The sequence below is a fragment of the Ovis canadensis genome, chromosome 13 (assembly GCF_042477335.2).
Source record: "Ovis canadensis isolate MfBH-ARS-UI-01 breed Bighorn chromosome 13, ARS-UI_OviCan_v2, whole genome shotgun sequence".
Classification (NCBI taxonomy): Eukaryota; Metazoa; Chordata; class Mammalia; order Artiodactyla; family Bovidae; genus Ovis; species Ovis canadensis.
The window spans coordinates 74,838,000-74,981,712 of NC_091257.1; the positions used below are offsets into that span (position 1 = coordinate 74,838,000).

Consider the following 143,713-nt stretch of genomic DNA (forward strand, 5'->3'; position numbering starts at 1 on the left):
CCAGTGTTTTAGAATGTGACTACCCAGTTTTCCGTGCATATTTACTTTTTAAAAAATGAAAACCAAACATAAGAGGGATGTCATAATATTGATTTTTTTCAATATATTGCCAGAACATTTCCTCATGGCTTAAAAAAAATGAGACCATATTTTGTATTTTATTTATAAATATATATTAAAATTATAAATGTTATATATTTATATAATTAAATTATATACCTATATACTATTTATTATGTTAAAATCTGGGATACTGTTGAGAGGATTACCAAATTTTTTGGTTTTGTTTTTGGTTCTTTAATAATTTTGCCTTTTCTGAGCTTGCACAGTTTGTGGTTGTAAGTCCATAGTACATTAAAGCTGTTTTGACTCATAAGAGAACAAACCGAAGGTTACCAGAAGGAAAGAATTCAGGGAGCAGGCAGCCAGGGAGCCCCAGTATTGACATGCACACACTGCTACATTTAAAATGGATAACCGACAACTACACACTGTACAGCGCAGGGAACTCTGCTTACTGCCACGTGGACTGGATAGGAGAGGAGCTGGGAAGAGAACAGACACACGTGTGTGTACAGCTGAGTCACTCCACTGTGCCCCCAAAGCCATCACAACACTGTCAATTAGCTATACTCCAATGCAAAATACAAAGGTAAAAAAATAAAAACCTCACAAAAGAAGCCAAAAGGAAAAAAAGAAAAAAGAAAGCTCTTTTCATCACTCATATACATGCACCATAAGATCTGGCCACTGATTTAGATGTAGGAAGTATAAAAGAAGTGGAGATCTTAGATGTGTCTAAGTTTTCTCATTTGTGTTACTAGGTGACTACTGATCACATTTACTAAAATAGGCAATGAAAAATGGAAGCAGTAATTTTGATGAGAAAAAAGTTATAAAACATATTTCAAACTCCTCTAACTAAAACAATACTGATAAGAAAAACACACTTAATCCTTGTGTTTTTTCTTAATCACTATCTTTTTAGAACTTTGTGTTTATCTTTGTGTACTGATGTGGTGCCAAGAAAACAGACTCTGTATTACCAGATGTAATACAGGATGCCTCATTGCTTCTTTACATGACATTGATGGCTTTCTGATCTTCTAGATTTCCCTATTATAAGAAACACAGTGATGGGCCCTGAGACCCCACCCTACTTATTTTCTTATGACAAATCCCTAGAAGAGGAATTGCTAGGTTATGAGGTATGACCATTTTTAAAGACCCATCAAACTGCCTTCATGTTTAGAGGAACAGGTGTCCTATCCAAGTCTGATTTCCTCAAGGCCAAGAAGTCTGGTTCATACCCCTCCCCACAGGAGCTGTGAGCCCCTAGCCCCATTTCTACATCCAGACTAAGGCCAAAGCCCTCCTCTGAACCTCCTCAGGCAGGTTGACCCCAGCCGCAGGGACGTACTTGGGCCCATCCCAGGCCCAGGTGAGTCAGCTGACCAGGGAGCAGGAACCCAGCTGGGACAAGGGCCACCACCTTCCAGGGAGGGACCAGAGTCCGCCAGCAGTGGCTGGAGAAGGACGAGCAGCAGCACCTGACTACAGGTAAGAGCCGGGCGCAGGGCCCCTTGGCAGGGGGGTTGGAGGGGGCGAAGAGGACACCTGCTCTCACCTGTCTTCTTTCCCTGTTTCGACCCTTCTGGGACTTCCAGGCCTTTTCCTCTCAAGGTGCTTCTCTCTGGCAGTGAAATGTAAACTGGGGTTTCCTCTTCTGAGCCCAGCCCTGGGCCAGGTTCAAGGGTAGGTGATCTTTATCCAGACATCACTAGGGCTCCATCCAGCCTCCTTCTGACTGCCTGGGACAGTGATCACAGGGACGGGACCCATACTTTGTTCCTCGCAATGGGCCCCTGGAAAACCAAAGAGCAATCTCTGCAAGGAACTGAATGCAGGCTTCAGTTTCTGTTACTCACTTCTCTGCCTGAAGCTGTTTCCATCAACAAGCTCCTTACCAAGGAAGGAGAACCTGCTGGGGGCCTGGGCCAGTGGCCTGACCCAAGAACCGGTTTCCTCCTGTGGGGACTCCCACACAGTTGGGGAAACTGAATGAGGTCATGGATATAAGGAGCAGGCCTCACACAGCTAGCCTCAGAAAATGGGGCTTCAGACGGGGCTGCTACGTGCTGGGCAGGCACCGCACGGGCTGTTGTACATACGGTGGTCCAGACTACTAACAACTGTACCACCATCACCTCTAGCCTGGGCTCTCTGTTCACTCATGCTCCCTCTTCTATCTTCCAAATGAAAGTCTGACCATGTCATTCTGCTGCTCAAAATTCTCCAGTGGCTGGCTCCCATCTCACAAGAGTCTATGCCAAGCCCTCAGCATGACCCTCAGGCCGTATAGGTTCTAGTCTCTCTCACCACCTCTCCAAGCTTCTGTCCTACTACTTCCCCTCTGAACAACTGACTTCAGTCTCACTGGTCAGACATTCCCTAAACAGAACAGGCACTCTCACCTTAGGGCCACTGCAGTGGCTGTACCCTAAGCTCACTGCTTTTCCTTCCCCATTTAGGCCACTTATGGCCCCCACCCTCAGCAGTGAGCCTCTTCTGGACTTCCAGGCTCTATCCTCCACTCCCTATCACTTCCCTAATCACCTAGCTATCTAACACTGCAGACGCACTTATTTATCCAGCTAGGTGAATTTCAAAGGTGAATTTTTCTTTTGTTCCCTGCCCTATTACCGGTACTTAAAACAGTACTGGGACTTAGGTGCTAAGGGAATGTACTGAATGAACAACAGCTAAGGATTACTGCATGCCCTTTATTGTGGTAGTACTTTCTGTACACATCTCAAGAATCTAACCTCCACAACAACTCTGTGATGCAAGTATTGTTATTCATATTACAAAGGAAGAAATGACATGCAGGAGGGACTTGTCTGTGCTTGCTCTCCAGCCAGAGCATGTCAGTCTGAACGCATCCTGCCTGCCTCCGAGGTCCTTGCTCTTGTTCTGCCTCTCCTGTGCCTGGGTTCAGAAGCATTCGCACTCCTTGAAAGAAGTTCACAGTTTTTCTTCAGCAGGCAGTACAGCCTGAGGGAGGGAGGGGGGTATAAGCTGGTGGCCTAGCAACAGCCTCTTCTTTTGCAACTCACCATCCCTGGGCTAATTTGGCCTTCCAGGAGCTATTCCTCTGACACTCTAACCCACGCTTCCCTCCTGCGCACTGTCTTCTAAAGGATGGATGAGTTGTCCACAGGAACAAGTGGGCGTCCCGTAGTGTCAGCTCTTTGGAACAAAGTGTTCTCATTTCAAAGCCCAAAGATGGGGGCTGGTGACTCCTTTTCAGCCTTGCTGGTCTCTGAAAACCTGATTGCTGCTCAGTTGTGGGAGTTGCTACCACTCAGAATACCACAAAGTACAGAAGCTCAGGGATGGAAATCGTGGAAAATGCAATGGAAGAACATTTCTCTGGGTGGGCTAGGTTAGATGGGTTCTTTCCTTTCACAGGAGCCAATTAATTGTAGGAAATCACCAGCATAATATTGAGCAAGCTCTTCCACTGTCATTGCAGGAGCCAGCCTTTCCATCTACCTCACAGGGCACTGTTTTATCGCCCTTTCTAGGCCCAGGGCTTTTCTTCAAAGGTCTTTTTGGAACTTTTTGTCTTCCCCTTGGGTCTGCTTTCCGTTTCAAGAAACAGTTATTGGACCCCCTGCTGTGTGCCAGGGAGTGGGCACAACACTAGGGCTTCAGAAATGAGCAACATTTCTCACTAGAGAGGGAGACAGGCAGACAAATACAGAGTAGTGGAAATCCAACTCAGGAAATGCAGAACTTGCTCACAGCAGGAGCTTAAAAAACCCTAGTGGAATGAATGATGAGATTAGTAGTGGAATGAGTATGAGATTCTATGGTTTAGAAAAGGGAGACTTGCTTATTTGTGTTTGGTTTGGGGAATTTGGGGGTAAAATGAATTCACCAGATGAACAAAGTGGTGGGGCGGGGAAGACGTGAATGGCATTCAAGCGGGAACAGCACCTGTAAAAGCACAGAGGCATGAACTAGCAGGGTGAGTTACGGTCAACAGGAGTCTGGAATGAATGAAATGCAGGGTAAGTGCACAAGAGTGAGGTTATCAGGAGTCAGTGGAGAAGGTATCCGGAGTCAGGTCAGGGAGATGTGAACATCAAGTTGAAGTCGGAGATTTTACTCTGAGGGCAGGAGCCAAGGCTAACTCCCAGGTTTCCGGCTCCGACCATGGGGTGCATTTGGTGGGGTCACTGTAGAGAGGAAGCAAAGCTGGGAAAAATGAGTTTCAACCAGCGGGAGGTAGTAAAGATCTGGAAGGCGGCTGGACTCGGGTCTGGGCCTCCCATCCCTGGAGTAACATACTCCACGCTCCTCCTCTTCACAGTCCAGTCTGTGCTCCCTGGCTTCCTCCGGGAGGCCTTCCCCCTTGCCCCAGGCTTTTATCCTGCACCCCACAGACCCAACTGCCCGAATCTCTACCAACGAGCAAACGGGTCGTTTTGCTGTGGGAAGTGATCTGCTAGGCCAAGCCCAAGACCCTCACCCTGAGCGGCAGGCCCTCATTCTCGGGTGAGATCCCAGGGTGAATCTTCCTGGGGTGGAGCACCAGGACGGGAAGTCAGGGCGGGACAAGAAACTTGGGAAGGTGACGTCTCAATGGGTGGGAAATACTCGGGGATCCAAGGTGCTTCCGAAACCCACGGGAGCGCTGGAGCTTCCTCTTCCTAAAGAGCAACAGGCAGCCCGGAGCGCAGGCGTGTCAACTTTGCCCTCCTCCCTCCCACAGCTGCCTCAGAACGGAATCCTATCAGTCAGGGGAGGGTTCAGCCGCACCCGCTCTCCTTCGAGAAGCCGTTAATGGACTAAGGCTCAGGGGCGTGAGGAGGCGTAGGGAAACATTAGAATTAAAAGCGCAATTTGATCCGCGTAGCTTCCACACAGGTAAGAGGCGATGCGGAGCCCGATCGAGCCTTTCCATCCCTTATTCTGCTGCTCTACCTGATTTTGTGTGTGTGTGTGTGGATGTGGGTGCCAGCCACGAGCGCCTGAAAAAAGCAAGAGGCCGGAGGTACGCTAGGATCCCACCCGACCAACAACCCACAGAGGAGGCTGCCATTTTCCACCCACAACCGCGGAGCACCCTGGGAACGGCGTGTAGCCACGCGCAGCCCTGGATGAGACGCATGCGCTCTAGCCGCCTCAGAGCGCCCTAGCGGCCTGGAGGAGTCTTTGCTGTAACTCATAGCAACCAGGGGAGGTCGCCTCTCTTATTCCCAGCAGAGTTCGGAGCTACAGGAGGGTCGGAATGGGAGTATTTTGGAGATCTTTGATCAGCGATCGTTGGACAGATTAGGAAAGAGGCCCTAGGGACCTGTGGTGCTTTCCCCGGTCCCCCTGTTCACGGAGTTGTGTGCCTGGCTGCTTCCAAAAAGCAGGGAATTGAGGCTGAGGGAGGGGATAGGTTTGTTCAGAGCGGTTTTTCACCCCCACCTCCTTAGGAGGCATTGCTGTGAACAAAGCTAGTGTAGGTGATGGAATTCCAGCTGAACTATTTCAAATCCTAAAAGGTGATGCTGTTAAAGTGCTGCACTAATATGCCAGCAAATGTGGAAAAACTCAACAATGGCCACAGGACTGGAAAAGTTCAGTTTTCATTGCAATCCCAAAGAAGGGCAATATCAAAGAATGTTCAAACCACTGCACAGTTGCACTCATTTCATATGCTAGCACAGTAAGCTCAAAATCCTTCAACAGTATGTGAACTGAGAATTTCCAGATGTACAAGCTGGATTAAGAAAAGGCAGAGGAATTAAAAAGGAGGGACATCACTTTGCTGACAAAGGTCCGTCTAGTCAAAGCTATGGTTTTTCCAGTAGTCATGTACAGATGTGAGAGTTGGACCATAAAGAAGTCTGAGCACTGAAAAATTGACGCTTTTGGACTGTGGTGCTAGAGAAGACTCTTGAGAGTCCCTTGGATAGCAGCGATCAAACCTGTCAATCCTAAAGGAAATCAACCCTGAATATTCATTGGAAGGACTGATGCTGAAGCTGACTACTTTGGCCACCTGATGCGAAGAGCTACTCATTGGAAAAGACCCTGATACTGGGAAAGACTGAGGGCAAGAGGAGAAGGGGCCGGCAGAGGATGAGATGGTTGGATGGCATCATCGACTCAATGGACATGTGTTTGAGCAAACCCTGGGAGATAGTGAAGGACAGGGAAGCCTGGCATGCTGCAGTCTGCACTAAGTCACTTCAGTCGTGTCTAACTCTTTGTGACCCTATGGACAGTATTCTGCCAGGCTCCTCTGTTCATGGGATTTCCCAGGCAAGAATACTGGAGTGGGTTGCCGTTTCCTTCTTCAGTGGGTCTTCCTGACCCAAGGATTGAACCCGTGTCTCTCACGCCTCCTGCATTGGCAAGCAGGTTCTTTACGACTAGCGCCACCTGGGAAGCCCTACACTACAGTCGATGGAGTTGCAAAGAGTCAGACGTGACCAAGTGACTGAACAGCAACAAGTTGGAAAAAAAAACCCCAAAACAGCATGTTGCCCTGTCTGTACTGTAAAGGAGAAATGAGGGCAATGAAAGTAGTTTATAATAAAAGAATATGCACTTCACTATGTAAAAGTTCACCGGGTCACACTTGTACTTAAATTGAGGAAGTTTGGATCTGTGTGCTCAGATGCTGAGTCGTGTCCTACTCTCTGGGACCCCATGGTGTAGCCCGCCGGGCTCCTCTGTCCATGGGTTTCCCCCAGCAAGAATACTGGAGCAGGTTGACATTTCCTCCTCCAGGAGATCTTCCCAACCCAGGGATCCAACCAGGATCGTTTGCTTGTAGGCAGTCTCTTGCGCTGGCAGGCGGATTCTTTGCCACTAGGGCCACCTTGGATTTAATAGATAGTATTCAGCTGAATTTTGCCAAAGTTTATATTTGGCATCTTGAGTCAAGGCTTAAATATATTTGTATACAGGCGTGGAGGGACTGTGACAGCGACAATTGCAGACACACCCGAGTGTGTTCTGGTGACCTCCCCATGTTGTGGAGAATTGACAATTATTTTTCCAAATGGTGAACAAAACCAAGAATAACTTCCTCAGATAAGCTGGTGTATACATTTCTGGATGGCATATTATATATTAAAACCAGGTAAAGTTTCATTGTATTTGTATATAAAATGTTATACACAGGGTTTTTTTTTTGTTGCTTCCATGAAGGCTTGGTGGGATATTGGAAACTTGTGCGGGACAGTTTGTTGTGATGAGCTGTTCTGTGCATTACAAAAGGTCCTGGTCACTACTCTCTGCTTCCTAAACGCTAGTGTCCCCTCAGTCTTGTGACATCCAAGAATGCCCACACAAATTTCCAGTCTGTTTCTTGGAAAACCACTTATCTATTCAGTCAAATAGCAATTTTTGTCGGCATCTGTGTGCTGGGTGCTGTTTCAGGGGGGAGGCTTAGGGTGATGAACAGGACACAGTCCCTGGCATTCTGAGCTGGAGTTCAGAATGAGAGGATACCCAGATAGTAATCATATAATATGATAAATAACTTGACAGTAGGCGCACTACGAGTCAGTTTGGGGACACAAAAAGACCTAGCCAACTAGCCAGGGGTCCCACGGCCTGAAAAAGCCAAGCAGAGAACTTGCATTTGAGCTGAGTCTTGAAAGGCTTGAAAGGCTATGCAGAGAAGAGTGGTTTGCCAAGCAGAGGGACCTGCATATCAAACAGGTCCAAGGTCACTGGCACATAATGGACACTCAAATAGTGTGAATGAGTAGATGGATAATTGAATGAGATATGCATATTTCCTGGCAGGAGCCATTCCCCACTATATTGTGAATTGCTAAAAGGCAGGGAAACACCTGCCTCTTGATTCCACCCAGATCCCTAACCTTGGTTGAGACCCAGAGAAGGTGGCAGTGGTGAAAGTGTCCCAGAGCCGGAGGACGGGTTGTGTGATCCCAGCCTGGAAAGGATCTCCAGGAAGTGGATCTCAGATTCTGCTCGCCCAGATGGTAGCTGCTACAGATATAAAAGCTCTGCTACTTCAGTGTTTGAAAAAGCAGGGCAGGGATGCCTCTTATTTTCACATCTGTAGCTCATGTGTGATCCAGGGTGGTATCTTTGATGGGTGGTACCTTCTGAGGACTGTCCAAGTCTCCTGGAGTGTGTGCACAGAAGGGAAGACCACAGGCAAAGGGGCCTCTCCCCCTAGCTGATTTAAAGCAGGTCAGAGCCTGTCTCCCTCTCCCCATTGGACCATCCCTGTCTCCTTAAGATGGTCATTTCTGCCCCAAAGACCAGGTGAGGGCAAAGATCTGGAACTGCCTGCCCCCAGGAACCAAGTGGGCAGTGTGAGCCAGCTGGATGGGTACTTTGGGAAACAAGAGGTGTGTGCAACCTCATCTAAGGGCAGGCTGTGACTCCGGCCTGGCTGAGTGTTGATGTGTATGATTCCTGCTCTTGCATTGCCAAGTATTTTGTGTGTGTTTTTTTCCTGTACAAGATAGACGAGGAGAATTTTATATTTCCAGATTTTAAAATGTTGACACTAATTCAAATGAAAACAGAAAAAACAAGCCAGTGAAAGGTAAACAAAACCTGTTTGGGACCTCACATTCCTGGTTTCCATTCCTAGAAAGGTGCACGTTCATAGGACATTAGCGCTTTACCTTACAGGGAGAAACGTGGAAGCCCAGGCAGAATGCATTGCTTCTAGAAATACTGAGTTGACGTCCACGCTACGGGCTAGGGGTTCCACAATAAATTAGAAGGTCTAGTTTCTGCCCATTTGGAACTCCCAATAGGTAGATGAAGAGGCAACTTCGGAGCAGTGAATGATCAACAGACTAAGAACTGAGCTGGGAGAGGAGGCGAGTCTGTGGGCAGGGGAGCACAAATCAAGGCAAGTTTTCTGAAGAGCCCTCTGATACGGAACTTGAAAATAATTGGAAGTTAGCCAGTCGGGGAGCAGAGGGGGTAGAAATGTATGCCAGACAGAGGGCATAATAATACACGCAAAGTCCTGGGGACACGAGGAAGTTCAATTAATTCAAGGATCTAAAAGTAGCTCATTGTGGCTGAAGCTGAGGGTGGGGATTGGGAGAAAGACGTTTGGAAAGAAAGAAAGCGGGAGAATTAGGCGGGGGGTGCAAGCAAATGTCTATTGGGACTCAGGGCCAATGAGTACATCAGTCTTGATGTAAGAGATAACAGAGGCTGAGGGGGTCTGGGGTGTCCAGGAGTCGGCTGCGACTCAGATGTAGCCACTCAGCGGTGGTCCAGGGTTGCTAGAGTGTCCTGTTTTTTCAGGAGCAGCGTGAAGCTAGATTATTAAGTGCGGTGTGTCGAGTTCTGCATTTAAGCTTTTAACTTTGAATGTATAAAGTTCTTGGCAAAGTTAAACAACATCTGTTTGCATCTGGCCTGTGAGCCACTGGTTCCAGTCTCTGGAGGAATCGTAAAGGTCGTGTGGACTGAATTCTGAAAGTGGGGGAGCCACTGGGTGGGGGGGGCGCTTTAATCAGGGGCATGGCGTTCCAGGCTCACACAGAAAGAACAGCAGTTGAGTTGACTCATTGGAGATGTGGTTCCTGCAGAAGAGCGAGGAGATGGAGGAGGATGATGTGGGGACGGGCGGGGAGATGGAGGAGGACCGCATGAGGATTAGCAATGGGATGTGGGGGTGATAGGGTGTGATGGCAGACTAGAAGGGACGGCATGTGCACGGGGTCGTTGGGGAGGCTTAAAGTTGATACATGTCAAGGCAGCAGGTGCTGAGGAAGGACAAGGAAGAGTGATGGAGGCAGATGACCTTGACTCTGGGGATCACTCAGGGGAGATGCCCAGAGATTCTGGACCTGGCCCAGGAATGTGGGCCCAGTGCAGTGAATAGGACCCCCTGGATCGCCAGGAACTGCAGTTCAGGTGGGAAGACACACTGAGGACAACTGAAGAGCCCAGGACCAGAGGCTGGTCCGAAGTCTCTGCTGAGGGCAGGGCCCTGGGTGGGAGCAGCAGTGTCTGAGGAGCCAGGGTGGGAGGGTGGGGTAGGGGCTTCCAGCTGGTGAGGACTGGCCCAGCAAAGGCCTGTAGATGTGATGGAGCCAGTGTGTTAGTGGGTAAATGGAGAAAAATCCAGAAAGACAAACTGCTCCTTGCTCACATTTAATCTAGGGAGGAAATAAAGCTTTTCGGTGGGTAATTTCTTTGAATTCTTTGGGTACCTTGCTCCAAGGTCCTGCTGGTTCTCCCCTGACAGGTAGGAAGGTTTTTAGTAAATGTTTATGGTCCCCCATCATTTCTTTATCCCTCTGAACAATACTCTGCTGAGCATATAAACTCTGTTACAGTTTGTGTGCATGTTTTTAAGAGTTTCCATTGGCCTTTATCATGATCAAGATCAAGACTCACCAGTGAAGCCGGAAATGGCAGTAGGGGATCAAATGCCCAGAGATGGAGAGGGGTGGGCGGGGGCAGGGGAGGAATTCTAAAGTGCCTGCTGCCTTTCTGTTGTAATATGAAGTCCCCAACCTCTTGACACTGGACTGAACCCCGAGCAGTTGTGGGAGGATGCTGCACAAACCCCTAATGCTGGCCGGGTATACAGTAGGTGCTCACTGTGCACCAACTGGACCAGGTTTAGGTCTTGAGCAATAAGATCTTGTAAGGCTGTCTGACCTTTGAAACATGGCAGGGAAGGACATGGTTCCCCAGTCCTGCTTTGCCTGGTTAGCATGTCCTGGGTGACCCCTGGGTCCAGGTTCTAAAGCCCAGAGTCAGCTGAACATGGTGGGGTGGGATTTTTCAGGAGTGGAGAACATGGGCTTGGGAACCAAACAGACTCTGGCTCAATCCCAGCTCTTCCATTTCTAAAATGGGGATAATGATATCTATTATATAACTGGTATAATATGTATTATATATTATTATATAATATATACATATATAATAATATAATATATAACAATATATGATTAATATAAAATATGTATTATATATAATCATGTAATAGTAGTGTAATAATAATACTACCCTTCCTGACTTCTTTCTCATCCTGACAGTGCTGGGTGGCACATGTCTGTGCCTCCTCTCATCCCTCAGCACCCCACTCTGTGCCCTGCAGGGTGTTCCAAGGAGCAGCCATGGCCACCCTGTACCCATCTCTGGAGGACCTGAAGGTGGACCAGGCCATGCAGGTAACCTGCCAGGCTGTTAGCCTGGGTGCCCTGATGGGGCTTTGGGATTACCCCAGGGTAGCTAAGGGAGGCTGGTCTTGGGTCAAGGCTGGAGGCCCTTGGGAGTTCCTTATTGGCCCCAAGGCATGCGGGTCCCCAGTGCAGGGGCTGCTGGCAGAGCAGGTGTTCAGAGGCCACGGCAGTGGGACCACATCAGGTGGGGAAGACGAGCAGCTGCAGACAGGCCTGTGTCTGGTGCCTGCTTAGTCCCAGTGCTTCCTCCACTGGGGTTCGCGCAGACCCCATGCTCTGGGCAAGCTTCCAGGGTAAATCCTGTGGCCGTGGTGTTTGGCCTACTCAGCCCCCAGAAGCCCTTTCCTCCTTCCATCCTACATGAGGTCCTAGGGGGTTTTGAGAACTGGGGGCTTTTTGACTGACAATTACCTTGGCCACCGCAGGTAGTAGATGAGCTGTGACATTCGGTGGGTTGCAGGTCCTTGGGAGAACCTCCCTCCTGAGGCATGGAGGTGTGCGAAGCCACATTTATTGAAAGGTTGGATACCCGCTCAGGCCACGAGCATACCTATTGCCCTGACCCCCAGCCTCAGGGAGCCCCAAGCTCCAAGGGCTCTGGGGTTCTGACCACAGCTGAGCGGCACTCCCCTTCCATCCCCAGGCCCAGGCCAGAGCTGTACCGAGGATGCCTGACCTGCCAGTACGGGGGAAAGGGGACTGCCAGCCTCCAGGTGAGTGATGGGGATGGGGTGCTTTGAGCCGAGAGTGACTTCTGCTGGCCATTTCCAAGCGCCTGCCTCTCGCCTGCCACAGAGCCACAGGCACTGTGTACAGTTGTCCCCCTACTTTGAGGGGGACACTGAAAAGCTGTGACCTTGTGAGGGCCCCGATGGCCCTGACTTAGGGCCACCAAGGAAGGCTGTGTGAGGAGACCAGGATGTATGCGGTGGCCCTGGGGCTGCTCTGGCTATCTTGACTGGTCCTGTGGTAGCAAACTTGAGCTCAGGCCCAGCTCCTCTCCTTACCGTGCAGTTTCCCAGAGCTGCCTTTGAGTTGGCTGGTGCCAAACAAAGGTATCTGAGCTGAACACCAAAGTGATCCGTGAGGGGCTCTGTGTCCGAGGCTGCTCCTGGGGGAAGCAGACCACCCTAGGGGAGGACCCACATTGCCAGTGAGTGTTCCCAGGGCTGCAGAGCCGTCTCAATAATACACTGCATTCCTTGGAGTAAACACCCTCTCGGGCCCTTTTGTTTCTTAACAAAGATGAGTGACCACTTGGGAGCCAGGCAGGTGTGGCCAAGTTCATGGCCAGAATAACATCTTTCTCTTCTCCCCCTTCCCTTCCCTTCCCATCAGTTTTGTACCCTAACCTGGCAGAATTGGAAAACTATATGGGTCTTTCCCTCTCCAGCCAAGAAGTCCAGCAGAGCCTGCCTCAGACTCCAGAAGGTGCCAGTGTAGGTATTTGTCTCTTGCCTGATGCGGGCCCTCCTTCCTTGGTCTTGCATTTAAACAGATTTGTATCTCCTCTCAGCATGTATAGCATCCCTGAGGTTCTGTTTCTTGATGATATGTTTCCCTTTGAACCTTCATGAGAAGTGCCATGGGGTTTCATGGTTTCCTGCAGGCCTTGGGGCTAGAGGGCCACTGCCTGCCCTTTGACCTCTGACCTGCTGGCCTGAGCTTGCTGGATGAGAAGGGAGGACGTCAAACCTGGCCTGAGCCTGGGTGCTTCTAATGAGGGGCTGCCTGTGACTTGGGAGCAGCTGCATGGTTAGACAGAGCCTGTGAGGAGGAGCTTGTCAGCCCCCAGTCCCCAAATGAAATAATAATGCTTAACCCTTGTTCTCTATGACTTCAGGGAGCAAAAAAAAAAAAAAATCATAACATAGAAATATTCACTCCTGAAAATGTATTCACTTATAGACTCAGTCCTGAAACTGTCTCCCCATCAGCTTCAACATTCCTGGTTGGTCCATTGTGCTGGTCCAGTGCAAATCGATTGCAAAGTGCAAATACTAATCTTGGTAAGGCTGTGGGATTTCATGAAATTGATAGAAGTGACGATGAGAGCTGCCACACTTACAAATGACTTCCCAGGAGAAATCAGCAAGGATGAGGACATGTAGGATCCTGAGCAAAGTTGGTGACACCCTGGAGTGGTTTTCCGAAATGACGCCCTTGACAGTCATGTAGGCAAGCATACATAGGAAGCAAAGTAGGTCACATTGTCCAGTTTTAATCCACTTATTGATCTCTCTTTGGTCAATGCCCCAGACAACCTAAATTTGATGAAAAAAAAAATGACAGATAATGCACTTTCGTAATTAAAAATTTTAATTATTTTTAGTTTTTCTTTTTAAATAATCGGAGATTCAGTCAGGAAGTTGCCAAGACAGAGAAGTCCTCTGTACCCTTCAGCTAGTTTTCCCAATGGTTCCATTTTATGTAACTGTACTGTAATGTCAAAGCCAGGCATTTTCCATTGGTGCAGTGTGTCTAAGGTTCTGTGTCTTTTTATCACCTGCAGCCGCCAGCACAATCGAGATACAGAACTACATCACCACAAAAGTCTCCCTCGTGCCGCCCCTTTGTGATCATGCCCAGCCTCCCCTTCAGCATCCTCAGCCCCTTGGCAGTCACTAGCATGCTTTCATCCCTATAATTTTATCATTTCAGAAGGTTATGTAAGTGAAATCACATGGTGTGTGACCTTTTCCGATGGGCTCTTTCCACTCAGCATTGTGCCCTGGAGATCCTTCCAGGCTGTCGCCTGTTGCAACAGTTCATCCTTTTTCATTGCAGGATTGCGTGGCTATAGCTCAGTTTGTTTAACCTCTTGAGGGACATTTTGGTTGTTTCCAGTTTTTGTCTATTATAAACTAAGATATTACAGATGTTTGTATACAGATTTTTGTACAGACATAAGTTTTCATTTCTCTGGGATAGACGCCCAGGAGTGCAATTCCTAGGTAGTGTAATACATGTATGGCTAATTGTTTTTTGGAAAGAAACGGTCAGACGATTTTCAGAGTGGCTGTATTATTTTATTTTCCTGCCAACAATGCATGAGTGTTTTGTTGGCACATCTTTGCCAACATTTGATATTATCACTGTTTTAAATTTTACTCATGGTAGGTGTGTGGTGATGCCTTATCATGGTTTTTACTTGCACTTTCCTAATGGCTAGTGATGTTGAACATCTTTTCATGTGCTTATTTGCCAGCTGTATATTCTTTTTGGTAAAATGTTTCTTCATATATTTTGCTTATTTTCTAAATGGATTATTTTTTAAAGTCAACTTTCGAGACCTTATTCTAAAGTCCTTTGTCATTTGATTCGTAAATATTTTTCTCCCACTGTGTAACACCTCCTTTCATTGTATTAAAAGAGTTTTTTGGAGAACAAAAAGTTTTCAATTTTGATGAGGTTCAATTTATTGATTTTTCTCTTTGGGGATCATGCCTTGGTGTCCTAAGAAACTTGACTGAGCTCTAGGTTTCTGAAAAAATTTCCCTTTTACTTCTGAAACTCTTATAGTTTTTTGTTTAAATTTATGATTGAACTTGAGTTAATCTTTGCATAAGGCATGAGGTCACGATTCATATTTTGCCTGTGGCTGTTCAGTTGCTCCCATGCCATTTGTTGAAAAGGCTCTTCTGTCTTCACTAAATCGTTCTCACACCTCTGTTAAGAAGCAGTTGCCCCTACTTGTGTGAGGCTATTTCTGGATATTCTCTCTTCTGCTCCAAAGGTCTGTCTCTCCCCAGTACCACACTATCTTGATGACTGTAGCTATACAGAAAGTCTGGAAATCTGGTAGAGTGATTTCTCCTGTTTTTTTCTTTTTTGTCAGACTAGTTTTAGCTATTCTAGTTCCTTTGTGTTTTCATGTAAAGTTTAGATTAACCTTGCCTCTACAAAACATACAGACTGTGATAGGAAATGCATTAAATATGTATATCAATTTGTGGACAGTTGACAGCTTCGTCTAGTTTTTCTGATCCATCAATACAAAATATTTCTTTATTTATTTAGACCTTTGATCAGGCTTCCCCAATAGCTCAGTTGGTAAAGAATCCGCCTGCAATCCGCCTGCAGGAGACCCCGGGTTGATCCCTGGGTCAGGAAGATCCGCTGGAGAAGGGAAAGGCTACCCACTCCAGTATTTGTGGGCTTCCCTTGTGGCTCAGCTGATAAGGAATCTGCCTGCAATGCGCGAGACCTGGGTTCAATCCCTGGGTTGGGAAGATCTCCTGGAGAAGGGAAAGGCTACTCACTCCAGTATTCTGGCCTGGAGAATTCATCCATGGGGTGAAAGGAGTTGGACACAGCTAAGTGACTTTCACTATCAAACTCACAATACACTATATTAAAAACAACAGTAATGAGTACTCAAAATTTATCTTTTTAATAACGTCACTATTTTCTACTAATATCTATCCTACTGAGGTTATTTCAGTTTTTATCTAAAGGTAGAAATATCATATGATGATGTGATGAGAATTCCATGGATTGTACATTCCATGGGGTTGCAAAGAGTCAGACACGACTGAGCGACTTTCATTTCAGTTCACTTCACTTCTTTGATCTCTATTATCAGTGTTTTGTCATTTCCAGCATACAATTCCTGTATATGTTTTATTAGCTCCACACCTAAGTATTTCTTTTTTTTTTTTTAGCGATTGTAAGTGGTATTGTATTTTTAATTTCAGTTTCCACGTATTCATTGTTAGTATATAGAAGTACAATTGATTCTTTTGGTATGCATTGGTCTTGTGTCCTGTGACCTTGTTGAACTCACTTATGAGTTCTAGGAGTTGATCTGTAGATTCTTTGGAATTTTCTAGTAAAGCATCGTCTCATCTGAAAATAGGGACCATTTTATGTTTTCTTTTCCAATCTATATGTCTTTTATTTCCTGTCCTTGCCTTACTAATCTGGCTAGTTCTTCCATTACTGTATTTAACAGTAGTGGTGGGAGTGGACATCTTTGCCTTGTTCCAGATCTTTTGATGGGGGGAATAGTATTCACTCATCTTGATACTTTTGACAAATTTTTTTTCAAGGCAGAAATCAACTTGAGCTCCTTTACCCCCTCATTGTTCACGATTTTCTGTGAATCTTTTAAAGTGGATTTAAAAAGGTTCTTCTGACACCAAGTTGTCTTGGAAAATGAAGACCCTTTTTCTATAATACGCACCTGTCCTCCCGGCTCTATTTTCCTGGCTGTGTTTTTTGGGGGTGTGGACTTTGACGCCCCCTAGCGGCTTCATGGCGCCATGTGTCCTCTTGCTCGCAAGAGGTGTGTGTGTGGTCTGCGGTGGGCTGGAGCTCAGGGTCCACCCCGTTCTCTTTTGCCAATCCCTGTTCCCACGCTTGGACCCTTGAGGCACGAGGCCCCACGGCGCTGGCTGACCTCTTCTCCCCTGTGGTCTGCAGGCAGCGGTCTCGGGCCCATCGCCGGGCCAGGTGGTGGCGCCGGTGTCCGGGAACAGCCTGGGCGCACTGCGTGCGGAGATCAAGCCCGGGGTGCGCGAGATCCACCTATGCAAGGACGAGCGTGGCAAGACCGGGCTGCGGCTGCAGGCCATCGACAAGGTGGGGCTGGGGTCGGGCGGGAGGGGAGGGGCCCCGCGGAACGCAGAGAGAGATTGCGTGCTGGACTGCGCCTGCCTGCGGCCCGAGCTGCCTGGGGGAGCCAAGGTTCACCTGAGCCCTAGACAGGCTCGTCCTTTCCATCGCCTCCCATAAGGCGCTTGCTCTGGGCTTGCTCTGGGTTGTGCTAGGGACCCTCCACTTGCCCCTCCTGGGACTTCATGCCTCCTTGCTCCCCACTCACAGGGATCTGGCTTCTGGGAGGCTTTCTGAAGACAGTGTAAGGCGAAGGGTGTGGCGGGGTTGGTTCAGATGCCAGCATGAGAGGCCTTGTAGTCTAGTGACTGGGGATGCAACCACTAGTTGGAATTCCTGAAAGTGTTAGTTACTCAGCCACGTCCAACTCTTTGTGACCTCATGTACTGTAGCCTGCCAGGCTCCTCTGTCTGTGGAATTCTCTAAGCAAGAATACTGGAGTGGGTAGCCATGCCCTTCTCCAGAAGATCTTCCCAACCCAGGGATTGACCGAGCCTCCTGCATTGCAGGCAGATGCTTTATCATCTGAGATACTGGGAAAACTCCTGAATTCCTGACTCCGTTGCTTCCTAGCTGTGTGGCCCACTTCCTCACCAGGAAAATGGGGTACCCTGTATGTTGCTGTACAGAGCTGCAGTCCCAGGGCCCAGTAGGCTCTGAGAAGATCAGGAGGCAAACAGCAGCCCAGGAGGAGGCACCTGGGCTCAGGTTGGGCTGGGGGAACTGACTGGGGGGCTTGCCTCCTCCAGGGGCTCTTCGTGCAGCTGGTCCAGGCCAACACCCCTGCATCCTTGGTGGGGCTGCACTTTGGGGACCAGATTCTGCAGATTGATGGACGTGACTGTGCTGGGTGGAGCACAGACAAAGCCCACCAGGTGGTGAAGAAGGCATCTGCCGAGAAGATTGTCATAGTCGTTCGGGACAGGTGAGCACCCGGGTCCCAGGAGCCTGTCTGTCTGCCCTTGGTTATGCCTCAGGCCCAGCTCACCATCCCTCCCTGCCAGGCCGTTCCAGCGGACCATCACCATGCACAAGGACAGCACAGGCCACGTCGGCTTCGTCATCAAGAAGGGGAAGATCATCTCTTTGGTCAAAGGGAGTTCCGCGGCCCGCAATGGGCTTCTCACCAACCACTATGTGTGTGAGGTGAATGGGCAAAACGTCATCGGGCTGAAGGTAAGCAAGGCGGAGCATGGCTCCATCCCAGGACCTCAGGGACTGGGTGATTGAGAGATGGTGGGAAGGTTCGTGTCTGTGGGTGGGCTGCCGCCCCCACCCAGCTTCAGATCCTCATCCTAAGGCTGCTGCAGGGATTCAATGAGACAAAGGTACAAGTGCTCCGAGCACAGTGCAGACACTGAGTGCTCAGTAAATGCTCGCTGTTGTTACTTACTCATGAAGGCCAGAGGTGTGACAGCAAGTGGTGGTGGCGGTGATGACGTGTGTAAGGAAACAGGTGTCCGGGGCAGGGGTGAGGGGCTCCTGGCTGCATGGACTACTCTGTGTGATATTTCGGTTTGTATCCTGGATCATGTTCACTAATAGGAATATTTTAGGAAATGGCTCTTCAGAAGCCCATTGCCTACCTCTTTCCTCTCCCCAACAGTGTGTGTGTGTGGTGAGTTTTATCTTTAAATACAAGAAGGAGCAAATGGTCTGGGGCCAGTGCTGTGATGTAGACTAGGGGACAGGGTGGGTGCCTTCGGGGAATGGACCCCAGAAGAGGATGAGTCACATGGCTTCTGGTCCCTGGACAAATGAGAGCGGTTTATTCTGGTTGATGCCACCAGGACTGAAAGCGGTTCTTAATTCCAGTTGTGATTTAGAGTGAGGGTCCCCCCACTCCAGCATCCAGGGCTTTGGGGCTCGCAGGCAGGTGGAGGTGGCCTGGGGGGTCTTGCCATCTCATCCCACAGATGACACAGTCTTGTGAGCCACTCCCCCTCCCTCATAAGGGCCATCCCCAGGTCACTCTTGTCACACATCTTCTCCCCTGTGCCTGATGGTCTGGTCCCATCTGGCACATCTTCTCCCACTGATCCTGGCACAGCTAGGAAAACACACAGCCAAGTCGGGGGTCTATGTAAAGTCAAGGTCACGGTCTCCAGGTAAGGGCCAGAGGCTCGGCTCGTGCGTTAGCATTCAGCTTTGGGTTGTTCGGCACACTCTCTGTAGGTGCTTCTTGTGTCTTGTTCTCCCCACAATCTGAACGGCTTCTGCAGGCCTTTCTTTTTGCTGGTCAACAAGATTAAGAGGAAGAGGTACCCCACGGCCTCGGCTCAGGCTGACAGGAGCCCAGAGAAGAGGGTGGGTGGGTGTGCCTACTGTCCCCCCTTGTCCCCCCACTGCAGTGTGGTTCTCTTTCTGCTTTGAGGTCAGAATCCTGGTGTGACTGGGGCCCAGGAGACGGCATACACATGTGGTTGGTGGGATTCCCGGGGCTCTTTGGGGGAAGTCATGTCCGTGAGGCCTTTTGGTGTCAGGCCCACATAGGCCCTCGAGGTGAGGGTAGGAGAGGTCAGTCTGTTTTACTGAGAGAGCCTCAGATGGGAGGCCCACATTCTTGCTTGAGCTGGGGGCCTGCCACCCTCACTCAAGGGGCAACCTATTCCCTACCGTCATTGTCAGTGGTGGACTCCAGCAGGGCCACGCTGACCACTTCACAGAGGTGCCTCAGAGTTGCCCCTGGCCCCCAAGGTGACCGTTACTCACCTCTTCTCCAGGACAAAGAAGTCACAGAGATTCTGGCCACCGCCGGGAACGTCATCACCCTGACCATCATCCCCACCGTCATCTATGAGCACATGGTCAAAAAGTAAGGCTGCCCCCCTCCCCTCCTCCCTACCCCCTCCCCTCCTCCCTACCCCCTCCCCTCCCCACCTTCTGGCTGCCGGCTTCTGGTAACTTGGGGTGAGGCAAGGGAGGCACAGGTTTTGGGGGGAAAGGGGAGAAGGTGCTGCCAGTTTTGGCGACTGTCCTTGTTGCTGTATCTAGGTTGTCCTCGAACCTGCTCCACCATACCATGGACCACTCCATCCCTGACGTCTGAGGCCGCGGGACAGCAGCTCAACCCTGTCACCCTCCTGCCAGAAAGGGAATGTCCGTGCCTGCGGAGACCTGCTGCCTGGGGGCGGGGCCGTCTCAGGGGGCGGGGTCTTCTCAAGGGGGCGTGTTCCGGGCGGGGTGACATGGCATCCTGTGCGCCTGTTATTTACATACACTGGCCTCGTTGGAGTCTCAGCCACTCAACTGGGCTAAGGCCGGGACAGGACCCACAGGCAGCCATTCTCTGTGCTGATTTAAATGCTCGTCACGTCGGCCGGCCAGCTAAACACTTTCTAAAGTTGCAGCTGGGTCCCTTTCAAATTTTTGCCTCTACCAGTAAAACAGTTCCGTGTTTTGAGAACAGAAATACTTTTTTTTTTTTTGGTAAGAATTGTTTCTTTTTCCTTTACTTGTTCTTCGTCACAAACTGTATAGTTTTAACCCTTCACGGGCTTTTGAATAAAGATTTGATTTTAAATAAAATCCCTTCCTCAGAACTAATTGATATTCCAGAATCCTCAGTCCCATTACGCACCAGTGTTGGTTGTCTTTTAAGCAGTGGTGAGACCGAGGCCTTTTCTATGCATTGCCTCTGACAGCATGGCTTGGCTTGGCCTGGCCAGAGTCACATGCTGCCTGTTGGTGTGAGGCTGGGATGACTGGGTGGTGGTGGGGGACAGTGTGGGCTCTGGAAGGGGGCACCAGCCTTAGAACGCCCCCTGCTCAGTGACTCCAGCTGGCTTCTGCATCTGTAGGTGTGAAAATCACCTCAGGGGTGCTGGAGAGGATGGAATGGGTGCACTCTCAGGGCCCAATGGGGCTGACACCGAGGGGGTGCCAAGTGACCCCCAAGTGACGCATGGTAGAGCTGAGCCAGCTTGCAGCTCTCAGGTTCCCTCTACCTCAGGAAAGATATCTGCCCACTCAGCTCTTTCCAGGGTGTGAGTTTTGACTCCCATGTGGGCGGGGACAGCGTGAGCCCCCTTCATCCCCCTCACTGCCCCAAAAGACACAATATAAAGAAAACAGGCAATGGATCTGGTTGTGTTTTCATGCTTTAATCCAGAGCTGTTCTGCTGTAGGTACAACTCTGTCAGATCAAAAGGACAAAGGAGACAAAGTGAAGACCCCTCCCCACCTCCCACCCCCTTCCTGTATCCCCTGAATTCTCTGTCAAGGGCATGGCTGAATATAACAGTGCACTATGACTTGTTTATACTGACCCCTAGGTCACAGAGGGGTCATGAGTTCACTGGGCAGAGGCCCCTCCGTAGGCCTCCACCCCAGAACTTTGTCACTTGCCCCCTGCGCCGCCCCCACAAGGTGCTGCCAGGTACCCTGGTGCTACTGGTGACTGGGAACGGTGTTCATTGTAGAGCTAAGTTATCCCCTTGGGAGATATGTGGAATAAACTTCACTTGAGGCCAGCTCTCTGAGCAGAGTACTGCCCCTGACTCTGATTCCTGCTTGAGCTTGCACCAGGGGAGTAGCAGGGCCAACCCCAGCCTGGACCCCACAACTGAGGGGAAGCCAATTCTGGCAGCAGCGCTCCAAGGGACCAGCAGTTCCAAAAGGTGATTCCTGAGAACAGTGTTGCTCAGGATCTAATCAGCTCCAGCCAGAGGCTGGGGAGAGGAGGAGGCCCCAGAGATTTCTGCTCTAGAAGCGGAGGGCAGGAGAGAAGGTCACAGCCCAACAGGAGGAGGTATTAAGCAGGGAGGAAAAGGGGAGCCTTGGAAGATGAGCACTCAGCGGGAGGCTCCGGGGCCCTGGCCTTGCCTCCAGCCCCACATTCTGGGCCCTGCAGTCTGGGCTTGGAGCCTGAGCCGGCGGGCCACTGCCTCTTACCGCTGGAGCTGCCCAGGCAGCTCTGCCCCTTTTGCATAGATGCGGGATCCCAAACACACACACGCACACAGGCACAAGCTGGAGCCTGGCCGACACGGTCCCAGCACCTGTCCCGGGCTTGGGCCGAAGAGTCGCCTCCTCCATTGACAAGAGACAAAGCCTGTCGAAGGTCCCACCAGCCCCACAAAAGAGAGGACCCAGAGTGGGCTGGGGGGCCTCTGACCAGGCAGGCAGGTCTCAGGCCAGAGCAAGAGTAGAGGGTGGCACCAGTTCCTCTCACCTTGTCCACATACCTGAGTCCACACTCTTCCCGAGGGGCTTGTTCAGAATTAGGGACAGAGTGGACCACGGCCCTGCCCTGAACACGTCCACCAAAACACAAGACACAGTAGGAAGGCCACAGACAGCAAGACGCAGACAGGAGCAGAGGGGCTACGCAGCTCGACTAGATTCCAGGGATGAAAAATATATAGATTTTATGTTGTCAAATATAGTCATACCTTTATTTTCTTGGCAAAGCTTTTGACTATTTCTAAGGAGACACTGCGCAGCTCCGTGAGTACACGGCACAAGGCGGGGTCCATGGCCAGTCTTAGCTTGGGTTTGGATGGGGGCTGTCCACTGCCCCTCCATGTCATGAGCCCAGGGTCCCGTGGGGCAGCCCAACCCTGCCCCCAGAGTTCAGGTTTGGTTCGGCTGGGATCAGGGGGAGCTCCACAAAGGATGGCAGGTCTGAGGCCTGGAGTGAGGACAGGGGGGCTTCAGAGATGCAAAGCACGTGGCTGAGGGGCTCTCCCCCAGCTGGTGGCTAGGCTGGCTGCCCATCCCCAGGGCATGCAGGCATCCCCCGCACCAGCGGAGGTACAGAGAGGAAGGGCAGAGTCCAGGTGACAGCTGCTGAAACAGCGGGGGTGGGCAAGCCACTTGGGCAGAACCAGAGTGGCCCCCTAGGCCAGAGGGCTGAGTAAGATACAGGGTCCCACCAATGCTCCCCACCCCTGCTCCAATGTAGGGCGTAACTCTGAGGAGTGGGTGGGGTGAGTAGATAGGTATACGCCCTGAAGGGGAAGAGGAATGGGTTTACTCTGTAAAATAAGAATGCTAATAAAGTGTCAGCAGTTTTGCTGGGGGACCCAGACGTGGTCCCAGGGAAGGAGGGGGGCCCAGTGAACCTTTCCAGGTTGACTGGCCTTGGGCTGGAAGCCCTACTCCACTCCCACCTAGGAAACATCCCAGAGCACCCTGCTTTGGCCTGGACAGACATTACGGCTTCAGCACCTCATTTTGCCATTTATCCTGCTGAATATTCCTCCAGAGGCAGATGGGTGTAAGATTTAGGAAACTTCATCCTAGAAAGCAAGCAGCCACCTCACGGGAGATCCTGGGATGCATGAGAACCAAGCCCCAAAATGAACATAGTGCAAAGCAGAAGTTGGTCCTAAGGTCCCTGGAGAAACTTGGGCAAGCTCCAGGGGCTGGAGTGAAACCAGCTGGGGTTGCTGAGTCCAGCCCTGCCTCCCAGGCTGCAGGGCCTCATCTCAGAGGGTGGAGAAGCCCCCTTGAGCTGCCAGCCCCATCTCCTTCTCTGGTGCTGGCAGAGTCTCCAGATGGGAGCTGGGGCTCAGGCCAGTCTGGCTCTCACAGAAGAATGACCTGACACCCTCAGAAACTCCAAGAGGAAAAAGTGAGATGGGAAAGGTCTGAGATGAACAGACAGACAGGGGACCCATACTGTCTTCTGCCACCTGTTGCCCATCACTATCTTTCCTCCAGCCCGTGGCCTGATTGTGCTCCCAGATCCCAAGTGGGGAGAAAGAAGTCTGAAGAGGCTGGAGCTCAGCGCATGCCAAGTGGTTCCAGACCTTCTCTGAGCCCCAGTCCCCTGCCTGTACTTTGGGTCACAGCTGCCTCCATCTGAGGAGATAATACTGGCCCAGAAGCCTGGGCTGAGGGCAAGGGGTGGCTTGGGAGACAAGGCCTGGGGTACACAGGGAAACAGACAGGACCTGGGGGCGGGGGATGGGGAGGCTGGGCTGACAAGTCAAGGCTGGCCTCCCCGGATCATCACACGGGAGACTTCCTGAGCAGCGGCTGCCCTGTGTGGGGGCCTGGGGGGCGGGGGGCTGGGGTGGGGGCCTCGCCACTGTCTCTCTCTGCAGTGTGTCTGATCAGCGGGCCTCCTGGCTCTTGGTCTCTCTTCCCTTCTCTCCTGTCGCAGTTTTTGGACACCTTCCCCCAACCTTCACTCCCAGCCTCTGATACGGTAATCATCCTGAAAAAGCCACCTCCAAACCCCAAACTAAAGAAATAAGATGATGCCCCAGGGGAAGGTGTGAGAGGGAGGGTGGCACCCCTACAATCGGTAGTTGGGCCGTGGGAGCCTCTGCCCGGGCCGGCCCTCCTCAGAGCTGGGAGCTGCCTCCAGCTGTCGTGCCAGCGGCGCTCGGGCCCTGATGGCTCAGCGAGCGGCAGCTGATCCTGCGGATGGAGTGCAAGGCCACGGTGCAGCAGCCCCGCAGCAGGGAGCTGATGTTGTAAATGGGCTGGCCCTGGCGCCGCTGGGAGCGGCAGAGCCAGGCCACCGTGGGCACGGCGGGCACCACCACAGCCAGCAGATCCACGATATAGTGGCGGCTCCAGTAGCTCTTGGGCTCCTTCTCGGCCGTGGCTGCCTCCTCCTCCTCTTCCACGGGGCATGCCACGCTCACTGACGGGCTGGGGTTTGGGTGGGCACCAGGGCGGTGTGGGGTGGGCCCCCAGGTGATGGGCTCTGGGGCCTCCGGCTCGTCCCCCACCGTCACCACCACTGCAGAGTTGGGGTCTCTGGGCCCCGGGGGGTGGGGATCTGGCTCCGGGCGCCTGTCCCCTGACTCGGGGACCATCCCACAGACCTGGGCCTGGGTCACTTTCTCCAGGATGGTGTCCAGGTCAGGCTGGGATGGCACGAAGTCCGTCTGGATGGCACGCTCCTGCATGCAGCTGGCCTGCACGCCAGCCTCCGTGCCACACAGCAGCTTCTCATAGGTGTTGCTGGCGGGGAAGCGGGGCCCCAGGCTGAAGGAACTGTGTAGAGACGAGGGTTCCTCGGGGCCGCAGTCCACCCCTGACGACAGCAGGCTGCTGGCCTCCAATGCCTCCGTCCGGCTCAGGGTGTCATCGTTGGCCGTGAAGCCGCTGTCGACCCCATCCTCGGCCGAGGTGCCAGGGTGGTCCCCAGGCGGGCGGTCACCGCAGACAGCGGGGTCGCTCAGCTTGGTGTAGGTGGAGCTGCGGGTGAGAGAGCGGGCCGGGGAGCCACCAGCCGACTCGGCCGCACCGTCCTCCTTGGCCAAGCCGTTCTGGGCCACTTCCATGCTGTGCAGCAGCGTCTCCAGCTTCTTGTTCTGGATGTTGATGTCCACGAAGTACTTCTGCAGCCCCTTGTCCTTGTCGATCAGGTTGTTCTTGACGGTGTCGATGACCTGCTTGAGCTGCTTGATCTCCTTGCGGGCCTCCTTCAGGGCCAGCTGGGCCTCCACACGGTGGCACTCCTCCTCAATCCAGTCTTCCTGCATGCGCGACAGCTGCGTCTTCAGGTCATCGATCTCTGTGTCCCTGCGAGCGGATGAGACACCCGCGCTCATCACCTGGCTGGGCGCTCCACTAAGGACAGGCAAGGAGGGGGGAGTCCCCAAGGACAAAAAGCGCTAAAAACAAAGGACCGAGTCGATGCCTTCTTCCTCATCCTCTTTATTCCACCAGGGAAGCAGTGGGAGTGGGAGAGGGGTAAGGGGTCAGGACAGAGGAGCCTCCTCCTTGGGGGACAAGAAGCCACCGTCGCATTCCCACCCCCTAGAGCCGAAATGCCGACGACTGTCCACTTTGACATCCACTACCCAAAGAAGAGAGTCGATGATGAAGATCTCAGTTTAAAAATGCAATTGCTACAAAAACTTAGTACATCCATTTAAAACTCTTTAACATAAAACAACAAAAATGAAACCTAAAATCTCTGCTCTGCCCAGAGCGATGTGGCCTCCTACAAAAGCCGGTGGTGGAAATTTTCAGTGGAGGGTTATTTGACCAGAGACTGTGGGGAGAGGGCGACAAACCACTCCGTTTTTATGAGAGAAATTACTGCCGTGAACGTAGCTGATAATGTTACATCTTCCCTCTAGGGGAGGGTGAGAAGTGGTGGATGAGTCCGAGGAGCGTGATAAGAACAGAGGGCTGTCTTATCTGTGCCAGATGTGCCCTTCTTGTAAGTACTGTTGAGAGGAGAGGCCCAGAAGATTGCTGAAAAGGGCACAGAGCTACTCCCAAGAGGAGCGGCAAGAGCAGGCAACAGACTGTCAGAAGAGTCTCGGCCAGAAACTCTCAGGCTTTTAAAATCCCTGAGGCTTAGATGAATCTGGGGGGCAGTGCAGGGGAGGGAGGTGAAGTAGGAAATGATGCCATCTAGTCCAGAGGAAAAGCAGGGGTGAAACTCATCAGGATGAGCTAAAAGCAGTAAGAAAGGAGGAAAATCTTTCATGGAACTGAACTCAACCTGCATGCAGCCACTCATCCCAAACCCTCCATTCACATAAATAAAATCCAAATGGCATGTCCGTCACTTTGGGGTTTATAAGGCCAGCAGAGTGACCAACCCAGATCCAGCATCATGTTCTTTTCAAAGGCAGATTAGAAATTCAGGGTATGGGCCCAGGAATCTCACTCCAAAAACACTGAAAGGCCTGGGCCTGGGGGACTGCAGGGGCCACAAGATCAGCAATGGCATCAGCTGGAAGGGGACAGAAGGGAAGGAAGGGCTGCCCAGCAGCGCACAGCTTGGCAATGGAGGTGGGGTGACAGCGGGGACCTGCAGGGGCTCAGAGCCCCCACAGGTGCGGAGAAGACTGTCCACTCCTCCTGCCTCGGGGTGGAGGGCTCACCCTAGGGTAATCCTGCTCACTGACGCTGAGCCCTGGGAGGAAGGGTGAGTTTGGAAGAAGGGACTGGGCGTGATCAGCTGGGCTGGGCCCACTCCTCCTTGGAGCTGGCAGGACCCCAGAGCTGTGGCTTCCCAGCCCTGTCTCGGTCTCAGGTGGGCTGTGGGATGTTATATTTGAACTGGGTCTTAAAGGATAAATTTGCCGAGGAAGTGAGATGGGGGGAAAGGGCATCTTGGAAGTGGGGATACAGGGTATGAAAGCACAGCGTGTAAATCCATCTTTGAGGAGCAGGCAGGCTACTGCGGGAATGAGAGCATCCCTGTTCGCAGCATGTGTGGAGGGCGACAATACAGTAAGCAGAGAATGGCCAAGTTGCTGCATGAGTCGTGGGTGGAGAGGCTGGGGAGCTGAGGTGCAGGCACATCCAAAGCAGGGCATCCTGCCCAAAGCACACAGGGCAGGTGGCCTGCTCTGAGCAGCAGGGCAGTCCTGGAAAGGCAGCAGGGAAATGAGCTGTCTGCTCCCTGAGGACATCAGAGCAAAGGGCCAAGCAGACCCAGGGCATCACTGAGAAGAAAATGGGAAATAGAAATCCTGGCTCTTGCAGACAAGGAGGCCCACAGAATGCCGCCTGTGACCTCCTCAAGTTCCAAACCACAACAAATACAGACTGAATGGGCTACTTGGCAGAGCTCTGGTCAAGAAAGATGTGGTCTGTCTTACTTATTTTATATATATATATATGTGTGTGTGTGTGTGTGTGTGTGTGTGTGTGTATAATAGACACATTCACAGAGGGAGAAAGATTAGCAGCTGCCAAGGATGGGGTTCTTGGGGGAGAAATGGGGGCATGATTGCTACTGGGAACAGGGTTTCTTTCCGGAATGATGAAAACATTCTAGAATTAGATACTCTTGATGGTTGCACCATTCTGTTAACGTACTAAAAAACCACTGAATTGTTTACTTTAGATAAGTGAATTGTATAGTATGTGAATTATATCTCAATAAAATTGTCATATTAAAAAAAGAAAAGATGAAGGAAGGAGTCGTCATGGTGCCCTGATCCCCCAGTGCCCTGCACAGCACCTTGTCCAGCTCACAGTTAGCTGTGTATCTGAATCCATACAGTTTGGAGAAGATGGGTAGGTGATGCAAAGGTCAGAGGGCAGCCCTGAGGTTTCCATCATAAAGATGAAGCTGCCAGCCTGGAAAGGTGAAGGCTGGGAGGGTCAGGACTGGCCCTCAGGTCTGGAGAATGAGCTCAGACAGGCTCACAGGGTCTCTAGGAGACCCCTGGGCTGGGTGGGCGCTCAGAGAAAGGTTCCTCGCAATGGATGAGGAAGAAGGCACCTGGGCCTGAACAGTGGGTCAGGAGCCCCTGGTGACCCCCTGGGAGGAGGCCAAGGAGAGTTAACAGGTTGTTTCTCCTCCCACCCTGCTCTCCCCCGTGCCCCCCTCCGCGATGGGCAGGTCAGCTGAGAAGAATGCCCTGGGCTCCTACTCCCCAGGTAGAAAGAAGCCAGGGCACGAGAAGTTGCCAAAAGGGGCTGCCAGGCTCCGACCGAGAGAGCACTGCCTTGGAGTGAGAGGGGAGACGAGGCGGCCAGGGAAACTGCTTTCAGTCTGGCTCTAAGCAGCCACCTGAACCTTCAAGGAGTAGCTGAGGGAGGGAAGGGACGGGTGGGGTTTTGCGGGAGAGAGGAGCCCCCAGCCACTCCTTCCTCCCAGAGATGCCGCGGGCCCTGGCCTCCCACTCACCGGTCCTGGAGCCGGTCCTGCGTGTCCTTCAGCCGGGCCTTCAGGTGCCGGATGCACACCTCCTTCTGCTGCAGGGGCGTCAAGTACTGCTCCGGGGTTGGGGGCTTGATTCCATGGTTGTCACTGCACAGCGTGTACTTCATGGAGCGCCTGCCAGGGGGCGCTCGTCAGCGGGGAGCGAGGAAGGGGCCTGGCCATGCGCTGTGCCAGGAGCGAGGGAGCCCCGCCTACCCATCCCTGTGCCCCGCCCACTCACCCTGGAGCCCCGCCCACACATCCTGGTGCCCAGCTCCCGCCGGGTGCCCGGCCCCCCATTCCTGCCTCCAGCGCCTTGCAGGCCAGGCCTTCTCCTGTGCCCCTGTGGGCACGAGAACACGCGGCCCTTCTGGAAGGTGGGTTTATTAAGGTTCTTCTGAGGGAAGAGCATAGCCTCGAGGTGGGGAGGTCAGGGCTTCTCTAGCTCGGGGTGGGGAGATACGTCACAAAGCATGTGGCAAGCTTGGTACCACCCAGGGCAATGCCATCTCTGTCAACCCCATCCCAGCGCTGCAGCCCATGGTTCAGTCTCCCATCCCACAAAACAAAGCTGAGGCAGGGAGAAGCCTCCCTCTCCATGTAATTATCCCGGGCCCTGCCTGGTGGGCAAGGACTTATCTGTTGTATATGTGAGTGACTCGGTGTGGAAATCTAATCACTGTACCGCAAGAACCATATGAGCTGGCTCTGTGTCGTCATCATCACCATCACCTAAACGTTCATTCTGTGTAAGGCAGGTACCGAAGTGGTAGCCTGTCTCCCTGGCACAAGGTGGGTGATAGTTAATATAAAATTAATAGTGTGTAAGTTTTCTTACTGTTCTACAACTGTGCTTTCAGAGGATCCCATTACCCTACAAGTAAGTATGCCTTTCTCTTGTAATTGGAGAAACTGCATATCAGCCTGTCATCACTGTAAGTGGTTTTTAGAAAAATGTAACAACGTTTCTCATACCATATTATGAATATGACTGTAATACTGTATGCCATAAAATTTTTATAACAATTCATTCATTAGATAGACTAGGCTACCGTGAAGCAATCTTATTGCTGCTTCTTTGTTATCAATATGTATTATTATCAATACATGCATCATTATACCTTAAATATGAATTTCTTTTTCACATGATCTTAAATACAGTGCTGTAAACATATTTTCTTGTGCTTATAATTTTCTTAAATTTTGTTTTCTCTAGTTTACTGTATTGTAAGCATATTGTTGATAGTGCATATAACACACCAAATATGTGCCAATCAACTGATTATGTTATAAAGGCTTCTGCTCAACAGTAGGCAGTGATGTTTTGGGGCAGCCAAATGTTATATGTAGATTTTCAACTGCACAAGGGGTCAGTGCCCCAACCCCCTTGTTGGACCAGGGTCAACTATTCTAGGACACCAGCTCATGAACACATTCACACAAATGCAGGTGGATCCTTCCCATCTGCACATGCCCACTCACGTTCTAGAGGCACATGGGAGCCCAGATGTGCATCGACTGTAACATCGACTGTTCATAGCTGTACCCTGAGGTGGAGGCAGGCTGGACATGCACCACTCCCAGCAGCCACACTCCCCTGCATGGGGTGGTGCAGACGTGCATGTGTGGTGAGCACACCCAGGTCCCACCAGTGCCAAGGAGGAGGAATTCCCACCCAGAGGAGGCGGGAGGGCCAAGGTTTTCATCCAAGGGTGGGGAGCACCCCAATCCCACCAGCAGACCACGGCCTAGCCTCCTCAACTCACAGATTTCTGCCTTCTCCCCAACAGAACTCCCATTTTGCGTAGGTGGCCCTGCACTCAGAACCACTAACTCTCCCTGAAGCCAGTCAGTCACACCTGGCACCCACCAGCACAGTATAGACAGAATTTACTGGGGAAAGTGTCCTGTCTCAGAAAACATGAGCCTGGCATAGAGGGGAGGGAGGGTTGACCTTTTGCCTTCTTCTTCCCTGGCCGTGGACCTGATGCCTGAAGGTGTCAGAGCCAGCTGTACACCAAGGATGGTGGAGGTGGGGTCCTCGACACTTTAGGGGGTCGCCCACCTCTGGCCCCTTGTTCTGAAAGCATCGTCCCTAGTTTGTCTCAGCCACTGTCTTTGGTTACGTGCAGCGGAGTATGATCATATCCGTCTTACAGATGGGAAACTGAAGCTCAGAGAGAAAGGACCTGCTCAAGGTCACATGCCAGGGACTGTGTTGGAGTTGGGTATGGTTAGAACACCCACACCCCCCAGGCCCCAAGGCATTCAGGTTCCCCGCTGGCTGGGAGGCAGGAGGGAGGGGCTGGTTACCTGGGCGTGGGGCTGCTGTCACTGCCCTTGCAGGAGCCTGAGTTGCTGCTGCTACTGAGAGAAGAGGTGCCGTAGGCATCCCGCACACTCACGGGTGGAGAGGTGCGCCTGGAGGCAGGGAGAAGAGGCAGGTGCTCGTTCTGGCTGGTGGGCAGCTGCGGACACTGGGCGAACACTGCCAGGCCGCTGCGGCCCAGAGGGCCCCCACTTTGGGGTCACCGCCGGGGAGAGAAGCAGAGGGGAGGGTGGGGGGACAGAACAGACAGTGCAAATGAAGATGGAAAACCAGGATGCAGGTCCTCCTGGCTCCCCAGGACAGAGGCGGAGGCTGCGCAGGGCTGTGGGCCACGGGTGGGGCCCAGCTACCCCTAGCGAGGGTCCTCAACGTCCAGGGTCCCCCAAGCCCAGAGGGAAAGGGTCCTGCGTGAATTGAGATGGAGGTGGAGACCAACGGGCAGGCAGGCGTAGGGGCAGGAGGAGGGGCATATGTGGAGTCTGGGTGAGCCCAGGTGGAAGGCTACATGCTGTCTTTGTGAGGATGGAACAACAATATTAATGATGGGAAGGATCCAGTGGTTTAAGTCTTCAGAGAACCTTTCTATCCATGGTGTCATCTGAGCCCTTAAATAGTTCCTGAGGCAAGGGTCAGCAAGCCCATTTTAAAGATGGGAAAAATGGGGGCAATGACTTGCTCCAAGACAAGTAGGTGGTAGACTGGAGGCAGAGACCCCCTCCCCCAACTTTCAGAGACCAAGGATCTGGGCAAGGGGGAGACTCACCTGCGGGATCCACCAGAGGCCCGTCTACTGCCTGGCAGGGACATGGCCATGAGGCTGCGGGTCCGGGTGAGGGGCGGGATGGGCGGTGTCCCCGGGGCTGAGGAGAGAGGGCGGGTTGGGGGGGCCGTGGGGAGGGCCGGGCCCGGCCACGTCATCCTCTCGCTGGGGCCGCTGCCCGGCATGGCTTCTCTCACCCTTCAGCAGGACACCCGGGACCAGGTGAGGGGCTGGCAGCCCAGGCTCTGCCCACGACTGCCTCCACCAGTGAATTTAGCAGGCTCCCACCACCCAACTTAAAATCACGATCGTCAGAGCCTCAGGATGGCCAGAAATCATCAGTCCAGCCCCGTGTCCTCAGATGAGTGGATGGTGCCCCAGAAGAGCGAAGGCCTCCCGCCAGGTCACACTGACACTGGGGCAGGGCCTCCTGGTTGGCTCAACCCAGCACTGAGTCTGGCTGTGAGCCAGGGTCCCTGGACCCCTGACTCTCAGACCCCCACCCCTGTGCTGGTCAATCCACCCTCCTCCTTGGAGGGGACTGCAGGCTGGAGGACTCCTGGAGCATCACCAGGAAGCCCAGATTAGGCTGGGCTAGTCTTGACGTCCTTCCCAGGGTGCCTGTTGGTGCGAGGCTTGGGGCTTCCCGTCTACAGGGGAGACAAGACAGACCAACACACCAGCATACATGTAGAAAGACATATGGATACACATGAACGTGAAAAGGTACCGCATCCCTGCCATTCCAAGGCGTGCCGCACAGGACTCAGTGAACATGCTCAGGGGGCCTGTCCACAATGCAGAACATGCAGCCCTTGCCCGCCCCACCTCCACTGCCCACATGCTACACACAGGTATGCCTGTGCCCATCCATGCAAATGCGCATGCTCATTTTGGGATGCACGAGGAACTCAGGGCACAGGCTCAAAGCAAATGAGGAAGGAGACAGATGGGAGAAGAAGATACCCACCCCCCGCCCCGCCCGACACCTGTTCAGAGCATCACTGTAGGCTGGACCCAGTAGGAAGGGACCATGCCTGTGGAGATCCATCCTCGGCCCTCTTGACAAGTGGGTAGGGAGATTCAGATCTGGGCTCCTGCCCGAGGATCCCTACGGCCCTTTCTTGGGTAGGGGCTTGGGTTCCGAGGGCAGCTCTACAGAGGTTTAAGGGAGGGAGAGGCCCCATGCTGGGCTGGTGTTGGCTGTTGTAGGAGGAGGCCTGCGTTGGGCTTCAGCCCAGAGCTCCTGAAGGCCGGGGCAGGGAATGGGCCTGGACTCTTTGCAGCCAACATGCTAGTTCTGTGCCAGCTCCAGAGACCCTAGTCCCCTCCTTCCACACTCAGAGCAGGGACTAAGGGCAGTCGCCTGGGTTACAGGACTCGGCCGAGGACACTGTGCACTGGACCCTCCTCCATGCTGGGAGAGAAGCAGTTGCCAAGCCCTGCTCCACGCCAAGCCCCCGTGCTAACCACGTTACGTACATTACCCCATCGACTCCTCCCAACAATCCTATGAGGAAGTGCTGTGATTAGTCCCTTTGCAGATGAGGAATCTGAGAGGGAAGGGACTGCCTGAGTCCCTGCCCCAGTGTGGCAGGGCCAACACCTGAGCCAGGCCAACAACAGATGCTGAGAGGCTGGATCATGAAGCCCAGATGCCCTGCCCAGGGCACCACCCCTTCCCACATCAGGGCCTCTGAGGATCCCAGCCGCCCCGGCCAGTGGCGAGGCTGCCTCCTGAGCAGACAAAGGTGCTGCTGAGGTGGCCTGTTTCCTGGCTGGGACACAGACATGGTCTGTTCCCTGGAGGCCTGGACACAGCCAGCATTGTCTGCCCAGAGGTGTCAGGTGCCAGGTACAGGAGCCGCCGGCACCCTACCTGTTATCTGAGCTGCTCGACCTGGCTTGGCAATGCATCCCACCCACCATGCCTCAGCCACCCAGGCAAGGCCTCCTGGAACTGCAGGGCTGGCCCTCAGAGGAGGAACCGTGGGACAGGGGCTGGGGGGACAAGGGTGCTCCTCCATACTTGCCAGGAAGGCCACCAATGTCTTAACACCTCCTAGGCACAGGAGGGCCTCAACCAGGAGCATGGGGGAGGGGCTGATTGTCCTTACTCATGGGTGGACAAGGGCTTCAGGGATCCTGTCTTTTTTTTTTTTTTTAATTGGAGGATAATGGCTTTACAATATTGCGTTGGTTTTTGCCATATAGCAAAGTGACTCAGCTATATGCACACATATATCGCCTCCCTTTTGAGCTTCCCTCCCCACCCCCCACCCCTCATTTTACCCCTCTAGATTGTCACAGAGCACGGAGCTGAGCTCCTTGTGCTATACAGCAGCTTCCCACTAGCTAGCTATCTTATGGGAATGTATGTACGTCAGTGCTATGCTCCAGTTCATCTCCCCCTTGATCATCTGTCATTGACTGAGCTCCTCTGTCTGCTACCGGGTGACCATGCTGAGTGCTATTATGTGCCTTGGCCCATTATTCCAAATACAAATCATTCGAGGCAGGATCTGTTATCACATTTGATAACAGAGGTCACACAGCTGCATGTCCAATAGACCCTGGCCTCTAGCCCCAGTCAGCCTGGCTTCACCAGCCATTCTCCCATCATCACTTCTGGCTTTTGGGAGGATGCTGTGCCTTCAGGAGGACCTTCAGCAGAGGCAGGACTCAGAGCTGAGGCCAGGCCTCACTCTTCCACGCTAACTCTGGTGAGCGTTGCTAAGGAGCTCACAAAGCCTGGGTGGAGCTCTAGGCTCCAGTCCTGGGAGGCAGGCACCAGGCCTGCTTTGCCTTGGAGCTACGTGTGGCCTTGTACAATGAGGGCTTTGTCTCCATTCCTACCTTGCTTGGCAACCAATCCCACACCTCCCTCTTCTCTTGCTCCCTCTTCCTTCCTCTCTGGCCTGGGGAAGGAGGAGGGAAGGGGAAGGCATTTGTACCTGGATGGAGCCGACAGTCTCCTGGGAGGCCAAAGACAGCCATTCATCCGGGACAGAGGTGGAAGTGGCATTTCCCCTGCTGGGATGAGACCTTGCAGGCTGGAGTCCCTCTGGGAGGGCAGAAGATACCCAGGCCCAAAGGGAGTCACCTCCCCAGGATCTAGCCCAGAAGTGTTGGTGAGCACCCTGTGCTCTCTCAGGTCCTCCCTCCCCTCTGAGCCCCAGAGAGGAGGTAAGTTGCCAAGGCATTTGTTGCCATGCCAACTGCTTGGCCTGGAGTCCTGCAGGCCTATCCCCAGGTGGCCACTGGAATGGAAGGTGGAAAGGAAACCCCTAAATGTGGGGAACTGGGCTGACAGTCGCCCATCACCTCCACCTCAAGGTAAGCCCAGCCCCATTTTCCCATCCTGCCCACACCTTGGCAACCCCTTTCATCAGTCCCTCACACACCCAACAATGGGAGCTTGGGAGATGGAAAGAGTCGGAAATAGTCTAAGAGATCTGGGCTCAAATCCCAGCTCTGTTATCCTCTAGCTGCCTGCCTTGGGCAAGTCAGGCCACTTCTCTGAGCCTCAGCTTCATCATCTGTAAGTATAACAGAAAGCTCCTCATATGGCTACTGTGAGGATGAGATGGGATAATTCATGCATGGGGGCTTAGCCCAGTGCCCGCCATACAATGAACACACAAAAATGGGAAATGCCAAGATTTGGGTGGTAGGTAATTGCAGTGCAATGTGAGCTTTGAAAGAGAAACATTCAAGGCATACTAGTGGCTTCAGGAAGGTCAGGGAAAGTCTTCCAAAGGAAATTTACACTGGGCCTTAAGGGGTTAACAGGGGTTCACCAGGCAGAGAAAGTGCATGGGAGGGCTGGAGAAGCCTGGGCAAAGGCAGTGAGTAGTTCAACAGAATAGCGTGGCTGCTTGGGGAAACTAGGGGACCTAGTGGAGGCAGGGAGGGGCACAGCGGGAGTGAGGCTGCAGAAGGAGGTGGGGCCAGACCACACAGTGCCACGAAAACCAGAATCTTGTCCTATGGGCAACAGGGAGCCATGGAAGGGCCTTAAAATGGGGATGGACATGATCAGATCTGCATTTTAGAAAGTCCTGCATAGGGGACCTTTGTGGACCATAGCTGGAAAGGAAGAAGAATTGAGGCAGAGAGACCGGTTAGGAGGTTATCAAAAAATTAGAAGGGCCTGGTTCAGGGCATGGGCTTCCCAGGTGGCGCTAGTGGTAAAGAACCTGCCTATCAATGCAGGAGACAAGAGATGTGGGTTCAGTTTTTGAGTTGGGAAGACCCCTGGAGGAAGGCAAGGCAACCCACTCCGGTATTCTTGCCTGGAGAATCCAATGGACAGAGGATCCTGGTGGGTTATAGTCCATAGGGTCACAAAGAGTCAGACACAATTTAGCGTGAATGCAAGCAGGGCAGCCCAGGAACAATGGAGAAAAGGGCATGGGGTCTCCTGGAAATTCATCAGAGGCCCCCAGTTAAGTAAAACTTAGGGCATAACTCATTTTTTTTTCTTTTTAGGTAAGAATTGGATTTATTTAGAGAGAAACACACTCCATAGACAGAGTGTAGGCCATCTCAGAAGGAGAGAACAGCCTAGGGCAAAACTCTTGACCATGGCATTCAAGGCCCTCTCGTCTCTACCCTGTCCAGCCAGCTCTCAGCTGCTTGCTGACCCCCGAGGAAAGCCCTGTTTGTTGCTCCCATGTCTTTGCAAAGGCTGTTTGCCCAGCCATTTGCTTTGTCCCCATGCATACACTGCACTTTGTGTTAGGGTCTGCCCTGCAGGCCTTTCCTCCTGGGACTCCACCGGTCACTTACTCTCTTGACCACTTAGCATGCCATGGCTTAGGTTGAAACTCAGGGGACACCACCCTCCGGGGAACTTCATAAAAATAAACACAATCAACACACAACTGTTAGTAACACAATGGGTTAAACGGGCACATGTGATAGACCAAGTGGTTGGATTAGATGGTCTCCAAGACAGTTTTGGATCCAACATTCTCTGATTCTAGGGCTGTGAATGAAATGATGGAGTCCTAATTGACGCTTTCTTCCCTTTCAATGACTAGAACCCCTGGGTTTCAGTTTCTCCATCTGTAAAATTAGGAAGCTGCATTCTTCAAAGCGAGACATGATGGCATTTTACTCAATCAGTGAGTCACGGGGGAGAAACCAGGCACTTGGGTTAATCTAATATGCTAGCTAAGTGAAAGCCCTTGTATGTACCATAAATTATCCTCGCCCCCCTCCAAAGAATTAGCCATCAATAAAAGAAGAAAGCTATCCAAAAATCCAAGGGAACAGAACAATCTGTGTCTGATGACTCAAGCCTCTCACAGCTGTGGAAAGCAAAGCAATGCAACCTACAGACCAGAACTTGGGCAAAATCCTCTCTCTGCCAAGACTACACCAGAAGGCAGAACATTCCACCTGTCAAGCTGCAGAGTGCCTGGTGCTCCTAGAACGCTAATGCAGAGAGAAGCAGCAGGTGGAAGACGGGCCTGGGAGTGTTCCAGCCACCCTCTCTGGATCTCCAGGTTAGTGCTCTGAGAGCTGCTTATGGCTGAGGGGTTTGGTAAACATCCCCTGGCTTCAAAATCTCATCACCCACTATGCTTTTCCACACTGTCAGCAAAAGCCAGGACCTTTCCTCCTGGACACAGAAAGGGAGGCGGTGGCAGTACATCTCCTGCTTGCTCCTTGTTTCCTACACAGGCTGCCCGCAGAGCTGGAGCCACAGATGCAGCCACTGGACTCCTTCTCACTGTGGCTACCCCAGCACAGCGCAGGGCAGACCCACAATCTGGCCACACGCTGCGAAGGCTCTCAAGGCAACCAGGATGGGAGTGAGGGCGGAGGCATCTGCTATGCTGGTAGTCTCTGGTGGTTACACTGAGATCCCAGAGCTTGGAGGGCATGGAGCCCAGTGGTCTTCAAAGCACCCAGAGAACTGGCCCCTGGGACTGCCAGGGGCTGTGGGCTCAGGCCTCTTTCCCCATTTCACCTGGAGAGGCCCCTCTTGTATCTGTTCTACCTATGGAAGGTCCAAAGTAAGACTACATTTTTGGGTTTTGCAGGTTAAACATCTATGCAATGTATATTTTGCATGATGAGATACTCCTTCATATCCACTAGGATGGCTCTAATAAAAAACACAGATAATAATAAACAGGGGGTGAGGATGCAGAGAAATTGAAACCCTTGGGTGTTGCTGGTGGGAATGTAAAACAGTATGGTATAGCTGCTGTGGAAAACAGGCTGGCAGTTCTTCAAGAAGTAAAACATTGAATTACCAAATGACCTAGTAATTCCACTGGTGGGTATTTACCCCAAAGAGTAGAAGATAGATGTTCAAACAAAAACTTACACAGGAGTGTCCATAGCAACACTGTTCACAACAGCCAGAAAGAGGAAATGACTCAAATCAATGGACAAAAAGTATGGTTGATACATATGGTGGAATATCATTTAATCAGAAGAAGGAGTGAAGTATTAATATATGCAACAACATGGATGAACCTTGACAGTGTTATGCTAAATGAAAGAAGCCAGACACCAAAAGCCACATACTGGATTTCATTTGTATGAAGTGTCCGGAACAGGCAAATCATAGAGATAGAGAGCAGATTAGTGGTTGCCAAGGGCTGGGGGGAAGGAGGAATAGGGAATGACTGCTAGTTGGCATGGAATTGATGAAAATGTTTTAGAATTAGAAAGTGGTGACAGATATACAACTTCATGACTATGCTAAATCCTCTGTATCATACATTTAAAAGTGTGGATTTTATGTTATGTAAGCTATATATCACGGAGAAGGCAATGGCACCCCACTCCAGTACTCTTGCCTGGAGAATCCCATGGACGGAGGAGCCTGGTTGGCTACAGTCCACAGGGTCGCTAAGAATTAGACACGACTGAGTGACTTCACTTTCATGCACTGGAGAAGGAAATGGCAACCCACTCCAGTGTTCTTGCCTGGAGAATCCCAGGGACAGAGGAGACTATTGGGCTGCCGTATATGGGGTCGCACAGAGTTGGACACGACTGATGAGACACAGCAGCAGCAGCTATATATCAATAAAAAATAAATATAATCTATATAATATTTATTTCAAATGAACTGGTATAAAATGACAGGCATGGTCCAAGAAGGGGAAGGGACCAGAAGCAGACCTCCTGTTCTACCTGACTTCAGGCTGCTGGGCCCAGGGCAGCCGCTGCCCTGGTGCCCCTGAAAGCCTGGAGGAGACAGGCGACTGAGGCTGACCTTTTGAAGGTTTGGAATATCCCCAACTCCATCTGATTCTCACAAATTTCCTGTGGAGGGAGGCCAGGTGGAGACTGATCCATGGACACCTGGGCAATCTGAAGCTGTAGAGCTTTTGAGATCATTCAAGGTCACACTTGGACGTCTAGGTCTCAAGCACCTGCATTTATACTGCATCATGAAGGTCTCATAGTGCAAGAGATCTGGGACATGTATTGTTATGCTGCACGAAAAAGCAAAATTCTACTTTCCTGAGAGATCCTAAAATACTGTGGTGGAGATGTGGGGTTACATCCCCAAATCCTGTGCTCCTCATGCTTCCATAAAAAGAGGACATTGCAGGTGGAGAATAGGGAAGCCTCATACACACTTGGTGACAGTGTAAAATGAGGCAGCCTCTGAGGAAAACAGTGTGGAAGTTCCTTAAAAAACTGAAAATAGAACTACCATATGATCTAGCAATTCCATTCCTGGGTATATATCCAGAAAAACCAGTAACTTGAAAAAACGTATGCACCCTAATGTTCAATAGCAGCACCATTTACAATAGCCAAGACATGAAAACAAGACAAGTGTCCATCAGCAGAAAATTAGATTAAGAAGGTATATGTGTATATATATGCACACACATAAAACGAATATTACTCGGCTGTAAAAAGAATGAATATTGCCATTTGCAACAGTGTGGATGGACCTAGAGAATATTATGCTTAGTGAATGTCAGACATAGAAGGACAAATATGTGATATCACTGATGTCTGCAATCTAAATAATAATACAAATGAATCTATATACAAAACAGAAATATACTCACAGATATAGAAAACAGACTTGGAGTTACTGAAGGGCAGAGATAAAGGGAAGTGACAGATTGGAGGATGGGGTTAACAGACACAAACTACTGTATATAAAATAAATAAGTAACAAGGATATACTGAAAAGCAGTGATCCCCAACCTTTTCGTCACCAGAGACCAGTTTCATGGAAGACAATTTTTCCATGGACCAGTGTGGGGAGATGGTTTTCAGGATGATTCAAGCTCATTACATTTACTGTGTACTTTGTTTCTATTATTATTAAATCAGCTCTGCCTCAGATTAGATCTGAGGCATTAGATCCTAGAGGCTGGGAACCCCTGCTGTCAAGCACAGGGAATTATACCCATTATCCTGTAATAACCTAGAATGGAATATAATTTGAGAAAATACTGAATCATTAAGCTGTATACCTGAAACTAACACAGTAGTATAAATCAACTATATTTTAAAGATGATAAAATAATACACTTCCTGAGACAAAAAAGTGGGACATCACAGAAACAGGAGGTTAGCAGAGCAAGAATGATTATTCAAAAAGAAATTCTTCATATGTCTTCTCCCTAACCAGCATAAGTCTTTCCACGTCCCTCCAAGAATTAGCCGTGTGGGTAAAGAAGCCCTCATTGAGAGGACCATTGTGTTCAACTCTTCAAACAGCTATTGGCTGCACCCTGCTCTCTAGACCAAGCGCTATGTGAGCCCAGCACTGAGACCCTCAGTTCCCTAAGCCATATCACAGGGTCACTGTGACCTTGGGCCCTTGACATGTCTGAATCTCAGCTGCCACACGGGTTCAGTGGGAGCCACCCTCCTGACCTTGCCTGTCTCTTTAGGATCCAACCAAGGCAACGAATGCAGCAATGGAGGAGGTGCTTAGACAAACAGAAGACAGAATATTTCTTGCCATTGCTATGAATATCACTACCTTGAAGAGATCTTCTCTCCTTTTTCAGAGGTATTATTCTTTGCTTTATGTCAAGTCCCACAGGCACAGGGGGTGACTCTTGAAATTGCTGGCACCCTCTGCCAGGCCAACTGCCCTGGGCTGGCTCTCCAGGGTAATGCCTGCCAGGTCTCCTATATGGGGAGGGGCAGCAGGGGGCAACACTGGTTTCTATCCCTCCACCATCCAGCGTGCCAAGGCTGCCCCTCTGCAGACAGCCATGGGGAGGCCTGAGGGACAGAGGGGCCCTGGTGTAAGCCCCAGCTGGGCAGATGCCTGGCAAGTGGCTCCTGGCAGATGGAGGCCCTCCAGTGACCTTGGACACAGCATATGCTTCCCTGGGCTTCCTGGCTGATAGAGCTGTCAAGCCATCTCCTGGCTCCTTTCCCCCTGCCTCCTCTGCCTGAGGTTCCAGCTCTAAAGCCTCACAGGATGGGACCTCTGACTCCATGGATTCTCTCTTTTTCTTTTCAGGTCTCTGCCTTGGTTCTCAGGATCCTTGAGTCGGTGTCCACGCCTCTCCTAAGTTTACCCCAAGTACCTCCAGGGGCTAACATCCTCACAGAATTCTAGAATCCTGAGTAGACTTTGTCACAACCCCTCGTTTTACAGAGAGACACTGAAACCCAGGAAGAGCATGCAATTTGTTTAAAGTTACCCAGCAAATAGGGGATAGAGTCTGGGCTGGGAGTTCATCTCCTGGCTCCAGTGACAAAGCTTCTGCACTGCGGCCTCCACCCCCACCCCCATTTAAATCCAGGCAGAAGTTTGAATCCAAGCAGAATCCCACACCCACATTTGAATCCAGGCAGAAGCATCCTAAAAGATGATGTTGTTAAAATGCTGCACTCAATATGCCAGCAAATTTGGAAAACTCGGCAGTGGCCATAGGACTGGAAAAGGTCAGTTTTCATTCCAAACCCAAAGAAAGGCAGTGCCAAATAATGCTCAAACTATTGCACAATTGAACTTGTCTCACACGCTAGCAAAAGTAATGCTCAAAATTCTCCAAGCCAGCCTTCAACAGTACATGAACCATGAACTTCCAGATGTTCAAGCTGGATTTAGAAAAGGCCAAGGAATCAGAGATCAAATTGCCAACATCTGCTGGATCATCAAAAAAGCAAAAAAGTTCCAGAAAAACAGCTATTTCTGCTTTATTGACTATGCCAAAGCCTTTGACTGTGTGGATCACAACAAACTGTGGAACATTCTTCAAGAGATGGGAATACCAGAGCACCTTATTTTCCTCCTGAGAAATCTGTATGCAGGTCAAGAAGCAACAGTTAGAGCTGGACATGGAACAACAGTTTGGTTCCAAATTGGGAAAGGCTGTATATTGCCTGTATATTGTCACCCTGCTTATTTAACTTATATGCAGAGTACATCATGTGAAATGCTGGGCTAGATGAAACACAAGCTGGAATCAAGATTGCCAGGAGAAATATCAATAATCTCAGATATGCAGATGACACCACCTTTATGGCAGAAAGCGAAGAACTACAGAGCTTCTTGATGAAAATGAAAGAGGAGGGTGAAAAAGTTGGCTTAAAACTCAACATTCAGAAAACTAAGATCATGGCATCTGGTCCCATCACTTCATGGCAAATAGATGGGGAAACAATGGAAACAGTGACAGACTTTATTTTCTTGGGCTCCACAATTCTGAGGATGGTGATTGCAGCCATGAAATTAAAGGACACTTGCTCCTTGGAAGAAAAGCTATGACCAGCCTAGACAGCATATTGAAAAGCAGAGATATTACTTTGCCAACAAAGGTCCGTCTAGTCAAAGTTATGGTTTTTCCAGTAGTCATATATGGATATGAGAGTATAAAGAAAGCTGAGCACCGAAGAACTGATGCTTTTGAACTGTGGTGTTTGAGAAGATTTTTGAGAGACTCTTGGACTGCAAGGAGATCAAACTAGTTAATCCTAAAGAAAATCAGTCCTGAATATTCATTGGAAGGACTGATGCTGAAGCTGAAACTCCAATACTTTGGCCACCTGATGCAAAGAAGTGACTCATTGGAAAAGACCCTGATGCTTGGAAAAATTGAAGGCAGGAGGAGAAAGGGACGACAGAGGAGATGGTTGGAGGGCATCACCAACTCAATGGACATGAGTTTGAGCAAGCTCCAGGAGTTGGTGATGGACAGGGAGGCCTGGCATGCTGCAGTCCATGGGGTTGCAAAGAGTTGGACATGACTGAGTGGCTGAACTGAGAAGTTTGATAAAATAAGAACAAAAGCTAGCTTTTTGAGTAAAGAAGTCATGGAAGGAAAGCCAAGGGTAAGACAGAAATCTCACCAACTTTAAGGCAGCTCACAAATGACACAGTAAAATATACACTGAAACTGAGGCCTGTGGAAGAAGGGGATACCCCAGCCTGACCACACATACAAACATGTCGGCAATAATGAGGTTAAGGGTCCACTCTGAGCTTTCTGTCCACCAAAGCAAAAAGAGAAATTATGCCCAGTTTTCTTGTTCTTATAGTTAGGGGAGAGTGGGAAGCAAACTAATTCTTCAGCATAAGTAAAGATCTCCCTAAAATGATTGCTAAAAGAAACATTATTGCATGGGATTTGCTGTAGGGATAGAGGACTCCCCATTGTGAACCTAGGTGAACGAAGGTCCCGAGGTAAAGGAAAGACAGTTCTCTCAGAGCTCACCCAAGTTGCCCTGTGAGTTCTACGCTCTGCTGACATGAGATTGAAAGACCCATGGAACACAAAGACCAAAGGCTAAAAGGATGTACAGATATGATCTGATCTGCCCAGGACCACAGCCCCTTTCCATGGAGATAGCCCCACCCAACCTGAGATGAGAGAGCTTCTGTCTTTCCGTGTAGCCAAACCAGGGAACAACAGAAGCTCACACTGTGTCTTGCGTTTTTTCTCCCACCCTCTCTCCTGGCATTTCATGACAACCTGTCCAACGGCCATATTTTCTAAAACATAAAACCAACGACTTGCCAGAGGCCAGGATGTGAGGTGCAGGGCCAGGGGACAGGAGACTGAAGGTGGGCCAGCTGATTCCAATCGCACCAACCACTCTGGGCATGTTGCTTCTGTTGGAAGCCAAGTCTCATCTATCTTCCGGAGGCTCCTGGGGGCTTGGAGACACAGGCCCGGTTCACCCAACCATTTCTTGGCCCGGGGGCCATGCCAATCCTACATCAGCATCCTTCCCCTCTCCTCCCAGGCCCTCTTTCTTTCTCCAGCTGCCAGCTTCCCTGCCATCCTCGGCAGCTGACTCCTACCCAGCTGATTTCCAATGGCACGTCCATTCTCAAGCTGAATTCTCTTACCTTCACTAAGATACAAGGCTTTTGACAGCGCCCAACATAGTTCACACTTTCTGAAAGAGGGTGGGTAATTATAAACCCCTGTTCCTGAAAAACTTCCTACTCTGGAGAAGCTGTGTGTGTGTGTGTGTGTGTGTGTGTGTTAGTTGCTCAGTAGTGTCCGACTCTTGCGATCCCAGGGACTGTAGCTCGCCAGGCTCTTCCTTCCTTGGAATTCTCCAGGCAAGAATACTGGAGTAGGTTGCCATTTACTTCTCCAGGGGATCTTCCCGACCCAGGGATGGAAGGCACATCTCTTACGTCTACTGTATTGTCAGGCGGACTCTTTACCATCTGAGCCACCTAGAATTCTTTTTTCCAAATTGATGAACCCTTGGGATTCTTCAATGAGTATTGGCTTCCAGGCAGCCAATATCTTTTGACTCAAATTGGAACACAGTTCTAGGTCTCTGGCATTGCAGGCAGATTCTCTACTGTCTGAGCCACCAGGGAAGCCCCAGAGAAGCTGCTCTACCCCTTAATTTAGCTAAAGCGAGCATTTATAAATGTTTTTAAGGGGAGATTCTGCAAACATCTACATCTATATTAAAATCCCTTTATCTCAGAATGAGCTTTTCCCCTTTGCTAAGAGACTAATTAAACAGAAAGACATGACTTTGGGCTCAGATAATAAGTCTGGATCTGAATTCCAAACTGAACCATCCACTATCTTCATGACAGTGAGAATCCCACTTTATTTCTCTAAACCTCAGTCTCCTTATCTGTAAAATGGAGCTAATTACAGTTGTGCACGAGTACAGTCACGATTAGCAATTATATGTGTGTAATTAGCTATTATATATGTGAAATGCCTAGCGAAGAAAGCACTTCATATGCAATATTTATTTATTCTCTAAACAGTCTTATTCTTGGGCTTCCCTGGTGGTCCAGTGGTTAAAAATCTGCTTTGCAATGCAGGGGACACATGTTCAACCCCTGATCCAGGAAGATCCCACAGGCCGGGGAGCAACTAAGCCTGTGTGCTGCAACTACTGAGCTGGTGCTCTGGACCCCACGAGTTGCAACTACTGAGCCCATGAGCGACACTAAAGCCTGTGCCCTGAACAAGAGAAACCACTGCAGTGGGAAGTCCATGCACCATGACAAAGAGTAGCCCCCACTCTTGGCAACTAGAGAAAGCCCAGGGGCAGCAACAAAGATCCGCCCAAGATCCGCCACAGCCAAAAAATACAATGAATAAATCTTAAGAAGTCTTGTTTTTAATGTTATTCATGTGTGTTACATTTTTATCCCGCCTTAAAAACTTCCTCTGAAATATCATCACGGTTTGCATTTCAGGGGGCCCTCTGTTTCTCCCCTTGCTTTCTTTCCTCCGTAGTCCTCAGCCATGGCTCATATATTTACATATTTCATTTATTGTCTCTAGAACACAAGCTCCAGGAAGGTAAGACTATTTGCCCACTTTGTTCTTAATATAGTTCCCAGCACCTAAATTAGCGCCTGGCACCCTGCATGCCCTCAAATATTTTCTGAATGAATTAGTGGTTCTTCATTCATTTGGATTGATGGCACTACCCAGGTAAAAGCAGGCTTCTGAGCAAGTCAAAATGGGGCAAAAAAAAGTTGAGCCGTACTTAGTCTGTTTCTTTAGTCCTTTTCACACATGGTGTCCTATTTAGGTGGGCTTGTCTCTCCTGCTAGATTTTTAAGCCTGGGTGTTTTTAAAAAATTTTATTTATTTTTTAATTGAAGAACAATTGCTTTGTAAGCCAGGGTTTTATCTATCTTCATATCTGTAGTATCTAGCAGCGCCTTGAGTGCGAAACTCTTAAAACCTGTACCTTACAGGAAGGCATGAAAGCAGCACAGTGGGAAAGCTGCCGTTTAACCAGTCTCTTGGCGGCACTGTCCTGCATGCGCCACATTTATCCTGTCCATTCTTCCTTATACTACAGGGTATTCTCTCTTGTACCACCGAGGAAGCTCAGGCTCCAGAAATCAGCGAACTTGCATGAGGGCAGATGGCAAGTAGGTGGTAATGCTGACAGTAGAACTCAAACCGTTCCAGCTGCCCCTCCAAATTATTGGGCTGGCCAAAAAGTTCATTCAGGTCTTTCCAGAACATCTGCTGTAAAAACCCAAACGACCTTTTCGGCCAACCTAATACATCTCCCCACTCAGAAAATCCAATTCGCTGTGTCAACAATCCCAAGTCCTAATAGCATCCCTCAGAGAAAAGTGAAAGATACATTACAGTGGATCCTCATTGTTTGGGGAGTCCATAGTTGTGAATTCACTTACTTGCTAAGCATTTATTTACAAGCCCTGTCAGTTGCCTGATGCCTGCATTCCCAGCTCAGGTGGAACAAGGCAACCTTCTTATTTCTTTTCTTTCTTTCTTTCAAAATAAAATCTGATAAAAAATTAGTGTTTCAAACTGGAGTCACCAGAAGTACCCAGTTATAAAATATACATACTTCACTTGGCTTGCTTCATTTCTTAAAAACAAATGTCTTTTTGTGGCTATTTAGAGCCATGTTTTAACAGTTTTGTGCTTTTTTTTTGCAGGGTGACTTTGCTATTTAAAATGGCCTGAAAGTACAGAGCTGAAGTGCTGTCCACTGTTCCTAAGCTCAGGAAGGCTGTCAGGGGCCTTACAGAGAAGATAAGTGTCAGATAAGCTTCACTGAGGTGTGAGTTACAGGGTTGCTGGCACAAATTCAATGTGAATATATCAACAATGTATATTAAAGGCACTGTTTTAAAACAGAAACACAAATAAATAAAACAAGGTTTTATTGATCAGTTGATGAAAACGTAACAAGAGACCTCTAGGAACCTAACTCTGTTTTCCTTCAGGAGCAGTGGTTTCGCACTAATTCAGGGTTCCCAGCTGGTTTATAGTGATAGAACATGACTATTGCAAATAAGAATTGACTGTTCTAAGCATAGGTGCCAAGGACACAGATTTGCACAAAACAGGTCGAGTTGTATTCATGTGCACACTAGTACACACATATAACTATGCTCATTTATGTGTGTGCAGTCCATGTACTCAACACTGCCATCAGCACCAGCACAAGCCAAGCGTTCCGAGGGGCTGAGGAATAAAGGCAGGAGCTCAGAGGGTAGAGCCAGATGCCCATGGATTCAAATCCCAGCTCAGAGGGGAGCTGTGTGCCTGCAGGCCAGTCACAATCAGGGCCAGTTTCCTTATGTGCACATGAGGTTAATCACTCACATGGTGAAGTGGGCCTGTGCACGTTAAGGTGCCAAGCACAAGGCCGAGCATACCACAAGCCACAGAGAGGAGAGGGTTTGGAGCAAGCAACAGGACAGGGCCTTTTAAGGCCCTTGTTATCTTTCCCCAGTAGTCATGTACAGATGTGACGGCTGGTCCATAAAGAAGGCTGAGCGCTGAAGAATTGACGCTTTCAAACTGTGATGCTGGAGAAGACTCTTGAGAGTCACTTGGCCAGCAAGGAGATCAAACCAGTCAATCCTAAAGGAAATCAAACCTGAATATTCATTGGAAGAACTGATGCTGAAGCTGAAGCTCTGATACTTTTTGGCCACCTAATGTGAAGAGCTGACTCATTGGAAAACACCCCGATGCTGGGAAAGGTTGAAGGCAAAAGGACAAAAGGGTGTCAGAGGATGAGATGGTTAGATAGCATCACCAACTCAGTGGACATGAATTTAAGCAAACTCCAGGAGATGGTGAAGGACAGGGGAGCCTGGCATGCTACAGTCCATGGAGTCCCAAAGAGTTGGACATGACTTAGTGACTGAATGGCAACAATAACAATCTATACAGGGCATGTGTGGGGGCCCAGGAATCAAACTTAGGGCCTCCTCCTTAGCACACTGGCCTCCTTGCTCTCACAGACCTAGGCTTCACTCTGCCCAGTGTTACTTCTAGGAACACCTGAGGCTAGGAGTCCAGGAACCAGAGGCTTGAGAAATGGAATATTCCATGTTACATCAGTAAACAAGGGTGTCATAGTCATCAGTGATGGTAGGTAGCCTTCCAAGCCACTGAGCCCTAAGGAAACTCAGGAAGGTGGAGGATACCTGCCACCTAGCAGCCATCAGACTGCAGCCACTCTCTACCATGAGCCCTGAGGAACTCAAGGTGTGAAAGCAGAATATTGGCCCCAGATAGCTGAAGTGCAAATCAAAAGAATGATGACTTCAGCACAGCCAAATATATAGAAAAATATATATATATATGAACGATTTCAGTGAGCCCAGACTCTTGCATCTTCCCCAAAATAGAAAAGCACTAAATTCCTTAACTTGGGAAATTCAGCTTTTTTAATTAACAACAATCTTTTGATGTTCAGACTGCCTGTCCTTTGTTGCAAAACTTCTGTGTAATCTGGCTCCTTCCCTTGCCTCCTCAGAACCGTTGTCTCAGGGTAACTAGAGATGCTGTCTCTTGGGCTTAAAGTCCTAAAAATCCCCACCAGATGAAATATAACTCTCAACTTTTAGGTTGTGAACACTTTCTAAGCTGACAGGGTCAAAGCCAGAGGGTGGTCAGAGGCAGGAAAGTCCAGAGGTCCCAAACTGGCAGCCCACAGGCTATATCATGCAAATAGACCAGTTTGCTTTGGCCTGCATGTGTGTGTATTTTATTTTCAGTCAACATTTATAACTTGAAAGATTTCATACTTAAAAAACCTGGAGATTTCTAGCCTGTCTTAACCCCAAAGATCCCGTGGCTCTGTGCCTGCATTCCTGAAGGGCAGTGATGGACTGAGGCTGAAAAGTGGCTCCATTTGGTCAATTCTCACCTGCACTCTTGCTCTTTACCTGGGTTTTTTTTTTTTTTTTTTGGTTAGCTGTCTGGTGTTGGAGTTTGGAATCTCTAGTCTAGTCTGATCCCATTTTATAGGTAGAGGATGTGAGGTTGGGGGAAGGGGTGGCCCTTGCCCAAAGCCCCAGGATGAATAGGTGGAGTTGAGACTCGAACCCTTGCAGTTCTGAACCCAGGGCACTGGACATACAGGGAAGTTGGGAACACGGAATGAGGGACTTGGGCTGAAGGGCAAATTCTGCTGAGGAGAAGTCTGCTGGGGCAGAAAGGTAAAGCAGAGACCAACAGCTCTGGCTGCAGTTAGCACAAAGTTCTCTCCTCCCCACCTGCTGGCAAACACCGCCTCCTGACTATATAAGCTAAACTCTTCTTGGCTGTGTTGACACAAGGCTCTCAGGTGTCCCTCTTCCTGACTTTTCTCTGGAGCACACAAACATCTTCATAATCACAGGGGCCCTTGAGGAGGCGTGCAGAGCAGGGGCTTTTCCTAGGGCAGAATCCATCTGGAAAACTTAATTCTCAGCAGAGGACTGATCATGGGCTTTAGCTTCCTCATCTGCAACATGGAGTTTCCATTGGGAATTTTAATCAGATAATGCTTGTGAAGAGTCCTGGCACACACTACCCAATGAGCAATAATTCCATTTCCTTATTTTATAAACCAAGGCCCAGAGACATAACTCATCCCAAGAAGGTCACAAATTAGCTACAACTGGATAATTTTTAAATGTTAAATATAGCTCTATTTATGAATATTGTTACTACAGCTATAGGGCTTTGCTGGTGGCTAAGATGGTAAAGAATCTGCCTGCAATGCGAGACACCCTGGTTTGATCCCTGGGTCAGGAAGATTCCCTGGAGAAGGGCAGGGCAACCCACTCCAGTATTCTTGCCTGGAGAATTCCATGGACAGAGGAGCCTGGTCGGCTACAGTTCATGAGGTTGCAAAGAGCTGGAGATGACTGAGGAACTAACACATTCCAACTATAAAAGTAGCATGCACCTTAAAAAAAAAAGAAAACCCTCCAGTTTTGCTACTCAAAGATAAACCACTGATTAATTTTATTGTTGCTCCTTCTAGTTTTTCCTAAGCATAAAAGAAAAACTGTATTGGTTGGGGCGGGGGTTGTTATTTTTACACAGTTATAGCCATGGTAGCGGAGAAGGCAATGGCACCCCACTCCAGTGCTCTTGCCTGGAAAATCCCATGGGCAGAGGAGCCTAGTAGGCTGCAGTCCATGGGGTCATGAAAAGTTGGACACAACTGAGCGACTTCACTTTCACTTTTCACTTTCATGCATTGGAGAAGGAAATGGCAACCCACTCCAGTGTTCTTGCCTGGAGAATCCCAGGGACGGGGGAGCCTGGTAGGCTGCCGTCTATGGGGTTGCGCAGAGTCAGACACGACTGAAGCAACTTAGCAGCAGCAGCAGCAGCAGCCCCAGCCATGATAGAGAGGCAACTTTGTATCTTTCAAAAATTTAACACAGTTTATGAATTGCCCATGATATGGCATTTTCTTTATAAAAAGTATTTTATGGGCTGTATAATAGTCCATTTCATGGCTCCATCATGGTTATCCTTAACATCCTCTTTTGTTGAACATTTAGACTTTTTCACTCTCAAAAAGGATGCCACAGTAGGCATCTTCATGCATAAATGTTTCTCTGTATTTAGAATTATATCCTCAGGATGAATCCCCAGGAGATTTGTAGGGTTAAAGAGTATGAATACGCTGCCAACTGCTTTGCTAAAGGGTTGAGTTGCCAGTTGATTCTCCCCCCATAACATATGCACAGCAGCTGTATTTCCCCTCGATAAAACCACAGTCACTTAGTTTTGCCTCCTAAAAGGCAAGGAGTTCCAGTTCAAACACAAGAATTATCCAAGACAGTCTTTCTGCATCTCTGGTGATAAGTGTTCTCACACCCACGTGGCAAAGAGGGAAACTGAGGCCTCCTGGAGAGCCTGAGCTCAAAAGTGGCTTACCTCCATGCTCCCTCAAGCTTTCTCCCTCTCCTACTCACAGCCCTTCTTATCCGTGTGGCGGCTCTGGCAAGGCCATGTTGGCCAGTGTTTACCGAGTGTCTATGTGCACTGGGTTCACCCTGGTGGTCCCAGTAATCAGAGTGTGTGTCAGGGAGGGGCTGGGCAGAAGATGGAAAGTCTCTGCAGAACTCAGGAGCAGGTTTCTGCAGATGGACGCAGAGCTGTCTGTGGGGATCATTCCAGGTTGAGCACAGGAGGCAGGAGTCAACACTCCAGAGGCCTGCGGGAGGACAGCAGAGACAAGGGGCTGGGCATACCAGTCAGACAGTGTAGGGCCCAGAGGGAGCACAGGGGAGACTGGGTGCTGTTGGAGCACCTTTTGAGGCTACAGTAAAAAGTTATGAGCAGAGAAAGGACAAGCTCAGGTTTAGAGCATGGAAGGCAGCCCTGTACCATCCCTGCTGAGTGTGGGCTGGAAGAGATGAGGAGAGGCACCGGAAGACGGAAGATGGGAGAAAAGGAGAGGAAGTGAGAGAAGCAAAGATGGCTTTGAGAGAAATTTATGGGGAAGACAGGGCTCGGATGAGATGGGCAAACCAAAGAGAGGGAAGAACCGTGATGATACCCAGGCCTCTAGATAGGTGAGGGTGATGGGCACTCATCACTGTCCATCCAATGTTCCTCTCCCCTCTTCCCTTAATAACAGAACCCTATTTTTGTTCACGGGGAGCTATACACCCAGTTTAAAACATACAAGTGTCCAGAGTGGCAGTGGTAGTTCTGGCCTGTGCACTGTGAGCAGTAACATCCCGGCTAGAGTCAGGCTAGCTGTTGTTTAGCCTGTGAGGGCCAAAAGAGAAGTGGGCATCATGTCTTCAGTGGCTCAGAGTCTCCCAGGTGCCAGGAACAGGCTTGCGTTCAGAATCAAGGCCTAGCGGACACCAGCTGAAGGAAGTGAGGCAGCCAACCAGGTGATCAGGGCCTAAGAACCCCACATAGTCAATGTAGGCACCTGGGAATGGGCCCTGAGTGAGTGTCATCATCCATCTGTCCTGGGACACAGCCCAGCATGGGAGAGAGAGCATGGCACTGGGAACCTGGACACTCAGCTCTGCCACTGACTCACAGACCCAAGGGTGCCCCTCTCTTGAGCTGGTACCTCAGTGTCCCCATCTATAAATGGAGGAAACACCCCAACCTCATGGAGCTGTGTGACCACCTGGCCTCTGCCTTCCTTGTCAGCCTCGCCTCCCATCACACTTTCCCAAGCATCTTCACTCTCACTGATTTATCCTGTGGATTCACCACGCTCTGATATGTGCAGTGCCCTCCACCTAGAGCGCCCTTCCAAGCTTCTTCCACCTGTTTATCTTCCAAGTTGAATTCAAGCATAGATGCCTGTGTGTGGCTCCACAGAAGACAGAGTTCACAGCTCAGCCATGGTGGCTGAACTGTACCTCGGACTTTTGGAGCACTTGTTATACCAATAAGACACGGGCTGTTTATACACATCAGCTATGGATCACTATCTTCCATCTTTTGAGGGTTTCTAAGCCTACACATACACACACACACACGCACACACACACACACACACGCAGCATGTATCTGCTGGAGAGCTGCAAAAGGGCACTGGCAGAAGAGATAATGACGTCCTGATCCAGGTTCCACATGCCCAGAGCAAAGCAGAGAAATTTGCCCTGCACTGTTCTAGTCCGTGCATCTCAAACCCGGCCTTCCTTAATGAATTCACGGCGCCTCCTCCTCTGACTCCCGAAAGCCTTTTGTGGCAACAGGTGGTGCTGACACACTCTTTGTCCTTGGAGTTGGGATGGTCAGGGAGAGAGCTCTGCACCAGCCTCTCACCCACAGGAAGGCACAGTTGTGCCCATAGAGCAGACAAAGGGAGGGAGGCGCAGAGAGGAGACCTGCCTCTCTGGGGTCACAGGAATCAAAGACATCAAGACCTCCAGCCTGGGCCCTCTTCTTCTAGAGATCAGAGGACTGTGTGGGCTCTGACACCACACCCCATGGTCTCAGGGACTCAGGCCCCATGTTTGCAAAACAAAGTTGTTGAGGTATGTGAACCTGAAGTACTTCTAGGTCTGTCCTGTGATTCCACATGCTAGTAGAGAAGGATTGAATTCAGAGGCTAGAGTCTCCCAGGAAGCTAGTTTCTCTCTCTTACACACACACGTACACACACGCATTGAGTCTGAAACTCCCACAGGGCCCTCTGGGGCAAGACAGAGGTTGGGAGAAAATAGTTGCAAAATATATATTTGACGAGGAACTTGTATCAAGAATGCATACAGAACTCTTACAACTCAATAATAGTAAGACAGCCAAACGGTTAAATATTTAAAAGTTGGAAAAATTTTTGAACAAATAATTCACCAAAGAAGATATATGGATGGCAAATAAGAACATAAAAAGATGATCAATATCATTAGTCATTAGGAGAATGCAAATTAAACCCATAAGGAGAGAGCGCTATACACTTATTGGATGATTAATGATAAAAAGACTGATCATACTCAGTGCTTTGAGGATGTGGAGAAACCAGAACTCTCATACATGCTGCTGGGAATGTAAAATGGCACAACCACTTTGGAAACACTGGGACAGTTTTAACTGAAATATGTATTTACTAAAGGACCTAGCCATTCCACTTCACTCCTAGTTTACCCCAGAGAATAAGAAGGTATATCCACACAAAGACTTATACACAAATGTTCACAGCAGCTTTATTTGTAATAGCAAGAAACTAGAAAAAAAGCAAAATGTCCGTCAACAAATAAAGGGAAAAGCAAATCATGGTTTACCCTTACACACAGAGGAGTACTACCCAGAAGTAAGAAGGAATACACTATTGATAAACACAACAACTTGAATCTCTAAATAATCATGCCAGCTGAAAGAAGCCAGATCCTCTCCCCCAACCAAAAAAAGGATATGCTATATGGTTCCATTGATATAAAGTTATAGAAAATGCAAAGTAAGTGATAGTGACAGAAAGCAGATCAGTGGTTGCCTGGGGAGGGGAATGGAGAGGGAAGTATGAGAGAATGTGTTGATGGATGTGTTAATTAACTCAATGGTGGTGATGGTTTCATAGGTCGCATACCATGGCAAAAGTTACACTTCTAAGTAGGTGCAGCTTGATGTATACATCAAGAGCTGGAAGGAGGGGAAGGGGCCAGGGAAAGAGAAGAAGGCAGGGCAGCAGCAAGCAGGAGGGGTCTTTCTTGGAAGCCTGGCATATGCGCAGACATGGACACAGATGCACGGACGTACATGCACTGAGTATGAAACCACCACACGGCCTCTAGGGAAGTTCTAAGAGTCTCTCAACTCAAGAGATTCCATCTGCAAAAAACATCAAGGCTGTTTGCCATTCGCTCATTACTTGTCCAGAGTACTTTCTGTATGCCTGGCTTGCACTGGGCCCTGGGGATTCAGAGACAAATCAAACACAGGCCTTGCTCTGGGCAGTTTACGCTACTGACCATGGTGTAGCCTTCCAAAAATTCAGCCTACACATTTAGCCTCATACCCTAAACATCCCAGCTGGGTTCCCTTCATAGGATGTGTGAGAACTCTTCTTCTTAGACCTGATTTTGTTTCTAGCCTCGTCATCTCTTGGGAGAAAGCCTTCAATTAGCTCATAACTCCAGCAGATTTTTGTCCTTTATCTGTGCTAAGCAGACATCCAAGCCAAACCCCAACTGTTTCTCATAATTGACTAAGGAGATCTGAGTCAAAGTCGTCACAGAATCACAGAACTTAAGGACAGGAAAGAATGTGAAGATTTCCAAAGCCCAACGTCCTCTGATGCTGATTGAAGCACCATTTCTCTGAATAACATTCCTGTTCTACAGTCACCTAGACTCAGTTTGAATAGCTCCAGTGAGAGGGGAGCTCACTACCAACTGAAGATGTATCAGATCTTTGGAAAACTAGAGAAGTTACAAAGTTCTTTCCTTCTAACTGGGTGGAAGGGTACTAGCATTTATTAAGCACCTACTGTGTGCTAAACCCTGTGCTGCGGGCTTTATACACATGGGGTTTCTAATCTAGTTTAATTCTCTACCCAGCTTTGCTCCTATGAGGCTGGAATCATGACTATGAAGCCCATTTTTACTACTGAGGAAACAAAAGGGTCAGAGAAATCAAGTGACTTGCCCACAGTCACAAAGTAAGTCCATGTTCAAGACCAAGGTGGCAGTCCAAGCTTGTCCAGCTCCAAAGTCCATGCTCTCAGCTGACCACTCAGAGTGCAGGGCGAGGGATCTGATGCTGTCCAGGCTTGGATCCTGGGCTCCTCCACTGGAAGGCTGACCTCAGATTCCTCACAACAGCCATCTCCTGCTAGTCCTAACAACTCTGAGGCCCATCCTCTCCCAGGCATGAAGCCTACCCGCCCCATTTTTAGAAGGAAGCCACAAGCCAAGGAGTTGGCTCAAGTAGTCCTACAGCTCTAGGCTGGGCCCTGGGTACTGGGGGCTGCTCTCTGTAGCGCAGGAAATGGGAGGGCGTGGAGGGTCAGGTGCTGTCTGTCCTCTGAGCGCACAGAGCTAGGCCTAGTGACTAGGAGCCTGGGCTCTGGGAAGGAGCTGACAAACAGGGACTCCTGAAAGACAGCACATGAACTGGGCCTTGAGACAGATGGGAACATGGGGAGAGAGCAGTGGTGATGGGAAGAAAATTTCAGGATGAATTAAAGTAAAGGAGGTAGAAAGGGGCCCGTGGAGGGAATACTGCTGACTGGGATAGAATTTGACCAAGGGCCCCTTACGGACATTTCTGAAGCAGCAAAATACCCTTCTTTAGCTCTTAGGCTGGCTCATTCCAATCAGCCCCAGGGCTGGTAATCTTGTTCGGAAGAGCCCAGCTAAGGGCTGAGGGGGGAGGAATGGATATGCACAGGCCCAAAGGAGCAGAAACAGGGAGAGAAAGAGAATGAAAAAGCAAAGGGAGAAAAAGGAATGGGGAGAAGCTGGGCTCAGGAATCGGTTATTTGGTAGCTCAGCCATATACAAAAGACAAGTTGCTTCAATTCCCTGTGACTTGACTTCCTCTTTTATAATAATACTTTCCTCGAAGAGCGGTAGGAGGATGGGCCATGTCACACATCCCTGTGCCTCTTATCATTCGCCGGGACAAGGGCTGGGACCCAGCGGGGAGAGAAGCAATTGAGGCCATAGAGAGGAGGCGCATTTGTGGGGCCATCTGCCATGTGCCAGGCCCTTTTGGCAGATCATACTCTCCTCTCAGGCACGAATGATCGATCCCTCTTTGGTAAATGAGAACATGGCCCAGGGGTAGGGGCTAAGACAATTTGTCTGCGGTCCCAGGCTGACAAGCAGCAGAACTGGAGATGAGCCAGGCCTGACTCTGAAGCCAGAGCTCACCCTGAGCAGCAAGTAGCCCCTAGGAGGCCCAGGTTGGCTTCAGCTCTGTGGCCCAAATGAGAGGAGGGTGACCTTAGTCAGTGCCTTAGGCTTCACCTCACTGCAGAGGCCACATTTGGCACACCTATCTCCCCCAGGAGAGCTCAATGTCTGAAGTCTGCCACCTCCAAAAGGGAGGATGGAAGGAGGTGAGTGGTACAATGAAGAGAGGAGCAGTGGCTGGGAGGGAAGAGGACGACGTGGTGCCAAACTAGCCTCCTAATGAGGCTTTGGGAAAGACCCAGGATTCCCTGTGCCATTTCTACCATTTAAAAAAGCTCTGGAGAACAGGGGAGTGCCCTTCGCCAAGAGGTACTAACCCTACAGCCCAGCCTGACTGGTGGGCTCACCACCCTAGGACTTGCTCAGCTTACCTAGTCCTACTCCTCTCCCTTTTCCCAACCCTTCAGATCCTGCTCTAGTTCCTCCCACTAGGAAGCCTTCCCAGATCGCCCCAGCCTATGGTTACCCTTTCTCTGGGGGATGCCAGTAGCACTCACTGCTCGCATCACCTGTGACCAGTCCTATGCTAGAATTCCCGATCCTCTAGATTACAAGACTATTGAGCATCGTCATTCCAAATCCCATCACATTGCAAGAATTCCTTCTAGAACATCAAGACCTATGTGAGCAGTCTAGAGATGAGGAACTAGCTCTCAAAACATACTTCTTCATTGCTAGGTGGTTTTATCAATTTAGCATGATTTTCCTTGAACTGAGCCTAAATTGTTCTCCCTAGCTGGCACCTGTAAGTGCTGATCTGGGGACTGCCCCTCAGGGCATGTGGAAGCCCAAGATCTCTCATGTGACTGAAATTTGAGTTTCTGCATACAACTATCTTCATACCCGATGACCACTATTCCATCCCAGCAGTGTGGGAAGCCATGCCTGGGTTGGGGTTCCAGCCCCACCACTTTCTGGTTACAGGAGTATGGCCAGTTCCTTCTTTCCACTGGTCTCAGCTTCCTCAATTATAAAAATGCCCCACCTCACCAGGTGGTACTGCCTCACCTGTTGAATGTGGTAGCTTTATTGCTTTATTCATTAACCACGTTTTTTGAAGCAATATGGCTTAGAAGAAAGAACATAGCTTTAATGCCAAACGGACCAGCATTCAGTGTAGGCTCTGCTACACAGTAGCTCTGAACAAAACTACTTCCCCTCTCTGAGCCCCAGTGTCCTCATCTATAAAATGAGGACAATATATGCTAAGTGGGACTGAGTTGTTTTACGTATTGTTTTTTCTAACAAGTGTCTTGGCCTTTCTTCTGGATCTGCCCAGTTTTGCAAGGTTACTATAAAGCAGCTACCCTTTTACTGAGCTCCAGTATGTGGCAGGCACAGTAAGTGTTTCAGATGAAGACTCCATTCAATCCCCATACCCACTCTCTAAAGCAGGTACTACAATCTAGCATCTAACACTCAGAAGGCACGCAATCCAACGGCAGCTGTTATTGATATTTCTATGAGCCAGGCTCCATGTATCATCCATATATCTTTATCAGCCTCAAAATCTCCCTGAGTGGGAGGGACTGAACATCAGTATCTGCTTATAGACCGGACACTGTACACACTGGCTGAATTAATGAATGGAAATATTTCTTTGCATTCCCCCACAGTGGCCCGGGTAAAGCCTGACCACGGTAGGTGCTTGATGAATATTTGATTAAGTGGAGCCACAAAAATGTGAACTGTCCTCAGTGGCTTTAGTCTGAATCCCAGAACGCCTTGAAAGCATGTCAGTGGGGTTCCTCCAGCTAATCAGGAGGTCCTCTCTGAGAACACTCCAGGCTTCCTTCACAATCAGATCCCAGCTTTTCCTTGGGGGTGGCTATGTGGCAGAGCTGTCAAAAAGAGACCATTTACTGTCCAGACCTCACCATAACCCAGGCAGAGGTGGTAGAACTAGTGTGGCTTCTAGAGAACAAGAAATACCCCTCCTGCTGAGGAGATACCAGCACCTCTCTTCACACCTGCTTCTCAAGGGTGGCTTTTCTGCCAGCTTCACTGGCCCTCAGTCAAATTCCCTCTTCTGAGGCTGCTGACCAAGCTTCCAGAGACCCTGTGGAAGGGAGGCTGGCAGGTGCCAGGGGGCTCAGACGGGTTTGGTAGCTTCAGTCTCTAGAGACTCCTTCCTGATAGTGCTGCCAGAAGTGAAGGGGCACAAATTGGGCCTTTGAAGCAGGCGGCCCAGAAGCAGAAGATCCAAGTGGCCAAAGCAATGTGCTCCCCTGTCTTGCAGAGAGGGAGGGCATCCCTGGTTCACGTCTGCACTCTCAGCTTCATTTCTCTGTCCTCATCCTCAGCCAACAGCTATGAGTGCTACGTGTCTGGCATCTGACACTGCACATCAGGGAGCACAGACTGATGGCCTGACACAGACACACTTTAACGGGCGTATTTTAAAAGGCTGCCTAGTTGGCCACATTAAAAAAAAAATCAAAAGATGTCACAAACATTCAGATTTCTGTCCTATTTTTTATTATTGTAATTATTTATTTTTTGGCCATGCAGCTTGTGGAATCTTAGTTCCCCGACCAGGGGTTGAATCCATGCCCCCTGCTGTGGAAGCATGTCCTAACCATGGGACAGCCAGGGAAATATCTGGGTTTCTTTCTTATAAATGAGAAGATCCGACAACATGTGACCCACATTCTTGCGTGGCAGGAGTGGCAGGCAGGCTAGCAGCTGCCTCTTTCAAGCAAATACTCTCCAATTTGCTATCATCCTCCAAGGCCCAACATGGACAACAGAGTTTGAGGCTCCTTCCTTTACATGTTTTATTATAGCATATGGACCTCCTCTAGTGACCTTAGGAGGTAGATAGATAGCATCATGTCCCCATTTTACAGATGAGGAACCAGAGGCTCTAGAGGAAAAATTGGCCAGAATTTGAGCCCAAGCAGCCTGACTTCAGAGCCAAACTCAAGGACAGTGAGTGTGTGCAAAGTCACTCCAGTTGTGTCCGACTCTGTGTGACCCTATGGATTGTAGCCTGCCATGCTCCTCTGTTCATGGGATTCTCCAGGCAAGAACACTAGAGTGGATCCTCCTCCTCCAGGGCATCTTGCTGACACAGGAATTGGAACTGTGTCCACTATCTCTCCTGCACTGGCAGGTGGGTTCTTTACTACTAGCACCACCTGGGAATCTCCCTGGTCACTGCAGAATATGGACAATGCAAAAAAGACTTTAAAAAAAAATTTATATTTATTTATTTGGTTGTACTGGGTCTTAGTTGTGGCATGTGAGATCCTGTTCCCTGACCAGGGATTGAACCCAGGCCCCTTGTATTGGGAGTTTGGAGTCTTAATCACTGGACCACTAGGGAAATCCCTGCAGTGAGTTTTTAAATAAAGCAAAATGCATTTGATTTGAAGGAATCATTTTTTCTTCCTGATTTTATATAGCCTTCTTACTTTGGGAATAAAGGTATTAAAATGTTCTTTTTCTCTATATATGACTGTAATAATAAATAGAGCGAGTGTTATTTGTCCTTATTTGGCAGAGTAAAAAGTTGGCCAACCTAGGATAGATTCTCAAATGTACTGATCTTTGAAATCTGTCTGAGGACCATTGCTCTGCTATACAGCCTTCCTGTCCAGAATGAAAGCATGTTTCTGCTACTCCTCATGGTTCAAAAACCCCCCACCTTGATCCGCATCTCATCCTATCTGTGAAGAGGTAGCTTTTGAACTGAGCCTTTCCCAAACCCTTTCCCTCCAGCAAACCCACAGAGCATGTGTTCATACCTCTAGTTATATTTATCTCATACTTCCTCAGTTTACAGTTATCTGTATTCTATCCACTCTTATACCCCTTAAAGTGGTTCTAGAACAGAAGAAAGTGTTGCGGAATTGTTAACCAGTCAGTGCTTAAAGAGATCACCTCTGCCTATCATTTTGCAGGTGTGGAAAAGCAAAGAGCCTTGCCTCAGGCCACCCAGGGAGTCCTCGCAGAGCTGAGGTCAGTCTCCTGGCCCCTTGGCGCTTGCTCTTTCCACTGTACCAGGCTGCTTCCCAGATGTTCCCTTTTGGTTGGCTCAGCACCTCAGTTCAGAGGTGCTAGCATATGACAAACACTTCATAAATACCTGTTCATCAAGCAGTACAAAGCAGCCTGGGAACACAGGCCTCCTCTCTCTAAGGGCCCTTTGCTTCACATTATCTGCATCAAACCTCTACTCGGTGTGAGCTGCTCATCAAATGAAGAAACAGCCCCTTAGGTCCCTAGTGACCTAGATGTAGAAAGATACCCTTATGGCTCAGAAATGCAGTCCCCATAAGGCCAGAGTCCTGACCCCAGCCTTGCTGAGTAATCTTGGGTAAATGCTTTCACCCCTCCAGGTGTCAGGTGCTCTGAACAGGTGGAATAATGACTTGAGAAAGAAGTCCCCGAGCCTACTGGATGGTTATAGGCACTAGACAGGCTTTCCAAGAGGCGCCTCAGAGTCCTGCTTCTAGAGGCCTCTGCTGACAGGGAGGGTTCCAGGCTCCCTGAGACAAATGGATGGTTCCTTTGGAACTGAGCCACAGAGTGAGTTGGGATGGCCCCTCAGATTGTGGCCATTTTTTGAGTTGCTGCAGTCAAGAGTCAAAAACTCCTTGGAAACATCCTAATCTGGGTAGAACATTTATTATTATTACTATTACACACAAATTTAATGCAGAAAATGGCATCATTTCTCTAAAGTCTTCTTGAGAAGAGGAAGAGGCCATCCTTTTCTCCCTGTCCCATTACATTCACATCAGTGTTATCACAGCTCCTAGATGGTCCAACCATACCCACAGGCTTAGATATTTGTCTCCCTCTATTAGCTATGAGCTTCTTGAAATAAGGGATCGCCTCTTACTCTTTTCTGTATCCTATGTGCTTGGTCTAGGGCCTGATAAATAAATGATAAGCAAAGGCTGATCCATGTTTAGCCAGACAAGGAAACCCCTCCACTCTTGTTCTGGGACAAGGCCGCATTTAGGCCCTTTAGAGTCATAGAGGCATCCAGCGCATTTAGGACATGCAGAGAGAAACTGGCTAACCCAAAGCCACGCTGTCAGTGAGAAGGCTCCGACTAAAAGCAGTTCTTTCAACTCTCAGATAAACTGTTTCTGGTTCTACCACAACTTAGCTGTGTAACTCTGGGCAAGATCCTTTGTCTTCCTGCCCTGGCTTCCTCACTTGTAAAATGGGTAAGATTAAAGTCTAAGCCTACATAATAGGGTTATTTGAAGAGTAAGTGGACCTGCGTTAAACAGAGCACAGGACCTAGGAGGAGCTCCAAACGTGTGCCTGTCATGACTGTCATTCACTCCCAGCCATTCTCCTTGCTAAAGGGGCACTGGCCGCTCATCAGCAAAGCCGAGCTTGCACTGCAAGGATGACTTTACAGCACTAACTTACACACTCGTCAACCCAGCAAGTTCCCCCGCAACAGTCCCTTTGGGGAAATGCCTGATCTTTTGTCACGAATCCTTCACAGCTTTCCCTTCTCCAAAGCCCTAGGCACAGTTACAAGTGTACACACATCTAACAGTGACTAGAAGCGGAGGTAGCAAAACCTTTGCAAGAGCTCACCCTTTCGACTCAGATAGACCAGGTGTCGGATAACAGTTCTGCCACTTCGAGCTCTGTAGCCTTAGGAAAGTCACTCTCTCTAAGCCTCAGACTCTTCTACTTTCACATCAATATAATCTGTTACAAGGATTACCTGAAATAGGTAATGGTCTGCTATTCCATAAGTAATATTCAGAGTAATAACAGTTGTCTAATTTTTATTTAACAAAATCCACTTGACAAAATGTCATAAGCAGAAACAAGCTTCAGGATCATGTCTTCTCATGTTATACCTGGGGAACTAGAGGTCCTGAGAGGAGCTATCATTGGCCCAAGGCCACTCAGTGCAGTGGTAGTAGAACAAGACCTGGGACCTGGGTCTCCTGATTTTTTGCTACTTGTCCATTTTGACTTGTTTGATTCTCCTTATCTGCTCCTTCCCCGAAATACAAGAAGAGGCTGGAATCACTCTCCTCCCATTTTTTTTCTCTTTATGCTCATCTTTCACCAGCCAGAACCACCTGTTTGTCAACATCATCACTCCCCAAGGCACATCTAGTTCCTGCAAGCCTGACTCAGGGAGAAGGTGAAACAACTGTTGGCCACTGGCAATAGCAATAGTAAGAGCAATAATAATGACAACCAACAATTGGCACAGTACTATACTTAACAATGCTTTTCCCTACACTGTCAACACACTCCCACAGTTTCTCTCTGACCTAGTTGGTTTAGGGACATAATTTCCTCAAAGTGTTATTTGACCCAACACTTACTGAGGACCTCCTTTACACCTAGCCATGGGCTAGAGGTTGAAGACAGAGAGAGAAAAAAGTCCAGGCCTCTGCCGGGAGGAGCTCACAAACTAATGGGGACATAGTGGAGTTGGGGAAATAATTTCTTATGGCCCAAATGGTGCAGCAGCAAAATGCCCTGTACTACCCTTATGGGGAGCCTTCTTTATCATGCTGTCAAGAGGCAGAAAGTATCTGTGGAATAAACTGCAATAAGAAAGGGTGAATGTAAGGCTGAACAGGACAGCAGGAGGGACAGTAAAGAATAGGAAATACAGACACCAAAGTCTTGACCTCCTTATCTCATGGAGATTCTAGTGAGAGACTCTTGGAGCACAAGGGAGCAGGAGTGGGATCCAGGTGAAAACAGGAAGGTTTGGTCTCTGCCTCCCTGTCAGCACATAAGATTTTGATGCTTCTGTTCCCTAAGGGACTCTGCTCTTTGATGCCAACATTTTCCAAACCCAGTGCTGGGCTACATGTGCCTCCTTAGGACCACCGTTTGCTGGAATGATGTCAGCATCCTTGCAGCGGAAATGTTTGTACCTCCTGCTTGTTTCCTAGGCCCCTCAGCCTGGCAGCCCAGCCCACTCCAGCACACATTATCCCCTGGCAGGGAACCATCTATAAGGATGTGGAAGAGACTGGAGGGGAGGTGAGAAAGCACAGAGCTAAGAGGAGCCACCCCTCCCCTCCTCCTCCAGTCTACCTCCCAAGTTCCACATCCCTGAGAACCTACTATGTGCCAGGTACAGGCAGTATTTTCAGTTCTTTCATATAGGTCTCATTCAGTCTTCACATCAACCTTCTGAGAAATTCTTCCCAGATTTACAGATGAAAAAACTAAAGCTTGGTAGAGGGAAGTAGCTTGACAAAGGTCATTCCAGTGATGGCATGAAGATGACAATACAGGACTGTCTGACGCCTCCAGTTCTGCAAGGCCCAACAGTCAATGCTTTCCTAGAGAAGTCCTGAGTTTAAAGAGATCAACTGAGGAAACCCCAATTATTTCATAGACCCAAGTTTAAATTCTAGATTGCTTTGAATAGAGATGTCCCCCTGACATGTGAGAGCTGCTTGAATGGCATATTAAAATCGTACAGACCATCTAATTCAACTCCTGCATTTAACAGACAAGCAGACAGACACCCACGCCTAAAGGATTTTAAGATGGCTACTTGGGGCCTCTGAGCAGACTAAGGGACATCAAGAACCCCAATCTCTGGCACCTTCCCTCCCTTTCCCTGCCTGCAGAGATCACCTTCCTTGGGGAAACAACTCTAGCCTATCCCACCTCCAGATGGACAGAGAGGGTGGAGGAAACAGGCCTCTTAATCAGACTGCAGGGGTGAGGGAGGGAATGTGGGACTTCCCTGGCTAGTTGGTGTTCCAACAGCCCAGCTCCCGGCTGAGGAGCAGAAGGAGAGATTATCACATCTCAAGGAAGCTCCAGGGAGACTGAGGCTCAGAGCTCCTACTCTAGGGGTCAGGAGCATTTTTTCCCAAATCTACCGCAGGGCCTTGATTCTTCTCAGGGGGGGAATAAGGGAAGGAGGCAGTCATTGGCACTTGACCTTGGGCTGGGTTTGAGGTTCCATCCTCCCCCCACCCTCAGGTACCCTTGCTCCTTCCTCCTCCAAAAAGGAAAAAGGCTTAAATGTTTGCCAAATGCTGGAACAGGAAGACAAATAGAAACGGGGTGGTCCCTAAAATCCCCTAAAATCGCCCACTTCAGGCATCTTTTCTGCTGCTACCAGCATCCTCTAACTGGTGAATTTCAAGGTGGTGGCGGTGGTGGGGCGCTTAGAAGGGTGTAGGGAAATGAAGGGAGGGTAAGAATGAGTCACTGTTAACCCCTCCGCGGCTGGTGCCCTCTGAGGGATTCTACCGCAGCGAGCGGCCCCCGCCCACAGCCCGCAGCGGTGCAGCACACGCGGCCCCCCTCCTGGCTCCGCCGAGGCCTCCTCACCTGAGTCCACTCGCCTTCCGCAGCCCCGCCGGCGGCTCTCACCGCTCCGGCCCGGCTTGGCGCAGCGCCTCTGCAGTCGCTGCTGCAGCTGCCTGGCCCAAATCAGCAACCTGCGGCGGTGGGGAAAACAGACAGACAGGGGCGGGTGAGCGTGGGCGGGGACCCGGGGCGGTCGAGTCCCCCCGCCGCTGACAGCTGGGCCGCCGCAGCCCGAAAAGCCAGGAGGGCTGGCTGACCGCTGGGCACTCTGGCCGCTCCCCCGCGCCTCCCCTTCCCCCACCCTCACTTGGCACTTTGGGCGCGGCGGCAGCGTTGGGGCGGTGGTCCCCGGAGGTCCCTGTCATCACCTGCGGAGGCTTCCATGGCTTCGGCTGCCCTGCCCAGGCCGCCGAACTGCTCTCCGGAGCCCCTGCTGGAGGCGGCTAGCTGGGTGCTCGCCGGGGCTGGGGCTGCCGGGAGGGAGGGAGGGACAGGGAGGGTGAGGTGGATGCAGGGGACCAGCCAGTCGGCGGCTCGCCGGCAGCTGCGTAAGCGCCCAGTCTTCACTTTCCTTCTTAAAGAGATAGTTAGCATCTTGCTCCAAGAGATTTCGGGAGCGGCGATGCCAGCATGCGCCGAATAGGGGTGGCCTCTCCCACTTCCACACCGGCCTGTACTTAGAGCCGGTGGTGGCACCTGGCCAGAGCATGTTGGCTCACTGACAGGTCGTGTGACCCTGGACGAGTCCTGTCACCTCTCTGGGGCTCAGTTTTCTCATCTGTGACATGGGATGTTGATACCAAACTCACTTCTTGTCACATGGTGGTCTTAAATAGTCATTTGATCCTAATTCGTTGAAGAATATTTTCACTCAAGTACCCCTGAGTATTTAATGCAAACAGTACTCAGACTACTTAGGAAAATGATAGTAAGAATCTTAAATATCTGAAAACAAAAAATGTTTTTCTTTGAGGTATTAAGATGGTGAATCATCAGAAAGATGGAAAGATAAAAACAATCACAACCTAAAATAAGTGTTCATTATACACCTTTCCCCTCTGTGTCTGTCTTCCATCTACTGTCATAGGGAAGAAGAGAAAAAACAAGTGGGAAAAGTCTAGAAAACGGGACTCTGCCTAGCCCTTCCACTTCTAGTCCTGTAACTTTAGATAAAGTTACTCACTCTCTGGGCCTGGATTCTTATCTGCTCTATGTGTGGGAAGCTGGGTGCAGTGGGTAGGTGCTCCCTCCTTCAGAACCAGCCCTAACTATCTGATCAGTAACTCCTTTGCTCAAACCATCCCTCAGTTCTTCCAGTTGTTTAGTTGCTAAATCGTGTCCAACTCTTTTGCGATCCCATGGACTATAGACCGCCAGGATCCTCTGTCCATGGGATTTTCCAGGCAAGAATACTGGTGCAGGTTGCCATTTCCTTCTTCAGGGGATCTTCTTGACCCAGACCTGTCTCCTACATTGGCAGGTGGATTCTTTACCAGTGAGCCACCAGGAAAGCCAGGCCTTTCTTGACCACCCTAAATAAAATAGTGACTCCCTCCTCCTTTACTTCCTCTGCCCTAGTTTTGCTGTATTTCACCACCATATTAAATTTTTGCTATTTGTAGTCTTTCATTATTACCCCCACCAGAATGTACACTCCATGAAGGTGGGGACTTTGTTTTGTTTTATCTCTTGCCATATTCCCGTTGCTTAGATGATGCCTGACACATATCACATGCTCAATAAATATTGACTAGGTAAATGAAAGAGTAGGCACGCATTGTGCCAAGCCCTAGTTTCTATAGAACATGAAGTCAGATGTTATCCTAGTCTTTAAAATTCCTAAGTCCTTAAGTCTCTGTCTACTCTTGGCAAGGCTTAACTTGGTACCCTTCACCCTAAGCTGACTTTTCCAGAGAAGTATTTGTAAAGTGAATTCTCTGACTTCATATCATGACTCTGCAATACTGGCCTGGTAAGAAATAGTTAATATTTACAATATTCTATATATAATAAGAAATAATTGTTTTAAGTGAACTGTTCCTTTTCAGTTAAATCTTTTTTTGTAGCTCTGATTTGTGGTAAATCAATTATTCTGTAACAATACATATAATTTTGCAAAAAATACCTATAAATTTTTTGGCATTGGTTATATTTTCCTCTCATTCATTTAAACTGAATTCTTCTATCAGATGGCCATATTATATTATGCTTCGTGGAAAAATATGACAGAGCAATTGTAGTAAGAATAGGAAATTGTAGTCGAAAAAGCCATTTGTGAATTAAGGCCTGCTGTCTAAAAAACAAAAACCTAATGCTAAATTAGCAAGTTAATTGATGAAACATTTTATCTGCTCTAAAGCCCACTTAAATAATATAAGTGACTTACTTACACTTAAAGCAAAACCAAAGGAAGCCATGTAATTACTGTTTATCAGGAGATAATTTCTGAAATCCTCATTTAAAAATATTTTTTGTCTGTCCTCATGTTTTTTTCCTTGATACTTAGAAGACTACATTTTCCAGAAATATTCACAAGGAACTTCACCCCCCAAAAGGGAGAGGATCTCTATGCATGTTACTGTTCTCTGGGATGGTGTTAGCTAGCAAAGACTCCTCAGCAACATAAAGCATGTGATTGAGAAGAAGATAGCCAATGTTCAGTTACAATAGAAATTGTAAGCAATGAGGATTTTAAACACAAAATGAATTATTCAAAAGAAACTAGTAGTTTTGCTTTTTGTTTTGTACAAATTGAGAAATACTTAAATTTGTTTACTTTCAAAAGCATTTCTGGTTCCAGTTCTTGGTAAGCACATTCCTCCCACTGAATGCCACAATAAACCTGAAGAAAATGCATGTAGCAGCATTTTCGAGGACTCTGAAAATACTAGCAGGCAAAATGGGGTAGAAGGATAGAATTTGACACACCACTGACTAGTTTACCAATTTTGCTTCCTCTGGTATCCCCTAGCCTGGTCTCAGTTCAGTTCAGTCCAGTTGCTCAGTCGTGTCCGAACTCTTTGTGACCCCATGAATCACAGCACGCCAGGCCTCCCTGTCCACCACCAACTCCCAGAGTTCACTCAAACTCACACCCATCGAGTCGGTGATGCCATCCAGCCATCTCATCCTCTGTCATCCCCTTTTCCTCCCGCCCCCAATCCCTTCCAGCATCAGAGTCTTTTCCAATGAGTCAACTCTTCGCATGAGGTGGCCAAAGTACTGGAGTTTCAGCTTTAGCATCATTCCTTCCAAAGAACACCCAGGACTGATCTCCTTTAGAATGGACTGGTTGGATCTCATTGCAGTCCAAGGGACTGTCAAGAGTCTTCTCCAACACCACAGTTCAAAAGCATCAATTCTTCGGCGCTCAGCTTTCTTCACAGTCCAACTCTCACATCCATACATGACCACTGGAAAAACCATGGCCTTGACTAAACGGACCTTTGTTGGCAAAGTTGTCTCTCTGCTTTTGAATATGCTATCTAGGTTGGTCATAACTTTCCTTCCAAGGAGTAACCGTCTTTAATTTCATCTCTGCAATCACCATCTGCAGTGATTTTGGAGCCCCCCAAAATAAAGTCTGACACTGTTTCCACTGTTTCCCCATCTATTTCCCATTAAGTGATGGGACCGGATGCCATGATCTTCGTTTTCTGAATGTTGAGCTTTAAGACAACTTTTTCACTCTCTTCTTTCACTTTCATCAAGAGGCTTTTTAGTTCCTCTTCACTTTCTCCCATATGGGTGGTGTCATCTGCCTATCTGAGGTTACTGGTATTTCTCCCAGTAATCTTGATTCCAGCTTGTGCTTCTTCCAGCCTGGTCTCAAGGTAGCCCCAAATCTGGAATTGGGGAATCAACACAGGGAAAATGCCTAGTTCTGGCTTGAGGGTTAGGAAAAGAGACCCCTAGTGCTCAAGGTGAGTGAGGGGAATAATTTTACTTTTATTTTATAATCTTTTCTTCATTATCTCATGACCCAGTCCTAGAGAATCCTGCAGTGGTGGCTGTGACATCTGGGACCCATAGGTCTCTAAAACCCTGAGGGAGGAAGAACTTCTCCAGTCAGAGTAGCTGTGGGCCTGAGAGTGTGAGCCTTTGCTGGTATTTGTGTTGTGTCTCTTTCTGTTCCTCCCACCGTTTGGGTCCAGATGCAGGTGCAGCTGTGGGAAGAAGGCAGGAAAACAGAGCGGAGTAAATAAAGCTACAGTCTCCAGCCTTCTGGTGAACCCCAAAGAGGATGAACTAAATCATTATAAGGATAATAATTAAAAAATGATAATTCTGGTTACTAATGAAAACTAAGAATAAAGAAAAATCTTGCAAGCAATCAGAGAAAAATGATGTGTTATTTACACAGGAATAATGATTTGAATAACTGTGAATTTCTCAACTGAAACCATGAAGAGCAGGAGAAAAATGGAACAAGAATTTTATATTGCTGAGAGAAAAGAGCAGTCAACCAGGATTCTACACACAGCAAAAATATCCATCAGGAATAAAAGTAAAAAACATTCTAAGATAAAAAATTTATCTTCACCAGACCTGCTGTAAAAGAACTGTGAAAGAAAATTCTTCAAACAGAAGGGAAATTATATTAGAAGGAAAGTTAGAACATCAGGAAGAAAAGGACAATAAGAATGATAAATATTTGGGTAAATTTAATAGACTATTCTCCTCTTGAATTCTTTAAAATATGTTTGACAGTTGAAAGCAAAAATCATAACACTGTCTAGTGGGTTTTCAATGTAGATAGATGTAATATATAAAACAATTATGATTACAATATAAGTTAGGAAGTCTAAAGGAACTTAAATGATACAAAGTTTCTATACTTCACGCAAGGTGGTAAAATATTGATTCTAAGCAGTGTGAAAATTTAAGAATTTAATTTTGAATCCTTAGAGTTACCATTTAAAAATATCTACAACAAAAGATATAGTAAAAAAAAAACAGATAAATTATAATTGAATTCTAAAACAAAGTTCAGATATTCCAAAAGAAGGCAAGAAAGGAGGAAACAGAAGTGAGAAATAGAAGAAACAAATAGTAAACAAATAATACGATGGTAGATCTAAACCCAAACATGTCAATAGTTACATTAAATGTAACTAAACAGAGATTATCAGGATGGACTTGAAAAGTGACTTAATTAGATGCTTTCCACAAGAAACTCACTTTAAAGAATGATATAGGTAGGCTAAAAGTAAAATATGGGGAAAGATACACTGTAATACTAAATCAAAGGAGAGCTGGAATGGCTTAATATAAGAAACTGTAGACTTCAAAGAAAATAAAATTACCAGAGACAAAGGACTCATTATACAAAAATAAAAGGGTTACTTCACCAGGAAGATATAATAATTGTAAATAATTGTAGAAGAGCTTCAAAATATATGAAGCAAAACCTGTCAGAACTGCATACGGATGGCTAACAAACACATGAAAAGATGCTCAACATCACTCATTATCAGAGAAATGCAAATCAAAACCACAATGAGGTACCATTTCACACCAGTCAGAATGGCTGCAATCCAAAAGTCTACAAGCAATAAATGCTGGAGAGGGTGTGGAGAAAAGGGAACCCTCTTACAGTGTTGGTGGGAATGCAAACTAGTACAGCCACTATGGAGAACAGTGTGGAGATTCCTTAAAAAATTGCAAATAGAACTGCCTTCTGAGCCAGGAATCCCACTGTTGGGCATACACACCGAGGAAACCAGAATTGAAAGAGACGCAAGTACCCCAGTGTTCATCGCAGCACTGTTTATAGTAGCCAGGACATGGAAACAACCTAGATGTCCATCAGTAGATGAATGGATAAAAAAGCTGTGGTACATATACACAATGGAGTATTACTCAGCCATTAAAAAGAATACATTTGAATCAGTTCTAATGAGGTGGATGAAACTGGAGCCTATTATACAGAGTGAAGTAAGCCAGAAAGAAAAACACCAATATAATATACTAACACATATATATGGAATTTAGAAAGATGGTAATGATACCCTGTATGTGAGACAGCAAAAGAGACACAGACGTATAGAACGGACTTTTGGACTCTGTGGGAGAGGGAGAGGGTGGGATGATTTGGGAGAATGGCATTGAAACATGTATACTATCATGGAAGAAACGAATTGCCAGCCTATGTTCGATACAGGATACAGGATGCTTGGGGCTGGTGCACGGGGAAGATCCAGAGAGATGATATGGGGTGGGAGGCGGGAGGGGGGTTCAGGATTGGGAACTCATGTACACCCGTGGCTGATTCATGTCAATGTATGGCAAAACTAATACAGTATTGTAAAGCAAAATAAAGTAAAAATTAAAAAAAGAAAAAAAGAACTGCATGGAGAAACAGATTCACAATCATAGCTGCAGACACAAACACTCCTTTTTCTGTACTCAGTAGAACTAGTAGACAGAAAATAAGCTAGGATACGGAAGAACTGAAAAGTACTATTACAACTAGGTTCAACTGACATTTATAGAACACTCCACCTATCAACTACAGAACATATTGTTTTCAAGACAGACCCCATACTAGATCATAAAACAAACATAGATAAATTTAAAAGAATCAAAATCATTTAAAGCATGTTCTCAGACCATAATGAACAGAATAATTACATAAAGGTAACAGGAAATTCTCCCTTGAAAATTAAACAACATACTTCTAAATAATCCACAGGTTAAAGGGGAAGTTTCAAGGAAAATTAGAATATATTTTGAACTGAATAAAACTGAAAAAAAAGAACTTATCGAAATTAGTGCAATGCAACTTAAAGCAGTGCTTGGATGGAAACAAAGAGCATTAAATGTTCAAAGAAGGAAGGTCCCAAATCAATTAAGCTTCTACCTTAATAAAACTAAAAAACAAGAGAAAAATAAACTCAAACCAAGCTGCAGGAAGGAAATAATAAATATCACAGTAGAAATCAATGAAATTGAAAAAAGAAAAGCAAAGGAGAAAGTCAATGAAACCAAAAGCTTTGAAAAGACCAATAAAATTAATATGTCCCTAATATGACTGAAAAGAAGAAAGAAGACAGAAATTAACAGTATCTAGAATGAAAGAGGGGTTATTACTATGGACCCTGCAGATATTAAAAGGATAATCAGGGAACACTCCAAAAAACTGTACACAATTTAGATGAAATGGAACAATTCTTTGGAAACCACAAACCAGGAAAACTCACCCAAAATGAAATAGACAACTGCATAGCCTTACAATTATTTAAAAAATTGAACTCATAGTTTAAAACCTTCTAAAATATAAATCTCCAGATCCAGATGGTTTCATGGGTTAATTCTACCAAACACTTAAAGAGGAAATAGTAAAAATTCTACATAGTCTTTTCACAGAAAAATAAAATCGGAAAAAACAATTTCCAAGTAATTTTTATGAGGTCAGTACCATACTGATCCCAAGATCAGAAAAAGACAGTACAAGAAAAGACAAATACAGACAAATATCCCTCATGAACACAGATGCAAACATCCTAAACAAAATGCTAACAAACCCATATGGAAAGATGCTCAACATCATTAGTTATTAGGAAAATGGAAGTCAAAACCATGAGATATTACTTAAAACTCACTAGGAGAGCTGTAATTAAAAAAAAGGGGGCAATAACAAGTACTGGTGAAAATATAGAGAAATTGGAACTCATACATTGTGGGTAGAAATGTAAAAAGGCACAGATGTTTCGTAAAACAGTTTGATAATTCCTTTAACACTGCTGCTGCTGCTAAGTCGCTTCAGTCGTGTCTGACTCTGTGCGACCCCATAGACGGCAGCCCACCAGGCTCCTCTGTCCCTGAGATTCTCCAGGCAAGAATACTGAAGTGGGTTGCCATTTCCTTCTCCAATGCATGCATGCATGCTAAGTCGCTCCAGTCGTGTCTGACTCTGTGCGTCCCTATGGACAGCGGCCCACCAGGCTCCTCTGTCCACGGGATTCTCTAGGCAAGAATATTGGAGTGGGTTGCCATTTCCTTCTCCAAATTCCTCTAATAGTTAAGCATAAAATTATCATTTGACCTGGAAATTCTACTCCTACGTATATATCCAAGAAAGAGAAAACGTATACAAAAAAATTTATAACTTACAAACTCTTGTTCAGAGCAACATTACTCATAATAGTAAAAAATGGAAACAACAACAACAAAATGGAAACAAGCCACGTCTACCAACTGATGAATGGATAAACAAAATGCATATCCATATAATGGAATATTAATTTAGCCATTAAAAGGAATGAAGTACAGATACATTCTACAACATAGATAAACATTATGCTAAGTGAAAAAGGCCATATATTATATGACTAACAAAAAGTGGATTTGTTGTTGCCAAGAGTTGAGGGGAAGGAGGGATGAGGAATCATTGCTTATTATGAGTACAGGATTGCTTTTTGGATGATGAAACTGTTCTAAAATTAGATAATGGTATTGGTTCCATAATACTGTGAATATACAAAAATTCAATACCTACTTATGATAAAAACAAACAAACACCTCTCAGCAAATTAGGAATAAAAAGGAATATCCTCAACCTGAAAAAATTACTGACACATGCCCAAACCCACCACTACCCCACCCGTACCCACACAACATACAAAACAAACTATACCTAACATCATATTTAATGGTGAATGTGCAAGAAGGAAGAGTTCCTTCTTGCACTGGGAATAGATTAGAAAGAAGGAGATGAAACTGTCCCTATTTGCAGTCATGATAGTCTGTAAAAAATCCCAAGGAATCTACAAAAAACAAAGTTCTAAAAGTAGTTTGTGAGTTTAGCAAGGTCACAAGATGGCAAGGATACACAGAAGAACTATACAAAAAAGATCTTCACAACCCAGATAATCATGATGGTGTGATCACTCACCTAAAGCCAGACATCATGGAATGTGAAGTCAAGTGGGCCTTGGGAAGTATCACTGCAAACAAAACTAGTGGGGGTAATGGAATTCCAGTTGAGCTATTTCAAATCCTAAAAGATGATGCTGTGAAAGTGATACACTCAATATGTTAGCAAATCTGGAAAACTCAGCAGTGGCCACAGGACTGGAAAAGGTCAGTTTTCATTTCAATCTCCAAGAAAGGCAATGCCAAAGAATGCTCAAACTACTACACAATTGCGCTCATCTCACACACTAGTAAAGTAATGCTCAAAATTCTTCAAGCCAGCCTTCAGCAATATGTGAACCGTGAACTTCCAGATGTTCAAGCTGGTTTTAGAAAAGGCAGAGGAACCAGAGACCAAATTGCCAACATTTGCTGGATCATTGAAAAAGCAAGAGAGTTCCAGAAAAGCATCTATTTCTGCTTTATTGACTGTGCCAAAGCCTTTGACTGTGTAGATCACAATAAACTGTGGAAAATTCTTCAAGAGATGGGAATACCAGACCACCTGACCTGCCTCTTGAGAAACCTGAATGCAGGTCAGGAAGCAACAGTTAGAACTGGACATGGAACAACAGACCGGTTCCAAATAGGAAAAGGAGTATGTCAAGGCTGTATATTGTCACACTGCTCATCATGAGAAACGCTGGGCTATAAGAAGTACAAGCCAGAATCAAGATTTCTGGGAGAAATATCAATAACCTCAGATATGCAGATAACATCACCCTTATGGCAGAAAGCAAAGAACTAAAGAGCCTCTTGATGAAAGTGAAAGAGGAGACTGAAAAAGTTGCCTTAAAGCTCAACATTCAGAAAACTAAGATCATGGCATCCCATCCCATCACTTCATGGCAAATAGATGGGGAAACAGTGGAAACAGTGGCTGACTTAATTTTTGGGGGCTCCAAAATCACTGCAGATGGTGACTGCAGCCATGAAATTAAAAGACGCTTACTCCTTGGAAGGAAAATTATGACCAACCTAGACAGCATATTAAAAAGCAGAGACATTACCTTGTCAACAAAGATCCGTCTAGTCAAGGCTATGGTTTTTCCAGTGGTCATGTATGGATGTGAGAGTTGTACTATAAAGAAAGCTGAGTGCTGAAGAATTGATGCCTTCAAACTGTGGTGTTGGAAAAGACTCTTGAGAGTCCCTTGGACTGCAAGGAGATCCAGCCAGTCCATCCTAAAAGAGATCAGTCCTGGGTATTCATGGGAAGGACTGATGTTTGAAGCTGAAACTCCAATATTTTGGCCACCTAATGCGACAAGCTGACTCATTTGAAAAGACCCTAATGTTGGGAAAGATTGAGGGCATGAGGAGAAGGGGACGACAGAGGATGAGATGGTTGGATAGCATCACTGACTCAATGGACATGAGTTTGAGTGAACTCCGGGAGTTGGTGATGGGCAGGGAGGCCTGGCGTGCTGTGGTTCATGGGGTCACAAACAGTCAGACATGACTGAGTGACTGAACTGTAACTGTAACAGGGTATAAAATTAACCTGCAAAAGTCAACTATATTAATGACAAAATTATAAAGATGGAGAACAGGCTAAATGTCTTTAGGGGCTAGGGAGGAAAGTATGGAAGGAAGTGGCAGTAGCTACAAAAAAGTAACACAGGTGATTCCTGTGAAAGAACTGTTCTATTTCTTGACTGTGGTGGTGGTCACATGAAGCCACCTATGTAATACAGTTGCATAGAACTAAATACACACAGGGGGCTCAGATGGTAAAGCGTCTGCCTGCAGTGCGGGAGACCCAGGTTTGATCCCTGGGTTGGGAAGATCCCCTAGAGAAGGAAATGGTCACCCACTCCAGTACTCTTGCCTGGAAAATTCCATGGACTGAGAAGTCTGGTGGGGAGTCCACCAGGAGTCCACGGGGTGGCAAAGAGTCGGACATGACTGAACAAACACATTCATTCTAAACACACACAAACAAATGAGTGCATGTTAAACTGGTGAGATATGAATAAGGTGAGTAGACTGTATCAATGTCAGTTTCCCTGATACTGTACTATAAATATGTGAGATGTTACCATTGGGGAAACTAGATGAAGGGTATACAGGATCCGTATTGTTTTTCACAAGTTCATGTGAACCTACAGTTATCTCAAAATAAAAAAGTAAACAAAAAGTCAACTGGAACTCACATACATTGCTAATAGGAATGCAAAAAGGTACATCTGGAAAATAATTTGTTAGTTTCTTATAAAGTTAAACATGCACTGGCCATACGACCCAGGCCTAGATATTTACCTTAGAAAATTAGAAACTTATATTCACACAAAAACTGTACACAGGTATATGAAGCAGCTCTATTTTTAATTGTTAAACAATATAAATGTCCTTCAGCGGGTAAATGGATACATAAAATGTGGTATATCCTGACAACAGACTACTACTTAACAATACATAGGATTGAACCCCTGATACATGCTATAATTTGTACTAATCTCAAAGACAGAATGCAAGAAGTCAGTCTGAAAAAAGGTTACTTACTATATAATTCCATTTGTATGACATTCTTAAAAAGTAAAACTATGGTCATGTAGAAGAGTAGTTACCAGGAGTTAGAATGGGGGAAGGGTGTGACTATGAAGGGTTAGTACAAGGGATTTTTTTTGGTACCCTGGTTCTGATGGTGCTCACAGGAATCTATACCTGTAAAATTCATTAACTGTGCACTAAAATAAAAAAGTTGATCTTTCGTGTGTTAATTAAAAATTAAAGGAAATTTTTAAAAAGGCAATTTTGACATCTAAAACTTACAGTTAATACATTCACAGGGGCCATTTAGAATTTGGTCTGTAGCATAATTCCAGATACAATAGTATGGAGCTCACAGAGCATTACATGAAAATCTCTTAACTCAAACTTCAACTAAGAAAGAAAAGCTTCGGTTTTAATGTCAAAAATGCTCAGTATACACCATATAAAGAACATTTATTTTAGTTATCTTTACTTGAATTATAGCTGAAAACAACATGTTGAATAAGCATCCGTTAATTTTTTCTAATGTTAGTTTTGCTGATACATAAATGATAGCCATAATAATCATTAATAGTAAATAAACAGGTTGCATGGACTATAATTAGACTAAAGCCATATTATATTAGACTCATATAACTTGAGACTAAGAAAAATTTTATAACTCTTCGATTAAGATATTAGATTAAAAGCCAAGGCATTATATCAAACCAAGAGTGATAGGCATTATAATCAAATAAAGTATTGTTGTGGAGAGATAAGAAAGTGTTAATTATTAATTACTAATATTTATTAATAATTAATAATTATTAAGTTATAAAATTTAAATAAATAATCCAGTTTATAAAAATCCTTGAATACACAAAGTATTTTTAAAATGTATCCTAAATGCAACATTCAAATCAAGGAAATGGTAAATGATATGCATTCAAGTCAACCAAGTTAAAAATATTACTTAGCTACAATTATTTCTGGAAGCATATAGGTTTCTAATTATGCCTATGATTATTCTGAACTTACAAAGAGGAAATATGAGCTCAACCTATCTATGAAATGGATCAGACCTTCAGCTGCTTCCAGACGGCTTCTGCATTAAACTGAACAATCTATACAGAAATTCCAATGATGACATAAATCTGCATGTTCTGGATTTCCTTCACATTTTATGGAACATTGGTCCCACTGTAGCTATAATATCTGCATAGGGAGCACTCTGGCTCAGCTCAATAGCCTGATGTTTTTTTAGGATAAGAAAGCTATAAAATTTGGCAGCAGTTTGTTTTCGGTCACTATTTCTGCAGAGCTTCATCAGACTAAAGTATTGCATTCCCATCTTGTTGGATTCCTGGGAAAACAATTATAAAAGAGGAAAGGGAAATAAGATCATTAGAAACAAAGCAGGCTGTGGATGTATAATGAACAATAAATATTGGCATTTTTGATAAGTGACTAAAATTCTTAAATGGAGAAATGCAAATGATTCATTAGGAAACATAAAAAAAATAGGTCATTGAGCACAGCTTGGTTCATTGAGAAAATACACGCAAAAGAACTCTAAAGTGTTATGCAAATTTCAGTGCATTATACAAATGTTAGGTCTATTGATGTTAACATAAATGGCTCCTGGGAAAAGTGCAATTAATTGAGACTTGCAGGCAGAAAAAAGTCCACAGGACCTTGGGAATCTTCAAAAACAATGATTATCAGCCGGTCAGGCTTGTTTTATAGGTACCGCAGGGTGGAGTTAACTAAACAACTCTAGTGGTAAATGTAATGGCAGGGGAATATGACTAAATAAATATCTTCCAGTTTCTTTGCACAGATTAAAAAGACATTGGTTCACTATAGGACACCTGTGAATCTACTTGAAAAACTGACATGCAATAAAGTATTTAATTAGACTGCACTTGGAATCAGATTTCTAGAGAAGGAGTATTGTGTTTTAGTTAGAAATACTATGGTGAATACTGGCCAGTATCCCGGAGAATATTGTACTAATTTGGTAGCTGTGAAGCCATTTTTTAAAAAGACCATATACAAGGGTCTTTTTTTTTTTTTTTGCCAGTCCATAACATTTGACTGATGGCTCAGATGGTAAAGAATCTGCCTGTAATGCATGAGACACAGATTCAGTCCCTGGCTCTGGAAGATCCCCTGGAGAAGGGAATGACTACCCACTCCAGTATTCTTGCCTGGAGAATTTAATGGAGAGATGAGCCTGGTGGGCTACAGTCTATGGGGTCACAAAAAGTAGGACACAACTGAGCAACCAACACTAACTTTTAACAAACTGACAAGTCAAATATTTTATCATACTTTAATCTCAACCAAAGGAGTAGCATAGCACAGTGTCAGCAACCTTTGAGATGGCATGCCAAGCCTTCATTTATTCCCTCTCTTGAGGAGACAAGATGTGGTTTGGGTGGTTTTCCCCAGGGAGAGAGCAGGGACAGCCTCATAAATTTCAAGAACCCTTTTGAAAAACACCCTGCGAGGATTATTCTGTTTCCTCCAGGAGCTCCTCTAAAATGAAGGTAAAGAAATAAAGGAAGAAGAGAAATACAAAGTGGAAGAATTATCAGACTTAGAGAAAGCTGAAACCTACATGCCAGCAGAGAGGAGAATCAGCAAAAGGCAAGACAATTTGAGATACAGAACCTAGACCCTGCTTATGGAAAGCATTTTAGGAACTTATTAGGAGAACAAGAATTTCTGAGGAATGTAGTAACCTCTAGACTGAGATTAGTGAACTGCACCATCCAATGGATTTTCAGCCTCTAGCCAGCCCTGCTCACTTTTGACTGGCCAGACCCTATGACTCAAATTGGCATGTGCCAATTCCTTAATCAATCTTGTTCCTTCTATTTCTCATGACTAATAGGGATTTTACACAATTCAGTGGTTTTTGTATACCAATCAAAAAACTCACTTTAAACAACTCTAGTTTGTTTAAAGTCTGAAATCAGGGGAGATTCTGCCAGCAACCAAGGACCTCTCAATTCAGTCCCAAATGGGTTTTTCCTCCAACTGCAACCCAAAGCTTCATATCTGTCTTCCTGTCCCTACAGAGTTTATTTGTGCCACTAAATGGGTAAATGTATATAGACAGAATTTTACTTTCCTTCTAGGTTCTCTAATTATTTAATGTATTTTACAGTGTCTACTATATCACATTGTTAAAGCCATTCATCAATTTATCTTTGCATTTCAAAAATCTGGACATAAGGCCAGCATATACTTATGCTCAGTATTTAATGGTAAAATTTGAGTGTAAGTACAATAAAACATGAAAAATGTGGAAAAAAGGAGCATTTCCAGCAGTGAAAACCTCCCTATGAGAACATGCCTCTTGCAAAGGATCTCCTTGATCCTTCCCCAAAAAAGGAGAAGAGGAAACATGAGAAGAAGGACGTGGTCCAGAGCCCAATTCCTACTCTATGGATGTGAAATGCCCAGGATACTATAAAATCACCACCAGCTCTAGCCATGCACAAACACTAGTAGTTTTGTGTGTCGGCTGCTCCTTGTTGTTGCCACCCTACAGGAATAAAAGCAAGGCTTACTGAAGGATGCTGCTTCAGACAGAAGTGGCACCAAAGAATCCAAAATCAAGATGAGTGGGAAACCATCCCAAGAAACACATTTGAACCAAACAGCAACAAAACCCCTAAATGAAAGAAAGCCTAGGAAAAGATCAGTGATTATAGGCAGCAGTATGTCATAAGCTGGAAATGAAGAGTGAAGTTAAAAACATGAGAATTCCTTAAAAGGTTACTTGGAAACAATTAGACCCTCAGGTTTACTCCACCACCTCACAGAACCAGGAGACCTTTAGTCCTGAACCCTAGCAGGAGGCAGAAAGTTGTCTTTCTGGAGATAACAACTATGAGGTATAGGAGGCACTGTGGAAGAGAAGTGTTACAAACTGGGGGGGTCAAGGGAAATTCTAATGTCTAAACAGTGAGACTGCCAGCTTCTCCCTTACTCCCTTTTGGTTCCTCAACCATGGACGTCATGCTTATATCTCCTAGACAGTAGATCTGACCATGCAAAAATAGACCATTCCAAGGAAAAAAATTCTATAGATAATGACATCTGTGTGCCTATGTATTGGCGGGGGTGGGGACACTCAAAATTATCTTGAAATGAAGACAAGAAGTCTATAAGCCCCACCCATGCTTATATAACCTCCAATCAGCTTTTTGGTGTCTCATTCTTAAATAAAAACCAAAGATCTATTAAACACTTGGATAAAATTTCTAATATCCAAGAGAATCACTAAGGAAACAGACAATGAGGGCAGTAGGAGAAAGCTATAATCTCTGAAAATTAAGAGAAGATACCATCCACAAAAAATGATTAGGATGCTATTGAGAGAAAACAGATCAGTGGTTGCTGGGGGCTGGGGGAGGGGGACCAGTGGGGGAGATGAGACAAGGGATTATCAAGAGACACAAGGAAACTTCTGGAGATTATAGATATGTTCACTATCTTGACTGTGGTGAGTTTCCATAAATATATCAAAATTTATCTAACTATATATTTTTAAATAGGTATGGTTTATTGTTATGTTAATCATACTTCAATAAAAAATGTAAATAAATAGATTGTGAAACTCACTCAGTAGTATCCAACTCTTTGTGACCTCAGGGACTAAACAGTCCATGGAATTCTCGAAGCTAGAATACTAGAGTAGGTAGCTGTTCAGATGCTATAAAATAAAATAATTTAATAATAAAATTATTAATAAAAATAATTAATAATGAGAAAAACTCCTGGAAAACAAAAAAAATCAATAAAAATGAGGATAAAGCTGAAGAAATCTTCTAGAGCAATAAAGAACTATGGACAGACATTCATGACATTGTACAGGGGTCAGGAATCAAGACCATCCCCAAGAAAAAGAAATGCAAAAAGGCAAAATGGTTTTCTGAGGAGGCCTTACAAATAGCTGTGAAAGAAGAGAAATGAAAGGCAAAGGAGAAAAGGAAGTATATACCCATTTGAATGCAGAGTTTCAAAGAACAGCAAGGAGAGATAAGAAAGCTTCCTCAGTAATCAATAGAGGAAATAGAGGAAAACAATAGAATGGGAAAGACTAGAGATCTCTTCAAGAAAATTAGAGACACCAAGGGAACATTTCATGCAAAGATGGGCTCAATAATGGACAGAAATGGTATGGATCTAACGGAAGCAGAAGATATTAAGAAGAGATGGCAAGAATACACAGAAGAACTGTACAAAAAAGATCTTCACGACCCAGATAATCATGGTGGTATGATCACTCACCTAGAGCCAGACATCCTGGAATGCAAAGTCAAGTGGGTCTTAGGAAGCATCATTATGAGCAAAGCTAGTGGAGGTGATGGAATTCCAGTGGAGCTATTTCAAATCCTAAAAGATGATGCTGTGAAAGTGCTGCATTCAATATGCCAGCAAAGTTGGAAAACTCAGCAGTGGCCACAGGACTGGAAAAAGTCAGTTTTCATTCCAATCCCAAAGAAAGGCAATGCCAAAGAATGCTTAAACTACTGCACAATTGCACTCATCTCACACGCTAGCAAAGTAACGCTCAAAATTCTCCAAGTGAGGCTTCAACAGTATGTGAACCGTGAGCTTCCAGATGTTCAAGCTGGATTTAGAAGAGGCAGAGGAACCAGAGATCAAATTGCCAACATTTGCTGGATCATCAAAAAAGCAAGAGAGTTCCAGAAAAACCTCTACTTCTGCTTTATTGGCTATGCCAAAGCCCTTGACTGTGTGGATCACAACAAACTGAAAAATTCTTCAAGAGATGGGAATACCAGACCACCTGCCCTGCCTCCTGAGAAATCTGTATGCAGGTCAGGAAGCAACAGTTAGAACTGAACATGGAACAACAGACTGGTTCCAAATCAGGAAAGGAGTATGTCAAGGCTGTATATTGTCACTCTGCTTATTTAATTTATATGCAGAGTACATAATGAGAAAGCACCATGGGTGAAGCACCAGCTGGAATCAAGATTTCTGGGAGGAATATCAATAACCTCAGATATGCAGGTGACTACCCTTATGGCAGAAAGCAAAGAACTCAAGAGCCTCTTGATGAAAGTGAAAGTGGAGAGACAAAAAGTTGGCTTAAAGCTCAACATTCAGAAAACGAAGATCATGGCATCTGGTCCCATCACTTCATGGCAAATAGACAGGGAAACAATGAAAGACTTTATTTTCTTGGGCTCCAAAATCACTGCCATGGTGACTGCAGCCATGAAATTAAAAGACGCTTGCTCCTTGGAAGAAAAGTTATGACCAACCTAGACATCATATTAAAAAGCAGAGACATTACTTTGCCGATAAAGGTCCGTCTAGTCAAAGCTATGTATGGTTTTTCCAGTAGTCATGTATGGATGTGAGAGTTGTACTATAAACAAAGCTGAGCACTGAGGAACTGATGCTTTTGAACTGTGTTGTTGGAGAAGACTCTTGAGAGTCCCTTGGACTGCAAGGAGATTCAACCAGTCAATCCTAAAGGAAATCAGTCCTGAATATTCATTGGAAGGAGTGATGTTGAAGCTGAAACTCCAATACTTTGGCCACCTGATACGAAGAACTGACTCATTGGAAAAGACCCTGATGTTGGGAAAGATTGAGGGCAGGAGAAGGAGACAACAGAGGATGAGATGGTTGAATAGCATCACCAACTCAATGGACATGAGTCTGAGTAAACTCTGGGAGTTTGTGATGGACAGGGAAGCCTGGCGTGCTGCAGTCCTTGGGGTCGCAAACAGTCGGACACAACTGAGCGACTAAACTGACTGAAAAGAATAAAAAGACAAAACCAAGATAGGGGGAAAAAGATTTTTTAAAAAGTAAAGGTGCAATTCAGAATATCCAACATCTGACCCATAGGCAGTGCCACAAGGCAAAAATTCAAGAAATAAAAAATAATAATCCAATTCAAGGACATGAACTCTCAGAATAAAGAATCTACTATATGCTTAGAACAATAAATGAAAACGACCTATACCAGAGCACATCATAATGAAATTTCAAGGTTCTAGGAATAAAGGAAAGATCTAAAAGCTTCCAGAGAGAAAATAAAGATCACCTACAAAGGACCACCAACCAAGCAGCATCTGACTTTTCCTTAACAACACAGATGCCTAGAAAAGTTACAAAGCCTTCAATATCTGAGAGGTATTATTTTCAAACTACGTTCAGATACATCCAATAAAGTTTATGGTAAAACAGAGACATTTTCAGACTTGTATGTAGGGTCTCTATCACCTATGCACTCTTTATTTCAACAAATTATGACAGCATGTTGACCATCAAAAAAAAAAAATCAAGATAAAGATCAAAGCACCAAGAAACAGAGGAACATAAGAAAGAGACATAGGAATTCCCTTGTTATGGTAAAAGAATGTCCCAAGACAAAAACTGTGGAGTAACCAGTCCAAATTGGAACAAGAGTAGGACGAACTCTGGGAAGGATACTTTCAAAAGAAAAAAAGGAGCTGATGAATCAACTGATGTAGCTGATCATACTAAAAGCTGTTTTATTTTATTATCAGAGAGTTTAGAAAAAGAATTAAGGAGGGTATATAAACACTAAGCAAATGGGGAAAATGAGGTCATGATTAACTAAAAGAAAAACCTATAAAGTTGACAAGGAATGTGATTATGCTATGAAGGTTCAATTTAAAGTAATTTTTACATAGTGGTGGCAATTGATGGTTGTCCCTTAATATCTATTCTCTTCTTCTTCCATAGCAATAGAATTATTAGCTGGGTCCATGGTTACCAGATAAAAGGCTTCCGTGGTGGTGCAGAGGTTAAAGTGTCTGCCTGCAATGTGGGAGACCTGGGTTCGATCCCTGGGTTGGGAAGATCCCCTGGAGAAGGAAATGGCAAACCATTCCAGTGTTCTTGCCTGGAGAATCTCATGGACAGAGGAGCTTAGTGGGCTACAGTCCACGGGTCACAAAGAGTCGGACACGACTGAGCAACTTCACTCACTCACTCATGGTTACCAGATAAAGACTACATTTCCCAGCTAGATGTAGTGAAATTATTAAAAGTGCTGGTCAGTTAAATGTGAAATGTGATGCATATAATTTCTGGGATATATCCTTAAAGGAAACTTTGCTGCTGACTGGAATGCAGACATGGTGGATAGTTAGCCATTTGGGATCCTGAGAACAAAGAAAATGAGATAAAGGAGATAAATGAGATAAATGCTGACAACTTTGTGAGCATAGTTGCATTACCAGTTAGTACTTTATCTGAGAGAGAAATACACTTATTTCTTTTTAAGCCACTGACATTTTGGTTCTGTGACAATCAAACCTGCATCATGATGATTGCAATTATAACACTATAATGGCTGAATACTGTGCTGAAGATAGACTGGGGTTGGGGAGATATAACTAAGTTAAATTTTCATTTTCTGTTGAAAGAAGTCAACAGATAAAATGTAAAGCTGAAATATTAGGAAAGAGGAGTAAGAACTTGTAATTAGAAGTATAGATATAAATCTAAAAGAAATAGTTCAGTTTCCTCTGGAAAGCAGAACTTAGGGATAAGGAAGGGATAGGACAAAGACTTCTGTGCTTCCCTTTCAGCCTTACAGCATAGTACTACTGAACTTTCAAAATTATATGCATGGATGGGGCTTCCCTAATGGTTCAGTGGTAAAAAATTCGCCTGCAGTGGTTTGATTCCTGGATCAAGAAGATTCCCTGGAGGTGGAAATGGTAACCTACTCCAATATTCTTACCTGGAAAAAAATCCTGTGGACAGAGGAGCCTGGCAGGCTACAGTCTATGGGGTTGCAAAGAGTCAGACATGACTGGGTGACTAAGCATGAATTATTTTGATAAAAATATGTTAAAATTTGAAATTATCTTTTTTGTTCTTAAATTGTTATAAATTTAATTACATATTGAGAATTAGTTGACAGCCTGCTAAATACAAGAATGAGACATAGCATAGATGTCTAAGGACATGCATATGGGTAAGAATTGATTACAGCATATGGGCACCAAAAACAAACTCATACTTAGCCCTGGGTATACAGCTTACAATAAATTTCACTATAGAGTAATTTGGCCTCAACAAGATCGCAGTGAAAATGGTTTCATTTTTATTAATATCTAGAGGATTGAACTCAACTTTTTATTTATTTTTAAAACTAAAAACAGTGTTGATAAACCCTACCAAGTCTTACCTGCAAACTATGTAACATCTGAAGTATTCTTGAATTCCATCTTTCTGCCTCAATATTTTGTTCATTCCCCCATAACTCCTGTTTGAATAATTGATAAAATATTTCCTTTAATCAAAATTTATTGACTGTTTACTATCTGCCAGCCATAGTGTAGAAAGAAACACAAGACACACAACCGTAACATGGGGTCCTGCCAAATAAGGAGGTTATCATCTGCAGTTGAGAGAATAAGACTAACAAACAGATACAGCTCAGTTTTTATAGGCTGATATCTATGCTCCCAGGCTATGTTCTGACAAGGGGCTCTAGAGTAGGAGATTCTGCATCTGTATTGGTGATGCATCCCAGGCATTGTGCCCTTACTTTTAAAGGTAAAGATGACCACTTTTGGCTAGGACTGTCCCAGCTCTGGTCAATCTGAACTCAGATAACAGGAGTAAACATAAAGCTAGAGAAGAAATGCATTATAAAGATCTTTATTTGAATTTATCTGGTGATATAAAGGTTCTAACAATAACTGATGTTTAGTGAGTTGTATCCAATTGGGTTAGGAACCTTTCAAATTTCAAGGGTGCCTTGTCCAAAAAAAGATCAACACACTGCCTTTCATGTTATGTGAATAGATCCAACTTTTCAATCTTCTTTTCAGTTTTAAGTCACTTGCAGAAACACCATAATATTTAAAAGTTGTAAACTTGAAATCCCTTCACAGGAACTCACTCTAAGTCTCCTTACCAACTAACAACTTATAAACTGAGAACAGAACTGAGCATAGGAAAGGTGCTGATAAGTCTAATGAAAAACGTCTAATAAAAAAAGGTGCTGATAAGCCTACAAAGGGTTTGGGGTGGGGGTGGGCGAGCAGCACAGATCTGACCTATTAATAGTTCATAATTTTTCCTATGTTATCTTTGTTATCATGCAACCTAACAGCTTCTGTGTTACCCTTATCACACCTCCATTGTTTGTCAAGCTTTCACGTATACCTCTGGAGCCCAGACACTTCCTAACAGTGCTTTCAATTTCATCGACTCCAAGATGACTTCAGAAAGCTTCAGAATATTCTATATGATATTTTAAATCATCTAAGGCTAAAGGGACTGCCAAGTCCCCATTCCTGCCAGCTGCACTGGCTTCCTGGTTCTGCCTATACAGCATCCTTTCGTACATTCCAAAGACACTGATCTGAAAATATGGTCAATATTATTCTGAAGAGTTTTCTAAATTCTTCTAGGTAAAATTTATGTTTATTCCTTACTAGTTGATTCTGGGATAAATTAGTTCACCCAATTACCAATGTTTTATTTTATTGTTAAATACACAAAAGCTATTTTTCAAATGTGAAAAGTAATGGTCCAACTTCTTGTTACAGATCTATGAGAAGGCAGTTTCACCTATATTGTACAACTCAACTAACCAGGAAAAGCCTCAGAAAAATAGTCTGTGCACTTTGCTGAAGCCTGCCTACTTGATCTATCTGGATACCCTACAGCTGAGTCCACTGTGTGGAAAGCCTAGTTGATTATTAAAACAGTTGAACCTGTGCTGTGTTATGGTTTTCTTGACCATATGTGAAAATAACCTGTGTCTAGAAGCAAAGAAGAACTGTACAAAAACAAACAAACAAACAAATTAAAAAAAAAAGAAGAACTGTACAAAAAAAGATCTTCAAGACTCAGATAATCATGATGCTGTGATCACTCACCTAGAGCTAGACATGCTGGAATGTGAAGTCAAGTGGGCCTTAGAAAGCATCACTATGAACAAAGCTAGTGGAGGTGATGGAATTTCAGTTGAGCTATTTCAGATCTTGAAAGATGATGCTGTGAAAGTGCTGCAGTCAATATGCCAGCAAATTTGGAAGACTCAGCAGTGGCCACAGGACTGGAAAAGGTCAGTTTTCATTCCAATCCCAAAGAAAGGCAATGCCAAGGAATGTTCAAACTACTGCACAATTGTGCTCATCTCACATGCTAGTAAAGTAATGCTCAAAATTTTCCAAGCCAGTCTTCAGCAATACATGAACTGTGAACTTCCAGATGTTCAAGCTGGTTTCAAAAAAGGCAGAGGAACAAGAGATCAAACTGCCAACATTTGCTGGATCATCAAAAAAGCAAGAGAGTTCCAGAAAAACATCTATTTCTGCTTTATTGACTATGCCAAAGCCTTTGACTGTGTGGATCACAATAAACTGGAAAATTCTGAAAGAGATGGGAATATCAGACCATCTCACCTGTCTCTTGAGAAACCTGTATGCAGGTCAGGAAGCAACAGTTAGAAATGGACATGGAACAACAGACTGGTTCCAAATAGGAAAAGGAGTACGTCAAGGCTGTATATTGTCACCCTGCTTATTTAACTTATATGCAGAGTACATCATGAGAAACTCTGGGCTGGAAGAAGCACAAGCCGGAATCAAGATTTCTGGGAGAAATATCAATAACCTCAGATATGCAGATGACACCACCCTTAATGCAGAAAGTGAAGAGGAACTAAAAAGCCTCTTGATGAAAGTGAAGGAGGAGAGTGAAAAAGTTGGCTTAAAGCTCAACATTCAGAAAACTAAGATCATGGCATCTTGTCCCATCACTTCATGGCAAATAGATGGGGAAACAGTGGAAACAGTGTCAGACTTTATTTTTGGGGCTCCAAAATCACTGCAGATGGTGACTGCAGCTATGAAATTAAAAGACGCTTACTCCTTGGAAGGAAAGTGATGACCACCCTAGACATCATATTTAAAAGCAGAGACATTACTTTGCCAACAAAGGTCTGTCTAGCCAAGGCTATGGTTTTTCCAGTAGTCATGTATTGATGTGAGAGTTGGACGGTGAAGAAAGCTGAGCGCCGAAGAATTGATGCTTTTGAACTGTGGTGTTGGAGAAGACTCTTGACAGTCCCTTGGACTGCAAGAAGATCCAACCAGTCCATACTAAAGGAGATCAGTCCTGGGTGTTCACTGGAAGGACTGATGTTGAAGTTGAAACTCCAATACTTTGGCCACCTCATGCAAAGAGTTGACTCATTAGAAAAGACCCTAATGCTGGGAAGGATTAGGGGCAGGAGGAGAAGGGGAGGACAAAGAATGAGATGGCTGGATGGCATCACTGACTGGATGTACATGGGTTTGGGTAGACTCCAGGTGTTGGTGATGGACAGGGAGGCCTGGCGTGCTGTGATTCATGGGGTCGCAAAGAGTCGGACACGACTGAGTAACTGACCTGAACTGAACTGAGAAGCAAAGAGAAAGGTGAAAGTGACTCAGCTGTCTTCTGGCTCAGCTGTTTGGATGCTTCAGGTAAAATTTTCAGGTATTTATTCTGTCCTAGATTATCCAGAGAATTCAGTCATATAAAAAAAACAATTTAATAGTCTTGGAACTCATTATACAGATAATTTATCTAAAAACAAACTAATATTAGGCATTACTAGGTGCTTCGATATTATTTACTAAGAAACTTTTTGTCAAAATTTATTACAATCTTAAAAATGCCTTCAGCACTGTGGGACAGGGATTATAGAAAGGTGACAGTAATCTCTGTGGAGTCAGGTGAGTCAGATATTAGCTCAGGCTTTGCTATTGACTTGTGGTCCCCTGTGCAGACCATTCCCTTTGAACCTTGTATTCCTTTAACCAAAGTTTATGCTTTAACCTTCAATTTCATTCTTATTTTGTTTCCACAAATGATGAACAGTTAAGAAATACAGTCAGGAATGGGAAATGGTCAGTAAAGACCATTCCCTTTTTCTGATGTCTAGAAGTCAGAACATTTTTTCATTTGAAAAATAAAATTTCAAATGTCTTAAGGCATACCCCATGATATACCTGTTTCTTTAGAGAGGTTTTAATAACTTAAAAAAATGACTATCAACATTTTAACCGGGACTACATTTGATAAGCATAAAAATCTCATATCTTTAAAAACATTACTTGAAATTTCAAAATAAATCAAAGAAAGAATAAAAGATCAAAGCAATTCTACATATGCTCTGTCAAGCTAATCATACACATCTTTGTTAAGATCACAAATTTAAACTGTAATTTTAGAAAGTAACATGACAGCTAAAAATAATTTTAAGGTAAATAAGGTGTTAACTATTTAGGAACAAAGTTTTAAAGAACATTCTCAAGACTATACATCTATTTACCAATTCTATTGGACAATTTTCAATTTCCTGTACCAAGATGGCATTCATTAAAGATGATTCCTCAGCAGCTGAAGATACCATTTCAACAATATCCTGCTAAAGCAAATTAGAGAAATAAAGGTAAGTCATCACAGTAGTAGTAGTCATCACAGAAACAATCTCATTTTGTTAAATGATTTAATCACATGGATGCTCATTTCTAAAACTAATTTAAAATACTATCTGCATTCTCAAAATATCATTTCTGAAATATCCCAGACTTAAATATTCCTGTTTTCTTTTTGCCTCCCACACATGAAGAACTTGCATGTTCTGCCCTCATTGCTTTTTTCCTCCTATATCTTATTCCTATATTCTATATAATATTTTACATTCTTATTCTTCCAATATCTTTTCCCCTCCTATTTCTGTCACTACCACAGACCTCATATCAAAAATCTCTGCTGCTGTGCATCTGAGACCATTTCTTTTGAAGCAGTCTGTCTTTGCCCTAGTCCCCTACCTTTATTTTCATGCCAGAACCAGGTAGCAGAGGAAGAACTGTAAGCAGAGGTAATGAGAATGGGACAAGTGATATTAATATCCCTTCCTAGGGCTATGACAGGATTCTTGTCACTGCTGCTGGAGCTGCCAACGACAAGAGAAAAGAGAAACTGTGTCCACTGGAAGGGAAGTGGAAGAAGAGAAATTCTCCATTCCCATTTCTCCTTTCTCATCACTATAGAAACTGCTGGCCCCCTTTTCATCTTCAACCTGTCTCCAAGCTTCATTCCCCAACCGGGATCTATGATTGTGACTAAGTTAGAAGCTTCTTACAATAGAGCTTACTTGACGTTTCACTTTAGCTTTAAAAAATTTGCATGAGTATAATGGGTTGCATTTGATTCTTTAATATACATGCTTGAGGAGCCCTATCATGTTTTCCATTTTGATTTCTGTGAATATTCCACATTTTAGACAGCTTCAATTATGCAGTTAATTCACACAAAAATTGTTTGAATTTTTGAAAGATTTGAAAATGAATAATCAGAATCAACAGTTTTCTGTGTTCAAATTAACTGTGATCCCATTCCTGACTATATTTCTTATCTGTTCACCATTTCTGAAAGTAGAATAAGAATGGAATTGAAGGTTAAAGCATAAATTCAGGTAAAGGAAGAAAGAATATTCAAACTGAATTTTCAAATTATTTATTTATTAATTTTCAAATTATTTTGAAATCTCAATGGACATGAGTTTGAGCAATCTCTGGGAGTTGGTGATGGACAGGGAAGCCTGGAATGCTGCAGTCCGTGGGGTCGCAGAGTTGGACATGACTTAGCAACTGAACTGAACTGAACTGAAAGGAGCAAAAGGTTCAAAAGAACTAGTGCAACAATCTCTTTCCTTCACTCCAAGCACCAAAATTGGGAAAAACCAATTTTGTTAATCTGTTAAAAAATTAATAAACTAAACAAGCTTGCCTAATCATAATTTTCAGTACATGCATTCTAAGAAATGTCCAAGCCCAAATAAGGAAATTAGTAGTACTCACAACCCTGGATCTCAATACCTAGTATATGATCAAATATTTAGTAAAACATATTCTGTTTTAATACACTGTGAAATTGTCTTTCTTTCTAAGGGCATTCAGTTTCAACATGGATTGACTCTGAATCCCCTGAGTGGTTATCAAAATACAGTGATGATGGAACAAACCAGAAAAGTACTGGTTTACTTTTATCTAGTGTGATATAATATTTACATTTGTACAGTCAGTAAAGTGACATTTTGTAAAAAGGAAAAAAAATTCCTTATTGTCAAATTCAGACTTAAATTGAAGAAAGTAGGGAAAACCACTAGACCATTCAGGTATGACATAAATCAAATCCCTTACAATTATACAGTGGAAGTGACAAAGAGATTCAAGGGATTAGATCTGATAGACAGACTGCCTGAAGAACTATGGACAGAGGTTTGTGACATTGTACAGGAGTCAGGGATCAAGACCATCCCCAAGAAAAAGAAATGCAAAAAGGCAAAATGGTTGTCTGAGGAGGCCTTACAAATACCTGTGAAAAGAAGAGAAATGAAAGGCAAAGGAGAAAAGGAAAGATACACCCATCTAAATGCAGAGTTCCAAAGAATAGCAAGGAGAGATAAGAAAGCCTTCCTCAGTGATCAATGCAAAGAAATAGAGGAAAACAATAGAATGGGAAAGACTAAAGGTCTCTTCCAGAAAATTAGAGACATCAAGGGAACGTTTCATGCAAAGATGGGCACAATAAAGGACAGAAATGGTATGGACCTAACAGAAGAAGTTATTAAGAAGAGGTGGCAAGAATACACAGAAGAACTATACCAAAAAGATGTTCATGACCAAGATAACCACAATGGTGTGATCACTCACCTAGGGCCAGACACCCTGGAATGCAAAGTCAAGTGGGTCTTAGGAAGCATCACTAAGAACAAAGCTAGTGGAGGTGATGGAATTCCAGTTGAGCTATTTCAAATTCTAAAAGAAGATGCTGTGAAAGTGTTGCACTCAATAGGCCAGCAAATTTGGAAAACCCGGCAGTGGCCACAGGACTGGAAAAAGGTCAGTTTTCATTCCAATCCCAAAGAAAGGCAATGCTAAAGAATATTCAATCTATCATGCAATTGCACTCATCTCACATGCTAGCAAAGTAATACTCAAAATTCTCCAAGCCAGGCCTCAACAGTATGTAAACTGAGAACTTCCAGGTGGTAAAGCTGGATTTAGAAGAGGCAGAGGAACCAGATATCAAATTGCCAGCATCCGATGGATCATCGAAAAAGCAGGAAAATATCAGAAAAACATCTACTTCTGCTTTATTGACTATGCCAAAGCCTTTGACTGTGTAGATCACAACAAACTGTGGAAAATTCTTCAAGAGATGGGAATACCAGACCATCTTACCTGCCTCCTGAAAAATCTGTACGCAGATCAAGAAGCAACAGTTAGAACTGGACATGGAACAGCAGACTGGTTCCAAACTCAGAAAAGTGTATATCAAGGCTGTATATTGTCACTCTGCTTATTTAACTTCTATGCATCATGTGAAATGCTGGGCTGGATGAAGCACAAGCTGGAATCAAGATTGCTGGGAGAAGTATCAATAACCTCAGATATGCAGATGACTCCACCCTTATGGCAGAAAGCAAAGACCTAAAGAGACTCTTGATGAAAGAGGAGAGTGAAAAAGCTCGCTTAAAACTCAATACTCAGAAACGAAGATCATGACATCTGGTCCCATCACTTCATGGCAAATAGATGGGGAAACAATGGAAACAGTGACAGACTTTATTTTCTTGGGCTCCAAAATCACCGCCGCTGGTGACTGCAGCCATGAAATTAAAAGATGCTTACTCCTTGGAAGAAAAGCTATGACCAACCTAGATAGCATATTAACAAGCAGAGATATTACTTTGCCAACAAAGGTCTGTCTTTGTTGTTAAAGCTATGGTTTTTCCAGTAGTCATGTATAGATGTGAGAGTTGGACTATAAAGAAAGCTGAGCACTGAAGAATTGATGCTTTTTAACTGTGGTGTTGGGAAAAAACTCTTGAGGGTCCCTTGGACTGCAAGGAGATCCAACCAGTCAATCCTAAAGGAAATCAGTCCTGAATATTCATTGGAAGGACTGATGCTGAAGCTGAAACTCCATTACTTTGGCCACCTGATGTGAAGAACTGACTCGTTGGAAAAGACCCTGATGCTTGGAAAGACTGAAGGCCGGAGGAGAAGGGGACGACAGAGGATGAGATGGTTGGATGGCATCACCAACTCAATGGACATGAGTTTGAGCAAACTCTGGGAGTTGGTGATGGACAGGGAAGCCTGGCATGCTGCAGTCCATGGGGTGGCAGAGTTGGACATGACTGAATGACTGAACTGAACTGAAAGTGACATTGGGAAAATAATGGAAAGCACATTGTTTAAAACTATATTTTTAATAACTATGTTTTTCAAATAGAAATTAAATAATTTTATTGGTAATGGATCTTTAGATATTCTTTCAGATTCAAGACTGGGCTTCCCTGGTAGCTCAGCTGGTTAAGAATCCACCTGCAATGCAGGAGATCCCAGTTTGATTCTTGAGTCAGGAAGATCCCATGGAGAAGAGATAGACTACCCATTCCAGTCTTCTTGGGCTTCCCTGATGGCTCAGCTGGTAAAGAAGCTGCCTGCAATGTGAGAGATCTGGGTTTGATCCCTAGGTTGGGAAGATCCCCTGGAGAAGAGAATGGCTACCCACTCTAGTATTCTGACCTGGAGAATTCCATGGACTGTATAGTCAATGGGGTCTCAAAGAGTTGGACATGAATGAGTGACTTTCACTTTCCCTTCAGATTCAAGACCAAGGTAACTGGTGGATCTAACACATATTATTCAAGGAGGTAGGAGGGTGAATTTATGAATAGAAGGAAAACATAGGCATATTTCTTTGTAATAGGTGTATTGTCTAGAGTTTTTAAGGATTCCTTGATATATTGAATGTGAGGCCTCAGCATATGACCAGGTTCAGGTATAATAATTTATTCAGTGTACCATGCAAAATACTATTTCAGTATGAAACTACTTATCTTGTGATTTACTATAATATCTTAAACTTCTAGAAAAACTATTTTGGATGGAAATTACATATTACCCTGTAGTACTGCTGCGTACTAAGGAAGATATAGAATAACATAAGATGAAATATAAACTATAAATGTAAGAAGATATACCAGAGTTCCAATTTTCTTTCACTATATAAGTCAGGAAGATAATACTTTTATGATTCTCTTTGATTAACTTACATCAGAGTTAATGTTTTTATTGGTATCCTCATGAGAACTACATTTTGATCCATCAGTCACTTCCTTCCAAGTTCTAGGTTGACTCAACTCTTGCAGGAAATTTGGCTCTTTCATCACAGAGGTCTCTGAATTGTTAAGGAAGTAAAAAAGATTTCACCAAAGTATCTTTCAAACTTAAAACAGGAATATGGCTTTTACAAAAGAAAAGTTTTGATAGACAACTTAGAATCCATGAACTTAAGGATGCACAAGCTTTCTTGTAGCACCCCAAGTCTCACATATTTATTTTCCCTTTCCCCTCATTTGCCTCTTTATCACCTCTACTGCCATGTTCCACCAACTATCTCCTCCACGCTCGCTCCCACGCATTCAACTCGCAAGACAACATGGATAGCTCAAGCCCATCTTGGTATATTGTTCAGCAGATTTTAATGCCTCCAGAAAGCAGGAGTTCACTCACCACAATAATAAGTTGGTTTTATTATTCCTTTATAATAGTCACAATAATAATTATTAATGTTTCATGTCTTTTCTGGGGGATAGAAATGTCTATGTCTCAGGTTAACTGTATTGTTTAAATGCTATTCTTATCAAGTGATTTCTCAGGTTAATTGTCTTAAAGTGATATATTATCCTACTAGATATAAAAATTTTCTTTATCAAAGGCTTGTGAGTACTGCCTATGAGGGTAGGGAAGGTGGGAAAGAGTGAGATTAAGAATAGCCCACATGGTATATATACTTCATCTTTTTAAGGTGGTTTGTTGGACAAAAATTAATCTGCACATAGAAAAATGCAATGCTGATTTAACAATTTAAGTTCAAGTATTCTTCTAAGAGCATTTACATTTGGGAATATGGAATTAGGTCCCATCTTTATTTTGAAATGTAAAATCACATTTTTGTTTCTACAACATTCCCTTCAACACCAACAGAATTAGGATGTCTCACCTAATATGTTTTCACTTTCCATTTCTTCCCTTACTGACTCCTTCTGTATCAATTTTCTTCCAAGTTTAAAGCCAGAGGACACAAAGCATTTTGTAAACAACTGTAAAAATATACACTTTTTCTCATTTTTTGTACAAGTAAAGCAATTCAACAAAATACAAGTACATATGCTAAAAAGTAAAAACTATAATTCATGTACATACATCAAGCAAATTAATTCAAAAGTAAGGGGGCATTTTTTCACAGGTTTAAATTGTTGCATATATGAATATAAATATGTATTTATTTATCACCAAACATTGCACCCATGTAGAAGTATGGAAACTGTTACCATTTTCAGTTCAGCATGAGTCAAATCCTGGGCAGCAGTTGACAGAAGTATATCTGCTCCTCCCTTTTGCTTCCACATCATCAATCTTTGGGTAGGAGGTGCAAGTTCCAAAACCATGAGTGTGTCCGTAAAGGAAGTAAGCTGTTTGTGCATAATTTTGCTACTGATCTCCTTGACTGGATCTATGAGCAATTTCCTGTTTTTGCCTTTTCTTTTTTCAGCAATATCTAAATATAAGAAATATGTACAAATGTGATAGGTTGTATAGCTCTGTAAAATGATATTCTAGGCACTGCATATCTAAGAAATGTCTAACACAATACACCCTACAGAGTTGCCTTGGTAAGAAAATCCCAGTAGAAAATTCTTTCTACTGAAAATTATCCTTTTAAGGTTTTTGCACAGCTAGTGTGTAAGTGGACAACTGAAAACTGTGGAGCAGGGAGCACATTGAGAGGGAAGTCATTCAGTTTTGAAGTTTCTTAAAATATCTAACAGGATAACTTAAAAAAAATTACCGATAGGTTAAATACTTACTTATTTATTTATTTTTCAGGATAACTTTTTAAAACATTAATTTGTATCTGTCCAGTGCATTTTATCCTCTCCCACTGAAATTCATATGTAAGTTCCAAGTAGATAGCTAGGGTCATGGGATTTACTCCTTTAACTAATTTTGCCAGGTAAAAAGCAGAAATCAAGCTTTTCCTTAGTGAAGATGCAACAATTGGGGGATGGTTAGATTTCTTGGAAAGGGTGGAATTCTGAGATCAGATGGAGCCAGAAGGAACCTGCTTGCTGATGTGTCTCAGTAAAATCCTAGGAATATGACAAGATTTCAAAGAGGCTGGCTGTGTGATGACCACAGAGACTATGCAGGCTGGGACACTGGGTATCACAAGGTGGAGTGGCTGATGACCAGAGGTTCCCTTCCACCTACTGCACCCCTCCCCAGAACTTGATACTACATGGTTCAGGGCAGATAGGGGAGCCATGCAGATTGAATTTCTTGCCAAACCAACAGGGATAGAGGCTTAGAATTGAATTCTGTAAAGAAAAAGTTAAATGCTATTCTTTGCATGCCTGAATTTATAAACTGAAATTTATATCAAAGATAATACTTAAAACTAGGATATGCTTAAAAGATCTAGGGATATATTTGATTCATATCCAGTGCCTCTATTTGGATCCTCTTACTCTGTCTTATTTTAAATTCATTTGCATGTTTATCTTCCCAGTCAGATTTTAAGCTTCTTAAAAGCAGGAACTATGTTGTCTTCAGTTCTGTGCTCAGAATAAATGGCTCAATAACTACTGGAACTGAACTCAGTTTAAAATTTTCCAGTTTCCCAAACTGGAGAGATGGTTTGACCGGGACTGGATATAATAAAAGTATCATTGCAAACTTTCTTCACATTCTTCCCTTATTGCATTTATAAATGTTATTACTAGATTGACTACCTCCTACAACATTTTAAGAATTATCAAAATATCTCAGGGTAAATAAGATAGTGTGCCTCAAAGCTAAAAATAAAAACATGAATGATTCTGACCTGAAGTATCAATTGGGTCAAGGGTAAATTCTTCCTCTTCTTTTGATACTGTAGTTTCATCCTTTTTTTCATTTTCAGGTGAACATACACACTCTGGATTATCTGGTTCTACTCATCAACATTGCCATAAAAGGGTTTATTAAAAAAAATAATGATTATATTACAAACTAGAAGAATATATGAGAATTAAAGTGAAAGATTAACTGTAGATTTATATTGCTAACTGGAGCCACAGATGAAGTTTTAGAATCATGTATTTAATAGAGTTGAAGAGGTTCAGAGATTATATCGTCTGGGACCCACAGTGTGATATTAATCACCCACTTTTGCTCCTGTGACATCTAAGGCTAGGCTACAGTCATGGCAGAAGTAAAAACAGTGGTAGGAACCAAAACAAAGGACTGACATAAATTTAACAATATGTCTATTAAAAATTGTATTCTGTTAATGATTAGTTGACCCATAAAGAATTGTACACAACTAAATTTTTCTTGCCCATCTCTTTTTATATTTTAAACTTATACTACTGTGTTAGAAAGCAAATGCAACATCCAAAAGTGAAAAATCAAAATGGGGCTAATCATTTTTTACTTCTTAAGAAAAATCAGACTACAAAGACTTCAAATCATCTGAAGTACTTTCACAATCAGTTTCAAGTAGATAATATCCCCATATTTGTGAATTCTATAAAACTGTATGTAGATCATCAAGCCATGTTAATATTAATGTGGTATTAATGTTAATAATAATGTTAATGTCAAACATTAATGATGCTTTTACTATGTAACATATTATTTTAATGATTCAAAAGCAGGATATTTTGCCAGAGTATTTAAATATGCTCTCATAAAAAATAAACCCAATCCTGATTAAACAATCATCATTGTACTTTTCTCAAAACTTAATTTTCTATGCTCTTTTATCTAAGTCATGCTAAGAGTTTGAGGGACAATTCTCTTTAATATCTTTCACTAAACTATACTGCTCCTTAAACCTAGAAGTTTTGAGGCTTAATTTGAATATTAATATCTATTCACTTTCTACACAAAAGAAAATTCCTACATACCCACTGCAGTATTAGGAGACTCAGGAAGCAGGGAAATTTCTGTATTTAAATGCATTTCTTCTAACAGGATATTCTGATCATCTTGCAGTAGATTGTCTTGAAAACAAAATAAACACTTTTCTTATACAGAGCTGAATCTGTCATTTGTTCACTAAACACTTGATAACTTAGTATGCAACGAGTTGTCAAGGAATATAAAAAAGAGTGAACCCTACTTAATTATATTTGATTGGTTATATGGATTACCATGGGGCTTCCCTGATGGCTCAAATGGTAAAGAATCCACCTGCCAATACAGGAGATGTGGGTTTGATCCCTGGATTGGGAAGCTCCCTTGGAGAAGGAAATGTTAACAAACTCCAGTATTCTTGCCCGGGAAATCCTATGGACAGAGGAGCCTGGTGGGCTATAGTCCATGGGGTCACAAAAGAGTCAGACATGACTGAGCGACTAAACAACAACCAGACTACAACATTTCATGCAATAGGACATAAAATTTTATATATTTAATTTCCTTTCCTTTATTAAAATGTATTTTTAAGTGTTTAATATCAGAAAATATTTACTAAACTATCAAGATAGTAACCTTGTTACAAAGCCATGTTTAGACTTCAAATCAAGAAATAAAAGTTTTCAAACTCCTTTAGTAGAGATCTAAGGTAGAGCCACTGTTTTTCATAGTTTTCAAATTTCACATTTCAAATTTCAAGTTTGTCATAACCAGCCTTTTATTGTAGATTAGATAATTTTAAAAAGATTTGATATATAAAGGTCAATATCATTATAATTAGGTACATTTAGACTTCTCAGTTTTGTCTATCCTATTTCTATGATTACTTTACAGTAATATCATAATAAAACAATAATATAAAATGCTAGACAGACCTTTTAGAATAGCTGTCCCACAATTTTTGCTAAAGAAAATGTTTCTAGTATATAATCTAGTATATTTTGTGAGGAGTACACTAACCTCACTTCTTTCTCTCTAGAAACTAGAAATTTGTAAAAAGAAAAATAAGAACCTATATGATAAATGTATTTTACAACCTATATAATAAATGTGTCAAAGATGGCTACTTAGATCTAGCCTAAATGTTTAAATATACTATAGACTTTGAAAACTTAGGTAAAAAATATTTTAATCTATATGACATAGAAGCATATCTGAAATTTTTCTTTGTTGGAATAAATCTTCTAGTTTGTTATAGTATTTTGACTGAAACAAATATCCAGTTTCTTTATGACCAGACAGCATACCAATCATTTCTCCTGCAGCTCCTTCATCTCCAAATCCATCTCCACTGCCACAGAACAGAGATTTTTCTCCAATGGGGCTTCCAGAACTATGTTCAAGTAAAAGACCACTGGAACTCAGCAATATGCTGTCATCAAATAAGCTATGTCTTCTGAGAATTTCAGATTCCTCCCCTAAATAAATATATATCATTAATACTGAGTTAGTCATAGAAACAAAATTTTAGGGTTAGAAGCTAGAATTTAGATATCATCTTGTATAGCTTCTCTCATTTTATAGAGGAGAAAAATCAGATCTAAAAATTTACTTGAATTATTCAAAGACAAATAGATGGCCAGTAGGCACACAAAAAGATTCTCAACATAACTAATTATTAGAAAAATACAAATCAAAACTACAATGAGGTACCACCTCACATTGTCAGAATGGCTGTCATTAAAAAGTCAAGAAATACTTTCATTTGTAAAATGGATAGCTAATGAGAAGGTGTTGTATAACACAGGGAATCCAGCCTGGCACTCTGTGATGACCTATAGGAGTGGGATGAGGGTGGGGAGGGAGGCTCAAGATGGAGGGGATAAATGTATATTTTGCCTGATTTGTGTTGTTGTACGGGGACTTCCCTGGTGGCTCAGATGGTAAAGACTCTGCTTGCAATGCAGGACACCTGGGTTCGATCCCTGGGTCAGAAAGATCCTCTGGAGAGGGGAATGGCTACCCACTCCAGTATTCTGGCCTGGAGAATTCCATGGACTCTATAGCCCATGGGGTCACAAAGAGTCAGACATGACTGAGGAACTTTCACTTCACTTCACATCACCACCACCCCTTGCAGCCCTGGTGTCCTCATCTGTAAGCAGGTGTTTAGTGGCCTGAGACTCAGAGCTCAGATAATCAGACTTTCATTTCCAGCTGCCCTACCTTGGACAAGTGCTTCAACAACCATATCAACTTCCTAGAGGTGCTGTGGGGATGAAAGCAGACAGCTATTGTGGAGGTTCAGGGCAGTGCCCACACACTGTCAGCACCCTTTCAAAAGGCTCCCTGGAACTTCCCTGGTGATCTAGTAGCTAGAACTCCATGGACACAATGCAAGGGGCCTGGTTGGGCCATCCCTGATTGGGGAACTAAATACTGCATGCTGCAACTAAGACCCAGAGGGGCCAAATAAATATTTACAAAATGCTCCTTGGAACCCTGGTTCAGCCACTTACTAGCACCATGACATTGGGGAAAAATCACTTAAACCTCACTGTGCATAAAAATCTGTGCTTTGAGATTTGACAAACTCTTGGGAAGCATTTTCTGCCTCCTGCTGGTTGTGGATGCATTTTCCCTGCAAAAAGTTGTTAAGATGCTTGAAGAAGTGGTGGTTGGTTGGTGAGAGTTCAGGTGAATATGGAGGATGAGGCAAAACTTAATAAAGTTTTTGTTCAACTTTTGAAGTGTTGGTTGTGTGATATGTGGTTGGGCATTGTTGTGGAGAATAACTGGGTCCTTTCTGTTGACCAATGCCGGCTGTATGTGTTGAAGTTTTTGGTACATCTTGTCTTTTTACTGAGCATACTTCTCAGATGTAATGGTTTCACCAGGATACAGAAAGCTGTGGCAGCAGGCCACCAAACAGTGACCATGACCTTTTTATGGTGCAAGTTTGACTTTGGGAAGTGCTTTGGAGCTTCTTCTTGGTCCAACCACTGAGCTAGTCATTGTTGGTTGTCATATAAAATCCACTTTTCATCACACGTCACAATCTGATCAAGAAATGGTTCCTTGTTGCACAGACTAAGAGAAGATGACACTTCAAAATGATTATTTTTTTTTTTAATTTTCAGTCAGCTCATGAAGTACCAAGTTCATGAGGTACCCACTTACTGAGGTTTTCACCTTTCCAATTTGCTCCAAATGCTGAGTGACCATAGAACGGTCAATGTTGAGTTCTTTGGCAACTTTTCACATAGCTGTATGAGGATCGGATTCAATGATTCTCTCAATTGTTGTTGTTCAAGTTGCTTAGTTGTGTCCAACTCTTTGTGACCCCATGGACTGCAGCACGGCCAGGCTCCCCTGTCCTTCACTATCTCCCAGAGTTTGCTCAAACTCATGTCCATTGAGTCGATGAAGCCATCCAACCATCTCATCCTCTGTTGTCCCCTTCTTCTCCTTCCCTCAATCTTTCCCCGCATCAGGGTCTTTTCCAATGAGTCGGCTTTTTGCATCAAGTGGCCAAAGTATTGGAGCTTCAGCTTCAGCATCCTCTCAATTGGTCACTGTCAACTTCCAATGGCCAGCTTCTATGCTCCCCATCTTCACCTCATCTCGTCTCCTCTGCAAAACTTCTTGAACATCACTGCACTGTACATTCATTAGCAGTTTATAGGCCAAACATGTTGTTGACGTTGTGAGTTGTCTCCACCGATTTACAACCCATTTTGAACTCAAATAAGAAAATTGCTCTAATTTGCTTTTTCTGTCTAACATCATTTCCCTAGTCTAAAATAAATATAAAATAAACAGCAAGTAATAAGTCATTAGCAAAAAAAAAAAAACACAAAGCAAGAAATGAGCATTAAAATGATATATAACATAACCACATTTATTTAAGAATGTATGCCAATGTCAAAAAGCAAAATTCAACAACACAAAACTGCAATTACTTTCACACCAACCTAATACTTAGCCATTAAAAAAGAACAAAATTATGCCATTTGCAGCAACATGAATGAAACTAGAGATTATCATACTAAGTGAAGTAAGTCAGAAAAAGAAAGACATATGCCATATGATATCATTTGTATGTGGAATCTAAAATATGGCTCAAATGAACCTACCTACAACACAAAAATAGACTCACAGATACAGAGATCAGACTTGTGGTTGCCAAGGAAAGAGAGCAGGAGAGGGACAGACTGGGAATTTGGGGTTGGTAGATGCAAACTATTACATTTAGAATGGATAAACAACAAAGTCCTACTGTACAGCACAGGGAACTACATCCAATCTCCTGGGGTTAAACCATAATGGAAAAGAATATTAAAAAAAAAAAGAAGGTATATATACGCGGGCTTCCAGGTGGCTCAGTGGTAAAGAATCCACCTGCAATGCAGGAGATGTAGGTTTGATCCATGGGTCAGGAAGATCCCCTGGAGAAGGAAATGGCAACCCACTCCAGCATTCTTGCCTGAGAAATCCCACAGACAGAGGAGCCTGGCAGGCTACAGTCCATGTGGGGTGGCAAAAGAGTCAGACATGACTTAGCGATTAAACAACAAAAATCTGTATGTGTAAAACTGAGTCACTTTGCTCCACAGCAGAGATTGGCACAACACTGTAAATAAACTATACTTCAATAAAAAAGAAAAACTTATTTGAATTATCCAAGTAATTTCATTCTGCTAATCAGCAAAGACCGGATTTCTAGTCTAATGCTTTTCCCAATTCAATGAGGAAAAATTGCCAAAATACTAGGATTGAGTTTTTAGTGGTGGTACAGTTTAATAACTTCCCAGAAAATTATTATTGGCAGTAGAATTATTTATTCTACTTTAGAGGGGTCATATCCTGCTAGATCAAGTATTATTTCATATTATTTCAAGGACATTGGAGCTTCAGTTGCTTGTTAGTCCAAAATGCTGTTGCTGTTGCTAAGTCACTTTAGTCGTGTCTGACTCTGTGCGACCCCAGGGACTGCAGCCCACCAGGCTCCTCCATCCATAGGATTTTCCAGGCAAGAGTACTGGAGTGGGGTGCCATTGCCTTCTCTGTAGTCCAAAATGAGGATTTGGAAAATAAGGAGTATGTCTGCCTTCTGTATAATGGAAAAGTAGGTAGAACATTAAAGAATGGGCTTACAATATTGTTTAGTATTTATTGAACGACTAGGTATTAGGCAATATGCTAGGGGCTGGAGATACAGCCGTAAGAAAGACAAAACATGGTCAGCTGGGACTTCCCTGGTGGTCCAGTGGTTAAGAATTTTCCTGCCAATGCTGGGGACATGGGTTCAGTCCCTGGTATAGGAAGATCCCACATGCTGTGCAGCAACTAAGCCAAGCACCACAACTACTGAAGCCTGCACTCCTTAGAGCCCGTGCTCCACAACAAGAGAAGCCATCACAATGAGAAGCCTGTTCACCTCAACGAAGAGTAGCCCCCGCTTGCTATAACTAGAGAAAGCGTGCATGGCAACAAAGACCCAGTGCAGCCAAAAATAAATAAATGAGTAAATGTGTGCACGTCCAGCTCTCTCCCATGAATCTGCAGCCCTCCAGGTTCCTTTGATTTTCATGACAAGAATACTGGAGGGGGTTGCCATGCCCTCCTCCCGGGGATCTTCCCAACCCAGGGAATAAACCCGATTCTCCTGCGTCTTCTGCATTGCAGCTGGATTCTTTACCGCTGAAATACTGGGGAAGCCCAAATAAGTAAATAAATCTTTAAAAAGAACACCTGGTAAGCTAACATAAACTGAGTGCTTATTATGTGCATTATAGTATGCAGTAGAGGATACTATTACAGTCCTCATTGTACAGACACGGAAACATCCACAGAAAGGTTTTATAACTTGCCCACAGCCATACCCTAATAAGTGATAGAGCCAGGATCTGAACCCAGCAAAGATAGTCTTCGTATCAGTGTTAGAATTCTGCCAAAATGGAGACTTATGACAGAAAATTCCTAAGACACCGACGGCAGCAGATAAAATGAACTCCCTGCTTCAAACAGACCTGCTTCCAGATTGACTATCAGTACATGTATATACTTTCCCTTTCTTGGGTTTGAGTCTCTTGGTCCAGAAGTCTGAACCTCAGAGATGAGAGTCTAGCAGTATGAAATCCTAGAGGTTAGAGGTTGATCCTCTCTTCCCTTCATCTAACAACCCACGCTAAAACTAATTGATAAAGAAAATCATGAAATATCACTGGAAGACCTACATCTCTTCTCGAAAGAAAGAGCTAAAAAAGGCAACTTTCACTGCACTGAACTAAAGATTTGCTCAATAAAATAGATTAACTTTTCCAAAGAACTAAAAATATTGTTCTCATCTTCCAGGTACACCTTGATAGCCTCCAAAAGAAAAAATGGTCTTGGTCAATACAACAATAACATTTATGAACAGTACTATATTCTGAGCACTGAGCATCATGAGAACCTGAGATTACACCAAAAAATTAAGGAAACAATCTTGGTTTCACTCTTATTTTATAATTCAGAATAGGATGAAATAATATTAACCATTTCTTAGAGGACATTAGGTTTGAGCTAGTGTTTGAAGGAGAAAAAAGTTCCTTATTGGCAGAAAGTACTGAAGGAGAAAATAAGGGAAATAACTCTATGATGTTGCTAGTAATATCCAAATTTTATGAATAGGGCAGTAAGGCTCAGATGAGCTAGGTGATCTGCCCAATATCACACAGCAAATCAGCAGAGGAAGCTCAGATTCAAACCCAGGTCTGTCAGTCTACTCTGAAGATACTCTTCCCACCTTCTTGAACTGTATAGGAAGACAGAACTGAGAACAATTAAATTTTACTGGGTGACTGGTAAGACATTTGCTTGACTGGAGCAAAAAGGTAAAATAAAGTTAATAGAATAAAGATGATGATAAACTGGTAGAGCGCCTTGAGGATAGGCAGAAGTGTCTATCAGTTAGTTATAGGGACCCAAGGCACTTAAGAGGAATGTGAAGTGAAAAAAAAGTGGAATTTAAGGACAATTGCTCTTGCACAGATGTATAAAATGTGGGAAGAGACTGAGAAACATGTCCAACTTTCTAAAAAAAAAAATTGACACTGGAATGAAACTTATAGAAAGCATAGTTAAAAGTGATCCTAAAGTTTCAGGGCTGAAGAGCATTTACAGGGAAATGTACATAGACTGTCTTAGGCAGTAAGAACTATGATTAACTCCACCAGTGTGTTAGATTTCAAGGTTTGGGGTAACAGCCAGTAAGAGATGTGTGCTACTCAAAGTAGGGTCTGTGGACAGTGATGATCCACCACAGAGTAAATATACAAATTAGAGATAGATGTTTGCAAAGTTTTAATATAACGTCATAGAGTAATTTTATATATGCTGGATCTAATAACAAAAATGTGAGGCTTATATGTTGATTTAAAATTTTTTTAATTTTTCTAGTAATTCATTTTATTATATTTTTAAAAAGTATCACTCCATGACAGATCAGAAATTGACAAAGTATAAAGTTGGTCCTTTGCCGAAGCTCATTTGAGAAACACAGCCATAGCTCATAAGAGTTATGGAAGAAGAGTCAGGATGAAAAGTGGAGGTTATGATGTAGCTCAAGCATTACTACCCTGACCACCCTCCTCCATCTAAGACAGGTTTAGGCCTTCCTTCTCCTATGTTCACTGCTTTGTGCATTAAGAAGATCAAAGATGACTATGACACAGACCTTACCCTCATGGAGTTTTCAGAATAATACAAACCAATATAATAAATGTCATGATATAAGTCAGAGAGTGGTAAATGCCACAAAAAAGAACAAATACTGTAAAGTTAAATTACACCATATAACTTCAATTTGAAAATACATTAAATAGTTTCTATTTCCCAATCAACGTATAGTGTGTATTTCCTCCTCATTCCCAAGGTATTTTAAAACCTTGTTATTGATATCATATTTAAAAGAAATATATTTAAAAGACTCTGTATGCAGCACACATGTAAAGCCTTGTGTACATGTTAACTGTAACAACTGTTTATTTGTATGTCTCTCTCCAAGCCTGAAGTTCCTTGAAGGCAGGAAGTATTTCTTTAAACTCTGTATTGCCCAGCCTGTGACAGTATCTGACATACAGGTAGATATTCAATAAATGGTTGTACACTGAGAAGGGAAATATAGGTTGAGTCTGAGTCTTGGCATTTGACACCTATAGTAGAAAAAGGCAAAGAAACTCATTGCAGGGATTAAATCTATACATAAAAAATTCATTCTACAGATAGTTCTACTGGCATAGAAATAGCTTTGGCAGTGTTTTATGTATACAACAAAGATGAAAATATAACTGATTATGACTTGTAGTTTTAATTTCTCAAATATTCTCACCAAAGCTTCCAGCATGGAAAAGTAGATCATTGCCATAATCTTCTCTAAGTGTGATTTCTTCTGGTTTGCTTTGGTTCTGAATAGAGTATTCTGAAACATCAATAGCACTATGGAGAAATACAAGATTGAGGGAAACGTGAACAGAACACAGTGATTCTGCATATACTGAAAAACAAACAATCCATTAAAAAACAGGTTTTGTTACAAAAGTAAAGGAGAATTTGCTCAATAGTATTACTTATAAACATTAGTTTATTATACATGCATATCATCTTCAGGTTGTCAAATCCAACCAGCAATTCTCAATCCTTATTTTGCTCACCATAATCAACAGCATTTGAAATAGATGTTCACTCCCTTCCTCATGGAACACGTTCTCCTCTTGACCTCTGCAATAACTACTGACCTCTGCTACACTAGCGTATCTTGATTTTCTTCCTGCCTCATTAGTTGCTCCTTTTCCATTTCCTTTATTAGTTCTTCCTCATCTCCCAGGCTATTAACTAATAGGAATGACTCAATGTTCAGTCTTCAAATCGCTCTCGTCCCCCCACTTTCTCTCCTTCCTTCCCCTCTCTTTAAAATCTACCCTAGTTCCTTTAGGGATCTCTTATGACTTATGGTTAAAGTTCCATCCACATATTGAGAGAGTCCTAGGCAGGTTGATAAGAAGTCCGGGTTCCCCGAGGAGGAGAAAGGGGTCTGAGGCTCTCAAGGAGTAGATAGGGGTTTGGAACTCTCAAGGAGGAGGAAAGGACAAACTTTTTTTCTCTACATTCCTTAGTCTTAGTCACATAAAATGTTTTTTTCTTTAAGCAGGGAACTGATGATTACACATCAACTCAGTTTAAACTCTGTACTAGGAATTATATCGGAGAAGGCAATGGCACCCCACTCCTGTACTCTCGCCTGGAAAATCCCATGGATGGAGGAGCCTGGTAGGCTGCAGTCCATGGGGTCGCTAAGAGTTGGACATGACTGAGCGATTTCCCTTTCACTTTTCACTTTCATGCATTGGAGAAGGAAATGGCAACCCACTCCAGCGTTCTTGCCTGGAGAATCCCAGGGACAGGGGAGCCTGGCAGGCTGCCGTCTATGGGGTCGCACAGAGTTGGACACAACTGAAGCGACTTAGCAGCAGCAGCAGGGATTATATAACAACAATGCATCCTGCTTGAGGACAGTTTTTCCTTCCTGAAAACCTTCTGACTAATCCTGATATCTTAAAATGTAAATTATGGAAGTGGGTCTAGTAGGATCTTTCTATTGTTAAATTCTAATCCCATTATCCTAAAGTGTAAATTGTGGGAGTGGGTCTGGTAAAGTTTTCACAAACTTGAGACATTCTTAGGATTTACTGTAATAACTAATTAAAAAGTATATAATTCCCTTGCTGAAGACTAGTGAGTGGGGCATTCTCGGCCCCCTTCTGATGTCTATGTCAGAAAGTTTCTCTGTTCCTTTTCACTTTAATAAAACTCTGCTATACAAAAGCTCTTGAGTGATCAAACCTGGTCCCTGATCCCGGAAGTTAAATCTTCTTCTTCGGAGATCACGAATCTGACACTGTTCACTGTAAGCTATCAATACTCATAACTCTCAAATTTATATATCCCATCAAATTTATATATCCCATCAAACATCTTTCCTGAATTTCAGACCCGCATATTCAACTACCTACCTGCTCTCTTGGATGTGTAACAGTCCTCTCAAAACTTATGTCCAAAACCTAATTTACTTTCCTTTTCCTTGCCCCTTTAAGCTTGCCATTCTCTAGTTATCCTAATTTTATTAAACGGATAACTCCATTCTCATGCCAGAAATCATATAGTCAACCTCACTTCTCTCTTTCTCTTAAAGCCATATCCAATCTTTAGCAAACACCATCTGGGTAAAATGAAGACTAAAAGCTGATCACAGAAACTGCCATCTCTCATCTAATCTCTTACTGCGATAATTTTTTCACACGCTCTCTGCTTCCTCCCTTTCCCCCTTATAGTAAGTAGCCAGAGGGAAGCATGTTGAAGTCAAGTCAGATCCAGTCACTTAATCTGTTCAAAACCCTCCTGTGCTCCCCATCTGAGTAAAAGTCCTTATTATAGCCTACAACACCCTCTGTCATCTGCACCCCAGCTGATTCTCTGACCTCATATCCTACCACTTGGGCCTTTCATTTACTCCACTCCAGACTCACTTGCCTCCTTGCTGTTCTTTGAACAGATCCAACACGCTCCGCCTTAGAGTTTTTTCATTTGATTCACGTGGAACTTTCTTCCCCACATTACTGAATAATTTGTTCCTTCATTTCTTTCAGCTTTCTGTTCAGAGCTTATCAGTAAAGCCTTTCTTGACCTTTCTGATACTTTATTTTCTATTTCTCTCCATAATGTTGATCGTCTCCTAGTATATTGTGTATTTACTTGTTTGTTTTATTATCTGTCTCTCCCCAGCTAAAACATGAGATTCATGTAACCAGGAACAGTGTTTTATTCATTGTTACCTCCTCAGTGCCTATAACAGTGCTTGGCATATGGAAGGCACTTAACAAATATTGAATGAATGACTGTACTGTTAATATTGCAAACTATATTCAGCAAACATGATACATTTTTGGTGTTCTACTTTGAAATTTCACACCAAATTTAAGTCTTTGTCAACTACATGAGTAATTCAGCTATTAACTATGTTCCATTTGTGTTAGTGAAATCTGAAAATGTAAATAATAACCAGGAAAATCAAACTGAAGGAAAAGAAATAAAATAATTTACTTCATAGTTTGGGTGTCAAAATCATGAAATTCTTCGGGCAATGTGATAGAACTGTATGCCGCTTCAAAACTCTCCTTTGGAAGGTCAACCAATCCTGAAAACGATTTAAAAAAAAAATGAAACCAAAAAAACCCCACATTCAATAAACTAAATCTCTACTTTCTCTCACTGGACTGTTTAGTCTCCTAACTCATTTCCCTGTATCTGCTCCTACCCCTCTTCAGTTCATTCTCTACAAAACGGCCAGAGTGATATATTAAATATGTAATTAGGTCAGATCACCCTCAAAATGACTCAGTGACTTCCCTAGTGCACTTAAATAAAATTTAAATTTCTAAACAGGGCCCTGCACCCCTATAGGCATGATCTAATAACACTTTGCGTTACTCTACTCCAAACGTACTGGTCTTTTTGCTCTCTGAATGAGTCAAGCACTTTACTACAAGAGCTTTGTTCTTGCAGTTCCCTCTGCCCAGAATGCTATTCCTTTAGGGATGTCTTATATGGCTGGATACTTCTCATTCTTCAAGTCTAAGGTTAAATTCTATCTACTCAGAAATGCTTTTCCCAACTTGCCTAACTAAAATAAATGTCTGTTATTTTCTGTGGTAGTACTCTTTATATTCCTTCATAGCACAATCTATAATTATTGTAATAATTTAAAAAATATCTTTTTCATTATCTGATTTCCTCACTATGCCAAAAGGGACACTGTCTTGTCTTTGTACACTAGAACCTAACATAGTGTTTCACACAAAGTATGAGCTCAATAAATATTTATGGAATATATAAGTAAACCACATTTGATATGATTATAACTCTATCTAGAGGTTCTACAAATATTTTAAATAAAGAAAAAAAACAAACCTTGTCAATCTTGATTCACTAATACTAACTGAGGGAACACTATTTACATGGGACTGAGACAAGTACTATAAGTGATTCAGAAAATAAATATCACAAAGATATTGTCTTCAAGGAGCTTGCAGACTGGTGTGAGGCAAGTTCTGTACTTAAATAAACATAATACAAGGTGGAAAATGATGAAAGTCATAAAATTAAAATTAAATTAAAAGTTGAAGACATTCTATGTATGACACATATAAATCTCGAGCACTTTGGAATGCCTAGAGATTGTCTATAATATTTAATAAATAGTGTGCTATTTAAGAGTCTTCAGAATTCTGAAAACAATGACAATTATTGATACCTAGGTTCTATCAATACATTATTTCTAATTTATCTCATAAAGGCAAAAACAGATGTGGCAAACAAAGAAACCCATTAAAACTGAATATCAAGAGTTTCTTATACAACTGTGGTAGCTTTAATATATTTCTTATACAACTGTGGTAGCTTTAATATATTTCTTATACAACTGTGGTAGCTTTAAATATATTTCTTATGTAAATATGCAAGAACATTTCAAGTTTTTGAAAGTATAACCTCTTGCCACAAACACAGTAAAAGAGCAAGGAAAATAATATAATTTGTTCTTAACCATGGAAACTAAGTTTCAGTCAAAAGGAAGTTTTCCATTCATTATACCCACCCTGGAATTATAGAGTATCAACAATTTATAGAGCCCACCCAAACTAAAAATGCAAAAGGGAAAAAAAACAAGTGAGACAAATCAGTATCGCACTTATACCTGGGCGAAATGTCATCTTCATTTTAAGCAAGGCTTCACTGCAATCTGCCAAAAGATATTTTGCCTTCCTATTATAGATTCGAACAACTCCCAAAAGAAGGTGTCCTGAAGTTCGCAGTGCAATTTTCACCTTTCAATAATTTTTAAAGTATTAGAATATTAAAAATTAGATTTATAAACTCTGTTCTTAAAATTATAAAATCATAAGAATTTCTTCTCTTTAAAAAGCAGATATTTTGTATTCTTATTTAAAGTAAATCATTTAACTTTTACCTCACCTTGTAAAATGATTAACATTTTTATTCAGTGAAGATAATCTAATGTGGCATTTAAATGAAATATGCTATTGTTGATTTTATGAAAACAACATAAACTTTGCAGTCAGGCAGACTTGGGTTCAAGCCTTGGCTCAATTGCTGAGACTAAGTCATTTAACCTTCCTGAACTTCAATTTACTAACAATGACTACAATTTATTATACACTTGTTTTGTGCCAGGAATTATCCTAAGAGCTTTTCATACATCAGTTTATTTGACAACAACCTCTATTTACAGAAGAAAAAACTGAGACTCTGATGTGATAAACAGCATGCCTAAGTAACAAAACTATTAAGCGATGGAGCAGGAATTAAATTTGACCAACTCAGAAGTTCATGCTCTTAAATACCACACTCACTGAGGTTAAGCAAACTAAAAAAAATTAAAGTCTAGCCCAGTGCCTGGCACATGGTAAGTTTTCAATATATAATTGAGTATATTATATATTGAATATTATATATTGAATATATTGAATATATAATCCATAATTCATCCTCTTAAGAAGAAAAATACCTAACCAATACAAATATTAAAATAATATTTTAATGTAAATTCTAGTAACTTGTAACTGTTTTATAATGAATATAGTGCTTTGTTTAATGACGTTTTCACATATATTTTTATTTATACTCAATCCTCCTTTCCTTCTACTCTCCCTATTCATTCACTCATTATTTTTCTAAGAAATATTCACTTGGTACCTACTATGTATACAATATTTTGTTAGCGAATAAGAAACAATCACAAAATAGTTATAAAGCATGGCCTTTATCCTTCAGGATCCAATCTATTTATGATAAACATATTAAAAAGTTAATTACCAACAGAAATCAATATATGTTTATTTTCAGATGATAAATGCTTAGGAATTTTAAAAAAAAGACCATTTGAGTAGTAAAACTTCCTAGGAAATACATTGCATGGTATAATGTCTTTTAATTCTTTTCCTCTCCACAAGTCAAAGTAAATACATCCGATAATTTTAATCAATAACATACCTTAGGAGAAAGAATTTTTTCAATGGTTATCTCTAGATTACATTCAAATACATGGGCCTTTGTGAGTTTCTTCTCCCAGTGAGCTGCAAGCCAGATTTTGGCCAATGGCCCTCGCTTACTCATAAGCACATGTGTGTAGAACATGTTGCCTGTATTCCTTAGTAATATTTAATGAACTAGAGAGAATATGAAAAGATATTTAAATTTGAATATAAAACACTTTTAGTGCTATTTTACAGTAAGCAAAACCATTTCTCATTAATTCTATAACATATTAACTTCTAATAGATTACTCAATTCAAATTACTTTCTTGTAAAAAGAAACTGCTTTAAAATACAAAACTATAAACTAATGACAGAACTCTATTAATAAACTGTGTATAGTACCTGGTTTAAGTGTATTCTGATCACTGAGCATTTCTTACATTTTACATATACTATATAAAGGATTTGAATTCTAAGAGCTTGGCAGGCTACAGTCCATAGGGTTGCAAAGAGTCAAACAGGACTGAAGCAGCTTAGCAGCAGCAGCAGCATAATCAAATAACAGGCTTCCCAGGTGGCTCAAGTGATAAAGAACCCGCCTGCAATGCAGGAGGCATAAGAGATGTAGGTTCAATCCCTGGGTCAGGAAGATACCCTGGAGGAGAGCATGGCAACCCAGTCCAGTATTCTTGCCTGGAGAATCCCACAGACAGAGGAGCCTGGCAGGCTATAGTCCATGGGGTCACAAAGAGTCGGACAAGCAACTTAGCACACACACGGTCAAATAAATAGAGAAGGAGGACTGGGGGGAAAAAAACAGGAAATGGAAACAGGGGGAAAACAACAGAATAACACAAGGTGGAAAAAACTAAGAAAAGCAAACACAGGTAACCACTTTTCTAAAACTTGAGTTTGGGAAGTGTCAGATCATTGATTTATATCCAGGTATTGAATTCCTTTGTTTTCTTTAAGATACTATGGTTTACTCAATGATGTATTAATTTATGAAGTTAAAATAATGGATATCCAAAGGACCATAAAGTAGAAAAATTAGGAAAACAAGAGACTATAGAAAAAGAATCAGAAGAACAAAAAAGAATCGGATTTGAATGTTTTGAAATAAGAATGGTAAAAGAAAACCTTCACTTAAAGGTAAAAAATTTATGCATATTTCTACACACTGTACTAGTCTCAGTAACATCATAAGGCTCCATTATTATCAAAGGAATGTCAGGACACCTTGAATGACTCACAAAGAATCAAGTTATTGCTTACATATAAGTAATCTTAACCTGCCACTAGAAAAGCACCCTTTTGCTTCTTACTTAAAGTTCCAATAAAAGGGAAAACTGAACCAAAATAAATACGAAAACAAAATCAGCTCCAGAATCAAAACCTTAGGTGATCAATGCCATTTTCACCGCAAGAATCAAATCACTGGACCAAAATAAATGTGATTATGCAATCTACCAAACCACATTTCTCAGTGGGTGGGGTAAAGATTTTAATGTGTATGGCCTTTGTCTGCCTTGGCTCCACTGTCTTCCTTTTTAATCTGTGTGTTTGGTATCTTGGAACAAATTTCAGTTTGCCCTTTTCAATTGCTCCCACACGTATGATTATTTGTAAACTTTAAGAAAAAAATAAACCTGTGATTTAGTATTCCTGAGACATTGATTTTCTCGAGCCTCCAATCCCCCATCCCCCACAAAATCCACCCCTCCTCCCCTCCCCCGCCCCGGCCCAAATCCCTCACAAAAGTCCCAATGTCCTGAGAGTTATTTGTAGGTTGAATTGAGTTCATGCAACCTATAGCTAGGGAAAGAAAAGTGTTAGTCACTCAGTCGTGTCCGACTCTACGACTCCATGGACTGTAGCCCGCCAGGCTCCTCTGCCCATGGAATGTTCCAGGCAAGAACACTGGCATGGGTTGCCATTTCCTTCTCCAGGGGATCTTCCCGACGCAGGGATCGAACCCGGGTCTCCCGCATTGCAGGCAGATTCTTCACTGTCTCAGCGACCAGGGAAGCCCAACGTAAAGCGAAGGATAGTATTAAAACACGGTAGTAGAAGCCAGGGAATGGGCTTAATTCGTGGGAAGGGGTCCCTGGTGAGGAGTAAGGGCGGTGGGTGAAGGGGAGCTTTAGGGCAGGATGAAGGGGCAGAAAGTGGACGCTCGGGGGAGGTGGGGGAAGAGCCCCGGGGGAGGGGGTGGGAGAGAGAAGGAAGGAGGGGAGAGGAATGGAAGGCGCTGGAGTTGGGTGGGGATTAGGGGTGTGAGGAAAAGACAACGAGCATCAAGGACACGGACGTCTAGGGCTTCCTCCACACACGATTCCTCAGAGTTGAAGGCCCGAGGCTCAGAGGGAGACACTGAGGCTGAGGGGTGACCGCAAGCGCCCGTTTCCTCTCCTCAGAGGGTCCCTCAGGACTCGCGCTAGTGAGGAGCGTGGCAAGGCCACTTGTGGGGATGAAGGTGGCCGTGACCCACCCAGCCTCCAGTCCTCGGATCACACCCAGCGCCCTACTTCCAGCGCTGGGTCTGAGGCGAGAAGAGCCGAAGCAGGGCCTGGAGCAGGAGTCGCCGGGTCTGCGAGGTGGGTCCTAGACGCTCAGCTCCCAGACCGGGTAGGCTTCAGGGAGGTGGCGGCAAGGCGATGGGCGGGGCAGGGCAGTGGGTTGGGGCGGGGCAAGGGGCGGGGCCACTGAGTGACAAGGCCCCAAACTGGGGCGAGGAGAGGGGAGAGGCATCTGGGAACCGGGCGGGGCAGTGGGCAGGAGCAGACCTGGGGGCGGGGCGGCAGGAGTGGGCGGGGTTAATGCTCGGGCCGCAGGGAGTGGATGCGGCAAAGGACTGGGTAAGGGAGGGAACCCGGACCGGGGCGGGGAGGTAGCGGCAGGGCGTGAAGTTTTCCACCTGGGGCTTGCTCGTGGAGCTCACTGTTCAGGGACCTGGTCCCTACAGAATAATTGTGTTAGGTGGTAATGTCTAACTCCTCTGCCTGGCCTCTGAATGTCACTAGAATGGAGTTTTCTACTTATGAGCGAGGAGCTCCCTGGAGAAGTTATTTAATCTCTTTAACGTCAGTTTCTCTCACCTGTAAATTGGAAATGATAATGAAAATACCTGTGCCATGGGATATTGTAAGAGATGAGTGAGATGAAGCATGTAAAGAGCCTAGCAATCATAAATGCTCAGTAAATATTCAGTTCAGTTCAGTTGCTCAGTCGTGTCTGACTCTTTTCGACCCATGGACTGCAGCACGCCAGGCCTCCGTGTCCATCACCAACTCTCGGAGTTTACTCAGACTCCTACCCATTGAGTCGGTGATAACATCCAACCATCTCATCCTCTGTCCTCCCCTTCTCCTCCCGCCTTCAGTCTTTCCCAGCATCAGGGTCTTTTCCAAGGAGTCAGTTCTTTGCATCAGGTGGCCAAAGTATTGGAGTTTAAGCTTCAGCATCAGTCCTTCCAATGAACATTCAGAACTGATTTCTTTTAGGATGGACTGGTTGGATCTCCTTGCAGTCCAAGGGACTCTCAAGAGTCTATTCCAACACCACAGTTCAAAAGAATCAAGTCTTCAGCGCTCAGCTTTCTTTATACTCTGTTGAGTCTGGCTCTACAAGCAGGGTTTCCGAAAGCGTGATGCAGGCGGGAGAATGAGAAACGACACAATAGTTCAGTGAAAGGTGAGGATCAGGGGACCAACACCGCTCCAAGGTGAAGGTGCTGAAACTGAATCCATGCCAGCTTTATTATACTCTCAGCCGTGAAGGAAGGAATGGTGCAGGGAGTTAAGCAATAATTCATGTGGCCTTCAGGGCCCAAGTGATCATTAACCTTTGGGTAAACAAGAAACAGTAATCAATAACAAATCAGTAACTAAGAATAATATTCTTATCTATAGATTTCCTCCAGATACGAAAAACACGTTGCTCTGAGAGGCCATTTGGGAAAAAGTCTGGGGTTGGTTTCCCGCCCCCAGGATCATATCTTGTTTTCAAGATTATGAACTGTTTCCTCTGGACTTGTTCCAAGAGTCCCATGGCTTAAAGCATCCAGTTTATCAATAATTATAAATTGCTTCTGTGGCCCTTGCCGGGGTCTGCTTTTCTTCGATTCTTTCTGTCTCCTACATCTCCCCCTTTTTGATTTTCCACAAGATGAGAAATGGTGAGAAACACTAGTTGCTGTTGTTGGTCTCATTGTCTCTTGATTGTTCTTCTCCAGACTATGCAGAAACACAAACACATAATTAATAGCATTCCCATAACCAGAGCAATTCCATATCCAAATGTTTTGATCTGTTTTAAGGGATTAAGAGAAGAAAGATTATCAGCAATTTATCAAGATAATCTGATCCAGTAATTACATCGAGATGCTTATTAAAAGCTTTTAATATATCTTGTTGTAAGTCTTGAATATCTACAGAAATATTACCATGGTTCAATAGGTGGTATTTAACTTTATCCCAATTGAATTGTGTCTTATAATATTTGTAAGCCGTTACACAAAAGGAAGTGTAGTTCCAATCACATTTTAGTCTCATCTGTTTTTGTAAACTGACTGGTTGATCTCCTAATAAAATAACAGATTGTTGAAGCTTGGCCACTTGGGAGGCCAACTCTCCATCAATTTTTTGTTGAGCGGTCCAAAGGACGTCTGCATCTCTACGCCATTCTTGTATAAAATGAACTGTTTCTATAGACTGATGAAGAGCCACTCTGGCTATGGCTACCGAAGCGGTAATAGCTATCTATAGTGCCTAAGATGGCAGCAATTAGCAATCCCAGAAAACGTTTAATATGTTTAAGATTTTACAATATTCCTTCAATAGCATATAATGTAGGGCTTTCTTGCCAAGGTCATTGTAAATCAACTGGAACCCATATGCCAGTTCTGGTTTTAAGAATATAAATACTTTGCCAACTTTCATTAAAAAGAATGGTGTTATTGATACATGTATAAAATGAACAATTAAGACATATTATTAATCCCAAATTGGGATCATATTTTGCTGGTCCAGTCATAAAAACAAAAGGAATTCTTACACAAGTTTGAATAGTGTGGGTAGAGTTTTTTGTAAAGTTAAAAGGTAGCTTTTGGGTCATTTAAAATATATTCAGTATGTCCTCCATTCCAAGTGATTAGTTTTTTTCTAAGCCATGGGTATGTTCCATATTTCATTATGAATAGGGTAATGATCTAAACGAGGCATGGAGGGGCAAATCCTGCCCGATGCCATATGAGGGATTGACTACCATAAGTAACGAGGGCCTTATTTTTACATACCCATGGGGAAGACACTTTAGATTCTTTAAGTTTAGGGGCTCCTCGGGGTCCCCAGTTGATAATGGAGCCTTCTGTAACATTTAATAATAAGTGACCTTCTGATCCCTTCCATTGTATCTAATTTTCAGTACCATGGCTAATTTCAGCAATACAATCAGGAAAATCAGGTGGATTCATCATGCTGGAAGTTTCCTCCTTTTCTAAAAAAGTAAGAGCAGTTAAGAGAAAGAAGGAAGTCTTATTATCATTTGATTCTTCGACAACTGACAGCCATTTTTGATATCCTGTTTCAAGGTATATACTTCCAAAACCAATACAAATAGGAGTGGTATCAGAGCCAACAGTATAATTTACCAACTGACAACCTTCTTCTTCCTTTTTAATAGGAAGATTTTGATCATATGGTCCGGGGAGCCAGGCAGAATCATTTACGAATAATGGGACTGGCGAATCTTCCAGAGTCACAGGTCTCATCAGGGGAGGATTAGGTATGTAAGTCCAATAGTGATGACTATCTATAGCTTGTGTACTTACCACCATGGTCAGCAAAGTGACCATGGCCAAGAACAGGTTGTCTGGTGTTTCTGGCAGTCTTCTTCTGTGTACCATCTTCTCTGCCTCCAGAGACAGTTTCTCTATCTGTCCCCAAGTTGGCAAAGATGCTTCTTGGGTTATTTTTGATAGAGATAGTGCAGGATTAAGGATCAGCAGTGACATGGCTCCAAGCGGGGGTTCAAACAGTGGGTCTATATCGAAGTAGGTCCTTTTCCTTCCAGGGCCAGATTTTTCATTTTGGGATCCACCGATGTTCAACTTCTTCTGTTAAAATAAGAGCATAACCTCGTCCTTGTTTAAGTAAAATTGCCTTTTCCAACTCTTATTTTTTTTCCATAAGACTTGTTGAGTTTGTTGTAAGGTTTCTTTTTTAGAAAGCAAATCATTAGCAGTTTGATTATTTGTCCAATATATTGTAGCTGCTGGTTCTGTATTGTCCCCTCTAATATCCCCAAAAAATTTAAAATAAAAAGAGCTATTGCTAATTTATCTTTCGAGGAATTAGGTCCTATTCCATACCTTTCTCTCCCTTTTAGTTTTTGTAAAGTGTTTTTTAATGTTCAGTGGACTCATTCAACTATAGCTTGTCCTGGTGGCTTATATGGAATTCCAGTGATGTGTTTAATAGACCGGTCTTCAAAAAATAATTTTAACGTGTGACTTGTACAAGCTAGGGCTTCCCTGGTGGCTCAGAGGTTAAAGTATCTGCCTATAATGTGGGAGATCTGGGTTTGATCCCTGGGTTGGGAAGATCCCCTGGAGAAGGAAATGGCAACCCACTCCAATATTCTTGCCTGAAGAATCCCATGTAGCCTGGTGCAGGGGGGCGCTCCGCAGAAAGACAGAGGCAGTGGAACTTCCCTCAGCACAAGCCAAGGGGTCCCGAGGAGAGGTGAGCCTGCTGTGCACCAACCCAGCCCCTCCCCAAGCGAGAGACAATCAGACGCAACAGGGGTTCCGTCTAAGCAGTTCCGCTTTGTTGCCACAAACTCTTGGTTTATATAGGCAAGCAAGGGGGTTTTTCGAGGGTTGGACCAATCCCGTTAAATGTCAAATCTTAATATACCATAGTTGCACCAATCACATTAAAGGTCATCATGCGCTTCATTGTAACAAGAGTCTATGGTGATCACATGCTGTCCACGTGCAGGGAAATCAAGAGAGCCAATCAAAAGTTTTAACAAATAACTTAGGCCGTGCCCTCATCTCTTCCGCCAGGCGCCATCTTAGCTCTAAACCGCAAAGCTAGCCTTTCTTTTTCAAGGTTTCCCATTTAGGGCCCCACAGCCTGGTGGGCTACAGTCCATGGTGTCGCAAAGAGTCGGACATGACTGAGCGACTTCACTTTCACTTGTACAAGCTGGTCCATTGTCAGGTTTTTTTATGTTTAGGGAGTCTCATGTAAGCAAAGCTTGTTTGAAGTGAGAGACCTACTGATTTGCAGTTTCTCCTGTATGATGTGATGCAAATATTCCAAAATAAGTGTCAATAGACCCATGGACTAGTCCAGCATTGCCAAATGTTGGAATGTGTGCTACATCAGTTTGCCAAATATCGTTGGGAAATAATCCCTGTGGGTTAACACCTTCAGGCAACGTCGGAGTAGAATTAACTTGTTGACAGGAAGGACAATGAGATAACAATATCTTTAGCTTGTTGACAACTCAATTGAAATTTGTTATAGTCCTTTAACTTTTAAGTATGTTAGTTCATGAAATTGTGATGAGAAAGAAATGAAATGAGTTCAGTGTCAGTAGTATTGTTTCCCTCTGCTAAAGCTCCTGGAAGTTGTGAATGGGATCGAATATGAGTAATATAAAAAGGATTGTTTCTATAAAAAATAGCATTTTGTAATTGATTAAACAGTTTAATAGGCAGATTAGAGTTGGGTATTGTTACAGTCTCGGTTAAAGAAGTATCGGTTAAAGAAGTAACCTTGACAGCATATTGTGAGTCAGAAACAATGTTAACAGGTTCTTTAATATCCAATAATACAGCTTCTAACTCAGCCTGTTCTACAGAAGGATATTTAGATTGCCAAATCTTCAGTAGGACCAAAAGAACCTGTTTTGAGGTCCTTATTTGCATCAATAAAATAGGTGACAGCATTGTGAATAGGCTCTTTTTTTTTTTTTTTTAGAGAGAATCAAAGCATGTCTTTTAAGAAAATTGATTAACTTAGAAGGGTAGTGGCAATCAATGTCGCCAATAAAATCAGAAAGAGCAATTTGCCATTCAATATTTTGAATATATAAATGTTCAATTTGTATTTTAGAAAATGGTACTATTATAGTCTTTGGTTCGTAACCCAACAATTGTTGAATACGAGTTCTCCTGTTCAATATTAACTTGTTAACCACATCAACATAAGTAGTCAATAAACTTAGTTTGTTTATGATGCAAAAAGACCCATTCAATTATAGCTTCTGTTTGCCAGATTATTCCTGTGGGAGAATATGGAGTGGCCATAATTAAGGCTGTTATAGGTTGATTTAATTCTACCCTGGTCAATTGTTGCTTTTGAATTGCCTGATTAATTTGTTGTATTTCTATTTTGGCTTCATCGGTTAGAGACCGAGGACTTTTTAATTCATTATTTCCTTGTAATATATTAAATAGATTTTTAAAGGCATAATTAGGAATCCCTAAAGTTGGATGAAGCCAGTTAATATCACTTAATAATTTTTTAAAATTATTTAAAGGTTTTAATTGATCAATTCGAATCTGTGTTTTTTTGTGGAGATAGTGTTTCTATTTAATATACAACCCAAATATTGATAAGGAGCTTCAATTTGAACTTTATCTGCTGTAATAATTAATCCATACAATTATAAAATCTTTTGGGTTTCTAAAAATATTTGTTGACGAATTTTCTTATCAAAGTATGCTAATAAAATATCATCCATATAATGAATAATATAGGCTTGTGGATATTTTTCTCTAATTAAACATAAAGGCTGATTTACAAAGTGTTGACACAAGGTGGCGCTGTTCATCATTCCTTGTGGCAAAACAGTCCAGTGATATCGCTGACTAGGGCCTTTATTATTAATATGGAATAGTAAAAGCAAAAATTTGGAGCATCATTAGGATTTAATGGGATAGTGAAAAAACAATCTTTTAAATCAGTGATAATAATTTTCCATCACTTTGGAATCATAGCGGGAGAAAGGAGTCCAAGTTGTGATACTCTTATGGGTTCCGTAACAGCCATTGATTTTTCTTAAATCTGTAAGCATTCTCCATTTACCTGATTTCTTTTTAATCAGAGACTGGTGAATTCCAAGGGCCAGTCGTTTCTACTATATGTCCTAATTTTAATTGTTCTTCTACTAGCGTTTGTAAAGCTTCGATTTTTTCTTTTGATAAAGGCCACTGTTCCACCCATATAGGTTTATCTGAAAGCCGTTTTATTTTTAATGCAGTCTTTGGAACAGTGGCCCCTAGGCTAAATTTTGAGGAGTACTAGGGTGAAGTCCCATATTAGTCATAATTTGTTTTGTCTGAGACATTATGGGAGGTATTGTAACATAAGCTCCCCATTGCATAAGTAAATCACGGCCCATAAGTTAATAGGAATATCAGCGACCAATGGTCGAAGCATAACAGTTTGTTGATCGGGCCTCTGGCAACACACAGGGCATGCACTCTGAGCTATATTGCTCATTGTTCTTATTCCAGTAATAATTGTAAGGACTTGTTGTAACTGCCAGGATCGAGGCCAGTGTTTAGAGGCAATGGTAGAAACATCAGCCCCTGTGTCCTCAAGTCCAGGGAATTGCCTTCCCATAATTTTTATTTCTAATTTTGGTCTTTCATCTGTAACAAAAGTTTGCCAAAATACTTGTTTTCCTGTACTTCCAAGTTCCTCTATTCTCTTTTTAGGAGAATTTAATTTTATATAAGGTAATAATAACAATTGAGCAATTTGACCTCCCTTCGATATTTGATAGGGAACATTGGGTTTTATTAGCATTATAAGTATTTCTCCTTCAAAATCTTCATCTATTATTCCTATTTGAACTTCGACCCCTTTAAAGTGAGATTGCTGCTTCTTATTATTAAACCTACAGTATTTTTAGGTTGGGGTCCCCAGACGTCAGTTGGTATTTTATATATCCCCATAGAGGGCATTACTACTAAATTTTCTAAGCCTGGTATGTCTAATGCTGTGCTCCCTGATGTTGCGGGGAGTAAGTCATGAACTGATTGTTTTCTTGAGGTTGAGCTGGGTAGGCAAAGGGAACTGCGTTCCAAGTGCCTGCATTGTTTTTGGGGCCCAGAGCCAGGTGCCGATTCCCGTTTCCTGACAAGGGAGTCCCGTCTTTATGAAATTTTGACCTACATTGATTTGCCCAGTGATTTCCCTTATGGCATTTTTGGCATAATCCTGGAGTCTTGATATCATTTTTTGTCTTTTTTTAATTTCCTCCTCTACAGTCTTTTTTAATGTGTCCTAATTTTCCACATTGGTGACATCTCTTATCTGTCTTTTTATTAGCCTTAGACAATGCTTGAGCCAGAAGTTGCATTTTATATGGTTCTGACCCAATATCCTGGCAAACTTTTAAGATATTCTTCTAGGGGGGGCACCCTGTGCTTTGTGAGGCTGAATCACCTTTTTTCATTCTGAGTTAGCATTGTCATAAGCAAGAACTTGCATCAGCAAATCTCTCAAACCAGGCCGTGACACTGTTTTGCTCAAATTTTGATGTAGCCTGGCGATAAAATCTACAAAAGTTTCCCCATTTGATTGTTTAATTTGGGTAAATGAAACCAAGGCTTGTCGGGGTGGATTTATTCTCTCCCAGGCTTTGAAACATATCATTCTCACTTGAGTAAGTAATTGATCATCAAATTATAACCGAGCTTGGGTGCCAAAATTTCCTCTGCTGCTGCTGTTGCTGCTGCTAAGTCCCTTCAGTCGTGTCTGACTCTTGGCGACCCCATGGACTGCAGTCCACCAGGCTCCTCTGTCCATGGGATTTTCCAGGCAAGAGTACTGGAGTTGGGTGCCATCGCCAAAATTTTCTCAGTTCAGTTCAGTTCAGTCACTCAGTCGTGTCTGACTCTTTGCGACCCCATGAATCGCAGCACACCAGGCCTCCTTGTCCATCAGCAACTCCCGGAGTTCACTCCGACTCACGTCCATCAAGTCAGTGATGCCATCCAGCTGTCTCATCCTCTGTTGTCCCCTTCTCCTCCTGCCCCCAATCCCTCCCAGCATCAGAGTCTTTTCCAATGAGTCAACTCTTCGCATGAGGTGGCCAAAGTACTGGAGTTTCAGCTTTAGCATCATTCCTTCCAAAGAAATCCCAGGGCTGATCTCTTTCAGAATGGACTGGTTGGGTCTCCTTGCAGTCCGAGGGACTCTCAAGAGTCTTCTCCAACACCACAGTTCAAAAGCATCAATTCTTTGGCGCTCAGCTTTCTTCACAGTCCAACTCTCACATCCATACATGACCACAGGAAAAACCATAGCCTCTGGTACCCATTAATTGATCAAGCGTTATATTAACTGGCTGGTTGGCTGTTGCATTTCTGTGAGCTTGTTGATTTGCCTCATCTTGCCACCCGGTCCTAAATTATAAAAATTCTGAGGTGGATAGGCAAGTTCTGGCTATCATTTCCCAATCATAAGGAATTAACCAGTCAGCTTGTGAAAGTCCCTGAATTAGTCCCATGGTATAAGGAGAATTAGTTCCATATTGGGTACATGCCTGCTTTATCTCCCGTATAGTTTTAAATGGTTTGGCGCTGTAATCATAATGCATTCCTCCTTGTCAGAACTGAGGATCTGGTGGGATCTGAGTTACAGCCACAGGGAGAACTAAAGCGTCTTCATCCCCCTGCAATTGTGCCATAGGAACCCCCTTTTGTAAAGGCGTCATTTTACTAGGCACAGTTATCTGTGGTTTAAAAGCAAATCCATCATCCCAAGGGGTTTCAGGATTGAACGGAGGAGGCTCAACCAGAGATGCAGTCGGACTAGAGAGCAAGATCTGTTCTTGACTTCTGTCATTCTTTCTGCTCTTATTTTTCGGTTTTATTGACTGCTTCTCTTCCTCATCACCAATGTTATCATATAAATTCATTTCCTCCATTTGTTCTTGTAATTGTTCTGTAGAATCCCCTGAATCCGAGTCTTCGGACTGCAGTGGTCCTAAAGCCGTGCTAATGAGATTCCCTACTGACCATACAGACAAAGGAATCTTTTCCCCGCGTGGGAAGGCACAGCGCAGGCAACGCGTAACTTCTTGCCATTCCTACCTCAAAGTCCCTCAGTCTGAAGCTAGCCAACAACAATATTTTTCAGTGGCAGAAAACAATTCTTTAAAAGAGGATTGAGCTAATCTCAGCCTCCGAACTTTTCAACAAAGTTTTTAACACTTGCATACAGGCACTATGCTTAGAAGGATTTTGCCCCATTGTTACCCTGATTGACAAATCCGGAGGGGTGTGCTTACCAAGGTTGTTTCTCGTCCGCCAGAGCGGGCCGGATTTCCCTGCGTTCTCCGCCGCTAGGAGCCTAGCCTCGAGGCTAGTTCCACTTTCAGGCCCCTGTTCAGTCCAGCTCGACAAGCAGGGTTTCCGAAAGCGTGATGCGGCGGGAGAATCAGAAACGAGACACAAGAGTTCAGTGAAAGGCGAGGATCAGGGGACCAACACAGTTCCAAGATGAAGGTGCCGAACAGGAATCCCTGCCAGCTTTGTTACACTCTCAGCCGTGAAGGAAGGAATGGTGCAGGGGGTTAAGCAGTAACTCATGTGGCCTTCAGGGCCAAAGAACAAAGTGATCATTAACCTTTGGGTAAACAAGAAACAGTAATCAATAACAAATTAGTAACTAAGACTAATATTCTTATTTATAGATTTCCTCCAGATCCGGAAAAACACGTTACTCTGAGAGGCCATTTGGGAAACAGTCTGTGGTTGGTTTTCCACCCCCAGGATCGTATCTTGTTTTCAAGATTATGAACTGTTCCCTTTGGACTTGTTCCAAGAGTCCCATGGCTTAAAGCATCCAATTTATCAATAATTATAAATTCTTTCTGTGGCCCTGGCCTGGGCCTGCTTTTCTTCTATTCTTCCTGTCTCCTACAATAGTCCAACTCTCACATCCATACATGACCACTGGAAAAACCATAGCTTTGACTACACCGACCTTTGTTGGCAAAGTAATGTCTCTGCTTTTGAATATGCTGTCTAGGTTGGTCATAACTTTTCTTCCAAGAAGCAAGCGTCTTTTAATTTCATGGCTGCAGTCACCATCTGCAGTGATTTTGGAGCCCCCCAAAATAAAGTCTGCCACTATTTCCCCTGTTTCCCCATCTATTTGTCATGAAGTGATGAGACCATATGTCATGATCTTAGTTTTCTGAATGTTGAGTTTTAAGCCAGCTTTTTCACTCTCTTCTTTCACTTTCATCAAGAGGTTCTTTAGTTCTTCTTTGCTTTTTGCCATAAAGGTGGTGTCATCTGCATATCTGAGGTTATTGATATTTCTCCCGGCAATCTTGATTCCAGCTTATGCTTCTTCCAGTCCAGCATTTCTCATGAATATTAGACATCATTATTATTGCTAAAGAGATCATTCCCACTGACCTGTGCTTTAGGGACAGCAAACATTTTCCTACCTGGAATATTACACCTTTCAATAACTAAAGCCAGCTGCTACAACATAAGAAAAACAAAAGAGCATAAGGATCCAAGGCTGGTTTCCTCCTTTGAATTTCCATAGGAAATACTGATAAATCTTAGAATAACAATAGCATTCAGTATATAGGTTATCTAAGGTCCCAGGTTCCTTGCTGATGGGTTGTCTCATTTACTCTTCAAACAACCTCAGTTCAGTTCAGTTGCTCAGTCATGTCTGACTCTTTGTGACCCCATGGACTGCAGCATGCCAGGCCTCCGTGTCCATCACCAACTCCCGGAGTTTACTCAAACTCCTGGCCATTGAGTCGGTGATGCCATCTCATCTTCTGTCATCCCCTTCTCCTTCCACCTTCAATCTTCCCCAGCATCAGGGTCTTTTCAAATGAGTCAGCTCTTCACATCAGGTGGCCGAAGTATTGGAGTTTCAGCTTCAGCATCAGTCCTTCCAATGAACACTCAGAACTGATTTCCTTTAGGATGGACTGGTTGAATCTCCTTGCAGTCCAAAGGACTCTCAAGAGTCTTCTCCAACACAACAGTTCAGAAGCATCAATTCTTCGGCGCTCAGCTTTCTTTATAGTCCAACTCCCACATCCATACACGACTACTGGAAAAACCATAGCTTTTACTAAACGGACCTTTGCCGGCAAAGTAATGTCTTTGCTTTTTAATGTGCCATCTAGGTTGGTCATAACTTTTCTTCCAAGGAGCAAGCGTCTTTTAATTTCATGGCTGTAATCACCATCTGCAGCGATGTTGGAGGCCCCCAAAATAAAGTCTGTCACTGTTTCTATTGTTTCCCCATCTATTTGCCACAAAGTGATGAGACCAGATGCCATGATCTTCATTTTCTGAATGTTAAGTTTTGAGCCAACTTTTTCACTCTCCTCTTTCACGTTCATCAAAAGACTCTTTAGTTCTTCTTCGCTTTCTGCCATAAGGGTAGTGTCATCTGCATATCTGAGGTTATTGATATTTCTCCTGGCAATCGTGATTCCAGCTAGTGCTTTATCCAGTCCAGCATTTCTCATGATGTACTCTGCGTATAAGTTAAATAAGCAGAGTGACAATATACAGCCTTGACATACTCCTTTCCTGATTTGAAACCCGTTTGTTGTCCCATGTCCAGTTCTAACTGTTGCTTCTTGACCTGCATACAGATTTCTCAGGAGGCAGGTCAGGTGGTCTGGTATTCCCATCTCTTGAAGAATTTTCCAGTTTGTTGGGATCCACACAGTCAAAGGTTTTGGTATGGTCAATAAAGCAGAAGTAGATGTTTTTCTGGAACTCTCTTGCTTTTTCGATGATCCAACAGATGTTGGCAATTTGATCTCTGGTTCCTCTGCCTTTTCTAAATCCAGCTTGAACATCTGGAAGTTCACGGTTCACATACTGTTGAAGCCTCACTTGGAGAATTTTGAGCATTACTTTGCTAGTGTGTGAAAGTGAAAGTTGCTCAGTCATGTCTGACTCTTCGCAACCCCATGGACTATATAGTCCATGGAATTCTCCAGGCCAGATAACTGGAGTAGATAGCCTTTCCCTTCTGTAAGGTATCTTCTCAACCCAGGAATCAAACCCAGGTCTCCCGCATTGCAGGTAGATTCTCGACCAGCTGAGCCACAAGGCAAGTTAGCCTGTGAGATGAGTGCAATTGTGCGGTAGTTTGAGCATTCTTTGGCATTGCCTTTCTTTGGGATTGGAATGAAAACTGACTCTTTCTATTCCTGTGGCCACTGGTAAGTTTTCCAAATTTGCTGGCATACTGAGTGCAGCACTTTCATAGCATCATCTTTTAGGATTTGAAATAGCTCAATTGGAATTCCATCACCTCCACTAGCTTTGCTCATAGTGATGCTTCCTAAGGCCTAGTTGACTTCACATTCCAGGATGTCTGGCTCTAGGTGAGTGATCACACCATCGTGATTATCTGGGTCAGGAAGATCTTTTTTGTATAATTCTTCTGTGTATTCTTGCCACCTCTTCTTAATATCTTCTGCTTCTGTTAGGTCCATACCATTTCTGTCCTTTATTGTGCCCATCTTTGCATGAAAATTTCCTTGGTGTCTCTAACTTTCTGGAAGAGATCTCTAGTCTTTCCCATTCTATTGTTTTCCTCTATTTCTTTGCGTTGATCACTGAGGAAGGCTTTCTTATCTCTCCTTGCTATTCTTTGGAGCTCTGCCTTCAAATGGGTATATCTTTCCTTTTCTCCTTTGCCTTTCCCTTCTCTTCTTTCCATAACTATTTGTAAGGCTTCCTCAGACAACCATTTTGCCTTTTTGCATTTCTTTTTCTTGGGGATGGTCTTGATCACTGCCTCCTGTATAATGTCATGAACCTCCATCCATAGTTCTTCAGGCACTCTGTCAGATCTAATCCCTTGAATTTATTTGTCACTTTCACTGTATAATTGTAAGGGATTTGATTTAGGTCATACCTGAATAGTCTAGTGGTTTTCCCTACTTTCTTCATTTCAGTCTGAATTTGACAATAAGGAGTTCATGGTCTGAGCCACAGTCAGCTCCTGGTCTTGTTTTTGCTGACTGTATAGAGCTTCTCCATCTTTGGTTGCAAAGAATATAATCAATCTCATTTCAGTGTTGACCATCTGGTGATGTCCATGTGTAGACTCTTCTCTTGTGTTGCTGGAAGAGGGTGTTAACTATGACAGTGCACTCTCTTGGCAAAAGTCTATTAGCCTTTGCCCTGCTTCATTTTGTACTACAAGGCCAAATTTGCCTGTTACTCCAGGTATTTTTTGACTTCCTACTTTTGCATTCCAGTCTCCTATGATGAAAAGGACATTTTTTTGGGGGTGTTAGTTCTAGAAGATCTTGTAGATCTTCATAGAACTGTTCAACTTCAGCTTCTTTGGCATTACTGGTAGGGGCATAGATTTGGATTACTGTGATATTGAATGGTTTGCCTTGAAAACGAACAGAGATCATTCTGTCAATTTTGAGATTGCACCCAAGTACTGCATTTCGGATTCTTTTGTTGACTATGAGGGCTACTCCATTTCTTTTAAAGGATTCTTACCCACAGTAGTAGCTATAATGGTCATCTGAGTTAAATTCACTCATTCTATTCCATTTTAGTTCGCTGACTCTGGCCATCTCCTGTTTGACCACTTCCTATTTGCTTTGATTCATGGACCTAACATTCCAGGTTCCTATGCAATATTTTTCTTTACAGCATCGGACTTTACTTCCATCACCAGTCACATCCACAACTGGGTCTTGTTTTTGCTTTGGCTTCATCTCTTCATTCTTCCTGAGTTATTTCTCCACTGTTCTCCAGTAGCATATTGGGCACCTACCGACCTAGGGAATTCATCTTTCAGTGACTTATCTTTTTGCTTTTTCATACAGTTTATGGGGTTCTCAAGGCAAGAATACTGGAAGTGGTTTGCCATTCCCTTCTCCAGTAGACCAAGTTTTGTCAGAACTCTCCACCATGACCTGTCCATCTTGAGTGGCCCTACGCAGCATGGCTCATAGTTTCATTGAGTTAGACAAAGGTGTGGTCCATGTGATCAGATTGGTTAGTTTTCTGTGTTTGTGGTTTTCATCTGTCTGTCCTCTGATGGAGAAGGATAAGAGGCTTATGGAAGCTTCCTGATGGGAGAGACTGACTGAGGGGGAAACTAGGTCCTGTTCTGATGGGAGAGGCCATGCTAGGTAAATCTTTAATCCAATTATCTGTTGAAGGGTGGAGCTGTGTTCCCTCCCTGTTATTTGACCTGAGCCCTGAGCTCAAACTATGGTGGAGGTAATGAAGATAATCAGTGACCTCCTTCTAAAGGTCCCATGCAAGCACTGCTACACTCAGTGCCCCCAACCCTGCAGCAGGCCACTGCTGACCTGTACCTCTTCAAGAAACACTCACAGTTCTGTCTCAAACTCTGTGGGGTCTCTGGGTCCTGGTGTGCACAAGGTATGTTTGAGCCCTCTGAGCATCTCTGGCGGGTATGGAGTTTGATTTTAAATGTGATTTCGCCCCTCCTACCATCTTGCTGGGGCTTCTCCTTTGCCCTTGAACATGGGGTATCTCCTTTTCCCTTGAATGTAGGGTATCACAAGGTAGTTAATAATTCCCCTCCTTTTGTGATGAGGAAGTGGCCCGGAGAGGAGAAGCCACGGGTACAGGGTCACATAGTTGGGAATGGTTTCACTCCCTTTTTCCCACCTCAGGGAACCGCGTCACAGTGACCACTCAGGTAGACCTCTGGGAGATGTCCTTGAGGCTAACTTCTTAATATCAATCCAAAATCAAGCCCATCTGGAGAAGGCAATGGCAACTCACTCCACTACTCTTGCCTGGAAAATCCCATGGATGGAGGAGCCTGGTGGGCTGCCATCTCTGGGGTCGCTAAGTTCGGACATGACTGAGCAACTTCACTTTCACTTTTCACTTCCACGCATTGGAGAAGGAAATGGCAACCCATGCCAGTGTTCTTGCCTGGAGAATCCCAGGGATGGGGGAGCCTGGTGGGCTGCCATCTCTGGGGTCGCACAGAGTCGGACACGACTGAAGTGACTTAGCAGCAGCAGCAGCAGTCAAGCCCATCACTTTACCTTCAAATAGGATTTTATTCATTCCTCACTGTCTCTACCCTCTCTACCACTTCCCTACTAGAGAAGCTGTAACAGCTTCCTCTGTCTCCCTCACGTCACTTGCCTCCTTTGAGCCCATTGCCCACACTGCAGCCAGAGCAGTCTCCCCTTTTAAAGCTCTTTAAGTCTTCCTGTTGCTCTTAGAATAAAACCAAACACCTTCCTGACAGCTACAGGGTCCTGCATAGCTTCCCCCTTACTTATTATTCTATCTTCATGTTCTATGAGTTGATTTATCCTGACCACAGTGAATCTTCAGTTTCGGGGTCCTTGCTTGCTTGGGCCCCTCCAAGGTCCTGGGAGAACATAGCAATATGTTCAGCAGGGTATATGTTTTTATAAACATTGCAGAAGTAAGATATTTAACTATAATCCTTTAAGATCAGTGTCTTTCAGCTCTCCCTCTGTCATAATATATTGCTCCAATGCAGTACTGGAAGGGTGCAGCTAAGACAGAGCTGAGTTAGGTGTACATTAATTTAGATTCAGAGGTGTTACGGACTGAATGTCGTGTCCCCCGAAATTCATATGTTGAAATCCTAATCTCCAATGTGATAGTATTGAGAGATGGGGCACTTGGGAGGTAATTAGGTCATGAGGGCTCCATGTTGATGGGTTAATAATGTGGGATTAGTTCCCTTATAGAGGAAACCTTTCAACCTTTCTGCCATGTGAGGACACAACGAGAAGGCAGTTGTCTATGGAATAGGAAACAGGTTCTCATCAGACACTAAGTCTGCTGGCAACTTGATCCTGGACTTTCCAGCCTCCAGAACTGAGAGAAACAAATGTTTGTTGTTTAGCCACCCAGTTTGTGGCAGTTTGTTGTAGTGGCCCAAACAGATGAAGACAAGAACCATTTATATGGTTCGCAGTCCCTTTCATCTGCAGTTGGGTCACTGTGGTCCATCCCAGTGTAGGAATGGCTTCCAGGAATACTCCTATCGTCCCCTGTGCCAACTCGCCCTGCACTATGACAGGAAGGCGCAGGGCCACAGGTTATAGTAGTGCCCAGCATCAGGGGTGTGTACAGAATGGGTGAGGAAGAGATTTGAAACACACAGTACCAGAGCTAGTCTATAGAAAATTCTGTTGATCATCAGATGTATTAAACTATATGCAGAGGATTTGGTTCCTAGCAAAGCCTGGTAAGGAAATGGCAACCCACTCCAGGAGTCACTTGCTTCCCTTGGGCCCATTTAAGATCATTGTCTTTCAAATTTCCTTCTGTCATAATATATTGTGCCTGAGAATTCCATGTGCAGAGGAGCCCAGTGGGGGTCCCATAGAGTCAGACATGACTAAGCAGACACTCATGCATGCAAAGTCCAGGCAGTATATCTGGCAGTGCAGCTTATACAATTATAAATGTCCTGCATGTTTTTTCCTCCTTTCTAATAGAAATGGAATGAGCTAAAAGATATCAAAGTCCTGTGTTTGTAGGGATATGGAGAACTGTAAACAGCAAGCATAATATGTCTATGAGGAAATTTGAGTGTTTCATAATCTCATTGTGTTGGGTTATGCCCCACTTAACATTTTTGTCCTAGCAGTGTCTTACAAATGAAGTGACCTGTAGATCATAACAAAAGTGGTAGAGTAGGTCCTCCATATCCACAGGTTCTGCATCCATGGATTCAATCAACCTCAGCAAAATATTTGAAAAAAAATTCCAGAAATTTCCAAAAGCTAACAGCCATTCAGTGACAACTATTTACATAGCATTTACATTGTGTTAGATGTTATAAGTAATCTAGAGATTATTTAAAATATGGGGGTATGTGAGTAGGTTATATGCAAATACTATGTCCTTTTACATAAAGGACCTGAGCATCTGTGGATTTTGGTATCTGCAGGGGAATAATTGCCCTGCAGATTGTTGTTCTTTAGTCGCTAAGTCGTGTCCAACTCTTTTGCTACCCCATGGACTGTACCTACTGGGCTCCTCTGTCCATGGGATTTCCCAGTGGGTTGCTATTTCCCCCGCAGATACCAAAGAGTATCTGTAATTCATTAAGAGGAATAGATACATTTCAAATCAAAGTAATGAATAGACTTGATTGTGCTAATCTAATTAATTAAAAGAAGAGAATTATAGGACTTCCTTAGTGGTACAGGGGATAGGAATCTGCCTCTGCCAATGCAGGGGAAACGGGCTCAATCCCTGTCCGGGAAGATTCCGCATGGGTGAGACAAATTGCATGCCGAGAAGCAGCTAGGCCCGTGCGCCACAGCGACTGAGCCCACATACTGCAACCACTGAAGCTCATGTGCCTAAAACCTGTGCTCCACAAAAAGAGAAGCCACTGCAATGAGAAGGTTGCACACGGCCACAAACATTAGCCCCTGCTTGGCACAACTAGAGAAAGCCTGAGCACAGCAACGAAGACCCAGCGCAACCGATTTAAAAAAAAAAAAGTGAATTATAGAAATACTTGGGGAAAGATTTGGGGAAAGATTCAAATTTCTCACTTATTTGACATGAAATACTGACATGGATGAAGATAATGTGAAATTCATATTATGCCACCACATGGGGATGCTGACAATAAAACTAGTTAATGGACTGTCAACTCAAAAAGTATTTAAGCTTAGTCACTATAAAAAGACTTATGTCTGTGTTTCCATTGCTGCCTTGCAAATGGCAATACTATCTTTCTAGGTTCCATACACATGCGTTAATATGCAGCGTTTGACTCTCTTTCAGACTTACTTCACTCTCTGCAGTAGGTTCTAGGTTCATCTACCTCATTAGGACCGACTCAAATGCATTCATTTTTATAGCTGCAGGGCAGCAGTGGAGACACAGACACAGAGAACAGATTTATGGACATAGTGTGGGAAGGAGAGGGTGAGACAAATTATAAGAATAGCATGAAAACATATACATGCCATATTTCAAATAGACAGCCACTGGGGATTTGCTGTGTGACACATGGAGCTTAACCCATGCTCCTGACAACCTAGAGAGGTGGAATGGGGTGGGAGATGGGAGGGAGGTTCAAGAGGGAGGGGACCTATGTATGCACGTGTGCATGCAAGTTTTTTTCAGTCATGTCCAGCTCTTTGCAACCTTTATGGACTGTAGCCTGCCAGGCTTCTCCCTCCATGGGATTCTCTAGGCAAGAATACTGGAGTGGGCTGCCGTACACTCTTCCAGGGGATCTTCCTGACCCAGGGATGGACCTTCATCTCTTACTTGTCTCCTGCATTGGCAGCAGGTTCTCTGCCACTAGTGCCACCTGGGGCAGCCCCGACATATGTATACCTGTGGCCGATTCATGTTGATGTATGGCAGAAACCAGCACAATATTGTAAAGCAATTATCCTCCAATAAAAAAAAAATTTTAAAGAGTTACAGCTCATGCATTAATGTTAAAGAAATTTAGAAGTTTTTTCTAATTTGACAATAATCCTAAGAACTTACATGGCATTAAGCTTTACAACTTAGAGAAAATTGTTAAAACTACCCACCAAAAAACTTAATCTTATAAAGACTGAATTGTTGTCTTTATTTATAGAAATAAATCATTATCTTATGACTATATGGTCAAAGAATATATAGAAAAAAGTTACAGAGCTATATTATGGCAGCTAATTGATTAAAATATTGTGCTATATTTCCAGAGTTTATGATTTTATAATTTGTGTCAGTTTTTAAAATTTCATCATTTGCTGTTATTTCTTCCATAGTTATAAAAGAAAAACCCCCCTCTTTAATGTAATGCTGCACTTATGACTTTTTATTCTTTTTCTTTACTCAAAGAATATCCTAAATTTTATAAGCTTCAGGCCATGTAAAACCTGTCTCTGTCCCTACCCAGACCTGTGTTCTTGCTCCCTGTGTGGTAGCCATATATTAAATCCTTTCTGTGCCCATTGCTTGGGAAAGCGCCTGGCACACCAGAAAACTACTTGTAGATAAATGAATGAAATTGGAATGCGAGCATGTCGACTGCAGGAAAACATGAATTTTATCCATTTAATTTTTTCCCTACATTCCCACATCCAGAACAGTGTCTGACACAGAGCAGATGCACCATAAGTATTTTTCTATTTTTTTAAAGTTATTTATTTATTAAAAAGTATTTCTTTCTTTATTTGGCTGTGCTGGGTCATGGCTGTGACACTTGGGATCTTCAGTTGTGGCATGTGGGATCTAGATCCCTGACCAGGGATTGAACCCCAGCCCCTGCATTGGGAGTGCTAAGTCTTAGCCACTGGACCACCAGGGAAGTCCTTTCAATTTACTTATTTTTAATTGAAGGATAATTGCTTTACAGTATTGTGTTGGTTTCTACCAAATACAGTAAGTATTCTTTTAAATTAGTCCAGACCTGTTACCCGTTTTATTGCAGATAATACTTCTTTTCATTGTCTCTGGTTATTCCATTTACAAAGCACTTCCCCAAGGTCTCCCACAGCTCTGACAGGTGTCATTTTCATTTCAGAGTTAAGGTTCAGAGGAGGAGAAGTAACCTGCCACAGGTCATTCAGTCAGCGGCAGAGCTGAACCTAGATCTCCGCGCCGGAAAGCCTCGGTGTCCCCTCCCAGTATAACCCGTTCCACAGTAAGAAAACAGTGAAGGCAGTCCCACCACGCAGAGCAGGCTGGTTAACCGAAGAGTTACTCCACATGGACACCAGGTGGCGCCCATCCACAGAGTAAGTCCTTTAGTCCTTGATAAGGAACGCAAAAACAAAACAAAACAAAACAAAACAAAAAACCAAAAACGATCAGAAACCAAAGTTTGAACCACCAGTTTCATTTGCTTTCAACTGCCCGGCTCTTCCTTCATTGACCACCCGCTCTTTGGGTCTCAGCTTCCTTTCTGTCAAATGGGAATATCAACAGGTACTTCCTAGCCAGGTGATATGCAATGGTGCCCATGCATAGCTCATGTTCAATAAGCATGTGTCCTCGTTCTTCCCACAGGGCCCGTGGTAATCCCCGGCTGTACAAAATTCTTTTTAGCTGGGCACTTGGGCAGAGAATGGTTTCCAGTAGAAATGAGAAGGAAATTCCCTTTTGTTGATCCTCTACTGTGCTAGATGGAAAAGTGGCCCCTACATCCTAATCCCTGGAACCCATTAATGTTACTTTACATATCATATCTCCATTTTAGGAATGTAGGGCTTGGGTGTCAGTGGAACTAAGTGGCCCCAAATAACACATTGAGTAAATCTCAGATCTACCTTCTACCTGAGCAGAGCTCTGAGGGTGTCTTCGCCAAGGTGATTAATTTAAGGATCTTGAGATGAGGGATTATCCTGGATTATCAGGTGAGTGCTAAATGTAATCGCACATATCCTCAGTAAGGGGAAGGCAGAGAGAGATTGTTCACACACAGAGCAGAAGGCAGAGGTGTAGCTTCAAGCCCAAGAATGCCTGCAGCCACCAGAAGCCAGACAAGGTTGGGAACAGATTCTCCCCCAGAACTTCCACAGGGAGTGCAGTCTGGCACACATCTTGGTTTTGGTCCAGTGAAACAGGAGCGGGACTGTGACCAGGGGGCAGAGGAAGGGCAGAATTCCCATCTTATGAACTGGGTTCATGATTTGCTGGGAGTAAGAAAGGGGCTGCACTCCTGGGGGCACCCCGACTCTGGGTCTGCTCACCAACCATGGTGATTCCAGAGGGTGTTGTCTAAAGATGTCTTTGAGTTCCTTTCACACACACACACACACACACACACACACACACAGACTGTCTTTCCTCAGACTCTGCCAGAAGGAGTGGCAGGGGAGAGGGGGACCCATGAACCCAAGATCTCTGCATCCTCTTTCCCACGGTACCCCTTCCTCCACTTCGTCTGACAGGAAGAGCACCATTGTGTTGTAGGTCAGAGTTCTGCTTAGGCAGAAGGTAGATCTGAGATTTACTCAATGTGTTATTTGGGGCCACTTAGTTCCACTGAAACCCAAGCCCTACGTTCCTAAAATGGAGATATAATATGACCCTTGCAGAGCTGCTGAGTGGGTTCAGGGCAACATCTTTACACTGTTTTATATGGTGCTGGTAGTCAGAGTAGATGACTGATAATGAAAATGAAGAGCTTACATGGCATATACACAGCCCTTATTAGAAGACAGGCATGGCTGTAAACATTTTACATGTGCTAGCTCACTTCCACAACAACCTCGGAAGGTAGGTATATTGTCATTCCCATTCTATACATGATGAAACTGAAGCACAGAGAATTTAATGACTTGCCCAAGGGCACATCATTAGTAAATGGAGAGCTGGGATTTGAGCGCTGGCAGTGAGGCTCCAGGCTGTACGGAGTCACTACACTGTCCTGAGCTAAAAAATGGTAGCTGTTATTATTCATTATAATAGCTCAGATTGATGTACCAGGACCATGCTGATTCACTGCATTTGCTCAATAGGTATGTGAGGTAATTAACTGTTGTGTCCACACTTTACAGAGGAGCAAATGGAGGCAAGAAAAGTTATGTTATTTGCTTAAGGGCATAGGACTAATATATAGCAGACCTGGGATTCAAATCCAGGCATGCTGGTGTCACGGCCCTTACTCAATTACTGCATTATACTTCCCATGTATTGACAATGGTGATGAAGGGGAGGAGGTAGAAGAAGAAGAGGCAGAGGAGAGAACAAACCTACCTTATACTAACCTGCTATGATGCGCTCAGATGTCAAAGGTTGAGCTGATCCAACAGATTCCCTTTCTATAGACTTCAATGTAGAGAAATAGCAGGACCGTGAAATTTTTAGCAATGGAAGTGGATAAACAAAAAAAGGCAGAAAGAAAACCAGAAAGTAAAGCCCAAACATAGTTAAAGGAAGCCAAAGCCAGGAAGTAGGACAGATGGCACAACAGCCCCCGGCCCTGGGTTCTCAGCCTTCCCTTGAGGGTTTGGGGCTGGTGGACACTCAGTTCCCCAACCCCAACTCAGAGGCTCCTTTCAGCAGGCCTAGGTGAGCCTGGGTGTCCCCGTTCTTGGAGTGCACCCTAGGAGCTCCTGGGGGATGATGGAGACTGATGAGGACCCGCTCTGATGCAGTGAGGAAGCCAGTTGTTGAGAGAGAAGAGAGAGTGTGTTTGTCACAGTGGTGCTTGCCAGACACTCATCCACACCTCGCATTTCCCAGCCAACTCCCTCGCCTGGCTGGGACACACCATGTGACTAATTCTAGCCAAGGGGCTATGGGCAAAAGGGACGCGTGTCACCACCTGGTTAAAATGTGGAAGAGACAGTGTGTGACTCTCCAAATGCATCTTCCCTGCTGTAGCATCTGATGACATCGCAGATGATGGCTGGGTCCCCGAGCCTGAGCACCTTTCCTGACACCCACACCCTGCCCCCCACCGGAGTGTAGGACATGTAGTGTGAGCCAGGGAGGGACCATGGTTGGGGTGAGATTTTGAGATCTCAAGGTTGGTTTGTCACAGCAGCAGAACTGAACACCCCTCTTAGGAACACACTGAATGAAACACAGTAGTGTTGGAGCGATGCGCGAACTCTTGTAGACCCAGACCTACCCTTCACCTCCTAGAGTTCCTTCTGTTGGCTTCTGATGAGATTCTGCTTATCATTCTGCCTGGGTTTATAATAAGCCCCACCTAGTCCTTGCAGCTGGTATACCACACTGGAAACCTATCCAGTCTTACACGGAGTGGTGGCTTTAAAACACGTGTGCAAGTTTTTGATGCTCTTCCCATCAAGACATGGTCTAATTCTCTTCCCCTTGCATGTAAGCTGGGCTTGGTGCCTGGCTTCTCCTGCAAAGGATACAATGGACGTGACACTGTGTGACCTCCAAGGCTGGGTCATCAAGGCTATTCAGCTTCCTCTTGACTCTTCAGATGCTCGTTCTTGGCACCAGCCACTATGCTATGAGGTAACCCAGGCCACATGGAGTGTTCAGGGGTAGGTGTTCCAGCTGACAGTCTCAGCTAAGATCAGGTAACAGCCCACATCCACTGCCAGACATGTGAATAAGCCTTTGGGATGAATCAAGCTGGACACCATATGACTGCAGCCACTTGAAGAGACCAAAAGCAAGAGCTCCCCACCTGAGCCCAGTCCATCCCCAGAACCATGGGAAGTGTGATTTATTGCAATGATGAATGGTTGTTGCAATAATAAAATGATGCTGTTTTCAGTTTGGGAGCATTTTGTTACACACCAGTATACAGCCAGAGCACACTCTGCAAGATTTTCACACCTGGCCCAGGGCTGGATGCTAGTGGCAAGTAAAGACGAGCCTCTGATCCTTTCTGGTGAAATCACAGTGTGAGCCCTGAACTGCCTGTCCTGACAATAAGTATCACATCTTGTACTGTTGTTCTGCTCCTAATTTTTTAGCTTCTGACCTTGTCAGTCCTTTTCCCGTCTGTGCCCCCTTCTCTCCTCACCCTTGGATGCGAGGCTTGGGTGTATAGTCCTGTTTTTGCTGCCTCAGCAGAGAAAACCCTAGATTTTCCTTCATGATCACGATCCCCAGGCTCTGTCTGGTGTGCACTGGCTGGCTTGGACAAACATGATCTGTAACCCTGCCCTCTGGGAACCCACACTGAGGATGTCATTTCCACTCCAATCCCCTTGTCCCCCAGCATCTGGGCTCAGTCTGAGTTTTTTCTGACCTGGGATCAGAAATTGAACATTGGTTCCAGAGGTGGGAATCTCAAAAACAACAAATACCCCAGGAGAGGGGAGGGTTTATCTTCCCAGATTAGTAGAGAGGGGATTGGCAGATGGTTTTGGTTTGAGGGCCCAGCTGTGGGAAGATGGGAGAGGCAAAAGGGGCTAATGGTTGGCATTGGGCATGGGAAGCAAATGTCATTGTTACTTTGAATGGTCAGGCAGATATTTCTCTTGATGATGGTTGCTAACAAGCTTGTCTATTTGTAATAGTCATAGTTTCACAAATCAATTTGTGATTATACAGTAATAATAATGTTATCATTTATTAGCCTTTACAATGCCAAGTGCTGTGTAAGGTATGCATTCTATTATACAATTATGTATATTAATCCCATGAGCTAGATACTGTTTTTATCCCTCCTTTTATAAATGCAATAATTGAGTCTCAGAGAGGTTGAGTAACTCATCTAAGATCAAAAAGTAAGTAAATGGTGGAGCTGGAAATAAACTCAGGTTAACAACTACGTAAGTAGGAACATGCAAGTTAAGGTCACAATGTAACATCATTTTGCACTCAGTATATTGGCAAAAATTAAGAAGATTGATAATACCAATTGTTGGCAAGAATATGGAGCAACAGGAGCCCTTGGACACAGCTTGTGGGAGTGTAAGCGAATGCCCCACTTTGGAAAATGCATTTCCTGTAAACTTGAGTATTCACATACCTCCAGTTCAACTCTTTGCTGTACAGGTATCTGTCGCTTTTCTAAAGTTCACTTGACGCCATTTCACTTTTATGAGAGATCTACATTTGTAACTGTTTTTGTGAATTGAAAGAAAGCCCAAGTTGATTTTCACTTTTACAAAAATGAGTGAAAAGTGAAACTGATGTTCAGTGTTTGATCTGGGGCGAGCTGTTACAGAGGCAGCAAACACCCTGGGGAGGGACAGCAGGGGGCAGGGGTGACTGAGGCCACCAAGCTCCTTCCCCAAGAATTTCCCCAGAAATTGCACTTCCCCAGAAACTGCACTCAGCATCTCTGCACCAGGTCACCATAGCTTTGGTCTGGCTTTGACCTGTGTCTGTGCTTTATCTCAGTTTATCTCATTTTGTGCTTCTGTTAGCAAGATCTGTCTTAAGGTAACTGTTTTTTCACTTTACACAGTTTCAGCTTGTGAGATGTTTCATAGGAACACTCTACTTTTGGATAGCGGGGGGAACCTGTGTATCCTAGGGGCACTGTGCTTATATACATGAACAGACGTGATCTCAAAGCATCGGTAATGATGGCCCAAAGTTGAAAACTGTCAGTCAGAGACAGAAACCACCCTAGTTATTTTAACAGAGAGAATTTAATATAGAGAATTGCTAATCAAGTATAAAGTTGTTAACTGGATGACCAAAAGGTTATAAAAAGATCTCTAAGATAGAATGAAAGTAGCATTTGCAGGAAGCATCTACCATACCCAGGCCTGAAGGAACAAAGAGAAGAGGCTGAGATGATCAAAACAGAAGACACGCAGTACTCCACTTCAGGTATCTGAGAAAGGAGGTGTGCTCAGCTGGGGCTCGAGTCTTGGAAAGAAGGGTGGGGCCAGGAGGGCAGGAACGCAGACTTCAGGGGAGGAGATTCTGGCTGGAGCTCTTGGCTCTGAAGTTGGGGTAAGTGCCCCATGGAGCTGAACCTAGAGAAGGGGTTGCTGACTGGTGCCACAGAAGGAATTGCTGCTGTGAGATGAAGGAGCATTGCTGGGTGATGCTCATGGGAGCAGGAAGGCCACCAGAGAAGCTAAAGAGCAGACGGATGGAGAAGCAAGTCTTTTCTCCCTCCTCCAGCCCTGCGGTGTCCCTCTAGCTCACCCTGCTTATTGGCAAAGTCTAACCAGCTCCAGCCCCAGCATTACAGAGCAGGTAATTTTAAAATTTATTTATTTTTTAACTGTGGCAAAATAGAACATAAGATAAATATCATTTTAACCATTTTAAGGTGTATAGTGACATCAAGTACAGTCATGCTGTTATACCACCATCACCATCATCCATCCACAGAACTTCTGCCATTTGGTAACACTGAAGCACGGCAACCCTTAAATGACTCCCTGCTCCCCAACTCCTGACAACCAGAACTACCTTCTGTCTCCATGAATTTGACTAGGTACCCCATGTGAGTAGAATCACACTGTATTTGTCCTTTTGCGACTGGCTTATTTCACTTAGCATTATGTCTTCAAGTATCACCTGTGTTATAGCAGTGCTGAAATTCCTTCCATTTTAAGGCTGACTAATGTTCCATTGTATGTATGTGCCATGTTTCGTTTATGCATTCAGTCATTGATAGAGTACAATTTTTCGTACTATCAAATACTGTATAGAAACAACCCCAGGTTAGTCTGACTATAGACATTGTATATATAATACAACCCTCCCCCCACCCTTTGCCTCTTTATGCAATGGGTTTACTTTTTCAAAGCCATTAAGAACAATATCCTAACAACATGCCAGAAGATTTTCAAAAACAAAAAAAGACTGAGGATAATTGGACTTAACACCAGGACTTTATTTTCACCTGTTCCATTTTAAAGTCTTTCTTATAGGCAGGTATAATTTTTCAAAGTTATGACTCCATCCCATACAATTGAGGGTTCTGCCACATCATACATCTTGTTGCCTGCCAAACAGGGTTGGCGTTGCTAACCCTGAATGAGGGAAAAACAATTATTTTTCTTGATTTCTCTTCTTTGTTTCTTTGACCATCTGGACTGTTTTGGTTGCAAATGAGGGGAACCCTACTCAAATTAGCTTAAGCAAAAACAAACTGGTGCCTGAGTTCATAGGTGGTAGTGGTGGAATTTTCTGGTTTTTTGCTCTGGATAGACAACAGGAGTAACTCACAGAACTAGAGTCTGAAACCAGGGACTAAAGAGAGCCAGCACCCTTCTGGCCTGCCCATCTCTTGAATGACCCTCTCTCCGCTTCTCTTTGATCAGCCTCTTTCTTTCCTTGTGCAGGCAGGTCTCTGTCACCTCACAGTAATCCTGGCCACTGGCAGCCCCAGCTTTGCAACTTCAGAAGAACAAGTATCAAGAGGGTAATGCCAGAGAAGGTTTGTGATTGGCTCTGTGGAGTCGCATGGGCCACCCATTGGGCCAATCATGTTGTTAGGGTGACGATGAACTGTAATTGGCCAAGCCTGGTCACATGCTGATCCCTATGGCCAGGATGGTTGTAGGGCCTGTTGCTTTCAGATAAAGGGAAATAAAAGGCCTGAAAACAACCAGCAAGTCACTACATGGGGTTCTGTTTTTCGCCATGGCAACAGTGGATAAACACCCTGGCACACTGAGTTCTTTCTTTGTTTTAATAACCACCTTGTGAGAAATTCCCAAGAATAGGATTACAACCATGGTGCTGGCCGGAAGCCATATAACATGTTTCTGTTTCCCAAATGTATTCACATCTCTTATCTTATTTTTGAAATACTGCTAAGTGACAGGAGAGGAAAGAGTGACACAGAGAAACTGAGTGACAGTTCCAGGGACATAGAATGAATGAGGGCATGGGTAAATCCAGAGCCTGGACTTCCTGACTCCCATTCCAGTGCTCTCTTTCAACAGCATCACTGTCAAAGTTTAGACTGGTTGGGGAGGGTTAAAGTCAAGGTCATCTTTGGCCTGTTAAGGGAGGGAACTTCGTCTGCTGTCTACCCCTTGAAGGAGATGGGCCAGGCGCCTGGAGGGAAAGGGTTGGCGGGCCCTGCCTTCAGAGCCTGCTCGAGCTCTGATGGGGGAGGTCTCGCCACTCGACCTGGCATCCTCCCAGGGGACACTCTCTGCGCGGAGCTCCTCCAGGACGCTGTGCAGGTGCCTCAGTGTAAGCAGGAGTCTCTGGTCTTGGTCCTGCATCTCAGCCTAGGAGAGAGAAGGAGCATGTGAGGCAGCGGCCAGAGCACTGGACATTTCCCGGAAAGATGTCTCCTTCACTGTCTAATTGGAGACAAGCCCACAGCCTCACAGAAGCCATGTTTTCACCGAAGCCTCCATTTCTTCATCTGCAAAGTGGAAAGGAAATTACTTGCCTTCCAAGGATCTCTCCCTTGTTTTAGCTCCCAGCAGGACTTTGGGGGCTTTATGATTCCAGAACTGGAGGAGGAGCACCAGACTTTCTTCCGTGGTAGTTGTTGGTGCTACTGATTTGTTCTCTCAGCTGCGTAGGGTGACAGACATGCTTCCCTGACAGTCAGCTGGGGCTCCTTGGCTGGGTTACAGAGGGGAGTCCTGTGGAGTCATGCAAATTCCCAGTGACAGAGGTTAAAACAGGCTTGACTGGGAACCTTACCAGTCAGGGACCAGTAACTGCAGACTCAAAACTCATCTCTTGGCATCATGAGGAGGTGGGGGTTCATCTGGGCCTGGGAGGCCCCTCTACCTACAGGTCATTCCCCCTACCCCCACCTGTTCTTCCTCCTCATGGGTAGGAGAGAAGTACTTTATCAAATGAAAATCAGCACTTTGAGTTCAGATACTAAGCAGTCTTAATGTGGGGGCACAGTGTTTAGGGGAGCACAAGGAGGGAGCAGCACACAGCCTATAATAAGCTGTAGCTCCTGCCACTGGAGTCCCCTGGACCCATGAGCTTCCCTACTGGGCCAGCCCCTCCCACCAAGCTGGGACAGGGCTGGGTCCCAGCTGGTCTGTTGCCTGGCAACCCAGGCAGGTCATTTTTGGACAATCCTTTCTGTCCCTGCATCCCACCCTCCCCCCAGCCAGAAGTAGAAGCTCACGTTTTTTGTTTTATTTTTCAGTTTTTTAAGTTGTTGAATTGATCAGTCTCTTTTTAATGGACTTCTTCTTCCTCTTCAGGATGATAAATTCTCCCAGGGTTGAAACTGGCGTATTGAGATACAAACCTTGGGTGCCCTCTGGGGTTCCCCCAAACCATCTCCTTCTCTCTCTTGGCTAGTGTCCCCACATACTATGGGGGCATCCTTCTATTTTTGGACTTGGAAGAAACATCGCAAGGAGAGATGTAAGACCTGGCTTCTTGAGCAGTTACTGAGGGACCAGGTAACGCTGTTTATAAGTTCAGGAGA

At 44.3% G+C, this 143,713-nt stretch overlaps 4 protein-coding genes and 1 pseudogene across 13 annotated transcripts in view; 2 read left to right on the forward strand and 3 right to left on the reverse strand.

The window, feature by feature from the left end:
* Positions 1-4,578: 4,578 nt before the first annotated feature.
* SDCBP2 (syndecan binding protein 2) lies at positions 4,579-20,360 on the forward strand. 3 transcript variants are annotated; one of them, XM_069548233.1, is made up of 9 exons: positions 4,579-4,935; positions 11,070-11,204; positions 11,860-11,929; positions 12,555-12,655; positions 16,641-16,799; positions 17,582-17,757; positions 17,837-18,008; positions 19,556-19,647; positions 19,827-20,360. In XM_069548233.1, the coding sequence occupies exons 2-9, from the start codon at positions 11,151-11,153 to the stop codon at positions 19,879-19,881; spliced, it is 879 nt and encodes a 292-aa protein (XP_069404334.1). In that variant the 5' UTR covers positions 4,579-4,935; positions 11,070-11,150; the 3' UTR covers positions 19,882-20,360. The 3 variants fall into 3 exon arrangements, with proteins under 3 accessions (XP_069404334.1, XP_069404337.1, XP_069404335.1); XM_069548236.1 differs by having other exon boundaries at positions 4,653-4,935; positions 11,132-11,204; XM_069548234.1 differs by having other exon boundaries at positions 4,705-7,150.
* Positions 20,361-22,199: 1,839 nt separating this feature from the next.
* On the reverse strand, positions 22,200-64,821 carry SNPH (syntaphilin). Of its 2 annotated transcripts, XM_069548232.1 has the most exons (6): positions 64,737-64,821; positions 64,390-64,499; positions 31,506-31,602; positions 30,727-30,834; positions 28,399-28,548; positions 22,200-25,319 (listed from the first exon to the last, which is right to left on the reverse strand). In XM_069548232.1, exons 3-6 carry the CDS (start codon positions 31,553-31,555, stop codon positions 24,128-24,130), a joined length of 1,500 nt encoding a protein of 499 aa, XP_069404333.1. In that variant the 5' UTR covers positions 31,556-31,602; positions 64,390-64,499; positions 64,737-64,821; the 3' UTR covers positions 22,200-24,127. The 2 variants fall into 2 exon arrangements, with proteins under 2 accessions (XP_069404333.1, XP_069404332.1); XM_069548231.1 differs by lacking the exons at positions 64,390-64,499; positions 64,737-64,821 and having other exon boundaries at positions 31,506-31,754.
* Positions 64,822-76,831: 12,010 nt separating this feature from the next.
* RAD21L1 (RAD21 cohesin complex component like 1) lies at positions 76,832-124,502 on the reverse strand. Of its 7 annotated transcripts, none has more exons than XM_069546860.1 (16): positions 124,200-124,502; positions 117,712-117,996; positions 115,009-116,116; positions 111,897-112,072; positions 110,581-110,710; positions 108,930-109,023; positions 106,162-106,268; positions 99,095-99,265; positions 97,838-97,933; positions 96,772-96,879; positions 95,219-95,445; positions 94,888-94,987; positions 93,938-94,062; positions 89,135-89,227; positions 84,986-85,063; positions 76,832-77,122 (listed from the first exon to the last, which is right to left on the reverse strand). In XM_069546860.1, the coding sequence occupies exons 4-16, from the start codon at positions 112,038-112,040 to the stop codon at positions 76,934-76,936; spliced, it is 1,662 nt and encodes a 553-aa protein (XP_069402961.1). In that variant the 5' UTR covers positions 112,041-112,072; positions 115,009-116,116; positions 117,712-117,996; positions 124,200-124,502; the 3' UTR covers positions 76,832-76,933. The 7 variants fall into 7 exon arrangements, with proteins under 7 accessions (XP_069402961.1, XP_069402957.1, XP_069402962.1 ...); XM_069546856.1 differs by having other exon boundaries at positions 89,135-89,230; XM_069546861.1 differs by lacking the exon at positions 84,986-85,063 and having other exon boundaries at positions 89,135-89,230.
* On the forward strand, positions 79,120-79,452 carry LOC138417263 (small ribosomal subunit protein eS27-like; annotated as a pseudogene).
* A 16,045-nt stretch (positions 124,503-140,547) lies between the features above and the next one.
* Positions 140,548-143,713, reverse strand: part of C13H20orf202 (chromosome 13 C20orf202 homolog) — a 4,799-nt gene continuing 1,633 nt past the window's right edge. Inside the window, exon 3 of the mRNA XM_069546863.1 lies at positions 140,548-142,532. Coding sequence (XP_069402964.1) covers positions 142,299-142,532 — 234 coding nt within the window. The 3' untranslated portion in view covers positions 140,548-142,298. The remainder of the gene's footprint in view (positions 142,533-143,713) is intronic.

Excerpts from the sequence above, each read along its gene's own strand:
- RAD21L1 (XM_069546856.1), bottom strand. The coding sequence starts at position 112,040 with ATGTTCTACACACATGTGCTTATGAGTAAGCGAGGGCCATTGGCCAAA. Across the intron at positions 109,024-110,580 it reads GAAGATGACATTTCGCCCAG|GATTGGTTGACCTTCCAAAG; the intron begins GTATAAGTGCGA and ends AATCGTTTTCAG. Across the intron at positions 106,269-108,929 it reads TTTGACACCCAAACTATGAA|TGCTATTGATGTTTCAGAAT; the intron begins GTAAATTATTTT and ends ATTTCTCCATAG.
- SNPH (XM_069548231.1), bottom strand. The coding sequence starts at position 31,687 with ATGCCGGGCAGCGGCCCCAGCGAGAGGATGACGTGGCCGGGCCCGGCC. Across the intron at positions 30,835-31,505 it reads GCCTCTGGTGGATCCCGCAG|GCGCACCTCTCCACCCGTGA; the intron begins GTGAGTCTCCCC and ends CCCTGCCTCCAG. Across the intron at positions 28,549-30,726 it reads GACAGCAGCCCCACGCCCAG|GCGCTCCATGAAGTACACGC; the intron begins GTAACCAGCCCC and ends GCCCCCTGGCAG.
- SDCBP2 (XM_069548233.1), top strand. The coding sequence starts at position 11,151 with ATGGCCACCCTGTACCCATCTCTGGAGGACCTGAAGGTGGACCAGGCC. Across the intron at positions 16,800-17,581 it reads GGCTGCAGGCCATCGACAAG|GGGCTCTTCGTGCAGCTGGT; the intron begins GTGGGGCTGGGG and ends TGCCTCCTCCAG. Across the intron at positions 18,009-19,555 it reads AAAACGTCATCGGGCTGAAG|GACAAAGAAGTCACAGAGAT; the intron begins GTAAGCAAGGCG and ends CCTCTTCTCCAG.